The sequence below is a fragment of the Aythya marila genome (genome assembly GCF_965140915.1).
Source record: "Aythya marila genome assembly, chromosome: 6".
Lineage (NCBI taxonomy): Eukaryota > Metazoa > Chordata > Aves > Anseriformes > Anatidae > Aythya > Aythya marila.
Genome location: NC_139047.1, coordinates 5,257,030 through 5,401,208, shown reverse-complemented (window position 1 = coordinate 5,401,208; position 144,179 = coordinate 5,257,030). Strand labels below are relative to the sequence as shown.

General features: G+C 38.8%; 4 protein-coding genes across 6 annotated transcripts; 3 read left to right on the top strand and 1 right to left on the bottom strand.

Moving 5' to 3' along the window:
* The first annotated feature begins 32,385 nt into the window (after window positions 1-32,385).
* On the top strand, window positions 32,386-42,781 carry ZC3H15 (zinc finger CCCH-type containing 15). Its single transcript, XM_082762889.1, has 10 exons — window positions 32,386-32,583; window positions 33,707-33,808; window positions 35,351-35,462; window positions 36,348-36,500; window positions 37,598-37,689; window positions 38,377-38,559; window positions 39,246-39,392; window positions 39,557-39,661; window positions 39,943-40,069; window positions 40,834-42,781. The coding sequence occupies exons 1-10, from the start codon at window positions 32,506-32,508 to the stop codon at window positions 41,025-41,027; spliced, it is 1,293 nt and encodes a 430-aa protein (XP_082619015.1). The 5' UTR covers window positions 32,386-32,505; the 3' UTR covers window positions 41,028-42,781.
* An 8,325-nt stretch (window positions 42,782-51,106) lies between these two features.
* On the top strand, window positions 51,107-95,661 carry ITGAV (integrin subunit alpha V). Its single transcript, XM_082762837.1, has 30 exons — window positions 51,107-51,376; window positions 53,377-53,504; window positions 65,439-65,530; window positions 66,011-66,125; window positions 67,571-67,632; window positions 69,127-69,172; window positions 70,637-70,762; window positions 71,980-72,024; window positions 72,228-72,271; window positions 72,372-72,428; window positions 72,849-72,901; window positions 73,323-73,525; window positions 75,933-76,124; window positions 76,231-76,276; window positions 76,891-76,992; window positions 77,836-77,894; window positions 78,872-79,026; window positions 80,510-80,647; window positions 81,332-81,399; window positions 81,828-81,975; window positions 82,482-82,574; window positions 83,327-83,406; window positions 84,736-84,816; window positions 85,804-85,909; window positions 86,774-86,932; window positions 87,727-87,840; window positions 88,861-88,974; window positions 89,064-89,171; window positions 90,166-90,288; window positions 90,664-95,661. The coding sequence occupies exons 1-30, from the start codon at window positions 51,183-51,185 to the stop codon at window positions 90,757-90,759; spliced, it is 3,147 nt and encodes a 1,048-aa protein (XP_082618963.1). The 5' UTR covers window positions 51,107-51,182; the 3' UTR covers window positions 90,760-95,661.
* A 3,808-nt stretch (window positions 95,662-99,469) lies between these two features.
* Window positions 99,470-133,054, top strand: FAM171B (family with sequence similarity 171 member B). Of its 3 annotated transcripts, none has more exons than XR_014317749.1 (9): window positions 99,470-99,655; window positions 118,134-118,367; window positions 119,064-119,156; window positions 119,544-119,702; window positions 121,514-121,681; window positions 124,244-124,360; window positions 125,176-125,299; window positions 125,613-127,850; window positions 128,579-133,054. XR_014317749.1 is itself a non-coding variant. In XM_082763100.1 (8 exons), the coding sequence occupies exons 1-8, from the start codon at window positions 99,517-99,519 to the stop codon at window positions 126,946-126,948; spliced, it is 2,370 nt and encodes a 789-aa protein (XP_082619226.1). In that variant the 5' UTR covers window positions 99,470-99,516; the 3' UTR covers window positions 126,949-133,054. The 3 variants fall into 3 exon arrangements, 1 of the variants encoding a protein (XP_082619226.1); XR_014317750.1 differs by having other exon boundaries at window positions 125,613-132,744; window positions 132,958-133,008; XM_082763100.1 differs by having other exon boundaries at window positions 125,613-133,054.
* A 769-nt stretch (window positions 133,055-133,823) lies between these two features.
* On the bottom strand, window positions 133,824-141,895 carry ZSWIM2 (zinc finger SWIM-type containing 2). The gene is made up of 8 exons (XM_082763210.1): window positions 141,381-141,895; window positions 140,988-141,053; window positions 139,401-139,617; window positions 138,862-139,113; window positions 138,521-138,605; window positions 137,350-137,468; window positions 136,032-136,185; window positions 133,824-135,319 (listed from the first exon to the last, which is right to left on the bottom strand). Exons 1-8 carry the CDS (start codon window positions 141,760-141,762, stop codon window positions 134,558-134,560), a joined length of 2,037 nt encoding a protein of 678 aa, XP_082619336.1. The 5' UTR covers window positions 141,763-141,895; the 3' UTR covers window positions 133,824-134,557.
* Window positions 141,896-144,179: the final 2,284 nt, after the last annotated feature.

The window sequence follows — 144,179 nt, the reverse complement described above, 5'->3', positions numbered from 1 at the left end:
TAAAACACTAACACATTTCACTCAGTCCCATAAGCAAAAGGCTCACATATCATTAGCTAATATACATATATAATTTTTAAATCAGATTTTACTTACTAAAAAGCATTCAGAGGAAACACCCTTGAGGTTTAACTATATTAAGCTCTTTGCTGTTGTGAACCCATTTATATTTTCAGGTGCAGGTGTTTCCTCTTTATAATAGAAAAGCTTGAGTGCTTACTGGCTGTGCCTTGGCTGCTTCAAGGTGATCTGTTTTTCTTTTTTCCCCTTTGCTCATTTATGAGGAGTGACTTAGCATTATTTTTTTCAAATTTTATGGATAAAAAGAAACAAAGACTGAGCAGAAAGGCAGGGCAAGCGTGGTCTGAACAAGGACTGAAAAATAGAGTCAAGATCCATCAGAAATTTGAAAAAGTTTCCGTCACAACAGTAAAGATCACACAACCCAAACAGAAGTTTCTACAAGTCTTACATTGCATGTGCATCAGATAGTCATCACATATAAATTATTTGTATAATTACACTTACTTTCCCTATGAAGTTAAATACGAAACAGGAATAATAAAAATCTTTTCTATTACCAAGAACTAACAAAGTTAGTTACAAAGACTAACTGAAAAGGCAAGTGCATATTGAAACACAAAGTGAAAATAATCTTACAAGGTAAAGATATGTGGCAAAGATCTTTCTGTGACCCAGAGGCAGAAGTCCAACTACTCAGCTGCACTCTGATCAGCACCTGCCACCAACACCTGGGGAAAGCGTTGCAGATGTTACTTGTGGAAGCCAGAGGAAGCCTCTCACAGGCAGAAACTGGGACAGCGATGGCAAATTTAGAAGAACAGATGAAGATGAAAGTCCCATAATGAGGCTGATGCTGCTAGATGAAAGTTAGTCTCTAGTCCTTAATTGATTGCTGAAAATGAACATGCATTTATTTGCATATTTTAAATAATATTTGCTTCGATAACCATACCTAAAAATATGTTTATAAAGGTTTGTCATCTGATATAACTAAACTTTCCAGCAAAAAAACTTTTTCTTTCAAATGGAGAATAGTCACTGGTAGTTGGGGGAAAACCAAGGCCCCTCTACAAGCATCAACAACAGTCCTCAACCATTTCTTAGCTGTTTTCTCACCTTAAAACTAGTCCAGTTATACCTTTATAATGTTAACACTGTTTTACATGATGATATTGTCTTTTCACGCTTAGACAGTGCTGCTTTGAAAGTAATCAAATTCTCCAACTACGCATTCATTCCAACCTTGTAACATCCAGCAACAGCAGTCATCTTTTTCCTTGAGATACAGATCTCAAGGAGTTTGCTGGGAAACCTTGGTGTGAGAATAAAAGAATATAGAGATCCAGAACTGCATACGTTGCTTTTTTTTTTTTTTTTTTTTTTTTAAACACTATTGGTGCTTCGAGTGTGTTATAATAATTTTGGTAGACTTTATCCTATCTCAGGAACAACATAATGCTAAGTAACATGCTATGAAACTCGTGTGAAACACTTGATTTATATATATAACAAAACTTTTTGGTGATCAGTATTCAACAAATTCTTACAGCTATTTTCTCTACAAGCTCATTCTTCCTCAGCAGAGGTAATAAATAACTAAAGGGAACATATAATATGTTACTGTCCTTGAAAGAGGTGGAAGCGTGATTTGCCCTTCCTCCTCAATAGACAGATGGTGATGGCTTGGTAAATATCACAGATTTGTGGATCACAACCATTTACAACAGCTTCTACTTTTTTGCCAAGAAGCAGGGAGTCCCAATGAACTAGTTAGACACTTCACATAGTGTCTCACCTGCCAATAAAGACCTCTGGAACTTGAACCCAAAATACTGGGAGGAAAGAGACAGTGCAGCCACCAGCTACCCCAGCTTTTAGATGCTTCTGATGGGCTTCATGCAGCCTGGCCAAACTCCAGTCTCTCCTGTGGAGATTCTCATTAGGTACAAGGCCAGGCATTATGATGAAGGAGCAGAGTCTCCACTGTATTTAGATTAAATCAGGGAAACTTCACTGTTAATGGCTCACCTCTTCCCCTCACTTCAACCAGCTCCCACCAGGGCTGGCATGTTCAAATCAAGGCTTCTAGTTTTTCCTGTTTCCCCCAACTGTGTTTAATTATATTCCTTTATTCTTTGAAGTCTAGGGAAATAGATCTACTCATTTCAATGAAGATTTGGGCTGGCCTTTTATTTGAAGTATTCCACCTCACTGTATCTTCAAAAACAGTTGTCCATAGGGACAGGAACACATCTATATGAAGACTAATAAAAATGCAATTATGGTATTATTAATTGAAGAAATAAGGTAACATTTTTCAGTGTCAGGGAACTTTACAACACCCATGAAAATAGTATGGAAGTGTCTTGGTTCTAAACTAGAAACAACATAAACACTGAACAGATCAGAATAATTTTCCTCAAAAAATAATCTGATATTCTTCAGAAATTCTGAAGTGTTTCCAGTACTCCACAATGAAACTAAGTGAATTTCACTCAGTGAGATGTGTAGAGATTTATTTATTTTCATCTTATAAGCATGCAAAGCTTTATAGTTCTATTTCCTTCTCCATGTTTAAAAATAATCCCACTGAAAGGAGCATTTCCAGCGACCCAGCTGTCAGTACGCAGTGGTTTATGTGACTTGCCTTGTAGGGAGTTTTTCTTTCCACACTGCAAGCCCAGAATTGCAATTTGCTTTAACAAACCTGCTCCTGATTGCACCCTGATGATGTGCCCTCAGCGCAGCTCGTGACACCGGTAAGATAAATGAGCAGAATGAGAAGAGGGGCAGAACACTAATATACGTTGCTTAGCTCAAAGAGATGCAATCAGGCCCTTTCAATATTAGCTGGTGTATTCTAGACAATATTATGAGGCAATTAAAGGCTATATGTATTGGCTGCTGGAGGTGAATTACGGTAAATTCCAGGAGGCATTTGTCTGAACCGGGAGATGCTGATTAATTACCTAGCAATAACTCATTATTAAGATGGTCGGGTCTGCTTGTGTCCCACAAAGTCAGAGGGAGTAACAGACAATAAATTGTATAAAGTATTGAGACCGGACAATGTTTGCAGCTACAGCCTTAGGATCGTCTATATGCAGAGACATTTTCTTTTTTAAAAAAAAAAAATGAGATCCTCAGAAGCAAATTATCAAATTAAGCCGGCTGAGGGCATCCATGCCTTGTGATGCATGATCAACATGTGCAGCAGCAGTGCCTACCATGGGAACCTTGTTACCTCCCAGATGTCCTGGCTTTCTATGGGGAGCAGCCACCATACACCTGACGGTACAAACTTGGAGCCAGACTGTACAGCCTCAGGCTCGCATCTCTTGCTGTTCAACCAAAGTGAATGGACATGAACTGAATAAAAACAAAGGCTGAATCCTGCTTTCAAGATAAAGATCAGTACATGAGTACTGATGTTAGTTGACTAAGTATAATTTAAAGCAGATATTGCCTGTCAACCTTATGATCACAGAACATTTTTCAGGTGTGTACAAATACAATGCATCCACATTATTTATTTATTTTTTTAGCTACCATCAAATCATTGACTCTTATTGAATTGGCCCATAAAGGGTTCCCTAATTAGTGAGGAAGTGGGTTACTACACAGTACTAAATTAGAATTATTACTTAAGTATTTTACAAAGGGAATTTACTAAGGTGGCAGTCCTCAGGAAGTCACGATGTTTTAAAGTTCACTGTCTTTTCTCACCAACTAAGTAGATCCAATTTTAGAAGTGATTCAAAATAGAAAATTTCCATGCAATTTTATTCCTCCCCCCTTCTGACAGAGGGTTTTCCTCCAAGTTCTTTTGTTTTAAAAAGCAACTGGCTGACACCCTTAAAATCCAAGCAGTTGAATTGGAAAATGATTCTCTCACTCTTGCCTTGATCAAGATATTTGGATCATTATTGATTTTAATATTCTGTGTTATAGAGCTTCCTAAAGCTCAGGTATACACTGCCACATGGGGAGTAAAGGTATTCTGAACCGATCCCTCAGCATCCCTTTTGCCTGGGCCTTGCTGACCCGAGTATGTTTTATAACACACATGCAAAGCATTTAATGAATCCCTCTTCTCATTTAATATTTTCTTTCTAACATCAGTTTTTGACCAGAATCTCCATATTTTCAGACCAGGGAGTTGCTGAGATAACTAAAAGGAATTTTCCTGACAAGCAATATGTTTTGTGATCCATCTGAATAAGGACCGTCTCCTGAACCTTGCACATTTTACATACCCAGAAACCTAGGTTTTTGATTATGTTTTGATTGTTTTGATTAATCTTGGTTTTTACACTGCTTTTTGGTGTCCAAATACAAAAAAAATCACAACACCAAACACCTGAACATTGCCACAGAGTAACCTCCTTCTGGAGAAATCTCTCAATCAACATCTTTGGCTCAAATTTGCTTCAATAACAAGTTCAAACTGCAGAATCTAACTGCCCAGTGTTGTTATCCTTAAACGTCAGATAGACAGTTGTCTGCAGATAGATGGTCTGTCCGTCTTGTGAAGCTCCGGTGTAATTCACCTCAGGATACTGAACAGCTCTCACATCTCACAGATGATGTATTCATCCAAGATGAGGGAACTTGTCCGCAGCAATCATATCATGTGCCTGAACAGACTCCTTAGGCATTTGAATTCACAAGTTTTAAGTTGTTTTGCTCTTCCACTCATGACAGGATAAGGATGCTGTAGTCTGTCACAACATCCATGCTCTTTGCTTACCTTTCTACATTATTGGGCACTAAGTTTTTCAACAAGATTGCTAGAAATCAGCTGTAATCCCTAAATCCTCCATGAAAAGATAACGTCATGCAGTATACTGTTTGCTTCAGCTGCTATCTCCTTGAGTAAGACAAGTCAGTACTAAAGGGGCATATATGGGACAGCAGAAATAGTTTTGTTCCTAACAGATGCACATCAAAGGTCAGGTTGAACATTTTTTTTTTCTTCCAGTTCCTTATAAATGGATAAAGAACATAGTCTGTACTTGTTTACTTAATATTATTTTTTTTTCTTTCTGCAAATGCTTCCTCATTAGCTTTCTCTGCTTACTGATCTTAATTCACTTTAAAAACAAAACAAGAATGAAAATAAGCCTGTAGCTGTACTAAATGTCATTACTCAACTGGCATTCAATTCATTAAAAACAAAATTTACAGTCAATAACTTAGAAGATTAAAAACAGACTTCTTCAGAACCAAAACTCAAATAGTAAATGAAAAACAGAAGTTGTCCCCTGACAGTAAAAGAAGTTACTTGTAATGCTATTTTATGCATGTTCAGGAGAGATTTCAGAAACTTTGTTTTGTGTAGTTTTTAATGTGACCAGTGGTGTCCAGCTTGACCTCAGCAGTAAGGAGAGAATGAGCACAGTGTTATTATTGCACTCAGGCACACAATACAATGACAGCCGCCAACAAAAAGCAGAAAGCTATCAGCTCCTAAAAACAGGACAATATCTTTATCTTACTGCGTCGAGTTTTAGAAAGCACACCTTATTGGGCAAAGGGTGAGGATGAGTAAAGAAAGATAAAGATCTAGCACTCATTTCCAGTGTATATCATGTCCCAAATCTTTCATACATTTTTGCAAAAACAAAATATGAATTAGATCAAGTGTTTTGTATACTTGGTGTTTGTCAGCTCTGATATTTTTCCTTCATTGAAAACCTTCACTCCATTTTTTTTTTTCATAAAACAAATTATGGGTAAGAGACAAAATCTCATTTATTCTCCTATCATTTCTACACCAACCCCACTACAATTCTCAGTCCAGATATGTTACCTAAGCAAAGAGAAGAACTGCTCAATATTTCTGTACGGTCATACTTACTGTCACACAAGGATTTCACCTCTTTGCTGGAGTCCAAACATGATCCCAGTTATAGTGGTTGCTACCTAGGGATCCCAGTACAGGAGCAGAGGAAACTGAAAGTAGCACTTAGACAGGTAGTAGAAAGGTTTGAGAGATTCCAAGTAGATTCCAAGTGAGGATTTATTTAAAATCCTCCTTCATACAATGCTATAATCATCTGTGTGCATTTCAAGTAGAAAAAACAGTTAACTAACTGCAATCTGGTTATATTCTGGAGCCAGTCTACTCATACATTTCACGAGAGAGAGAAAAACAAATGTAGATTTCAATGAAAACTGCCTAGGAAGCAAACCTGAGGTTTTGGTCCAAGCAAGTTGGTCAACAAGCATGGCTGAACAGCCAAGAAACAGATATTTCCATAGAGTATATTCGAGCCATAGTATATTTGGTTTTCTTGTAATATTGAGTTATGCAGAAATTAGTCACTGGAGATTCTAAAGTACAAGTTCTGTTATCTACATACAAAGTCTATAATACAGGATTATCTACGTTTCAAAAGGAAATAGAAGTGTAGTTTTATATGGCTCTTGTCTTCTCACAACATCTATCTTCTGGAAAAATACTTACCCGTACTATCTGTCATCTGTAGAACCAGAAAAAGTTGTTGGAAAAGCCGAAACATTCTATATATTTGCATGTGTATTTCCACACTTAAATAATGTTTCTTTGTGTTTAACCATGATCTGTCTGTTTATTCAATAAATGCTGACCAGCATTCACAGAAGGTCTGCATGACCTTTGTGCAGAAAAAAAAAAAAAACTGGCAGGCCTTCTTTTGTCGTTTTAGGCAATCTGAAATAGTGGTTATTCTGCATAACCATCAAATATCAATTGCAGGAATTCTGTTATGAAGTCCAAAAACTATTAAAATATATACAATCTAAATTCTGTATAAGCTTTACCCTGCTTTGCATTCAAAAAAAATGCAAAAATGAAAGTGTTCACTATTTATGATCATAGTAGCTGTATGCTATGGTTGATAAAGTCATCAAACAACGACTACAGAACTTCATGCCACTCATCCAGGAAATTTGCAAGATACTCTCCTATATATAAAAAAAATAATAATACTTTTACTTAAATGCCCAAAGAAATTCATCAACACAATCCTATTCACACATAGAATTTCTGGATCATTTGTTCACATATATGGAAAACCTCCTGAAACATAACCTAAGAAAATAGAGCACATTTTTGATTAGTGTAAATGTGGAAGTAATGTATGACCTATGTGCAAATTTACTCCTCACAGCTATAGTCACTTTTGTATTCCACTGACAATTTTACATCAGTTACTGGTTTGATAAACCAACTGACCAATTTCTTGTAAACGTTATTTTCTCTCTTGTGGTGTTTAGTAGGCTTCTTGTCTGTTAAATAACTCTCATCTGCGTGAAATCCCCTCTAGGATTTTGATCGCCTAGCAAGATTACTGCTCAAGAATGAAGCCTGATACTCCGTGAAAAACCTATTCTATGATACATCCAATAAAATTACTTCACAAACCTGAAACCTCAACTTTTATAATTTATCCATGTAAACACCCATCATGTGTTGTTGAGTCTACAGGGATGTGAAAAAAAATGTACTTTTTAATCATTATTGAAGTATGAAGATGCTCAATATATTTTCATCCCAAACATTTTTTGAAGTAAAAGGTTACATGCTAAGTATCTTCTTCAAATATTTATTTGCTGTACCTTGAAGACAAAGGGAGAAAAATCCCTTATTAGCATCAACAACTGCCCTCTTGTCATTAGACATACAAGCTGTGAAATAGCAATGCAGAAATCACTGATGCATAGAAGATACTGTCAACTTTGTAAACAGATCTTGTCAAATGCTTCCCATCTCTGCCCAGGCTATTTTAAAATTACAGATGTTCCCATAAAATAGGTGCATTCCACTAAGGTATCCATTCTCAAACACAAAATGCATTATTTTATTATTATTTTTTTTAACATGAAGGTAACAAGTCATCCAAAACATTATTACTAGTATCATTTTAAGTTATTAGGCAGAGTTTAAACAACAGCCTGCAATTGGTCTATATCATTATTTTTGAGTAATTCAGCACAGAACAGATTTGATACTCACAGAATTCAATAAGAAAATTGCTGAGATAATTCTTGAGCTATTGATGTAAACTGGAGCTGCATCATGCCTCCTTAAATAACGGAGATATTTTCATGACATTTGGGTTTTTCTAAGTATCTTGAAAGAGTTTGAGGAAAGGTTAGTTATAGAAGTTTGTTATCCAGCCAGTACAGTTTATACTTGGCCTTTGTATAAGGCAGCGTTTTTCACTTAAAATAAATAATAGTAATGTAGATAATGTCTGCTTGGTAGCTCAGCTTTACAAAAGGCATTATTGGATAATATTCTTTCTTTTAATCTCTTTGCAATCTCAAGGCACAGGTCTACAACCTGTAGCTATGCTGAAATCCTCTTCATGGGTGACTTTGGCACATCAGCAATCTAGACACACCCTAGAGAACTTCTTCCAAATAGGCAGATAAGGAAAAATATACAGATCTGAAGCGTGTACTATACACTTTCTGATATTTTCAAAAACAATTTTAGTAGATTTGCACAGTACCTCAACCAAGGCAGAAACACTATCCCATTTTCTATCATGGGAAATGTTGTGCACGCATAGGCATACTCATACCTTTTAACAGGAAGAGAACTATTTGATATGCCCTTTGCAGGCATATGTGTCTTGAGTTGCTGACCCTTCTCACTTGTTTAGAGGCTCTCTCTTCTAAACAATTAAAATCGCACAAGCATTCACATACAATAGATTATTTTTCAAAGCTAAGTGAAAACACTTGCCCCTTAAAATGTAAATTTTGAGTATCTCATTACTCGTATTCCAGCAGTAAACTGTTTTAAATAGCTACTAATTAGAAGGTAGCATGGCTTTGAAGCAAGAACCCACTTTTAAGTTTAAAAGCAATCTATACTAAAGTGGAAAAATAATCATCACTAAGTCTGTTAATATTTTAAGCCTGTAAAGTCATATTATGATCATGGTGTTTATGACGTTAAGGCAATCCACACAATATTAACTGTAATTTTCAATCAATATTTCTTGCTTCAAATCTTTAGTATCATATTGGAATAAAGCATCTGTCAACAAATTATTTTCTACCCAGCAATAGTCATAAGAAATATATCACTATATACACTTAATAAAAACTAGACACCAGAAAAGTGCTAAACAGGGTTTAAGAAGCTATGTAGATTAACATTATTGCCTTAACAATTGGTGCAAGGCAAAGCATATAGCCTATGGATCTTTAGTAGGTAAGATCAGAGAACTTCACAGGAAAGTTTACTGCTCAAGTGACTGAATGCCTAATTACTCCTCCCCTACCCCTCCCACAAAAAAAAAAAAAAAAAAAAAAAAAAAAGGAATGGAATCTAGCCTGCTACTAAATATGAAAAAATCAAGTTTTGGTTTCTTTGTACAACTGAAGTCAAGGAAACAAAGTTGACTTTATTCACTGGTAGAACACATCAGAATCTGCTTAGCATCTTTATATTTAACCAACAGATAAAATAAGAACACGCACACCTGCTAGTCCCAGCCCAAGCAACATGTCAGGCCATTCAGCTTTCCCAGCAGTCAATGGAAAGTGCTGACTGTTTCCACCAAGTCAACATCAAAATTCGTTAATAGATTTTATGTACTAGGTCTGCTTTGAAGTTGCTGAGCTCTCCTCTCAGCCTCTGTGTATTTAGCTCTTGAACCGATGTCTCTCCACTGTATTGGATTTTGTGCGACATTTCTCTACTCTTATTTTCTGCATTTGAAGAACTGAGCATTTGGCCCCTTACTGAAATAGCCATTTCACTTTTGATTTACAAAAACACTGTGTGCACTTTTAGTTAAGAGACATCTGAACAGACACATTTCAATTTCTATATATTCTAAGGTCTAAGTTATGTTCTCAACTAAGTTGGGAGATTTGGGCCACTTTTTCTGTCTGTTTCCAATCCATTTTCATTTACCCATAAGAATTCCTCATTATACTTTTCTGAGCATGAACTCTATCTTTTTAACCACATTGCCATTTCAACTACGTGGATAAAAATATCAGGAAAGCAATTCCCGACATAATTAACCCATATCTCTTAATCATAGAGTTAAGAGTACTTTAAAATGTGGAGCATCTCCTTGATTGATAATTATGAGTGATAAACAATCAATTTTTTTCAAATCCAATTCTATACTGTTGAACTCTTGTTTTCCACTGTTTATACCTTTTACTATTATTAGTAGTATTAACTGACAATGATTAGCTCAAATCATTTGGTAAAAAGATGACAATCAAGTAGTTGTGGAGTCTGTTCAAGTTTTTAAGCAAAATAAAATGGAATGGACATGCACGGAAATATAAAAGGTGCCATCATATGATTGGAAAATGAAAATTTCTGTGCCACTTCTCTCGTTCTTTTGATCATGGAGTGGGATCATTAGTAAAACAACTTGCCTGCGTCTGTACACAGCACAAGAAGGTCCAAGTGCACACAAACATCTAGTGCTGTGGCAGCCACGTCCTGTCTTGTGTTCACTCACCCCTCTAGAGGGAATGCCATCTGGGTAGCTTGTGCCATATCTGCCAAGCCACCAAGGTTATTTTGGTTATCACAGGGCACCTCAGATGGCTCTAGGAAGCTCAGACACCTCAGTTCTTCCCATAACCTTTAAAGTATTGCATATTATATTTACCAGGCAGTTCCTGACCCATCTCTAACATCACTCGGCCTAGTCATGTCAATCATGACAATTGGTGGGCTTTGTTGCTGTCCTTCGTAAAGATTCCACCACTTGTGTTGACAAAAGAGGTGTCCAACCTATTTTTCAGAAGTATTTGCTCATTCCATTTGACAAATGAAACGAGAATGGAGTTGCCCATGCATACTACTCAGAAGTACTTTGTACTTCAGTACAGCTCGGTATTGTGAGGACATTGAATCTGTTAAGAATAGCCATTGTTAGTCACAAAATAAGTCAGGTATTGCTTATAATTTCCAGCCATCTCTAACAGGAGCAGACCTTACTTATCAGCACATCAGACAGGTAGCAGCAGCAGTGCTAGCTTTGTTATGGAAAGCATTCAGTAGAAAATACTCTAGCAAAGGAGAGATTTTTAAGGCAGATTTGAGTTCAATGCAGTGCTTATTGTGAGTCTGCTCAGGTACCCTTGAAAGAAAAAAGTAAAAAATACAATGGAAGTTTCTTGACTGAATCATCTTTTTACAGCTCTTTTTGTTCCCATGGAACTGAACACGAGTTTTGCCACTGCCCCTTCTGTGAGTAAGACAAATATCACACATAAGGGAGAAGTGATTCTCAGTCACGAAACCAACATCATTTCACAGTAAGTGCTCTACCAAGAACACAGATACACGAGAGAACACAAAGAAGGACAGATGTGCCATGAAATCCGCTTCTGGACAAGCCCTAGTCCATTACAGCTTTTTCACAGCTGTTTCTTCTGTCACATTGTAGAAGGCCTGAAATATTGTTGACAGATTGCCAAGCCCTCCTGCTCCCCCTTTTATTGTCATCCATGGTGTAACAAAAGGATTTCAGAAAAAATTGAGGCAGGATGAGCAGCCTCTACAGACCAGCTTATCTACACAGCCTACCACAAGTTGTTTCAGGTTTCAAGTCATTTTGCATTTATAGCTCCAACTACGGCAGTGAGTGTAGTCAGTGGAGTATTTTAATGCTACTATTTTAAAGGTTTCACTACAGAACGTGATGAAGTTATTGGTTGAGTCTTTTCTAAAATAATGGATCACAGTTAACTCAATATGAATCATGATTCTGCTATATCACATCTACTCTATTACGATTTAGTTTTCAAGTCATTCATAAAAGTTTTTTTGTTTGTTTGTTTTAAAGAAGTAATTAGGAAAGAGAAAAGATGGGTCTCAGGCCATTTTAGTTTCGGCCCAGTGAGTATTTAAGGTTTACTCTAAAGGCTATCAATTTTTCTGACTGCCTCCACACAGATTTCAAGGGATTCATATTGCATATTTATTAATTAAAACTCAATCACAAAATCACAAAACGTTACGGATTGGAAGGGACCTTGAAAGATCACCTAGCCCAATCCCCCATATAGTGGAAATGCTTAGACTTAAATATTTAGAATTCTGCACCTCTTATTTGTGTTAAAATTAGTTTCTTAAGTATTAGCAATATAGGTCCAAACCGAAAGGAAATGTGTATTTTGATTTTTAATAAAATCACATTACATTTCCCTGTGCGCTGTGCCCAAGCTAGGAAAGACTTCCCATTTCTACCAGCTTCGCTGAACACACTTCAACATGACAGAATAGGATCTTTAAATGACTCTACAGATTCTGACAGGTCTGATGGCAGTTTCTCTTTCCAGAGTATCTTAAGTCAACTGTGCTCGTCAGCTCTGTTCTTGCCCACATCACCTCATGCTACACAAATCACGTGGCACTCTTTGCAATCCCAGTGGATACTGGGAATGTTATCATTACTTACTAAATCTAATTGCTTGGCTTGCTTTTTTCACTATGCTCTTTTAAAATGCTAATAAATATTATCTTTGTTGCTTCTTATTGTCAACTGCTATTTTCTGAACAACAACAAATAAACATGAACCCACTGAGTAATATTAGAGGAAAGGAGAGTAAACCAAAAGCTAATCTTAACAATGAATGAAAACCAGCTTGGTTTATTAAGAAAAGTCACCACAAATGAGTTGTGATTACTTGAAACTTGTAAAAATAGGTATGTTGATAGGACTTGGCCAAATAAGGCCTGTTAAAAACAATCCTTTAAATAATTATGATTGAGTTTTTTGTTTGGTTTTGTTTTTTACATTTCCATCATTCACTGCATATAGACTTTCACTCCATATGAAGCTCCCATAAGAGAAAACTCTGCATTCAGTGAATGAAAAATATCAAGTTCTCAATTAAAACAATAGATTTAATACAAAAGCTTTTTTTAATTCCAGTTATGATCTTTCTGCTGTCATTATTGCCTTGGCATTAAATCAATATTTTTCTTACATTTAATTTTCTAGTTATTGAACTTCTTACTGTCTTCCACTGCTCTTCTAACATTTATTTGCTTTAAAGTTATTATCCCAGATATCTTAGGAAAACAAGAAATCAAGAGTGAGTTTTAACAAAATCATTCTCAGAAAACTTGTTTTAAAAAGTACAAGAGAGCCTTTCTTCTTCAACCAGCACCTTCAAAATGGGAGTGTGTGTTTTCTTAACTCCTCTGTATCTTTGCAGTACCTTCAGATCTTGTCTTCAAAAACCAAGGTGTTTTTGTGATTTTTTCTTTGCCACTTCCCTCAAAAGAACACAAATTCAACATTATCCAGGTCAACCTGGCAATGAAAACTGCAGCGACAGAAGAGCATGGTTTAAATAAAACGTATTAATGGGAATTATTAACTTTGCTTATTTGTTTAAATGCTGTATTTCAACAGTAATTGATTTTAAAGATGCACTGACATCCACTGTCCCCTTTATATCTATTTCACACCTTCAGTTTGATTTTGACCAACAAGATGGTTCCAAAGGCAGTGGGGGAGAACTTGCAGAATTGAAAGTGACCTTCGTGGATCACATCCTGCTTTACCAGCTGCTTCATCTGTGCACTAAACTATGGAAACCTAAGACACATTGAAGGGCATACGTACTGCTGCTTTTTATTCTGCTGTAGTAAAAATCATTAAGGGATTAGAGCAAAAGACCATGGGAGAACTGTTCTATACAAGTTTGAGTGATCGTAGGATACAGCACATTAATATATTTAATGGGGAAAAAAAATGGGCTAATAAAAGCCTTCTTTTATTCCCTCTGTAATACCTCCCCATGACTTGACCATCTGTACATTGATATATGCGTAAGAAGTATGAATGTGTTGTGCCAAGGGACTTGTAGATTTGTGGTAGCTGACTACATCAGCACCAAGTTGAATACAGCCCTTGGACATCCTTCAGCTGCTCACAAGCAGCCAAAGCTTAATGTTTCTCCCTTCACCTGTTTCAGATTCATGATGGCTAAACTAAACAAAGACTAAGTGGATCTTCATGAAACACTCGCTTAACTAAAGCAAAATATGAGAAGAGATCAAGACAGATCGAAGGTAAGAGAACTTAGAATGGTCTTGCCTCAGTACAGATGCTACTACCTATCAACTTAATTCAAATACCCAAACTCATTATTTTTGTCACCTCTCTAGTTTTATTCTTTAAGATAAATGTACTGTAAGTAATAATTTCAAGATTGTCGTGTGGAAGATGTTCTGGAAAATATCACACTTCGTACATAAGATTTAAAAATCCTAATTTTGAGCAACTTGAAATTCCATTTTTAATACAGCAGCTTTGTCAAAACTTACCCTTACAAGAAATGAATTGCTAAAGTCATCAATGGTAGAGCCATAAGATGAAGCTCTTTTCCAAGAGCTGAGCTCTATCCTGAACTCTAAGGTGCACTCAGTTTTGTTTCTTGATTGACTGAAATTTGTTTCTTCTGGTATGAAAGCTGTATGACAACCTTTCTGTTCTCAAAACTCAAAGAAATTTCAATGAAAAATTAAATATGAGAACAATTTATGAATATTTTAAAACACTATGAAAACAAGAGGTGTAATTCCTTCTGCTTTAGATTCACAGCAAAATAATTTTACTAGGAAAACAATTGCTATACAGACTTGAACTGTGGCTTCCAGAAGTTTAAGTGGCAAGAAACAGTTACTATAAATTCATGTCAAATCTGGCACTATACCATGCACTTGAGCAGATGAGGTTATCAGGAGCAGCTCTACTATGAGTGTTTTTCCCCTATAGTACACATAGGATTTTAGACTAATTGAGAACATAGTAAAAATGACTAGAGCTAAGCAGGGAAAATGCTTGATATTCCTCCATTTCTGCAAGAGAACAAGGTAGCCCTTCTACATCTTTGTCCTTTGTTCTTACTTAATTACCTACTTTGCACAAAATCAATGACTTTGGTGCTGAAATTGGACCTGCAAACCTCCCAACAACAGGGATGCAGTGTGCCTTTAAGAGCAGAGAAGCATCAAAAGATAGTAAACTTTGCACCAAATCAATGGTTTCAAGTACAGATAGCTAACAACAGAAGAGTTAATCTACACTAAATGAAAAAAAAAAAAAAGCGCATATCCACAATGCAGAGGTTGGAAATTGTTCATTAAAATAAGAAGTCTCCAGCCCTGGATACTGCTTCAGCTTTCTTTCCTTTTGATCATAATGTGAAACAATTTATAACATCAAAATGGTGTTATAGTTTAGAACTTTAAGTTGTAATGCCAGCATTCATAATAGTCATAATTTGCTTTTCAAACAACCTTTGAGAAGAAAAGCACATTAAAAATTATCATAATAAATCCCTTGGAGGATTATTGTTGCACTGGAATATCAAAGAATTTAGGATGCATTGAGGATTTATTGTCATATGAAACACTGAAATGTTAATGATATTAATCTCAAATTGGGTGTTCTTCCTTTGATTAGATGCTATACATCAGTCTGACAGTTAATACTTTCTGGTTAGACTGATAAATGAAATCAATTTTAAGTTATATTACTCACAATGCCTGCTAGTTAATCTAGAAATAAAATGATTTCTATATGAGATTTAAATGATAAACTATTGTGCTATGCTCACTGCTGCATAATGCACACAATTCCCCATCCCTCCCCAACCTAAGAAAATTATAGAAGTTGTTCTTCTATATATAAGGAGTTCTTCTAATATAACTTATAGACGTTTTTCTTCTCAGCTGATGACCCTCCTTTTAAGAAACGTTGGCGTTTGAGGTGATGACGACACGTAACACCTGAATGGCCATCTTAATTTAAGTAGCAGCATCCATATCCTTACAGACTCGTTTATGCAGACTGTATATAGTTGGCTGATTGAGGAACCAAAGCTTATTAGCCCATGCTTATTCTGAAGAACTTGAGAACACATACCTAAATCCTATCCTTTTAAATTTGTTTCAGAAACTGTATTGAAAAGATATAGGCATGCTTAAGTATTTTCCTAAATAGCGATGTCCTTCTATACTTACACCTAGCAGTTGACTTCAGTAGACACATGGGAAATTCTACTCCAGCATCACACTGGATCAAACCATTATTTACATTATTTTTCTTTCTTAAGGATAATTTTCATGAGCCAAATGAGAAGTGGTATGAAATGAGATAGTCTTTTTCCACATAACATAAATGACAGGAAAAAAGAAAATGGTTTAGAAAGCAACATTTGCATGAACTGCTAGCCTTGCCCTATCAGCCTTTGAAGTTCCTTTCCAACAGATTGGCATGATGGAAGGAGAAAAGTCATGCCATTCTATATTTGAAGTAAATAAAAGAAAAGCCACAATTTCAGATTGGATAATTGTGTGAAGTTCAATTCCTAGACAAGGGACAACTGCTCAAAGTCAGTGCTAATGAAGTAATAAACACATTCTAGGAGTTTTCCACCCCAATGAGTAAATTGCAATCCCTGTGTATACACCACTGCAGATTCAGTCACCTACAAGGAACATGTCAGTGTTATTAGGTAAAAACGTAACAGATAACACTTGCACACATCCCTAAGTCCACAAGATGCCTCTGACTTCCATTAAGATGACAAGCAACCCACATTTCTTTGAAAAGAATAATCAGCACTGTATTCTTGCCCATACAACCAGGTGGCAGCAGCAACAAGAAAACCAGCAACCAAATTAGAAATAGTATCAAAGCAGCTACCTGCTCTGCATTATTTCCATTCCGTCGTGCCACAGATCAAGGCATTTTTGATGACATGCAGTTTACAAACCATATATAAAGGTCCTTTGGAATAACTGCATGAACTCATTGAATCTAATGTAATTAAAGAATTCCTAGTCACAGAAAACACTTAATTACAGAAGTTTCTTATTGCAGTGTAAAACTGGACGTTTGACAGTACTGGCTGGGCAAATGAGAAAAGATTTAGGTTTATTATACGTAACACTTTTTTTTTTTTTTTTAAACAGCCCAGTATTATGCTACCCTGTTTCAAAAAGCAGAAAAAAAATAAACACTTTCAAATGGCAATGCCTCAAATTACACCTGCTCAACTCCACAGTAAAACAGGACCTACTGAATTTTCTTCTAAAGAGTATTTAGTTATGGTGGGTAATACTCATGTCAGACTTTTTGGGTTGCATTTAATGACTAAGCTGCCTAAAAGAACATATATTGGTGTAACAACATCCAAACATTAAAGACAATACAAGCTTGGTTTCCTGAGGTTCTCCAGTTTGGAAGCTGTCTGCGGCTTTGTGCTTCAAGACATGCACGCCAGGAGCAGATTTCAACTGTATAAATTCTTTTGGCTCAGATTTTCTAGCAACACAGCAATTTTTCCTAAGTTTCCTCAGAAGTTCTTCTGTACTCCCGAAAACGCCACTAGAAGGGTGAGATACCTGGTCTACACTCGACTTAGTCAGGAAGGCATGGCAGATTTTCCAGATAACAAACTTAACTAGTCTAGGTTGAAAACAGTAGTATTTCTGAAATGATAAAGCATCAAATACTACAGATTGACATACTACTGCAAATCCTCTCCTTTAAGATCTCTTAAGATGAAAGTTTTCCCAAGAATGCCCTTTAATTCACCTGCATCAAGAGTCTTTTGAACTCCCTCTCCTTGTCACTTTCAATTGACCATGGTTCATCTTGCAACTAAACCAAGTCCCACCTAATAAAAATCAAAACCAAACCTAAAACCACCCTTTGCTTTCTGCAGACAGCTTCATATGAATCTCTTCATTACTCTTTGGATATTTCCCTACCAACACTATTTTCTTTTTCTTTATTAAGGGAAAAAGGGATGGATCCTCATCAATTTGGAGAAGAGCATCAGAGCTGATTTCAGCATAACATCTCACACTCCATTATCTGTTTTACTTAATTTTATGTAAACCCAAAGAAGGGAAATACAGATATGCCCCCACTCATTTTCAATAACACTACTCTAAGTGGGCTCTATTGCAATGCTAATTTACCGTCAGACATTGATCTGCCCGTTGCACTTTAGGACTACTTGAATAGGACCAGTTTTAGACCTATTGATTTATTTAAATATTGAGATAAAGAAGAGTCAGTTAAAGCTTACTGTTCGAAAATGAAAGTTCTCATCATGCTAAGTGAACTTAATAGACAACGTAACTAGCTTTGTAAGGTGGCTACTGGCCAGCTTGTTACTCTGAACTGCATTCTCAAATACACCAGTCCTCACAAATGGTTACAGGTAAAACACAGTTAAAAATGAGACCAGTGGCTTATTCCAGCATTTAGATACAGGCACACGAAAAACTTCTGCTAATATGAAGTATAAAAGCACTAAGCGTGTATATTCCCTTTATTTTCCAGCAGTTCAGAATATAGGTGTGCACATTAATACACACAAGCAGATTTACGTAGTTGCAACACACAAAATAAAGTTGATCTCTTTAACCTGTAGAGCACATGCAGAAAGCAAAACAAGTAACACTTTGACCTTAAATCACTGAAGTCATATTGTTAAAATCACAGAATCACCGAATTTCTAGGTTGGAAGAGACCTCAAGATCATCGAGTCCAACCTCTGACCTAACGCTAGCAGCCCCCACTAAACCATATCCCTAAGCTCTACATCTAAACGTCTTTTAAAGACTTCCAGGGATGGTGACTCCATCACTTCCCTGGGCAGCCTGTTCCAATGCCTCACAACCCTTTCAGTAAAGAAGTTCTTCCTAACATCTAACCTAAAACTCCCCTGGCTCAACTTAAGCTCATTCCCCCTCTTCCTGTCACCAGGCACGTGGGAGAACAAACCAACCCTCACCTCGCTACAGCCTCCCTTGAGGTACCTATAGAGAGCAATAAGGTCGCCCCTGAGCCTCCTCTTCTCCAGGCTGAACAAGCCCAGCTCCCTCAGCCGCTCCTCGTAGGCCTTGTTCTCCAGGCCCCTCACCAGCTTCGTCGCCCTTCTCTGCACCCGCTCAAGCACCTCCATGTCCTTCTTGTAGCGAGGGGCCCAAAACTGAACACAGTACTCGAGGTGCGGCCTCACCAGAGCTGAGTACAGGGGGACGATCACCTCCCTAGCCCTGCTGGCCACACTGCTTCTGATACAAGCCAGGATGCCGTTGGCCTTCTTGGCCACCTGAGCACACTGCTGGCTCATACTTGGCCAAGCAATTTTCTAACCACTCTTCTCCCAGCCTGTAGCTCTGCTTGAGGTTGTTGTGCCCCAGGTGCAGGACCCGGCACTTGGCCTTGTTGAACTTCATGCAGTTGACCTCAGCCCATCGGTGCAGCCTATCCAGATCCTCCTGCAGAGCTTTCCTACCCTCAAGCAGATCGACACACGCACCTAACTTGGTGTCATCTGCGAACTTACTGAGGGTGCACTCGATGCCCTCGTCCAGATCATCGATGAAGATATTAAAGAGGACCGGCCCCAGCACCGAGCCCTGGGGGACGCCACTAGTGACTGGCCTCCAACTGGACTTGGCTCCATTCACCACGACTCTTTGGGCCCGGCTATACAGCCAGTTTCTAACCCAACGAAGCGTGCGCCAGTCCAAACCAAGAGCAGCCAGTTTCTTGAGGAGAATGCTGTGGGAGACGGTGTCAAAAGCCTTGCTGAAGTCAAGGTAGACCACATCCACAGCCTTTAATAGCCTGTCAACAATGGTGATGGGTAACTTGGTTCAGTAGTATATCCACCTAAATGACATTTATACACCCTCCTTTATGTGATCTTTTTTTTTTATCAGCTACAAAATACATGTAGTTTCATCTTACGTAGATATAATGGTAAAGCGATCACAGCATATTAATATGAAAGCACATCTCTGTCACTGAAAACACTGCTTAGGTTCTTAGACTGAAGCATGACTACAATATTGCTAAGATCAAGCAAACACTTCACCTTGTTTTTCTGTTAAGAACCGAGACTGATCTTGACCTTCCTGTAGATAATTCAGTTTAATATTTTTCTTTGTTCAAAAGTGAAAAGTCTTAATATCTATGATATCTATTTCAGATGCCATTTATGACACTGAAATTCTCGTAAGTCATTCCTGGCACAGTTTTAGATCACAACTGTGCTACTGCCCTAACAATAGGACTAACCCACAATTAGACAGACCTCTCAAAGCCCTGTTCACAACAGATTCAAAAATACATCACACAACACGTAAAGCATACCAAGCTTATTTTAAACTCGGCAGTAGCAGTTTCTTCAGGAAATACGGAGCTCCCTTTTACAAAGATAAGGGAGAATGCATAAACAAACAGTCACTTTGCACATGTCCTAAATCAACTAAATTGTGTTCTTTTAAAGGTAGAGTGGGTTGCCATAGTCAGTACATATTAGACTGAGATGGGGACTTTTTTTTTTTTGAGGGGAAGGGGGTGGATGTTGTAGGCTCATCCATTAGCCTGCTGGATGACAATGCACCAGCTACTTCAGCTTTCTGTACCCCAAGTTGCTATTCATACAATACCCATCTCCCCACTACCTTCTGTTGTAAAGCACTGGCAGATGAATTCATCTCTCTCAAAACTGGGCTGCACATAAGAAATAGTGTTGTCATATCCTCAGATGTTAGCGTTTTTATTATAGCCATTTCTTAGCTGTCCTCATCCTGTAGCTACTTAACTGGAACTTAACCTAGATAAATAGAAATCACCTTAAGAGATAAATACCTTTCTCTTTCATTATATAAATACATATCACTATAAATATCTAGTGAAAGAGAAAGATTCATAAAGATTCAGGCAAACATTTCTTGAAATATTTACAACGTGCCCATACATACATCTTCAAACTCAGTTTACATTATTCCAACAATTACTGAAATCATTCTACTGAGACAATCAAGGAGACGGGAACTGTACCATCACCTAGCAGGAACTTTCTTCTACTTACACAAAAGGCATTTACTGCCACCTTCAGGAGCACCCGCCAGTCTTAGCCTACAGCACATACATGTAGTTCTTTACAGTACAAAACATATCATTACTTAAGATCGAGGGAATCAAGTGACCTCCACAAAAGATATAATTAAAACGAAGCAAGGTATGCCTTTTGTCTCCTTAATAATTAGACCTGGGTGAAACAATTCAGATAATCAAAACATGCTCAAACTTCGTCAAATTGCACCAAAGACTTGAGCCCAGAATGTTGTTTCATTTTTCAAGTAATTTTGCAGATACCATTATTTACAACCAAGTCAAAACACCAGAATGTCAGAAATACACAGAACTCTGACTCCAGTAAGTTTAAGGCAACCTAAATTCTAATACAGTTGAGATTTTTTCTTTCCAAAATCAGCAAAACTTTTACAAAATAGCATCCAGCTTTTCAGAATTTCATGACAGAAATTTAATCCACAGACCTGCTAAAAAAGATATTTCCAGTACTTCTATGTACATTATATATTTTAATGCAGTAGAAGTCATTCAAATCATTAGAGAGAAGTAAAAGGGAAACCAATGTTCTTTACTATTCACTGCCTTGTGCTTCTAATAGCCACTTATGCCATACAAGGTCTAAGTAAAGTATTATTCAGGGCTAAATCACTTTTTTCCCCATTTAGCATTTATACCATAAAAGGGATATGGAGCATAGAAGGTGCAGTAAAGTGAAGAATGAAGAATTTCTACTTAATTGCTAGCAGTACATCTTGCAAGAAAGTATTTTAGTATTTGTCATATCCTTTTTAAAATAAAAGGAAATTAAAAAAAAGCTGCAAATGACTAAGAAAATACATCGAAGAAGGTTGTCCTATTATATTTTTAATAACTGCTAATAAGCTCAAACACAGGAGCTCCCTCAGGTCTCAATGTGAGAACAGTCAAATTCTAATTGCTGTGGGCAATTATTAATTTATACTGGCAGCTAGTGTGTATACACTAATTATACATATAATTATATGTTATGTTTTATGCATTACAATAACAAATTAGTCTGCAGAATTTTGAAACCTTTTCATAATTTAATACTTTTTCAGCAATCTTGTACAGGAAGTTTTGTGTCTAGCATGGAAGTCACCAACACAGATATCAACAGTGCCTGAGCATGTTAATGCCTCATCAAAAGAAATCCAGTAAACTTCAATTAAGAACAGCAACTCGGGATGATTGCCTGAGCAATTCTTTGTCAACGCGCTCAGTGTAAGTGATCTGTCACAAATATAGAAGAAGCGTAACTCTATCAAATTCTTTCCACTGAATTAACAACTAGTGGCAGGAATGACTACAAAAAGTAGTCCAGGCACACAGATTCTTGTGATTAAGAGGCCACTGAACTATACTAGTTAGGGATCAGAGTTGCTGTCTGCACTTCTTGTATGGGAGCTTACTGCAGGAGCTCAATGATCTCTATGACAAAATCTGTCTCTCAAATAATAGAAGATTCTCTGAGCTTCTGACAGATAAACCAATTAGCACAACCTTTTTTGCATTTAAGTTTATTATTAGCCTCTTTCTACCCTGACTCAAAATGACTTCCATGCCAACTACCTAATAATTTTGCAAATTATATCCAAATCTATCTAGAAAACAAAAGTGTTAAGTTTACCACATCTCTACTTTAAGTTCCACGTAGTTTCCCCAACTGTGAATTCATGCTACAAATACAAATTGTATTTTAGCTCTAACTCCCATCCCTCGCAAAGTACCGAGTCCCATTTCTGCTTAGGAATTCCACCGTATCTTTATACCTTGATCAAAAATAAATACATCATGTCTTCAGTATCTTTTTTTTTTTTTTCTTTAAAATATCCCAAAATCAATGGACTTGAAGTTTGTCACTGTTGGAGATGTCTTCCACACAGGGACATACTTCCATTCCTTCAATGACTGTTCACTCTTGACTCCCATGATAATCTCCCCATTTTTTCAAAATGCTTTCACAGTTAGTTGAGTGTCTAATAGGGATGTCACCATACAGACAAGTTTCCTCCCTGTTACAGTTAAGTATTCCCCTGTTTATACATTCAGCATCACTTTGGTCCTCGTTGCAAAAGTATCACACCAAGTGTTCATGTGGAATTGGAAGTTATGTCCAAAAATTACCTTGTGATCATAGGAGGTCCCTTTCCACAGGGTTTTACTTCCCAAAATAAACCTGATACCAGACTAAGTCAACTTTTATTATTATTATTATTATTAGCACAAATCACTGAGTTGTGCAATTATTCCACATAACAGATTTGTCATCCTCATTTCTTCTAGTTTGTTTTTAAAACAAGTGTTTTAGTGCTGACCATAATATTTATGGATGAAGTTTTGCAATTACTTCCAGTTTAACTATGAAAACATTCAGCAGAAATCCTCTGCTGGCCTGGACAGATGTTTCCCCAAGGGACAACTACTTTTGTGATCTCTCCTTAGTCAGTTCTTAATGCACTTAATACAGGGGTTAAGTGACAGTAATTTCAACTTTGTAAATCAGGAAACCACGTGGTAGAACTTAAAAAAAACTTGTTGTTGTTGTTGTTGTTGTTGTTTTCCCAAAACCTTTAGTATCCAGGTTCAGTTCTCCAAGTCCATGTTATTCATTAAAATGCCTTCATTTCAACATCAAAGGACATTTTTAACTGTAATACTCATTAACCTAGTATGGTGGTGAACCAAATACCACTGATAATGGATCACCATAATTATATAAGCATCAGATTTTTGAAGTCTTAAATTCATGCTCAAAATAGCTGTGGTGTACAGTTGACAAACATCATCTATAATGTGGACATTAGAATAAAACCTGTTTCTTTCTTAAAATTCATGTTTTTAAAACTATTATGAATACCTCAGTTATTTCTTCATTCATGTTCTTGGGCAGGCTATAACGGAATTTGAAGTTTATCATATACAATTTCATACAGGTAATTTTCTAGAATTCTTCTATTGTCAGTGCAAGCTCTGAGTACCCAAAAGCAAACCTAATATCCATAGAGAATATTTAGGACACCACTCTGGTTAGGATAATATGCAGAAGTAAGATAAAGGCTATAGTGTAATTCCCAGAGCACAAAACTTAGGCAGTATCATCATGAAAAACACGTGTGGAACAATCCAGGCTACAGCAGGGTTACTCCAGGCATGGAGTTGATGATACCCCAGAGCAAACAGTGCTGGCACTGCCAGAGACATCTCCTCTGCCCTTCATATCCCATTACTCATTAAATAAATAATGAACATGATTGTTCGTTAAGTGGTTCTAAGAGTATGGCAGGTGAGAAAGGTGCAGGTCTACAATGGGCAAGATTATAACCCTTTGGATCTTTCCTACTAAACCTGTCTCTGAATTTTGCACTCTTAAAATTCTTCTGTTCAATTCCCACTTTGTTTTCTCATTGCCTCATTTTCCATGTAAGAAGTCAAACGGACCCTCTTTAAAGCTAAAATTTGAATGACTCCTTTCTTTATTATTTGTGTTTACATACAGCCATGATATGACTTTTCAGACACGCGACCTGCATCTTGCTAACCCTCATAATTACATAAATGGCAGTAGAATGTAAGAGACTGGACAAGCTACCTACAGTTTTTTGGGGCGATAAACTTTGAATATGGGGGAATTCTGACACCTTATGGCTGTTCCTGTGCATTACCTACAGTAAACACTGAATAAGCAAGGTCCCAGCACTAGCAGAAGCCGAAAGACCACTTCACTTCTATGCAGATTCCTTTAAGTTAATTTAAACATTCTCACATACTTGGCACAGAGCTCACTGATCAAACTACGTGTCCTTTTTAAGCTTGAACTTGTTTTGTGTGTCGTATTCACTTACAGCTGCATTCATTCTTGGACTCAATGATCTTGAGGTCTCTTCCAACCTAGAAATTCTGTGATTCTGTGTGATTCTGTGATTCACTATTCCTAGCGCTCTAGGCCCACTGGCAGCAATGCCTAATAGTGCTTTGTATTATTTAGAACCGTTCTTACCACCATCCCCCCAGATCAAGTCAGCAGGTATGGCAAATGTGTCTCTGGTGTATGAGAGTTAACAAAACCTCTGCACAAGGTGCAAGTCATTTCTCACTAGTGCTTGGAATTACCATTGAGGTAGTACATGACCACAAAACTTGAAATAGTGACTTACCCCTTTTTCACCACCAAATTAAAAGTGTACGTCTGCCTATATTCGTTTCCAGTGGATTTTTCTCATTGCTTTTCCATATCAAGTTTTGCCTCATCTCACAATGCTTTTTTGTGCAGGACTCTGCTCTTAATCAAAACTGTCAGAACTTCTCTGAAAACTTGAGATTTTTTTTTCCTCAATTACTTCTACAATTACCTGAGGAAAAAGGAAAGTAGTGAATAAAAGGTTAGTGTAACACACACTGTTGTCAGAAGATACAGCCATGGAGCTGCACAGCTCTTCCTAAAAGCTGGCATGCACTCAGTTTTGCTTTCAAAAAAGGTTTAATGAGATTTCTATATAGATAAGTGCAAATTACATTTCACCTGTTAATACATACGGCATTTTTCAAGGGAAAGGCCAATATATTAACCTTGCAGCTTTCCAGGATGCCCTATCATCCTTGTTTCTCCCATTTCATGGAGACAAAGGATTAAAAGCCTATTATTTCTAAAAGCAATTACCTACTCCGTGGAATATAACAAGGTAAACAATTGAAGAGAGCCACTAAGAATTCTAAAGACATTCTAAGGAAGAGCCTATTTCTACAAATCCTTTCTTTTCTCCACATGTCACAAAGCATCGTTATTTTACGCAGGTGTTTAGGGTTCTCAGATTTACCCAAAAAGCATCAGTTGATGGGGCAGGTAAGGGGGCATCCCAGCAGACAGAACAGAGAAAAACACTGCTACACAGATTTAAAGGAGGGGTGGATATTAGGACAATATTTCAATGGAATGCCATGCAGATTTATAAAATCCCATACTGACAAATTAAATCTCAGTAAATGCAAATATATTTCCTACCCCTGCAAATGCACTTAGCTGTGAGTTCATGATCAGCAGAAATTAGCCTAACTGTAGGTTAGGAGTAACTTCCAGCAATTATGAGGTAGACAAATGTGCTTGCAGACATAAAATATTCTGTTCCTGTAACAAGACAGGTTCCTTCCAACAGCATTTTGCTTAGTAATGCAATTAATACTGCCAACATAAGGTAACTGCTCCCTAAAATCAGTGTCTGATGAACTAAGGAGTAACTTCTTCCTACCAAGATCTGGGTTTCAACTTGTGACAAGACATCACGGGATTATGAAATGTGCCAATTTGGGGGAAAAAAAAGTGTGAAGAAGTGTATTGACCATAATAGTTTAGTGAAAATAATGAAATACCTTAAGCCTATTTAAAGGAACTATATTGACTAAATTCCCATTTTTCGTGCGGCTTAGGAGACAAAACCAGATGATAGCTAACATTAACTAACATAATACTGAATTTCTATATACTTGTTGTTTGAAACTAAAGGAACATATTGCATGTGTCAGAAATTAGGCGCAAATAACCAAGGTTATCAATTATCGAACAATCCCAGCCAGAACCACACTCCTGCACAAGGTCAAGTCTGCCATCACCAAGCTTTCACAGGACTGAATTCCAATTGAGAGAATATATCTACTTCATTTAAGTCTAAAACAAAATCTTTTACAAAAAAAAAATCATCTATTAAGTGCAATATGCTATTACAACAATTATTTAGCACTATTTTTGATAGCTATAGTGTTTAGTTATCTGCCACTGCAACATAAATGATGGCCTAATGACAAAGAAAGGAGGGTACTCTAACACACAAAGCTCACTTAAACAGTCCAACACCTGACTAATACCAAAAGAAACAAGATTTTATTTTTTTTTTTCTAAAGTTCTAACTCCCATCTTTAAATAATTTCACTGCAGGAAATACCATGATCCTGTTGAGTAACAGGACTTAAGGCTAGGCCTGCAACAACAGGCTCCCGTTGATCTTTGCTACCTTGTAGGCCCATAACTAGGCCTTTTCCCTCACCTTCCTTTGTATATTCATGTCTCCAATTAATCAATCATGTAATTATAAAGGAAAGGTGTTAATCTAACATAATACAAGATTTTAGCAGATTGAGATTATTTCTCTTGAAAAAGCAGATTATTGGTAACTCTGTCTCAGTTTTTTTTTTTTTTTTTTTTTTTTGTGGATATTGTGTGTGTGTGGTGGGGTTTTTGGCTGGTTGTGGTTTGTTTTTTGTTGTTGTTGTTAAGATTAATACAGCAACTGATCTAACAGTAATCCAAGTATCAACGAGGCAGCCAGCAGAGGAGCCTTCTCTCAAAATGGCTGCTACCCACCACTTTTACCATTTCTCTGCAGGCTCGAAAACGCGTTTAGGCTTCAACATCCACTGATGCTGCCACAGAGGAAACAAAAGTTTGTTTTTCTATGCTGTTTTTAGAAAACTGCACACAGGCAAACCAAGCAACAGCCGCGCAGCAAGAGGTTGGCCTTCCCTCACAGCGGGGCAGCAATGGCGTCCATCTCGGCTGGGCCCTCTCCTCACACGGCAGGCTGCGCAACAGCTGCCCTGAGCCCAGCCTCGTTCTTAAACAAAACTTCTTTTCTTCACATCAGCCAAGTCTAATACCTCAGATATGTGACAGAACAGGGCTTGGTTTTGTCTGAAATTCACCCCACACATGTACCTAGGCTGTGGCTTGCCTGTTCATCATACTTCCGTTTATTTTTTGGTTGTGTTGAGAACTTACTAGAAGCTGTTTGCTTTCTTCCCTTTCCTACTTTTTCCTGAGGGGAAAAAGCATGTTTTTAAGTTCCCTCTATTTTGTTCCAAAAAGATCCTTGCAATTGGATTATACAGCAAAACAACTTTAAGGGTATATAATATTGGATGAATATCCAAAATATTAAAATTTTCAATCACTCATCTTAAAGGCCGAAGTCTCTTCAATTTCTCAATTAATATGTCAAAAGTAAAAAGATAAAGACTTCACAACTCTAAAAATTGTTTTGTTGTATGTTTTTTTTTTTTTTCCACCCTTTTTTTATTAGGTTAATTGCCTTCTTTTTAAGCCATGTTTTCAGAAAGATTTTTTGTCCTTAAAAGATAACTTAAAGCCTGAAGGACCTTCTCATACCCACAGGCCTTGAAAGATAACTGATAAAATTAGTTATAGGAAAAACTAGTGTAATTAAGATACAGCACAAGTAAGCAGTAAGTTAGTCACCTCAAGAACATCTAAAACAGGTCTTTCTTGACCCTTATCAAGCTTAAAACGTTCTTACCCCACTAATACGGGTAAATAACTCTCTTTAAGCAGCACTTACGTTGCTCTATTTACATTAGCTTTTATTCCTACCGTGTGAGGCAGCCCACAAATCCAGACTAACAGAAAAAACTTCCCTTAACCTAAGCCTACATAAATTTACCCCAGGCCTTTCTCATACTTCACCACCACTAAGCCCCAAAATATATATATCAATATAGATACAATAAATAAGCAAACAAAAAAGCAAAAAACTATAACAGAACTCACTTTTCAATACTACCCTGACAGGAATTACAGGAGATTTATCAGTTGCTCAGAAAAAGTATATACAGCGCTTTTCTCTCCCTGTGAGACTAGTAAATAATGCTATCCAGGTGGCTTTTACCATTACCCATAACACCCCCCACTTAATTAACCAATTAAATTAAGTAACTTAAGTAACCAATTAAGTTACACTTGTTCTTATAAAAATGTTCTGTTAAGGGGGAGAGTAGTGTTTTATAGGTATATCTTTACATTGTTGTTTGAATAGTATGGTTATAGGGGCTGTCTTTGATTAATGGAATATTAGGATTCAGACATTTAAGGAAGGATAGGCTGCGAAGACAAAGAGGGAATGTTGGTCTTTTTGTCGGCGAAGAGTTGGAGCTTGTGGACTTTGCCTGGTGTTGGATGAAGACTTGACTGAGAGTCTATGGGTTAGGGTTTGAGAGAACATAGATTGGTGATGATACAGTGGTAGTCTGCTGCGGGCCCTCTTACCAAGAAAACCCAGCAGGTGAAACCCTATATAGCCCCATAAGCGCAGCCACATGTTCACAAGCCCTGGTCCCCGTAGGTGATTTGCAGTGCCCCAGTATCTGTTGGAGGGCCAGCACAGCATGGCATAAGACAGACCTGGACATACTGGAAAGAGTCCACTGGAAGGCCAGTGAGATGATCAAGAGACTGAAGTATTTCACTTTCATTGTGACGCTGGAAGAGGTGGCACTGCTCAACACGGAGAAGAGGAGTTCTTATAAATAGTCAGGGGGAGGGAGGGGAGCAAAGAAAATGGAGCCAGGCTTGTTTTGGTGGTGACCAATGGAAGGATAAGAGGCACAAACTGAAATGCAAGAGGTTCTGTCTAAATATTGGGAGGCAGTTATTTACTATGTCACTGACACAGATGTTGTGGTTTAACCCGGCCAGCAGCTAAACACCACACAGCCGTTCACTCACCCTCCCTCTCTGGTATGGAGGAGAGAAATGGGAAAGTGAAGCCTGTGAGTTGAGATAAAGACAGTTTATTAAGACAGAAAAATAATAACAACAACAATAATAACAATAATGTTAATATTACTACTACTAATAATGTGTACAAACAAGTGATGCACAATGCAATTGCTCACCACCTGCTGACCGATGCCCAGCCTAACCCCGAGCAGTCCAGCCCTCCTCCCCCCAGGCTAGCCACCCCTATGTATTGTTCAGCATGACCCCAGATGGGATGGAATGCCCACCCCTTTGGCCAGTTTGGGTCAGCTGTCCTGGGTCTGTCCCCTCCCAGCTCTTGCTGCACCCCCAGCCTGCCCACTGGCAGGAAGGACAGAGTGAGAAGCTGAAAAGTCCTTGGCTTGGTGTAAGCACTGCTCTGCAACCATTAAAACATCAGCGTGTTATCAGCGCTCTTCTCATCCTAAGCCAAAACATAGCGCCCTACCAGCTACTAGGAAGAAAATTAACTCTGTCCTAACTGAAACCAGGACAACAGGTTGCCTGGAGAGGTGGAGTCTGTCTTTTGAGATCTTCCAAAGCTTTCTGGACATGGTTCTGGGCAACTTGCCATAGGTGTCCTTGCTTGAATAGGAGGGTGGGACCAGAAGACGTCGAGTGGTCTCTTCCAACCTTAACTATTCTGTGATATGTAAGGTAGCTTGAACTGAGCTGATGACAATTCACTATTTCTGCTTGGACTAAGAGAGAATAGCTTGGAAGAATATGCTATGTTCATGTTGTCTTTTTCAGTCTCTTTATGGCAACTTTGAACCTGATACTGGGGTTCAAGACAACCAGGCAAAGGTGTAGAGGGCCAAAATATTATTTTAGTACAACTGTGAAAACAAGTGGGTCATAAATGTTGCTGGAGGATGAATTATTCAAACACAAAAGCAATACCTAAAGATGAGAAGCATCAAGATTTTCTGATGCTAGTGAAGATTGCTCCTTTTTCAGAACCAAATGCCAACTGTATTTCTTTGACTGCGCTTTTGTAAGTTCATGCTCACTTTACTTTCTCATTTAGCATAAGTACATGGTAACATTTTTATTTCACTGGAAAGAACAGTACAATGCATTAAATTTAGCTTACATTTTTATTTGTGGAAAATGCACACATAACATGGTGAAACAATAATTTGAAAAGTAAAATTGGTGCTTGAGCTACACATAAACATTTTAAATTCAGTTATTCATTTGTTATTTATTCAATTATTCATAAAGCAATTGGTGTTAGTAAGAACTCCAGTAAGGATCTTAATTGTCATGGTACAGAAAAAGAAAAGAAAAAAAAAGAAAAAAAAAAGAAAAAAAAAAAAAAAAAAAAAAGAAAGAAACTAGAATTACCTCAACTGGTATCTCTATGGTTAGTTTAAGACCTTTTAAAATGAAATGTCATAGGTAGCACTGATCTGTATTAGCTCACAATTTGAGCATCAGCTAGTTCTAAATTTAATGGCAAATGTCAGCTAGAACCAAGTTGCATAAATTTCCAGGAACTTGAAATAAAATGCTGTTATTCACGCTGAGATGGATAACCCTTTTAAGTATGTATTTCATAAAGAAGTACATCTGGAAACAGACAACCAAGACCCTGAATTATCTTGCTGTCTCTGGTAGTTTACAATGATTGCACCTCAAGTGGTGTGATGTATTTCAAATGTCTGCATCCAGGCCACAAAACTGCAAGAAGATGTATGCAATGCACTCCAGATGGAGTGCGTGTCAGGGGCACACAGGCTGCAGGTCAGTAAGGCAGGGAAGGCACAGAAATACTAGTCTCAAATTCCCAACCATCAGCAATGTTCTCCCCACTTGCAACTTCAGTAATTCTAATCTAGTGATTAGAAGAGGCAAAGATAAACATTTTTTTTTATTTTTATTTTTATTATTTTGAGCATGCAAGCAGTGACGTGTTACAGCTGGTAGTTATTTAGCTCAGCAGTCTGAAAAATCAGGATCCTTTCTTAAACTAATAGAATGGCTTCTGTTGCAGATCTTCGGGTGTGTAAATTCTGGTAAGGACAGCTCTCTTGGTAAAACTGCCTGTTGTCTTATTTTGATGTTCATGTTGTCTCATTTGGAGTTCATTCAGGTTTCTTACACCCTTTCTTCAGAAAGATGTGTCATTCTCGTAGGAACCCAAATCCAGCCTTGGCACTTGGTAAGATGAACTGAAAGCTTTTCTCCTCTCAGGCAGGCTGCCACTGTTCTACAGGCTAAAACCTGGCGCAGGCTGACTGAAGTGCAGGCTGCCTTCTGCAGTCAGACTCCTTATTTACACATGATGGTTTATTTAGTAGAGTTCCACTGAGTAGCTAATGCCCCAACTAAGCTCTTTACAGTAGCACATTCTCTCCCTTCAAGCCCTAGCAACTGGGCTTCAATGCACCAAAAAATCGTGAAATTCAGTACAATTTTTTGGGGGGCAGTCTTCAGAGAAAAATGTGGAGTTGTGGGGAGCGGCTGACTTGAGGTTTATGTGTTACTGGAAAGTTGGAGTAGACTGGGAGAGCGTCCTTTTCTCTGCCTTGTGATTGCCTGGCTTGTAGGTTGCCCAACATACTGGTAGCATGGAAACTGCTGCTGGCACTAATCGGGAAGGCACTCCCAGAGCAGCGATTTGATTTTCCTTCACGTGGCAGAGAGCAGCAAAAGCCATCACCCTGCCCAACACGCTTCATCTCCACAAGACACATTCCTCCCCGAGCACTCGGGTGCTGCGTGAGGGCTTCCCCCATCCCCTCTCTGCGCCACCACAGCCTGCGGGAGGCTCCCCAAGATGGCGGCCGCGCCTCAGCGCGCCGCTTGGCGCCTCCCCGCCCGGCGGCGCGCGGCCTGCCGGGACGCACCGGGCGCTGCCTTCCCAGCCTGCCCCGCGGCACCGCCGCTTTCCGGTGCGGCCTCCCCGGCGGCGGCGGCGGCGCTGTCCCGGCCGGGCCCGTCCCGTCCCTCCCGTCCCGGTCTCTTTCCCTTCCCTTTCCCCTTTCCTTCCCCCTTCCCCGCCCGCCATGCCCCCCAAGAAGCAGCAGCAGCCGGCGGGGGGCAGCAAGAAGGCGGACCAGAAGAAGAAGGAGAAGATCATCGAGGTGAGGCCGGGCCCCGACAGCGCCGCGGGGAGGTGGAAGGGGGGGGGGGGGGTTCTGGTGTCGTTGCTGGGTCCGGCTGTGTGGGATAATCTCGCTTTTATGTCGGATAATTTCGCTTTTATGTCGGGTCATTCTTTCCCAATACATTTCTTTATTGATAGGCTTTCCAAAGGTGTGTTTGAACTACGCTGTGATCACTGGGTGAACATCTGTTATTTGTTCCAGAGAGAGGAGAAAAAGAAAAACAAAAAGCAATCAAATCAAAGGCACAGATAGTTTTTAAATGCGGGTATTTCAGCTACAAACAATTTCTGTTTCAGATACGTGTGTGAAACAGAGCCATCCTTTTTCTTTTAATGAAAACTTGAACAGGTTTGGTATAGAAACTTGTCTCTAGTAATAAAACTGAAGATGTGGAGGAAGAGTTGGCTCAGGCAGTGTAAACAGCAGCTTATTGCAGCGGAGTTTAGGATATGCAAACACACGTCTGGACTGGATGTGGGGGAAACACTTAAATAAATCAGTACCGTAAGAAAATGAAATGCTTACAAAATACTTGGGGAAAAAGAGGAAAATGTTGAATGCAGCAGTGTTGACCTGCATGACGTGAAGATCAAAGATTTATGTATGAATACTTGAAGAGGGAAATAGTAGGTGGTTTCAAGCAGATAGAAGGAAAAGACAGTGTTTATGACTATTCAGGGTTTTTTTTCCAGATGTAGCTTGTAATCAAAAAGATCTTGCCTATTTGTCTTGAGGAGTCTTAAAACACTGCGTGCAAACACGTGCATTAATATTTGGACGTGATTGGATCTGGGGAGAAAAGCAATAGCTCACAAAGCAGCAACATTTAGTCCTGTCTTTGGAAAAGCGAATTTTAAAGATTGTACAAATGGGGAATGCTGTCCATCTTGTTTCTTGGATTGGTCACGTTGCTAGATGTGCTAAATGTTGCTAAATTTGTGTTTAAGTAACAGTCTGAGAGGAGTGGCAAGGGTTTTGTTATGTGTGTTTTTTTTTGGGGGGGGGTTGGCTTTTTTTTTAATTTTATTTTGTAATAACTTGAACTTGCTCTAATTGTTGGTCAGTCTTAAATAATTCGTGCTCATCGTTTGACTTTTAGGACAAAACCTTTGGCTTAAAGAACAAAAAAGGTGCAAAACAACAGAAATTCATCAAGGCTGTGACTCACCAGGTTAAATTTGGTCAGCAAAATCCACGCCAGGTAAGCAATGCATCTGTAACATTTTTCCTACTGGGTAGTGGAATCATCTTTACTGTACGTACTGATTGTCACATGATACTCGAGTAGAAAACAAGTTCAAATGCTCTTTTTTTTTTCGATTCTCACCTAATCTAAGAAATAGCAAACCACGAAAAATAAAAATAATTCGTATTTAGTTGGGCATTGAGGTAAAGTTTGAAACAGTTACAAACTCTCATATGCTTGTTGTTCTACCCATGGAAGTACTTACTATAATTTCAAGTGGACGCAAGTCTTACAATTGCATGTCTGCTTGATAAACTGGTCAGAGAAACTGAAATTTGGAGCCACTGCTACTACTGCTTTGCTCTTGTTTTGTATCATGAAGTAAAATGTGATGTGGCTGAGTTACAGTGTTTTGCGTAGTCAGAAAGCACAGATTTCACAGAAATATTACTCCAATGGATGCAAGCCAGGTCTTGCTGCTACAGTGCTAGAGAAGTTAGCTGCTAGGTATTCAAACAGCTTCCTGTTACATGAATAAGCCTACAGAATAATGTCAGCTAACCTCATGATGTCATAACTGGTGTTGAATTCCTTACATAGCATTTGGATAATCTAATAAATGTCAAATGCAATTTTAATGTTGATGCTCATGTCATGAGATGTAAAATTCTTGAAGTGGTAAGGATTATTTGATGGCACTTTGAAAGCATAGATACTATTCAGGCAGTCCTTCTGAAATTTCTATCTCAAGTCATGTAGCACTTAAAACAATACTATATGTAAATTAATCAGTCAAAAATAATTTGTTCCTCAAATACTCTTAGCTATTAACTGGTGGATGTTAGAAGCTAGTTTCAGGACAGTTTATGCCTGTCTTATCTTGTAAAATACTTTTCAGTATTTAAATGTGTCAAGATTTAAAAAAAAAATCAACTATTTTCATCTTCAGGCTTCTGGAATCCTAGGGTGAATCAAAAAAAATTTAAATAAAAAGATGTTTTTGTTTATAAATTACTGCTTATTGTTGAAACATTAATTTGTTGAGTTCATATAGGTTTAAACAAATAGTGTTCCAAAAGTAGTTTGCTACTTCTACAGACAAATACCATGGACATGCTACTGGTATATGTGACAAGAATAAAATAGCACATGGGATACAAAAGACAAGCTTTTTGCATGGATCTTGAAGTACCTGGACAGATTAGTTGCACTGCTAAAGCATCACAAAAGAGCAGCTAACTTTTCCTTTCCTCATTGTCCATCTTGCACTTGGTTTACAAGCTGGTAAAGGTGGAGTAGAGGTAGCAGCATCCCAGACCTTTGACAGATTCTATTTAAAGTGTTTTCTGTTTGAAATGTCACTGCCACTAGATGGCGTTCGCCGTTCATAAAAGGACAGGAGTTCTGAGAAACGAAGAAATCACAGGCTCCCTGTCTGCACTCCCCTCCCTTGCTAATTGAGAATGATTTGCTGTGCTATTTTAATTTACCATTCATATAAAGTGAGTAATGGCATTCTAATTTTCTATTAATAATTTCAAATTGGGGTCATTGTAGGCTGCTCAAACAGAAAGTGAAAAGAAATTAAAGAAAGAAGATAAGAAAAAAGAACTACAAGAATTAAATGAACTCTTCAAGCCCGTGGTTGCTGCACAGAAAATTAGCAAAGGTACGAGTAACTAAAACTTCCTTTATGTACTGTTCTCATACGTCTACTTCAGGTAAAATAACCTGCTAAAAATGCCAGCTCGCTGGCTGGCTCACTGCCAAGTAGATAGGTCATTTCTTCATATAGTGTACATAGTATTTTGTCTGTAACTGCTTGGCATTTTATTAGGAAATCCTGTGGGGTTACTGGATCTTTAGAATACTGAAGGCTATATTGATATCGACAGGACTTGTAAATACTTGTCCAGTAGATATGTTTCTACTGCCTTTCATTTCTTACTTCCTGAAGGTCAAATAATTACGTCAGTGTGGTGGTGTTTACTTCAAAACCGTAGTTAGTGGTTGAACAGTTCATACTGTAACAACATGTTTATTTTGGAGCCCATGACCAGCCACCTGATTTCTTTATAAAAGAAAGAAAATGATCTGAATGGGTGTGGTTTAGGTTAATGTAATTTATTCCAGCGTGTTACTGATTATATTACAGAAACGTTGACATTGAAAAGATGCTTTAATATGTATTAGAGGCAAAAACAGTTTGTTGTATAGGGAAGATTTTGCATAGAGTGCTATCTGCTATGCGAATAGTTTGTTCAGGCACACGCTTCTGCCACATTTATTTAAATAGTCAAATGTCAGCTTTGAAATTCAGTCCAAATACCCCACTGTATGAACTGTAATGACACGTTTATCTGCTTGAAGGAAGGAGAGGTGATGAACTCCACATGAAATAACTTTAATATTTAACAATGTGTTTTCATTTTATGCAGATCCTAAAGATGGGATCCTAGCCATTGTGTCCCAAAACTTTTAAGATGTAGCTTTTGCTCCAGATTAGTGTTTAGCTTATAAAAATCACTAAAATATGACAATTTTCTTCACTCAGGTGCTGATCCCAAATCTGTAGTTTGTGCTTTCTTCAAGCAAGGGCAGTGCTCTAAAGGAGACAAGTGCAAGTTTTCTCATGATTTGTCTTTGGAAAGGAAGTGTGAAAAACGAAGTGTCTACATTGATGCAAGAGATGAAGACCTTGAGAAAGGTATATAATGCTTCTATGAAATGATAGATAAAAGGTGGCTGTTCTGGTTTTGGAATTGTATTGTTAAGATTAAACAAGCTGTGTTGCATTATATGATCCTGAAGAACCTAGCTGAAGACCAAGGCAACCCATACTGCTGTTTGAAAGGAAGAACAACAGTGAAACATGATTTTAAAAGCTTTCTTAGAAGTATTTTTTTGAAGTTATTTTTGATAAAGTATCACAAAATGGTCTTGGTGTATTTTAAACCCTGCTGTGTGAAGCGTTATGTTATACAAGTAGCAGTTTGTATGGTGTTTGATCTTTATTGTAGTTGCTAATTTTGTGCAAGTTCTCCAAAATGCGAGTGCGTAAGGAACAAGTGTGATGAGCAACTGTAGCTGACTGAGAGAACTGTTTCTAATGTTTGCCAGTTGGATGCGCTTTTTGAATTCAAGCTGCTTGAGATTTTTTTCTGAGTTTTCACTTCCTTTTCCCAAATTATTTGCTGGCAAAGTACTCGGGGTTTTACTTTCCCTTAGCAAAGATTAGGGATCTTTATATTAAAATAAATTATTCTGGTTTTCCACAACAGATGAAGTCTCTGACCCTATATAAATTGTAGCTTCTGTCATCCTACATTAGTGTGATTGGATCCTATAGATGCTACTATCCTACTGTTACTGTTCATAATCTTGCTTCCTTTGATGGCACATCCTTTTACCACTGAAAATTTGGTATGTTTAGTATTCAGTTATGTTGTCTGTTCTTCTGGACGTTAGTGTCCAGCTTTCTCTTTTATTCTGTCATCTTGTTCTTCTCTCCCCTTTTCCATTCCAGATAATGTACATATGGAATGACATGTTTCTTAGTCTTTAACCGAAACACACTTTATGCATGTCAAAAGATAAGCTTCTAAGGTTTTTGAGGAAAAGGTCTTGTGAGCATCGCAGGAAAGTCTGACAAGTTCGCTACAGAAGTCTGAATTTATCTCCCATTCTGTAGATTAACTAAAATGTAAAAATTGCTGATTAAAACTGCTATTCAGGAGAAAAACCACAGGACGGTGCTGTTTAGTGTTTGGCATGTTTGTGAAATGACCTGTTGTCTTCTTCTAGACACAATGGATAACTGGGATGAAAAGAAGCTAGAAGAGGTGGTGAACAAGAAGCATGGTGAGGCGGAAAAGAAAAAACCCAAAACTCAAATAGTATGTCTTTTTGTCCTTTTTTTTCATTGAGTTGTACTATGTGTTACTTAGCAGCAGAGAAAAGCTAGTTCAGTCATTTGTAGTTCCTGATCTCTTACTTGAAGAGTATTCTTTAGTTTGTGTGCTAAATGCTATAATGCCTTTCTGTTGTTTTTTTGGGACTATTCACCTTATTTTCAATACCAAATAACTACATATTCTATTGATTCTTCCTAAATTTGCAAAAAATTAAATTCTGGTGTTTGTGTTACGAATTGCTTGTGGGAAGTTCCAGAATGGTGTATCTTTACCTCAGGATCATGAGCTGGAACGTGTAACATCTGCGATTGGTTACATTTATTTTGATTAAAAGTACACTGGCATTGGTGGGCTGGAATAGAAAGATTTTTAGCATTCTTTTACCTGTGCTGCTCGGTTTACAAAGTACCCAGTTGTCAGTCTTCTGAGTCATCCTGTCTTTCTCAGATTGATTGATAATAAGGGAAAAAAGCTATTGGAATACCTGATAGCTTTAGATAATTAGCTGCACTTCTTTTGTCTACCCTTTTTTAATAGCAGTGCATTTCACACGTTTCTTATCTTCAGTTTTGAGCACACATGGCTGATTTACTGTACTTATGTAGTAGCTATACTAGTATAAATGGGGCTGAAAGAGAATGCAGTGCTAGTGACCTTTGTTTTATGCAGGTCTGCAAATACTTTCTTGATGCTATTGAAAACAACAAATATGGATGGTTTTGGGTCTGTCCGGGTGGCGGAGACAATTGTATGTATCGCCATGCACTCCCTCCAGGTTTTGTATTAAAAAAAGACAAAAAGAAGGAGGAAAAGCAAGACGAAATTTCCTTAGAAGATCTAATAGAAAAAGAGGTAAAGTTGTCAACAAGGTACCTGTTGGTGGTGTTTTCTTTTCAGTATAATGAAAACAGATAAAATTGTAAATAACTTCCTAATGAATAACTGAAAAGTATAAAATGGTTTTAGAGGCTCTATGAGCTAGGGTGAGGGATACATAGCAATTAATTCATGGTTTCTATTTCAGTAAGTAATTTTCGAAATTAGGTCTGAATATTTACTGTTAGGGTGGATATCCCTAATCCTGTTTTAGGGGCTTTCTCTTTCTTGCTTTTTCCTCTTTTTATCTGTTACAACTGCTTCTATGGGCCTTCCTTGTCCTCAGTTCACTGCTTCCTTGGTTGTCGCATAACTCAATCATGAGGAAGCAACACTAAGAACGGGGCCTCCTAAAGACTTTTCAGCTCTGCTTCTGGCACCGTTGCCTGACAGTGTCAGTTTGAGGAGAACCTAAACTAATGCCGTTGGTTTCTTTCCTCCTACGCTTTTCGTGTTAGCTTTCATGTCAGCTCATCTCACTAACTGGAAAATCGTGCGTGGAGTCAAACTTTATGTTGATGGGGTGTGTTTAACAGTGGTAGGAGTGCAAAAGGAATTAGAAAGAAATGTTTTTAATTAGATTCTGGAAAAGAGTAATTAAATCTTTAATATATAGCCTTTGGAAACAATTTCTACCATTAATCAGTCTTTTTACTTGACAGCGTGCTGCCTTAGGACCAAATGTTACCAAAATCACTTTAGAGTGTTTCATTGCATGGAAGAGAAGAAAAAGACAAGAAAAAATAGATAAGGCTGAGCAAGATATGGAAAGGAGGAAAGCAGACTTCAAAGCTGGCAAAGCATTGGTGGTACGTTCTACACTTCAATTCTTTAATATAAGAAGAAAGAGTAAATGAGTTTTGCATTAAGGTAGCTGCCTTGGAATTGTTTTGTTTTTTTTTTTTTCTTTCATTTTCCTTAATGGCATTTAGAATTCTGTGAAGTGATAAATTAGATTTCTTTCTGTTACTAGATTAGTGGACGTGAAGTATTTGAGTTCCGACCAGAGTTGGTTGATGCAGATGATGAAGAAGCAGATGATACCCGCTATACTCAAGGAACAGGAGAAGATGATGAGGTAAAGAACACGGGCAACTCAAATAATATTTCCAGTTACAGTATCGCAATTTACATGCAAGCTTTGTAAGTTTTTTTGGAGAGTTTAGTAAAACTTAATTTGAGAGTGCAACTCTTACAGTGCAATTCATGTGCTGGGTTCACAATTGAACACTGCTACAGAATATATTTTTCTCAGTTCTGGTGTCAAAAAGGAAGATGAAAAAACATGTAGAAAAACTGCTGAAATTAGAATTTCTGTGGAAGCATCATTTATAGACAGCATCTTGGTGTACTTTTCAGATGGAAGATCCTGTGTGCATAAACGATGTGGATTTGAGCCTCTATGTCCCGAAGGCTGTTGATGAGACTGGTATTACTGTGGCTAGTCCTGAGCGATTCAGCACATACACTTCAGTAGAAAAAGACGGTAAGTTCATTATTTAGGCGTCACTTCTAAGGGAATGAATTGTTAAATGCTTCCCAAAAAGCAGGTAGAAATGAGTTCTTGATTCTCCAAAAAGCATCATTTGTTATTTTATTAATTTAAAAAAATATGATCGTGGTGTTTGTCGTTACTGAAGGTAAGCAAATGCTATACACTTCAAATTTTTCTGAAATTCAACTTTAAATAAAAGGTAGTGTGTTTGTCCACTTTAAGAAAATCCATGCAACACCTGTTTATTTGGGCAATTCCCCCATCTTTAAATTTAGTAAACAACCAAATGAATAATATCAAAAAATCCAAGCTTCTCTTAATATTTTTCTATCTATCTTAGATTAACTTGTAATTTCTTCAAGTAAAGACTTTATCATTCTGTGCTTGTGGAATGCATACCCCAATTTTTAAGGTTTAACCTTAAAAAAGGTTTAAAGTTTTTAAAGTTTAACCTTAAAAAAGTCTTTAAAGTGCAGGTGTTGAATTGGGAGTAACTCATTGTTCGACTCAGTTACAATAATAGTAGTTAGTGTTTGAGTTTGTGTTTTTTTAAGCCCGTTCTAATTAATGATCCAAGCCTGTGTATTAATTGGATACATGCAATTTAGCTTATAGAAGTTTGCATATGTAAATTGAAACTATATGAAAAGTGATGATCTCAAAAATTTCAGAGCCTCTTCAGTAGGATTGTGGACTAGTGATTAAGAAATTTTTGACGTTGTCATGTGTAAAATCAATATTTTCATTATTTTCAGATAATAAATTAAGTGAAGCTTCTGGCGGTGAGATAAACATCAGTGAGCAAAACGATTTAGAGGAAGATAATGATGGAGATGGGGAGCTGGAAAATGGAGTAATTGATGCAGTTCCAGTTGATGAAAATCTTTTTACTGGCGAGGACTTGGATGAACTAGAAGAAGAACTAAACACTCTTGATTTAGAAGAATGAATTAAAAAGTTCAAGTGCGGATTAAAATCTATGTGACAAAGTGAAAACTGACTACATTTTTTTCTCCTTTTTGAATAGAATTCTTAAACAGGATGTTTATGGTTACCCAGCTGATTCTGAGGGGCATGTGATATACCAGGAGTATTTTCCTTCAATCTCATCTACTCCAATCTTGACTATTATCACAGTAAAATATTCAGAGTAGTTTGTAATTACCTGACAGCTGAATTCACAGAAAATGAGCTGGTATATTTCAACTAAAAGTAGGAAGCGTAACTGCTTTGCCAGTGTGCAAGTGTAAGTGGGCACGTTGATACCAGGTACAGTATGAAATCAAAGGGAACGTTCTTTACCAGAACTTCATTTTAAATGGCAATTGTGTTGATTTAGAAACTGCCTGAAGTATTTTTAGGCAGTATACTAATGGAGCTGATGCAGATTATGCTTCTTGAAGTTCTGATAAGCTTTATTTGATCAGCTGGATCCTGAGGATACGGATTGTGAACTGATACATCATACTGTACAGTGATACAGTGTCCTCTGTTTAAAATGTTTTAAACTTTCCCACTGCCTTTTGCCAACAAAACTGTAAATAAAAATTATCAACTTTAAATGACCCGTGTTGGTTTTCTCTTAAGTGAGGATATTACAGCAAACTGTTAACTTCATTTTTTTAATACACTGATAAACACTTTCTCTCCAGTCCTGATACAGTAATGCAGATGTTGGCTTAAGTTAAATTAGGGCTAATTGCAATTAGATTTTTTTCTACACTTTGTGCAGCCTGTAAAATTGAGCAAATTTACAGATTTAAAAACAGTGACTTTTTTCCCTCCTCCTGTTCTGCTCTCCTACCTGTCCATTAACAGTTTTAATACACCGTACGACACTTGCTGCTGTTTCCAGCTCATGCTTTCCCTGCTGAGTTTGTATGTTAGCTAAGACTGGGAGCACTGCAGAGCAGGGACGTTATGGTCTGTCTAACAAATGTCTGTCAGATCGTTGGTATTATAAGTAACACCAAATTGTGCAGTAATAACACTCGCCTCAAAGTGGAGCAGTGGATTTCATTGCATACCCTGCAGGGAGCAGTTACTAAGGTTTAAATAAGTCAATATGCCCTTTGAAAATTTATCAAAACCTTACCATAAGGACTTTCCTGTAGCAGTGCTTTTTCAAGCGGGCTGTGGGTTATGCCTCATTGCCATGGTACTAAGTGTCTATAACAGTACTGCTGTTCTAATGATACCGTTTGTATCAACGTTTTTCTAAAGGTTTCAAGTTACTTCTTAAAGACTGTTAAAGTTCATGGCATTGCTAGTGAGCTTACTTGAACCGCTTTTGATTGGGAATACTAGCTTTAATGGTTATTTTTGACACTGCTGAATCAACTCTTATTAATGCTATTTCTAAAATAGCTGACCTTTTTTTTTGCCCTTTTAGGAATCTTTGTGGACTTTTTTTTTTCTTACAGGAACAAGAAGCAGTGTTTAGGAAGCAGAGACCTACTGGAATTGACTTGTAACTCTAAGTGTTTAAGGAGAAGCTGCAATATCAGATAATAAATGTTTATTTCTGGAGAATTTTCTCTCGTGGCCAAAAGTAAAGTGTTGAGAGATTATTGTATTACACTGGCCAGCGACAGGACAGCTGGATATCAGGACACTTAAGAATGCAATTCATGTTTGAATGTATGATGCGTAATTTTTCAAAGTTGTATATTTTAAATGGGAATAAAAGTGATTTAATCATCATTACGGACAAAAATGACTTTTGTCTTGGAGGCTGTTATTTTGTGTGTAATAGTGATTTCTGTAATGCTGATCCATTTCACTGATCTAAAAATCTTAGGTCTTCACAGTTGTGCTAAATGTTAGGACGGAGTGGCCTTTGATACTACTTAAATACATTGAATATCCATGAGTTGAAGAAAAAGTTACTTTCATGGGCAGGAGACATTGTATGTTAATATTTCTTACTGGAAAACAGTCCTCAACTATTTTTTATGGGGCGGGGGGGGGATGTCAATGAACTTTGAATGAAGCAGTGGTACTTTTTGTGGTGATTCAGTACTGTAAATATTAGATAGTTTTTCATTTCCCAAATAGATTATATAGCAAGAACTTGCACATACAAATCAGTGTATTTTATGAATACTTTCGCAATTCTTTAGTCAGATGTATACTTCGGCACTCATTCTATGCATCAGATATCTTGAATGCTGATTTCAAGCTATTTTGTAATGTTTATGTGCCTTATTTAGAAAAACAAAATCACACTACTATAATAAGCTACGCAAATTGAAATATTTTTATACTTGCTTATCTGGCAAAAAACATATTTGGAAGCTTCATGAGCAGTGTTTGTTATTCCATGTGTTGCTTTGGAATAATAACTTGCTGAAACTCTAGGGGTGATTGACTATAGCAAGTCAAGTCTTACAAGGTTAGATCTTTGTTTACCTCACAGTGAAATTACAGTCCTAAGTTGAGAGAATGAAATTGCTCATGTGTAAATATAGCTCATATATATTCACCTAAATATCTCAGGAGAAATACCCCCTGAAGAACAACAATAAGAGTAAGATCGCTGGAGAAGTGAGACCTGGGAAGCCAAAGGAATAGCAAGAATCAGACAGGGAGACTGCTTATCACTCCAAAAAGCAGGCACGTGGACTAGAAAGAGACAAGAACAGGGCGAGCCCATGCACTTCTCAGCAGTACTCGTCATACATAGTCTCCTTTTTCTGTCTAGACGATTTCCTCAACCCAGTTGTACTTTGTGGCTCTCTCTTTACAGTATGTGCCCTCTTCTCCCCCTTGAACCTCTATACATCTTTAGCATCTCTTAGAATGCCAATTTGAGTATTTCAGTTCTGAAGAACACCAACTTCTTACTGTGTTTCTAAGCTAGCAATTTTTTTTAATACAGAATTAGAAACTCTACCTCTTCATGGTGCTCAAGTTTTTGCTACGAATGGGCCTTAATCAGCAAAATCCTTAATGAAGCAAATAGTCTTTGCTCTTGGTTATGGACCAGATGTGTTTTATGTCTCTATAATCCCATTAAGTGCTTTTTGTAGTGATATCTGCAAATCACCTTTTCCCACATGCTGGTATTAGAGACTTAAAAGTGACCTTGGCTTAGATCTGTCGCTTGTAGTTTTTTGCCTTTCAATAGATGCTCTGTCTTTTTACAGAGAGTGGCTGTTGCTGGTGTTAGCAATAAGGCCAAGATGTTTTATTCATTTATGATGTTATAGCCCTAATATTTGAACACAATGGGTTCCTTCAGAGCACACTATTGAAATGAATGGTGAAAATAATCACTTCTTTTGATCGTAAGTACCAGCATTCCAGTTGTGTTTTGTGAAAGGGACTTCAGTTATCTTTATTTTACATTTGTGATTAAAAACTTCAGCAGTGTAATGCACTCAAGAAAGGATGGCATGAAAGTGTACTCAGACTTAAAAATATGAGATGAGCTCCTAAATTCGAGGAAGATAGAATGGAAAACCGTGTATTACAAGTTGCCTTTTAGAAATTGTTAAATTGCTATAAAAGCACACGGGAAGATGCAAAACATTCCTGAAGGGCAAAGATGAGCAAGTTGTTCTAGAACTAAGTTCACAAGGCAAAATCTTGATCTTTGTATGGTAAGCCATGAGGGAAATCTGGATCCATGTTGGAATGAAGCTGTATTGTTAGTGTGTGATATCTTTTTAGAGCATTTTTTGTAGTTGTAGAAAACCTTTTATTAGTAACCTAATAAAAAATAACAGGTTTGCTGTTCCAGGAGAACTTTTGTCCTGTTCATGTTTGATCACCACTTCTGCTTAATTCCTTAGTTTACGTCCGGACCCTGGGGCTGTCACTGTTGTGCTCTGGGTGCTGCATGTAAAGATTGTCTCGAGGACTTTACTGTACTTGGGTGTCTGCAAGATAATACAAGTCCATCATAAACTCTCTATCAGTTTTCTACTAATCCTGGAAACATTTAATATTTAAGTAGGTGTCATGGTTAGAGAACAGTAGACAAAATCTTTTTTTTTGTTGTTGTTTTAATGGTGATTTGATGGCCATTTAGAGATCCATAGTTTCAGTTTAATGCCTCCTAAAAGTCTCAGGCACAAACGAGATGATAGTGACATTTCTAGCCAGGAAACTTTTAATCTGCCCTCTTCACCACCTTCTTTTGTGTCTTCTCTTCCTTCTCCCAGAGGCTTTGCTGACTGACCTCTCTTGGTGGGCCTGCTGTGCGAGCCAGCTGGCTGTGTGAGAGCAGGCGGCCTCCAAGGCTCCGCAGCGCCCAGCGGTGTGCTCTGCTGGGGCAGCCCCGGGGCTTGGTTTACGAGCGGAGAGAGGGGTCAGAAGGGACACAGCGAAGACGTGATTGTGGTAAACGTGTCAGATGAGTCAAAGTGATCAAAAGGAGTTGATTTAATCGTGGTTACCTTACTTTTGTCACCTTTTTTCTTGACTAGGAAGTTAGTGGGTGTCGAAAACTGCTTTTTGTCAGTAGTATCGGCCCTACGCTGGTCTCTTCAACCTTCTTGCTGTCAATACAGAAAGTCTGGGTTCTGTAAATAGCAATTCTACGTTTCATGTCCCCCAGTGTTTTCCACACAGGAAACACCAAGTTAGTTTGACAGAATATTTGCTATAAATAGATGGATGCACATTCTTTGCACGTATGGGAAGCAGGAAGAAGTGAAACAAGAACCCATACATGGTAAAAAAGGGGAAAATCTTTTAAATGTGCTCTTTATTCTTTACAGCATAGAAGTGTTTGCATGTTCTATCACTAGGAACTTGTCAGCCGTAATGGGCAGACGTCTTTTGATAGAAGCAGAAAGAAAATTTACATTCCAGAAATTCTTTCACCACCACTACCCAGCTAGGAGCCTTTAGGAACGAAATCCTGGCAATTGAAGGGTAATGTACTCAAAGCAAACAGTAGCAACTTAAAACAAAATAAAAATAAATGTTAGAATCCCTAGAGACTTGATTCTGTGTTGATCTGTTATTTTTAGCTTTATTTTTTTCACTTAAACACGTTTTTTTTTTTTTTTCTAACGCAGCAGAAATATAGTCACCAGTATGATATTTTGTAAACAATGGTATCCTTTGGTTTTAATATTGATTCCAGACAGGATGATATTTCTTGGGTGTAGGTGATCAAAATACAATGGTTTTTGGCATGAGGCTGAGTGTGGGTTCTTGTTTTGCTTTGGGAGAAGGGTGATTTTGTTCTTTGGGTTTGCTTCGGAGAGGAAAGAGGAGGAAGTTTGAGCTTTGAGGCATTGTGTAAGATGGTGAAATGTTTTCTGAAGTCTAGAGGCTAGAGCTGATGGTTGAGCTGCATTATCATGCCTGGGTTCAAGCACTTAACACTCTTTTTGTTTGAGAGAGAGGGAAATATCTTTTTATAGATCAGTTTATCTTACTACTATCCTTTAGTGCTTTTGTATTTGAGTGTAAAAGAATATTCAGAAAAAAAAAACAATTTAATTAGAGCATTTCTGAAATATTACCCTGTCATAATACACCTTTCCATATCAGCTAGAAAGGAACTCAGCTTTAATTTCTTCACTGCCTTCCGATCTCTTTGTTCTGCATGTTATTATTTTGCTATATACTCCCTCAACACATGCAAAACATGAAGTCATTGCTAAGCACTGAGAAGTCTGAAGATATATATATTTTTTTCCCTCATTGCTAACTAAGGAATTTTTCAGAAGTTCTAAACTTGGTTTTGTTCCAAATCCTTTGGCAAGGATGTAGAAGTGCCTGTGAAGTACAGAAGCACTAGAAGACTGATGGTTCAAGACAAGATGTGGCATTGTTTCTGGAAGAGCTAATGCAGAAGCAAAAATGGCCACTCTTTGAGATAGAGCTTTACTAAATCACTTCAGAAATCCATGACAAAAAATAATAATGAAATGTGTGAAAAATTCTCTAGAACTATGGAATAGGAAGAAAAAGTTGTACATAAACTGTCGCACTTTTACTAAACATAAGATTATGTACGCTAAGGACAGGAATGGCAATATCTCTGTAACAGGAAGCAGTGACCTCCAGTACTTCTGTATAAGCAGAGGCAGGCAAGAATGTCAGAAAACTGGAAAATGCCTCATCTTCTGGAAATTCTCCATAAATGGAAATTTATAGAAAGAGACCCCTGTCTTCTACGCCTATAGATCAGGGCTGCTGGGAAGTGCTCTGTTTCTCTGTGCTCCTAGCAGAAGACAGTTTCAAAAGTATTTCTGCCAGATATAGTCACTTTCTAAGTAAAAACTGAGTGTAGGTTCTAGTAACGTGTTCTATACCTTTGTTTTGTTTTGTTTTGTTTTGTTTTGTTTTGTTTTGTTTTTCTGGCTGATAGTTGCATTTGGTAAATGTAAAGAAGTGCAGTAAAGTTAATGAAATACAGTATGCAATTTACTTTCTCTGGAAAGAAAAAAAGCAGCTACAAAAAACTGGAGGAGAGCATGGTGAAAAGATGGTAGAGATCACTGCTTGTTTATTTGAGTGTAATATTAGCACTCTTGTGACTGCTGCTTACTTACCAGCCCCCCCAGGATCAAAACAGAAGGGGGGATGCGGGAGAAGTGCAGTTGTGATCCGATAATGGCATCGGCCCATACAGGAGCTGTCGTGGTAGCAGTACCCAGCACAGGGAGCCCAAGTTTCTTCATGCAGTGAGCTACATAAATGCAATGCAACTGCAGCCCTTTGACAGGTGCAGGAGCAGCAGAAACATCCTCTATATGTAATGTGTGTGTTACACGCAGGATGACAGAGCAAAGAAAGCCTGCGACTTTGGTATTTCTGCTTGTCTGTTCTCTTTTTCTGGTCTAGAAGTAGAAAGCCAATTTTGTCAAACTCTCTAGAGAAGAAAATTCCCTCGTCCCCTTCTAGGAAGTGTTGCTGGGACCCATCCTGGTGGAAGAGGCAAGAGAGCCCCATCTCTGCCAGGCAGCTTAGCTGAAGCTGCCTCACTGATGCTGAAGGCCCCTGGCTTTCCCTCTGCTCCTATCCCTGAATGCTGTGGGGCTGTATTTAACTTGGTTTGTCCCTGCTACATCTCAGACATGCACAGATAACATAAAGACATTTTCACTGAGATTGCATATGGAAAATTGTACAGAAGGGTGGACTTTTCCCTACCAGTTTGTACGTTACTACATTACTTCCTGATGATCCTTTTCTCTAGAATAAAAATGCTGTTTAAAAATATATTAAAATCTTTGGGGGTGTTAGAGAGCAACATCAGGGTAAGCTGAGTTTGTTGGATCTGCAGAAGTGCTCTGTAAAACAAAAACTGCAAAAGAGATGCTATTTACGATGCCCGCTTCTGTCAGACAGAAGAAATTTGAATCCCTTTGTAAATCAAGCAGAGCTCTCTCTGAATTTGGTGGTATGAAATCCCACCGCATAAAAGGTCCTGGTGAGTAACCAGCGTCCTGTGAAACACAACAGGGGCTTGGAGGAGCCACTGACTAACACTGAGGTAATATTGTTATCAGTGCTGAGCGCATGAGAAGAAAAAAAATGGTACGACTCACTTCCTTTCTAACTGGAAGATTTCTATTTCTCTGCTGAGAGTCATTCTCCAGCTAGATGCTGCTTTTACAATCATGGTTATACCCTCATTGGCCCAAAGAAAAATCTGCCTTCAAGCCTCTGGCTAAGGACAGCTTTTGCGTCACCACTGAGTGAGGATTTGCTGGTCTGGTGCATTGCTGGTGGGACTGAAGCAACTCCGGATTGCAACATCCTGCAGTGGTTTTGCTGTACTCCTCGCCCCGCAGAGCTTTTGTGCTTGGCAGGTTTCATGGCATTTCAAGAAAACTAATATTCATGTGAATATTAAACAAAAATAGAAATCCAAAGCACCAAATGCCCAAAACGAAATAACAAAGGCAGTCCATCTTTTTGTCAAGTTTGGCTTGCTTTCTGCTGTTTGTTTAGAAACTGAGTTACTTCTTAAAGCTCTGTTCAGGAAATTTAAGCCACTCTGAGTTGGAGTGGCTGAATGGCACAAGAGCAAAGCATGTGCAGAAACTGTCCCCTGGTTGAAGGTGCCTTGTAGAGGTATCTATGAACAAATTGGTGGTAATCCTTGCTGTGCTCCAGACATTAATACCATTCCTACTATAAAGCATTGGATTGACTAAGAGGCTGAAGCTTCATACTTATGTGCAGGACATAAAATCAATAAAGAATCATTACAGTTGGAAAAGCCCTCCAAGTTCATCTGGTCCAACCCTCACCCTACTACCAATGTCACCCACTGAACCCTGTCCCTAAGAGCCATGTCCAACCTTTCCTTGAACATCCTCAGGGACAGTGACTCCACCACCTCCTTGGGTAACTCATTTCAATGTTTGACCGCTCTTTCTGGAGAATTTTCCTCTAATTTTCCTCTAATTTCCAACCTGAACCTCCCCTGGCACAACTTGAGGCCATTCCCTCCAGTCCTATCACTAGTTACCTGTGAGAAGAGGCTGAACCCCAGCTCCCCACACCTTCCTTTAGGAAGTTTATCAGTAAGGTCTCCCCTGAGCCTCCTCTTCTCCAGACCAAACACCCCCAGTTCCCTCAGCCGCTCCTCACAGGACTTGTGCTCCAGGCCCTGCACCAGCTTCATAGCCCTTCTCTGGATGTGCTCCAGGGCCTCCAAGTCCTTCACGTACGGAGGGCTGTTGGCCTTCTTGGCCACAAAATTATTTTTTGGGGAAGACCACGGGACGTATCACATCTTGCCAAGCCTTTTAAGCTGGACCTTTGTGGCTTGCACATTGATAATTTCTGCCAAAGTATAGGACTTTTTCCATTTCTCGCTGGTGACTGTAATGTCATAAGGTGGAAAGATAGCATTGCAAAGGAAAAAAATTCTGACGTACTCTGTCCATATTGCAGGCTAAAGATTAAGGAATAATTTTTTAAAACGGTGCTTGTTCTCCAAAAACGTCTTGCATCAAGCAAAGATTTGTTCAGCTGTGTTAAAAGACGGTTGCATATGTAAAAACTAACTAACAAGATCAGCAGATTGCTGCCTCTGTTCTTCTGCCCATTTCGTAGTGGTTAATTTTCACCACTGAATAACTTTAGTAGACTGCAAATCATAAACTAGAGATACCAGGAGAGTAAACAGAGATGCATATAATTCATGTGCTAGCATTGTGTGATACGATCCCAGTAGCTGTTGTTTATCTTCGTGTTACTCATACTGAAAACCAGACAGGCTAGCAAGGAAAATCACATCCTCAATGAACGGGTGGTTCCTGCTCTAAGTTAATAACAAAGTCCGCGTGGGGCTGGCGTTCTGTCCGACATCGTAACTCAGTGCACACCACAGCATCGCTCGCCTGTCCGGCCTGCAGCAGGAGATGCTTTCCGTAGCGGAGGGTGAGATAGCTCGGGGTGGAAGCGCAGTCCTCTTGGGAGGAAGCTGTCCCGAGACGATATCCCCAGGGATGTGTCAGCACGGCTGGCAGGGCACTGCAGAACCAGCCTCTGGCCCTTCGCTTCAGCCCTTAGGGGCTGAAATGTACCGAGCAGCCCTAATACCCTAACAGCAGCCTACCCCAACCCACCTGTAGCCTGAGCTGCTGACACGCACAGAGTACCCTTCACTTCTTTGGTTTGTTACCGTCTGCATTTGGGAGCTCTCAGGAAAATTAGCCACGAGTATCAAGTCCGGGTTTAGGAACTCTCCAGTCGGGGAAAGAATTATTGCTTCCCGGCTGGCTTAATTAAGGAGTTTCTGATAAGGCTTGGTGCTGGGAAGCAGGGGCTGGAGCATGGGGTTACCTGGGCTCCTCCCGGCTGCGCCAAGCACTTACTGCGCGTTAAGTCACAGCATGTTTGTGGCACAGAAACACCTGAATCGGCCCCTATAACCCCCTATAGCCCCTATAACCCCCCTATAAGCCCCTATAGCCCCACACGGACCCCATGCCCACGGCCCCGAGGCCCGGGGCGCTGTGGGGCCGGCTCTCCCCGTGCCCCCGCCCCTGTCGTGAGCCCCTCCCCGCCGCCGGGAGGAAGGGGAACTGGGCGCCGGGCCCGCCCCTCTGCCGCCACCGCTGCCGTGGGGCCGGGCCGGGCCGATCCGAGGCGAGCCGAGCTGGGGCAGCACCCCGGGGCCATGGCCGGGGCTGGGAGCGGGTGTGGGGCCGGGTCCGGGTCCGGGTCCGGGCCGCGGCTGCTGCTGCTGGGCTGCGCGCTGGCCGCCGGCAGCGCCGCCTTCAACCTGGACGCGGAGCGGCCGGCCGTCTACTCGGGCGCGCAGGGCAGCTACTTCGGCTTCGCCGTGGATTTCTTCGCCCCCGACCCCTCCTCGTAAGTGCGCGGCCCCCTCCTCGCCCCGCCGGGACCCCCCCGGCTCTCGGGAGGCGCTGCCCGGGCTCCCCGTACAGCTGCCGGGGCTTTTTGGGGCGCTCCTTCGGTTGGTTTCGTGGCTTGGAGTCCGAAGGGTTTCAGGCGGTGAGGGAGAACGAACAACTCCGTGTGTTGCTCCAGCAAAAGTTTAGTTATCGCCTTCTCTTTGCTTAATGTTAGTAAAAAGCAGCAGAGGAGAAGCACCCCGTGTGTGCCTTGTGCCGGGCAGGGGCTGAGCGGTGTCGGAGCACAGCTGGACATAAAAAACTCCCTTGGACATAAAAAAACTCCCCTCTGTGCCCATCCTCCCTGAAGTATGCAGGTTAAAGACTTCTTTGTATTAATTTAACCTTTATAATTCAATTATAAAGGTTAATGTAGTAATATCTTCTTCTTAAAAGCAAATATTTAATCTAGGGTCTTGTCAAAGCTGGTGCACCAAGGACGAAGTGGGAGGCAAGCTGGTACCCGTGTAATAGATAGTAATTATAATAATTGATGTGTTTCTTTACCTGGCACTATGGTGTTTATTTTTAAGCATTTCTGTTATGCCCAGAGAGAAGGTTTTATATTCATTAAAAGCACTTCACATTTATGTTCTTGGAGTTGAGAGAGTTTGCGGATGGCAGCTCAGGGAAACAAATGGCTTGCCCCAAAGACTAGCTTTCCTACCCAGGTCTGTACCAGGAAATTTTTAAGGTTCTAGAAATTAAACGCAGTTGAAAACTAATCTTGTGTGTTGGTGTTCTTATGAGTTGAGCTTTGGTAAGGCACTGCATGTTTATAGGTAGTATTTACATGCTAAGGAGAAAAAACATAGCTTTTTGCTCACGTCTGGAGGATGCCCATCACAACCAGAACGAGTTGTCTAAGCCTGGATCCGTCTACCTGTAGATGTCTCCAAGCAGCTTGTTCAGCTCAGCCAATTCCCAAACCAACCAACTGTGCTATCTGAAATGGGCTGGTAAGACTTGCTTCCACAAGCTGTGCCCCTGTGTTAAACAGTCTAAATGGCAGCAGCGGGGCAGATTCTGCTAAGAGGAAGTATTTTAGGTTTTTCATCTTTACTTCTTCTTTGCCTATATGTCAAAGTGACTTTTTAAGGAAAGTGCTGATCAATCAAGTGTGTCTCAGCTGTCGGAGTTCCTGGAAGATGTTAACAGCCTTCTTTGGTCTGGCTTTGTAGTCGGGCTGTTTCTGAATTTGGCAGCTTCTGAATTTTGCCACCTGCAAAAGCCTAATCTCTTAGCGGTTCCCGCTCAGAATGCACTTCAGTTATTTATTTAAGCAGAGATGTATAAAATGCCACAGCCGTGTAAAAAAAAAAAAAAAAAAAAAAAAAACAACAATGACTGTGTAAAGAATTTCAGTAAAGATTCATTAATGCGCAAACCTGAGGTTGGCAGTAACTTGGGTGCTTGGTGACTGCTTTTAGAGGAGTGTTTGCTAATGGGAGGCTGACTCACCACTTAATACTTCCTGAGCTCAGAAGCACTGCTGTTTTGTGTATATATCACTGAATATTTTTGTCTGACTTCCATGAATTACTCTTACATACAAACTGAACCAGAAATGATGTCAGACAGTGACTTCTGTAGATTGCAGCAATACACGACTTCCTATTCTGAAGCATAAGTGCACATTTTTGAAAGGGAAAAAGAAGGAAATAAAAGGCATTTATCTCATTTTAAACTTGATTCTAAGCAGGTCAGAATATTTTAATTCACTCGTCATCATCTTTTTGCCTCTTCAGTCAGTTTTTTCACTTACTTTTGTTTGCAGAAAAGAGGGAGTCAGGCAGGACTTGAAACTCAGTAAGAACTCCTGTGAAACTCAACATAGTTTTCAGCAGGCTTAGATTTGAATGGACAAGACCTTTGCTTCATTAACTCTTTGAGTGTTATAAAGTAGCAATGTCCTGCCTTAAATTTTGAAACTTTTATTTCCTCTTTTTACCCCAGGATATCTCTTCTGGTGGGAGCTCCGAAGGCGAACACCACCCAGCACAACGTTGTAGAAGGAGGCCAGGTGCTCAGGTGCAACTGGGACTCAAACAGGAATTGCCAGCCCATAATATTTGACTCCACAGGTAACAAGCTGTTCACTTGAGGGGAAAGAGAGGTTTCTGTGCTCTAGTCCTGTGGCAGCACAGCAGGGATTCGGGTGGACGCGGTGATTCCTGATGGTCAGTTTGAATGCAGTGGTTTTGGGACTGGCAACAGGTCAAGGCTTCGTTTTGTTGCTCTTCTCCTCTGGCTTTGAGAACTGTTGTATGTGGTAGGTGCTGAAAGCCTGAGCAAACACACATCTTCTGTTTCAACCTGAGGAGTTATTTCCATTTCTTCTCTGTAGTGGCCAGCAGTCTTAAAGCATTTAGCAACCTACTTGCCAATAAAACCTTGAGGGGAATGACATGCCCATAACAACATAGCATACGAGTAAGGGTCCTTTTTCATATCAGCAGAGGTGGTGGATGCAGAAATATTCAGAAGTTTCATCTGAAACTGGGAGTATCAGCCTAAAACCACAGAGAAAATACCTTTTGAAATTTTTGTCTCTTGGATGTATCTTGATAACATTTGTGACGTTGCTGATGCCTCTGGTCAGGCATTGCTGTCCATTTCTTACGTGTGTTGAAGCCGAGCAGCGGCGATGCTGACAGGCACCATTTCACTCCACCTTCACGCTCCGGTACACACAGTGATTTCCACAAGCTGCAGCAGGTCATGTGTGAGTGCACTGCATGAGTTTTTCTGCTCGTGCCACTCAGGGCTGAATCCTCTTCTCCACAGCCGGGTTCAGGCCAGTGGAAAGAACTGTGCGTGTCCTGGGAGTGGATTAGCAAGACCCGCATGGTATGGTATGGTGGAGGCAACACCTGTGCTTTAAGGTCTGGCTGGTTATAATTCATTTCTGCCTCTGCTGGTATTTTGACTCGGTAGTCTGAAGGCTGTTACATTTATTCAGCCTTTGTAAATTAGGTAGGACACACTGGAGAGTCTCATTCCAGTCCCATCATCGAGGTATACCACAAAACGCTGTTGGTGTTCAGAAAAATACGTGCAGGCTTCAGAGCTCTGACAACTCTTACTGATTCTCTTGCCCAAAAAAAGAAGTATGTAAGGATATGTGTCAAACTGAAGTCACTGTCAGCCTCTACATCATCCTACTGAAACCTTTCTGCCAGATTAGTGGAGACAGATCTCCAGTAAGCTGCAGAAGCATGCCATTTCGTCCGCATCAGTGTAAGACAGCAGAAAATGGCTTTTAATTTTTTTTTTGTTTCATTTTGGAGGTTTGGGCTTAATCTTTTCACCAATACACTTTTTATCTGACAATAGTCTTGATATCTGTAATATTCACCACTAATATAATAGCTAAAAAACCTCCTGTGGGGAATGATGAGCCTCTTGTTTAGATACATGCTCTGCAATTCTCATCTGAACATGTATCTGTTTGTGCTGTGAACGTTTGCAAGGCACTTCTCAATATGCCAAGCACAGTAAATAGACACAAAGGCAACATCGCTTTGCTTTGTGTCTGTGTTTAAGGTATATGCTACTGGGCAAACAGACAGCATTTTGCTTACCATTTGCCCTTAAAGTAATTGGGCATGTAAATCACTTGAAATTCAACAGCAAAGCTAGCAGGCCATAGTGGCTAAAGAGGATTTCTGCCAGGCACATTTAAACACGTTCCAGCTTTGTGGTAGTGGAGTGGGAAATAATGTATTTGTCAATTATTCTCTGGGTGAAAGGGGGCATTGTATTTCAGCATAATAAAATAATCAACACGCTGAAACAAAATAAAATGTTTTTTTCTTTGTGCACAATACAATGGCTGATTCCCTGCGTTAGGGTGACTGCATCTTACTGCCAGCACGGTGCAGTCCCCAGTTCCTGCCTGCCCCGACGCAGGGCAGCGATGGGGATTAGGGAAGGCTTGTGATGCCCTTCACAGGAAATGGGGAGCAGATGATTTGACTGCTGATCTGTACTGCTAACAGGAAGGTTTTTTTTTTTTTTTTTTTTTTTAGATGGCTAAATGCAATTTCTGCAAGAATTGGGGCTTGTCAATCCACTATGTCAACATTTGTGCACTCGGGTTGGTAACTGCAGGCATTCTGCTTAGCCCTGCCAATACAAAGCAGATGTATTTTCAAGCTTATTTAGCTCTTATGTTAATGGCAGAAGTAACACACCTTCTCTGCTGGGTTTTTTTGGGGTTCTGTTCCAATCGTTCAAGGCTGGTGGGAAATCTGACCTCTGGGAATGAAAATGCTCATACTTCTGGCTTCCTGTGGATCTGCGACCTGCCTGCGGCTGCCCAGCTGTACATGGAGCTGCAGGCTGCGAGCTGCCCCCAGGAAGGCATGGTCCTGATCTTGCCCCGCAGTGTCCCATGCCAGTCAAAGCTACTGCCTAGTGTACAGCCTGCAGGCAAGGAAGGGGCTGTGGCTCTGTGCCCTGAATGTGGCCAGGGTATGGAGGAATGGGCGAGTCTTGCTCTGGCTGCCCGAGCTCTTCTGTGCCCCTTTGCCCGGCGGCTGTGCCACAAATAAATACAGGAGTAGGGTATTACAGAGGTCAATCAAAGCAGGGTGTTTTTTCTTCCCTTTATTATTTGCTTTTCTTAGACATATTCCGTATTTTCAGTTAGGTTTTCCTCCAGCCTTGAGTCCTTCTTTCTTCTCCATCCATATCCAGGCCACGCTGAGCTCAGCTGTGCAGCAGTGACTGCATCAAAATGGGTTTATTTTCCAACACTTGCTTTTGGTTTAGATATTGTTATGTGTAGCCACTTGGTTGCTTATAAGTGGCTTACTCTTGGTTGGTGTGCACTGTGTTATGCACCCAAAGAGAGGTGCTCGCTGCTTTATGCTCACCTTGAGGAGCATAGGAAAGTGCTCCAAGTTCACTTACCTTCTGCTGGCACTGCTGCTGAATTGCACTTGCTCTCACCCACAGAGGAGAGCAAAATGTCATCGGGCTGGGAGGACCCGCTCCTACCGAATTTGCTGTCTGCTTCCTTCCTTCCTGTGCATGACAGCTGGGCTCTTCTGGGAGGGATAGCTGGGTGCTCCTGATAGGAATCCCTCTGTGGAACCCACATCTCCTGTGCTGAAAATGTGTGCATAGACATGTATGGGTACTGTTCATATACATATACGGGTGTAACACAAAGCTCATTGAAACATGTTACAATTTTAAAGTCCTAGACAGAAATAATTTATTTCATGGTTCCTACACAGGAGGTTTTCTCATTTAAAGCAGCAGCATGTTTGCAAAGGGGAAGGGGTGCTCTCACCTTCTCCTAGGTGCCCTAGGTCCCCCTGCATGCTGGTTACACTTGTGTGGAAAACACACTGAGGAATATTCCCCATGTGTGCCTGCGTGCGTGTTTCTGCGTGCATATTACTCTAATTGCTTTTGACGTTCTGGTATACATGGTGGCTTTGGAAGGCAAAATGTTTATATCGCACATTAACACTTCCCAAATGTAAAGATGCTTCACTGTGGGGCTTCTCGGAGTTTTAGTACTGACATCAGTTGGCTTTGATTTAACATCGTTATGACTATGTGAAAATTGCATAACAAACATATGTGGTAGAAAATGCCCTCGTATTCGGGGGTGCCTATAGCTGCGCTGCGTGTGCTTGTGTGTACATGGCCAGAACGTGAGCAATTTTTTTTGGAAAGGCTTTCACAGACCGTTTGACAAATGCTTCAGGCAGGCTTTTCCTCTTAGGAGCACATAAAGGGTAAAGTCGAAAAGAAACCAGCCACGCGAGCAAACTTCCTCACATGCACAATTTTGTTGGCCTGCTGCAGAACTGAAGTAAGAAGCAGTGCTCGTGTCTGCTACTCCGACAGGTTCTCTCCCCAAACTATTGATAGAAGGAGCTCTTGCTAAATAGCAGTACATAAGCACTGAACTTCCTTGCCTTGTTCCCGTTTGTCTTGTGAATTCAGTAGCTAAACGTGCCGCTGACACACAACTGAAGGTCCTTGTGCTTGTGTTCTTGTACATCCTGACTTATTACATTTGCCACAGCTTTACCACAGTTTCAACTGAATTGTTATGTAAAATAGTTGGGATTTTTTCCCTCTGTCTCAGTCCACTTTCAGAGTTTCAGAATGTGTAGGAGGGTTATTGCTTCAGCTTAAGCAGCCAGGGGAAGCTTATGTTGGAGATGGTGTGACGTGCTGTCTGCCAAACGGCATTATTAAATCCTTTCCTTTGCAAGATGCCTTACATTTCACATCAAATTACTCAAAAAACCTGAACTTACAGGTCAAGGTGGATAAATCTTTGTCTTGATTTGTATATACCCTTCACGTGAGTTAATTTGGTGACTCAAAATTTATTTATTTATTTATTTTTAAAATCCATAGCAATAGGGAAATGTATCAAGCTTATAAAGGAAGAATCTGGGTCTGCAAGTGGGAAAATTGCTCTTACATCTTGCCTTTACAAGCATGGGTGTGGGTGTTTTTTTTTTTTTTTTTTTTTTTTTTACTTCTATTATTCTTTAGCTGAGATGCTAAAAGATGCGATTGAGTTGTGTTGCAGGATCTGTAAGCCTGTTTGTTCTGTAGGTACTGTTGTCTGTATAGCACTGACTGGAGAGGTGGTTCCTCTCTTAGAAACCTTAGCAGTGTCTTAACTGAGTGGTTGGCTTCGTTTGCCTTTTTACTTAGCGTTTTTTTTCCAGGAAAAACACACTCTTTGCGGTACGCTGTAAAAGGAATGCACTTAATATAGCAGCCCATTTTCTGTTTCTGATCAGTTCTGAGACGGAGGTCCCAAAAGGCTTGTTTTAAAGACACACCTCTTCACCCTCCCTTCTCTCCTTGCACAGTCTTCAGTGACGAGCATAGCAAAGCTTGCACAGATACTGCCACGTTACGCAAAGTATTTCCAAAAGCTTGCTCAGGGAATAGATTCTTGAAAAGTTAAAGGTTTTTCTGTAAGTTATACTAATTTTCTACAGTTCTCCATTTTAGTATACAAAACTAATTTTCTTTTTTTTTTTTTTTTTGCAAGAGGTGGATCAAAAGCTTACTGATCCAGACAGCAGAACCAGGGAGATCACCTGGTCAGCTGTGGTTTTTAGGAATATCAGCAGGTCATCGTCTTTTATTTCCTTTTATTTATATATTTTACAGTTTGGCATACGTGGAATAGCGGGGTGCATAAAACTAGCTGATGTCTGACATCCAGATAAGTACAAAGAGGGTAGATTTAGATGAGGCATCAAGAAGAAATTCTTTATTACGAGGGAGATGCTGGCACAGGCTGCCCAGAGCAGCTGTGGCTGCCCCATCCTTGGCAGTGTCCAAGGCCAGGCTGGATGGGGCTTTGGTGGGCTTTAAGGTCCCCTCCAACCTGAACAGCTCTGGGATTCTTTTGCTGTAGGATTTCAGAGAGCGGGCGCACGCTGCTGGTTCATTCTGACATAAGAAATTCTTCAGAGGCTCATGTAAGCAGTCAGAGTTAATCAGACTGTACACGTGTGAGAAATATATGGAGCAAATTAATGTAAACCAAATGAGTTCCCCATGTGCTTGTTTTCCAAAAGGAAGCAGTCTTCTTTACAACGTGATTTTACTTTCCATCTTTGGGCCCTAGCTCTCCATCAGCCAGGAATACCGGGAAGTGGCTCGCTAGCAGCAGCGTCCCTTCGTGCTCCCCGTGACTTATGATCAAATACTAACTTGGTGATGTTGCTGGTTTTTAATCAAAACTTTCAGTGGGCTGTGTACAAGCTCTGGTATGGGGTGCTTGGAAGTGCAGCTTGTGATGGCAGCATCGAGAAGTGCAGCGTTCAGCCTGCTGCAAGAGCTTCTGCACGCGGGGTAATCTGATGAAATGCAGACAGTTGGACTAACTGTTACAAAGGAAAATATGCTCATAAAACAACTTTGAACTTCGATGCTAATGAGTTGCAGATTTCTTGAACAGATTTTGTTTTTTTGCAGAGGAAGATCTGGTTGCTCAGCTCGTGTATTGCTGTGCTCTTGGGATGTGCCTGGTGTAACAGATCGATGCGCTGTGAAATTTTCGGTCCTTTTAGTGAGAAGCTTTCCCTGCTGCGGTGTTAGATAGCAACATTCAGGACTGGGGAAACTGACTGAAATGGCTGAATACTAAAAGCTAAGAGCATCTCCAGCAGTCAAGTCCTGTTTGGCTCTGTGTGATGTTTTTATTGCTTTGGAAAAATAATTCGATGTAGCCTCTGGCTGTGTGCAGTTTTTGACTTTGACAGCTGCAGTGTTTGTCCCCAGCCTACCTTCCCTTGTTTTGGCACACCGGAGTCATTTTAACTGAATGACTTGTTCTTCATTATTTCTGGATGAAATTCCTTTAAGACCGGTTATTTTGATCTGTGCTAAAAGACAGGAAAGCAGCTTTTGAAAAGGAAAACACTAATAAAAACCTCCCTCTATTCCTCCTTACGCTTCTGAGGGTTTTGTTTTTTTCCCCTCCATCCCCGAGTGGGTGATTGCAGACAATAGCAGTCTTTGTTTGGAAGCCTAAACCACCAGTCTGGCATGGCTCTGTCTATCTGTGACCTATTTAGTTTGAAGTGGATATTTTAACTGTGCCGTGCAGCTTTATTCCGTGGCATTGCACAGTGCAAGATCTGCTGATGTTGGGAAGCTGTGACTCGCGTGGGTGTTGTGAGCTTGCATTTGGAGATCTGATTGTCTGTGTAAACGTGTCAGCTGTTCATAACTCCCATCTTTTTCCACCTGTGGAATAAGTGGAAAAGAATAAAGAATTGGAGGGGAGGTCAGCGTTTTGTTCAAGCAGCATGCTTTAACCAAGTACTCTTTTATTTGCAGCTGATAGGTTTATCAGTATTTGGGTGCAATCAGGATGGGGATTTCAGTTTTGATTTAGTCAACAACAAAGCAATAAATCTTATGAAGACTATTCGTTCATCTGTAGTAGAATGGACTGATTCTTATCTCGCTGAAGCTGTCATTACCTCAGTCCCATTGAAGTTTGGTTGTTCTCCTTATCATGTGCTGGGATAACTGAAGTCTGCCTTGGGCTTTGGGTACTGCTCTGAATACAAAAGAGGGAGGTAAAACGTATAAAACCTCCTCCTCTTGTTCCTAGAGCTGACAGTGGAAAAATGCTCATGCTTTTGTGATTAGGTAGACTCCTGCATGAAGCCTGTTGGCTCTGTGTGGGGGTAGCTGGATCTCAACTGTATGACTAGCTGGAAAAAAAAAAAAGCTCTTAGTTATATTAGGCAAAGGGAAAAGGCCCAGGCGTTCCAGCTCCACCCAAAGAGAGAAACAGGATTCGTAGGTCGGGAGGAGGAAGGGGAGCAGTGGGAAGCTCTGTATTCCCCTGATCCCTGAGTCACTGGCAAAACAGGATTGCTAAACCAAGGTGAGTCATCGGCTGCCTCACAGCCTGGGGACTTTCAAGGGAAGGTAGCCCTGTACTCGCTCGTTCTTGCCTCTAACGAAGGTTGAGGTCTCTGAGACTGTAGGTGGAAGGACCAGCTTTATACTAGGTCAAATTCTTCTTCACGCAAACAGTGCTTTTGTATGTTTGATGAAGTTGTCTTTCTTCTGGTTAGCTGCATGATGTTTCCCTTTACCTAGAACTGGTCATACCATTTACTTTGATACTGTGAAGAGGTTTATTTTAAAAGAAATTGTGTGAATTAGGTGTCTACTTAAATTTTTACAACTTAAGTGTTCATAGCATGACGACACCAAACCAGGCTTCCTTTTTTCCCTTCCTTTTGGCTCATGGCTGTCTCAGTTCAGCCTGGCACTCCAGCAGGGGTAAAGGAGCCCAGTTTTCCTGTTACTGTACGAACAGGCAGGCTACAGGTTAGTCACGATGCCAGTCGCTTTGTAGCAATACCATTGTTTCTGTAGCTGATAATGTGTTAAAAATAGAAGGCACCAGCCACATAAAGCTGATAGCCAAAAGAAAATACACATCAAAAAAGCCTTTGATCTTTGCAGTTTGATTTGGACTTTCTTTCCCCTTTATTGGCAGTTAGCATCCCTCTCCATTAGTTTCCAGGTATAATGTTTAACCCCACATAGTGCAGTCAAGTAACACTGGTCCACCAATGCGCCTGGGTAAAGGATTTTTAAGGCAATTCTCTTCCTGATGTTTATAACCCCATCACCCCACCTGGGAAGTACTTTGTGAGACAAAGCAGTGTTGGCTTGGCGTGTCAGCCCTTTTTCCCTAATGACAAAGTTATGTAAAATCATCATGTGAGGTCTACTTCAGTGAGAGGGAGCACAGGAAAAACCACAGCATAGGCTGTCTTCGCAGACGCCAGCTAATACCCCAGGGGCAGGTGACACGCTGCTGGAGTCCGTGACCCAGCAAGTAGTGGCCCCAGAGTGGCTGCGTTTTAATCTGCCAAACAGCATTGTAGAGCTTTACGAGTTGTTTTTTGAGTAAATGTAGTTAGAACCTAATTTGCTTCACCTCCATGTATTCATTTGAATGTGTCTCTAAAGTGTATAGCACTGATGTGAAGGCACTTACCACTTACAGGGTATTCCTGAGATAGCCCGGAGCAACTGAGAAATACAGGAAAAGCAGCAGTAAGGCTGTGACTGTACTGTATGTCACAACGTTGGCTTCGATTTATAAATCCAAGCCATGTTTAAATCCTTCCCGTCTTAGCTTGCTTCATTTAATGCAGGTACTGTTTTTAAAAGATATAGGGGGAGGGTTTTCTGTTTTATCTCTATCACCGAGAAGTTGTACCACGATAAAATAATAACGAAACCAGGCTCTTTATTCCTACTAAAACACAAATGCTGAAGTCAGTCCCGTAACTTCCCCGTGTCATTTTAAATAAGTCAAGCTACAACACCTTATTGAACTCCGATTTGCTCCGTAGAGGGCTCACGTGTAACTGATCTTTGTTTGTTTTCCCTCGTGAGGAACAGAAACCCAAATGGTTTCTCATTTAATGGAAGGGGATTTTTGACAGGGTGTTTTCCAGGTTTCCTCGCAAAATTGGTTTTTCTTTGGAAGCTGAGGAAGAGGCTTATAATCTATTTCCCCATTTTTTTCCTGTGGGGAATTTTGAAGGGAGGTGGGTGGGTAAATGAAGGTAACTTCTTTAGTGGAGAGTTACTATTAGACTTGGCCTGCATTTTTAACGTTTACAGTTTCTATGAAAAGTCTGTCTCCAAAATAATTTTCTGGTCCATTTTTCTGTGTGTTCTCACGCTTCTGTGTTACCACCAGCCTTGAGCTGGACAGCAACCCCCGTCCACAACAACCCCCTTAGCTTCAGAGAACCTGATGAAGCTCAGAATAGAGGATAAACCCCATGTAAGGCATCTTATCCTTGAAGCAGATGTTGCTTTCTTATCTGCACCTGCACTGACATGAGTGAAGTTGTGTGATGGAGCAGGTTTTACTACACTTGTTGTTGGTTTTTAAGCATGCAAATTTTAGGTTTGTTATTTAGGCTTTGAGAAACCATGATGCCAGTTTCTGAAGTCATGACACTTGGAACTTAATTAACTTGGGGTCATGTTTGTTTGTTTTCTGGTTTGAAGGCTTTTAGCTTGATAAATGGCAGCTTCTGACTAGATCTCGAAGCCTAGATGCTTGCATATTAAAATTGAAGACAGATTTCCTAATATTATTCTTAATTCAGTGCTGAACTGGGACTTCTCCAAAACTGTAGAAAGGACGATTTTGTCGCTGAAAGCCTGAAGAGGAAGAAGTCTTTGTAGCTGCCGTCCTGGACATTGCTGCGTTCCTGTATGTGGGCAGCACCTGGAGCTGCTGCGGCTCAGGAATGTGCTGGAAGAGGCAGAGCGGCTGTTCTGGCAGCGTGTGCTGGCTGGACAACTGCTTCCCCCCTTCTGTGGTGTAGTCAGCATAGACGAGGGATGGATGGCACCAGTAAGCATTAGTCTGGCTTTTTTTATCACCTTGTGCTGTCTCAGCTGATGCATTCGGCTGAAACTTGAAGGAGATAATTTCCTTAATGTCTGTGATGAAGTCAGATTGCTGGCAGTGCTGTACGGTTGCTTATCTGTTATTCCAGCAAGACCATTACTTCTACATGCTGGCTGCTGTTTTAAACATAAATTGCAAGTCTCTATGTACCATACACTTCTACGGGATTTAGGACAGGATTCTGCTTTACCCTATAAAACTGCTACGCCACCCTCCATTTGAATCATAGATATACATCATTGCATACATATCCAATGGCAAAAAAGGATGTAAAATGCCACGCTGTGACTACTCCTGGTAAGATTTATATTGTCTAAAGCGTTACAGCTTTGTTTGGCAAGTAAAACTGTATTCGAGAGTAGCTGGACAAACAGAGGGTAGAAGCCAAATCTGTCTTTCTAGGCTGTGTAACCTTGGGTGTGGTGTTATAATCAGAAAAAAAAAGCCAATTTAAGTCCACAGCGCTGCCAGAAAGGATTTAGTTCTCAGCCCTGGCCATGTGTCCCTGCTTTCTCCCCAGCAGGTCAGCACCACTCCCCTCCTTCTGCAATCAGCTGGCTTGGTACCTGATCGAGCTGCCTATTTTTTTTGGAGGGTTTGTGTTCTGGCTATGTGACCTGAAGGTGGTAGTGCCACAGCAAAAATGTGCTTGAGACACTCCCTATCTGAAAATATCTCACTCTGTCTTTGGTTTTCTATAAGAAGGTGGCATGCAGACCTCTGAACTCTGTTTCTGGCTGTGCACAGGGTGACAGCATGCGATGTACGTAAATCTGTGCAGATGTACTCAGTCATCCAGCCCTCCACGTCCTGAGCACCTGTTCAGTAAGAGTGACAGAGGGGGTGACAGGAGGAAGGCTTTTTTTTTTTTTCTTTAAATAGATGATCATTGCCATTGAAACCAGAAAAAGCACAATAGTTCTCTGTGATGCTGTGCACTTGGCCTTGACTTCTACATAGTTCTGCTGTTAGAGCAAAATGGGACTAGTCCAGATCCTCACTTGTTTTGGCTGACTGAAGATTAGAATCACTTTTTTGTGCCCTTTTTGTGGGATTTTCCTCATGGAAGTACCGCCGTCTCTCGAGATGGGACATGTTTTATGAGGTGTATGACAAAGAAGGAAATGTTGGTTCAAGTGTTTGCAGGTCTCGAGCAGCAGAAGTGCTGATTGATAACACGGTTGGGCTTTGGGATTCCCCCACAGCCTGCGGAAGTGATGTGTGGTTGGTGACCTCATTAACTCCTTTGGCTCTAGGCACTGCAAACCAGCAATTTAGGAACCATGTAAACAAATTTCCCAAGCGTTACATTAATTTTCTCATGAGGATGGCCAAGTTCCTTTTGTTCCAATGAAAGCACATAGGAATTATGCGATGATTTAGGGACTTCTAACATTGACAACTGCACGAAGGACCACTCATGGAGTTGCTTCTACCAAACATCATCGAGGAGCGGTTAACATACAGACCAACTCTTTCAACTCTTGACTCTTTTTCGTTGCTGAAAAACCTATAATTTTACTCGTAACTTGTAAGAGTGCCAGTTGCCATGCTGTGTGTGCTGCAGAAACATTCAGAAGAGAAATGTTAACACTTGAGAGAACAGCAGATGAATTTCTGTCCTGACTTCAGCCAATGGTGAAATTCACATAACTTCATCAGGGCAATATTTCCTCTAGAAGCGTTAGCCTCACTTGGTTTTGGCACTGGTTCTTGAGCTGTGCTGTAATCTGACTTGAAAATCAAATATTTCAAGTATGAGATACTCACTGTGTTCCTGTCAAAGATGCTGTAAATGTTGTGCTCTTGCAACAAATCACTGTTGTAAAAATGCTTCGTGTATAAAAATAGCTGCCTTTGGCCATAGATGTAAAAATAAGTAACAATAAATCACTTTTAAAGCCTGTTTCTGTAAAAGGCTGATGTCCTTCAATGTTGCTGTTTTCTGCTTTTCTGTGTGCGTCAAAACCCATGACTTAGCTTTTTTTTATTCTTACTGTACAGTTTCCCATGAAATTATGCTGCTTTCTCATTTTATTTTTAGGCAACAGAGATTTTGCTCCTGATGATCCGCTGGAATTTAAGTCTCATCAGTGGTTTGGAGCCTCCGTGAGATCCAAAAATGACAAAATTCTGGTATGTTTTTGATGCCTTTCAGATGCCTTAGTACTGGTATGTTGCAGCAAATAGTGGAAAGATCTGGATAACTCAGAATTTAAACAATCCTTCACAAATCAGCTTGATCTGCCTTTTTCAGAATTTATTGGCCAGCCTTCTCCTAAACTGTTCATAAACAAATGTTGTAATATTTTTTTTTTTTGAGGAAAGTAGAATTAGTTTGAAGTTTAAGTGTGTTTTAAATTCTTAATGAGTTCTTCACAAATGGTGCTTTAAGAAAATATTATTTCTAAGGTTTTTGCCTTAGGTCAGCTGTTTCTAAAAATACAAACACTTCTGCCTGGGTGGTGGTGGTATTAATCTCTGATAACATGTGGTATATCTGTCAAAACTTTTTTGGTTACTATTCTGTAGAAAAACTGCAATTCCATTGTATTAGTCCGTACCCCCCAGCATTTGGAAGAGGAGTTTTTCTCACTGTCACGTCATCTTCCGTAGGCCTGTGCCCCATTGTATCACTGGAGAACTGAAACAAAACAAGAGCGAGAGCCTGTAGGGACTTGTTATTTGTTTGATGGATCTAAATCTGTGGAATATGCACCCTGCAGGTCAAGTAAGTGAAGAGCACTTCCTTGTGCTTCTGCTTGGAATTTCTCTCGTGTTACATTTCGTGTACATTTCAAGTGTGATGTTTTACAAGTATTTCCCCCTTTCATGTATAGCTTCATAGCCATTCCAAATAAACCAGGCTAGATGGAGACATCTTGGTTCTCCTCAAGTTGATGTTCAGGGTCCAGACCTTGTTTTCTCTACTGCAGGCTAGAGGATAATCTTTGACCCCCGTATCACTGGAACTTGAAGACCCAAACCTTTTTATTGACTGCTTCAGGAATAATGCATCTAAACTGTGCCTTTTTTTTTTTTTTTCTTTTGGACATGTCAAGATGTCTGTGTTTCTCTTCAATAAGTGCAGTAAGCAGGAATTGTTACTATATTTTAGTTGATGCTCTTCAGAGCTGTCTGAATAGCGTAATGTTAGTACAAAATATCTGACACTTGGAAAAGCTACATGGGAAGTCAAGTTTTTGAAGACCAACTCTAGAATCTTCAGATCCTCAGTTGCTCAAGTAGCTCCAAGACAAAGGCCACGTACATAAGATACTGCACAGGCAGGTTCTGATTTCCATGTATACATATGTACATGGTGACACATTGCCTTAATTATATTCGGTTTTGAACTTTGAGTCTTATTTTCCAAACGCTTTGCATCCGTACCATGTAATTGGCATGGTTTGTAGGCTTATAACCTTTTATTCTATTATTAAATGTGCAAGTTTTAAGGTTGAACTTAAGATCAACTGAGATGTACTAAGATCTATTTGTCCTTATTTTGCCCCAAGTCATTGGTGAACAGCAGGACTGAAATCCAGTGTGGTCCAACATAAAAAGAGGTTAATAAGAATGTATGAACATGAATTAGTCACGTGTCTAGATCAGGATGTCTCAACATTGCTGTTTTGGAGCTGTATAATCATGAGATTAACTCAGCCTAGGAAATTCTTGCTGGGATAAGTCTCAGTATGTATGGATGTGTTTTTTTATTTTTTGTCCAGGTATGCTTTTTTTTTTTTTTTTTTTTAAGGCAGTACTTCAAATAACTTATGGTTATGTATCTTTCCAATTTTATTCCACAAGAGGAGCAAACCTTATCCACTGATACTTTATGTCCTGGATAAAAGTTTCAAATACTTTTTCCCTGATATTTGAAGATTAAATCCCAAAGGAATACAGAGTTGAGGATTACTTTGACTGTAATAGGCTGGAACTTACATTAAGGTTAGAATATATAATAGGCCAGCCCTGAAGTTCTTCAAGTATTTGCTTGTGAGTTGTTGATACAGAGAAAATACTGATTTAGGAGAAAGAAAACTACACATTTCAAGGTCAGGAGTGCAAAGTCACCGTAGGAAGATATATTGGAAAGAATCCCCAGAACCATCTGATATACTACTGATAATATTTATCTGATTTGTTCTTCTTTCTTCTTTCTTTTTGTAGCCACTATTGATGCAGATGGACAGGGATTTTGTCAAGGTGGATTTAGCATTGACTTTACAAAGGTATGTGATTGTTACTTAATTCCTGTGAGTCAGCAAACAGTTGCAGGTTACCAATCACTCCGACACAGAACGCTTACATGCACAGATGCTATGGAACTTAATGTAAAGCACCATTCCTGGGTTATAAAGAACAAACTCCTTCTAAATTTAAAAACAGAAAGCCAAGCAAACAGGCTGGTAGTGTAACTGTTTCTCTTTACATCTTCACAACAGCGTGCTTCTACCTCTTGTAGGAATCGTGCCATAAGCAAATAATCTACTTTTTCAGCCTTATGCCATAAGCCTCTGCTGCAGCTAGTCCTGAAGTGAAATAAACTGTAGTGTTCAGGTTTTTCGAGAGCTTATTTTTAAAGGATTGGTGTATGGCTAATTTTATTTGCTCAGGAAAAATAACTTACTGCTAAAGTGAATTAGGAAACAATGCTCTTGTGAATGAGGCTTTGTTTTTCTCATCCGATGTGAGAATTTAACTTTCTTCTTTGTTGTTTTTCTTTTGTTTGTTCTAGTGTATGTTCTTCCTCCTTTTTATATATTTTTTTTTAAATTCACAATTACTTTTAAACTCCAGTCAGAATAAAACAGTGCATAACTCTGAGAACTAACTATAGTTTTTTACACTGTACAATTAACTTGTTCAGCATCTTCTGGGCATGTTAAGACCTATTTGTGATGTGGCAATCTTTTGGGTTCTTCACACCTTATAATTGGGTCATATCCCTCCACTCTTTGCCTGAGGACACCCTTGCTTTTCCTCAGGAGAACTGTAGAAAGGGCAGTACAGGACTGCAAGTGTTCGGTATTTCTCCTGAACCCCCTGAAAACCCTTCAGGATTACAGTGCAGACTCTAGTTCGTGTTAAAACAAATGCTGGGCTCTAATCCAATTCCCTAGCCGAATGGGCAAGCCTGGTATCTCCATATCTCTGACCTAGATTGTTCTGAGTGACGAATATGGGAGCTTTTAGATTAAACCAGGATAAATGACTTAATTATGCAGCAAACCCTATGATTTCAGCCGCCGGATTGAGCAAGTCCTTATGGAGCCAGTTCCCAGCACTGGGGTAGCTAATGTGGTTTGAGTTTCAGAAAAGGGTTTGTGGATTGCAGTTGTACCGAGGAATGTGGAGTTGGGGGAATTACATCACAGCTTTTCTGAATTAAGCCTTTCTAACGATAAGTTGTAGAAATATGCAAGACAAAAGATGAAACTAGTTTTGTGTCTTGACCATAAAACATGTTAGTGTTTTGTGGGATTCTTAATGTTATCTCCTGTTTCTGTTGTCTTAGATAATGTGGGTAGAAGGGTCTACTCAAATAAAAGCAAAATTCTGCTGATAATTTTAGATGGGTAGCATAGAGAAGCGAGTCACAGAAGAGGTATTTTTTCTTATCTTAGCATTTTACAAGATACATTTCTAACTAGGTTCAGTCATTCCTTCAAAAACATAATGTCTTGATGTGAAGATTCCCCTTTTCCTTTTTTCTTTCTCCCAAGGGAGACAGAGTGCTACTTGGAGGACCTGGAAGTTTTTATTGGCAAGGTAAGATATATTCTTGGTATTGCAGAAGAGGCTGACCTCATTAATTTTCTCTTCATCTTTTTATTTCTTTCTATTCACTTTCCTCCAAACACTGTCAACTCTGTTAGTAAGAAAACTAACAAAAATGATTTTGCTCATCTGTCAAAGTATCTCCTGAATCATGGGAACCACAGATTAAAGCTGAAGTAGTAACTGTATAGATGTCTTTTGCCTTTTAAATAGCTCCATGACAATTTTAAAGGCATTTTCCTGAGAATGCAGAATTTGTGTTTGCACTAGCTGGATACATTTATTTTAGGATGCTTTGCTGCTTTTTTCTAAACCTACTACTTTTGTATTTTCTTACACACGTATCAAGTATGTATTTTCAATGAAAAACATACCCTGCAAAGAAAACTATTATTTTCATTTCAAGGCCAAGATGTATTGCATTTGTTTGACTGATCTGTTTGTGCTACGGCGCACATCTTGCCTTTTACTGCACTGCTCTGTTTCCACAGAACATTGCCTATACATTTTGGTAACATGGACTTCACTGCGTGTTTGCAGGATCTTTCAATGTTTACCCATACCTGTCAGTTGAGATGGTGCTGCTACAACCAGAACAGCTGCCAAGCTCTGTTGCCTGGCTTGTTTTTTTTTTTCATGTAAATACCAATGCTTTATGAAAGATTGTGTGTTTCAAACTCTGAACAAAATGGAATGATTGAAAATCAACTGCAAATACAGGATAATATCGGTTGGTTTTAGATTGATTTTACTACTTTTGGGCACAAGTGCTAGCTCATCTGCTGAAACAAACTTATTCTCTTCTGTTACTACACACAAAAAAATCTCAGCTCTGAATAGAAGATGGTAACAGCATACGTATAAAAACTAATTTTTCACCCCAAGTTTTTATTCTGTATTGTGGTATGCTAGACTTGTTGCCCCTATGCTTCATAAGCGTCTGGGGAATATGCATGTGAACTTAGTGCTCTTTTGAAAAAAACGCGTTTTGTGGTTTAAACTCAAAGAAATAATGTCGTGAAGTCACCATCTAGTGGCTAGTGAAATGAAAACAGGGAGAAGGCAGGAATATAATATGCCGTGCTTATTATCTTGTTTGCTTTATTATGCTTTCAAATTATTATATTTAGACAAGGATTGACTCAGCATAAGCTTATGCTTACTGTTACCTAACCGAGCAGTCCCATTCAAGTCCCAGCTTACATGTAGGAGCCGTGCCTATTTTCAGTGAGAACTGTTCATGTGCTTGTGATTAAATATGTGCATAAAACTTTGCTGAAGCAGGATCCCGACTGCCACTTTTATCCTTTCTAGTACTGCTGCTTTTGGTTCTTTTCTGGTCAGTATTATGAAGAGTTGTTGCTTTTAGAGGCAAGCATTCTGTAAATGTCTTTTTGTACTGAATGAGTGCACGTGCATTTTCCTGTTTGCTTAAGCTGTTTTCTTTCTCTTTAGGCCAACTTATTTCTGATCGAGTGACAGAAATTGTGGCTAAATATGACTCCAAAGTCTACAGTACAAAATACGATGACCAGTTGGCAACCAGACCTGCTAGTGCTGCTTTTGATGACAGTTATCTGGGTGCGTAACTTGAAAAGGAAGAAAACCTGTCTTTACTTGAAAAACCTTCTTCTGCTATTCTTAACATTTGACAGATAACTAAAGAGCTGAAAACGCAGTAATTTGTGTGACCAATGCATAGTTATCTTGCCTTAAGCCTGATTCAAAAACCAGATGATGACAGAAGAAATGGGAATATTTCAAAAAAATTTTCTCTGTAATTCAGGCCTAGTATAAATCATCAGGTATGATTTTTACATGATAAATCACTCACATAGCTATTAATTTTAGAAAAGCAGCTGTTTCTAAATCATCTACCAAAACAAATATTGGAAATAATCATGATTGTGAAGAAAACTAATAAAAAGACTTTCTTAGACGGTTAGGAAATTGCCATTTAGCCTTATACTTGTCTCAGTGGGTTCAGAAAAAAGCAAGGGAGGACCAGGACATTTTCCAGGGACCTATTCTATGATAATTTTAAAGAGTTCATTTTCTGTGAATATTATTTCTCTTGATACCAATGGTTAGGTATGTAGATTAAGATTTTCAAGAACAGGACTAACCATATGGAAAAGCATGGAATCTAGGGTTAACGTGGCTTCTTGCTCACTAAACTTTAAGCTTGTTTTAGCTCTAAACTAAGCATTGTTTCTGACTGCAGGGCTTAGTGATGAACAAGCCCCTGTTTTTATTTCAAAAAAATCTATTTAGATATGTATGTGGTTAATAAATTTAGCAGAGAGCAAGTAAGTAAAATGTATGCTTTTGTTGCTGCATGTAGAAGTCACAGCACTTCCACATTCCAGACAGAAAGTAGAAAGAGTATCCAAACACAGAAAACCTAATTGTGTTTCTAATTAAAACTTGCATGGCTGTATGCAAATCGGTGTGTCATCCCACAATTGCTAACCACAGCTGGGAAGCTGTTTGTGTAATCCCTAGACAACGTGTTCCTAAAAGCTGAATCTCTTGGAAGCAGAGGTGCTCTTTATTTTGAAAGACCCTTTTTTTCAGTGAGTAACATCAGTTGTAGATTTTTTCTGAATCTCAAGTGGACTAGCAACTCACTACCGTGGTAGCTGGAGAACAAGGAACATGAAATTCAAACAGAAGCTTTGTGATAATTCGTGTGATTTTAAGATGAAATGAGACGGCTGAGACCTATGAAGAGTTTAGACAGATAAAAGGCTTTAAAAGGTTCCTGAAGTGATTTACTAATTCTGTCTGTTGATCAGGTTATTCGGTGGCTGTTGGAGACTTCAGCGGTGATGGAATAGAAGGTAAGATCCTTGTTTCAGTTAAAATAAATAAATAAATAAATCATGGTAATATGTTGGGCAGGTCTTTCAAATAAATTGTACAGAACAAATGATCAAGTGCATAGGAAAATGTATAAAGCACTGGGACTGAGCTACCCTGTCCAAGCAAAGACTTTCTGCTCTGGAACCTGGATGTTACCTGGGTGTCTTGCTTTGTATTTCAGACTTCGTGTCAGGAGTCCCAAGAGCAGCAAGAACACTGGGCATGGTAGGAAATTTGAAACATTTGACTTTGTAATAAATAAAAAGATTACAGAATCACAATTACTGTTGTTGGTATGCTATAATGAGTATTTTCTCACATGCAGGTGTCCATCTACAATGGGAAAAACATGTCTTCCATGTACAACTTCACTGGAGAGCAGGTATGTACCTTCATGTGGTGCAGTAGGTGGCAGGAAGGTTATATTGGGGTAGTAGACTGCGTCAAGTTCTGTATCGTATTAGCTTAAGTACATGGGAAAAGTTAATCAAGTTTGTAGGAATCCAAAGAACATAAGCTCTGTGAGTTCTGGTTTGATGGTATTACTTAGAAAAGCAACTTTATCTGAATGGAGTAAATGCTGCCCATGTGGATAACTGGGAAGGAGGAGGGAGAATGCAGAAGGTATCTGAGCCTTTTACCTTCTCATAGGGTAAAGAAGAGAAATGAAAATAAAAGAACAACCGTTTTTGCAGTATATGTCATTCTCTCCCTAACATCTTTTTTGTACAGTTTTGTGTAAACTCACTGAAGAGTTTATACCAATACAACTCATAAATTTGTTTTGAATTTTGTTTTTCAGATGGCTGCCTATTTTGGGTATTCGGTGGCTGCCACAGATATCAATGGGGACAAGTAAGTGGGATCCCTTTTCTCACCCTTGCCATTTTATTGAAAAACAATTAAAAAAAAAAACCTTTCCTCTAATATACATTTCTGTTTTGTTTATCTAGTTAAACATGTATAATGTTTAACATGTATAATCAACTTCTTTGCTAGCCTGTAACATTTTAACAAGTGTAGATGGTTTCTGATATTTACTCATGAAACTATGTGTGTATTCATATAAAAAAAAATCACCATTTAAAAGCATTAAGTTCTGCTATATTTGTGCTTTCTTTGTCATAAATATTTAGCTTCTGTTGCAATTTAAAGATGGGGAACTTTTACCTTAGTATTGACTTGAGTGCTGAGTTAGTCCTGCTAATGGATATTTGAGAGAATGAAACCAGACTTTGATATGGTTATTGAAGAACCTTGTCCTTCTCTGGTCCAGTTATACAGATTTGTTTATCGGAGCCCCTCTTTTTATGGATCGAGGTTCTGATGGGAAACTTCAGGAGGTCGGCCAAGTTTCCATTTGTCTTCAGCGAGCCTCTGGAGGGTTTCAGATCACAAAGCTGAATGGGTTTGAGATATTTGCAAGATTCAGCAGTGCAATTGCCCCACTGGGTGATCTAGATCAGGATGGCTTCAATGGTAGGATATCAATTATTGATCAATGTTCTCAGTTTATAGACTAAATGTAGACAGCACATGGAGTGTGGATTCTGCAAACAAACATTAAGTGTTCTAACCATGAGTGAATGTTGGACATGAAGGTCTAGACTCCTTTCGATGCTTGTATGCTACTCCCAAGAATGCTAACAGGAGTTACATGTATGCATCGAGCAGAGACTATACCATTTAAACTACAGCATGGATTATTTTAGCTGTTATATTAATCAGTGTTTTACTTCCTATGTGATAAGTACAGTAGACATCTTGATTAAATATCTGATTTTCCATTGTGACTTGTGAGGACTGATATCCTCAAAATAATTTTCCTGTTTATGTTGTTTAAAGACAATCTTCTTCTTTAGAAACACAAAGATGACCAGGATTAAAAAAGATTTGTTTGCTTTGACAGTACAGTTGGTGAAAATAGTCTGATAGAAGAGATCTTCCAGAGAAAAGACTAGTTATTTCTTTTTTATTACTGCTACTTTGAAAAAAAGTCTGTTGAAAATGTTTTGTAACAACTATAGTGAACTATACCAACTTCTTGAGTAAGTCTTTGGATGAGAAGTCTGAATCTGATGCAACTGAAGCTGTAGATTCCCAAGCCCTTGGCTACTGCTTCTTGTTCCTTTCACTTAGGAATGGGCAGCAGTGTAACAGCCAAGAATTGTATAATTTTGGGTCAGAGACTTGAAGGAATTGTAGGGAGAACATGCTTTGCAAGTCATAATCCAGTGTTTCTTGAAGAGTGGTGGGAATTTGAGTTTCACAAGAAAATCCTTACGGTTTATTTTTTTCCGTTCTGATTGTAAGTTAAGCATCTTCTGAATGATCAAAAATTATAGTAGGTTAATATTATAAATTCCCTAGTAGCTGTAATTGATTTTTTAAACGAAATCACAGGCATTTTATCTTAATCTTCGCTTTTCTTTTGTTGTCTTGGAGATATCTCATTCTATCTGTAAAATAGTCATGCTTTAAAACCCTTTAAGATCTATAAAGCAATATAATTTGTTCCAGTGACTTATCCATTAAACAATATTAAGTGGATAAGTGGCTTACTCATTAACAGGTAAAATTTGATTTTGGGCCATCTGTGAATATCATAAATTGAGAGTCCCTTTTTCTAGACCCTATTTTTGTAAAGTGCTGGTTTGAATATGATGTATATGTTGTAGTTGTAAACGCTTTATGCCATTTGTTCTGATGAGGTTAATATTTAGATTTATTTTTTTAGTTACTAATTGTATATAGAATTAGTGTGAACATGAGATATCATGGCACCTATTTATGGAAGATATTGGAAAGGTTATAGGAGTAGCCAAAAATTCTAGTCACTTGATCAGATTATCCAAATGATGTTTTTATTCAATCCTATTTCAATCTGAAATATAATGTAGGTGAGAAAATTGTAGCTAAATCTTCCTTGTAAGATTAATTATTTTGTCATTAAGTCTTTTTAATTTCTTGGACTGTTTCATTTTGGTAGTGTTAATGAAAGTACTTTTTTGTCTCAGTAAGATGGATTGAAATTTCTACTGTTTTCATAAAGATGGTAAAGATGAGCCAAAACACAAAATGGTAATTTTTTGAGTGTTTTTTTTTTTTTTTTCATGCACCTTTTTCCAACTTAAGAGAAGAGGGAATAATTTAATTACCTTTCTGTATCTTGTTTAATATTTAAACACTTTGTTGTTAAGGAAGTCTTTGAACCTGCTGGGGATATCTTAAATTTAGATGACCTGTACACTTTTAAAGCTGTCTTTAGAGGTAGTGTTTCCTGTACAGAGTCCAATTTAGCATTTTTACTACTGTTTATTATTCATTGATAAGAGCTCTTTAATTTATTAAACTGAAGAGATAGCATAATTGCAGTAACTGAAGCTTCTCCATAAAATGTGTTGCCAAGCCATGATCGTGGTAGGCTGGAATTCAATATTTAACATTGCTTTAGGCTGATTTCAGAATCTTTTGCATGTGTTAAAATGTCACACCCTTTCGAGGAGCATGAGTGTGTTAATGAAATGGGCAGACAGGCCCACTTTGTTCTGTGATTTGTCTCCAGCATTGACTAATTCTGGGCGTTTCATAAATTCAAAAGGATCCCAAATCCATATGGTTTGTAAATCAGAAAAGTGCAGAAGTGTTCGCAGAACTGTTCCTTTTCCATATAAATTTATGACATGTTCTTGTTAAACATTCATAGTTTTTAGGGAATATTTGCATTTAATTTTAAATGAGTAGTTTGAACTTTAAAGTCTGATCGTGCTTTGTCCTTACTGACATGCATTGGAACTGTAATATTAGAAATTATAGATAAACATTGCACAAATATGTTTCTATGTCTGTGTCGGGAGATGTTGAAGGTTGTTCTTTTGGCTTGCAGATATTGCAGTTGCTGCACCGTATGGTGGAGAGGACAAGAGAGGACTTGTCTATATCTACAATGGAAGAGCAACTGGTTTGAACGCAGTCCCGTCTCAAATTCTTGAAGGGCAGTGGGCTGCTCGCACTATGCCACCCAGCTTTGGGTACTCGCTGAAAGGAGCCACAGATGTGGACAAAAATGGATATCCAGGTCCTTGGCTCTGCATATCACTTTAGATGAACTTAATAGTTCCACTGACTGACAATATAGATTTAAAAATAAATTCTAACGTGAAGTTTTTGTCCTTTCTTCCCAGACTTGATTGTTGGAGCCTTTGGGGTTGACACAGCTGTTTTGTACAGGTGGGTATTGCTCTATGCTTTTTACATAAGTGCATGCAGAAGGAAAGCTCAGTGGCATCCGTTAGTTACAAAACCAAGCTAGATAAGAGGCAAGTCCTGAAATTCTGCTGATCCACCTTTCAGACTACTGGAAATAACAAGGGAAAAAGGCTGCACTGCTCTTTACGCTGTGTAAATCTGCAGTCTGCAATTAATTATTTATTCCTCTCAATATATCTGTTGTTAAGAGAAAATTTAAATAAGCTGTGTTTAAAGCTTTCTGACTAACAGTTTTCTAGATTCTGACATGTAGGGTGTTGGTAACTGTTACATTGTGTAGTCTCAATGTCTTCATCAAGGCTTGCTCATTTGGGGAAAACACCTTATTTGTCTGTGCTGAAAACAGGAAGGGCTTTGCATTAACACTTAGCCTTAGCTGTCCATGTTAAAACTGTAATGGTAGTAAAAGAGCACAGCAAAGGTTCTTGCTTTTCCTTATCAATTCCAAGATAATTTGTTTTTCTTGAAGTTCCAATAAATGTTTAAAAGTGTGTATGTGTGTACTTCATAGTTCAATGGAAGGGTATTGTCTACCGTGGTGCTGAATGCTGTTGAAAAGGGTATTTTCTTTGTAGGGCCAGACCAGTTATTAGGGTGAATGCTGCCCTGGAAGTTAATCCAACCATTCTAAACCCAGAAAACAAAGCCTGTATGCTGTCAGATGTAAAAGTTTCTTGGTAAGCAATGTTTCTCCATTTTCCTTTGAGGGGAGGGAACTTCTCAACTTCTATTTTCATAGTCTTCCAATTTCGAAAGGACTCATGAAATCTAACGAACCAGTTAAAAAAAAAAAAAAAAAAAAAAAAAGGTAGGAGGCAAGCCAATGTTTTTTTTTTTTTTTTTTTGTTGTTTTGAAAGAACAAGCAATACTAAATAAGAACTCCTCAACTACAGTGGGAGGACCAATATTGTCTTCAGTAGACACTAGACTGACTCTGAAGTTGCATCCTCCCTGCAGAGATTGCCACTTGTCTGTGTTGAATAGAGTAAGATCTTCCCAAGGTAGAAATAGACTACACCGCTCTTGCAATGTTTTCATCTGGAGACTTTCTAGTTGAAAAATAGAGTGGGCTTATGGAAGACATATGCAGAATGGTCTGCAGTGTGGACTGGTTTTGGTTCAGTGGTATCTTGTCCCTGTACTATTATCCAAACCCACTTATCCTTTCTAGTGCTGCCTTCCTTTTAAACTCAGTATGGCAGTTCCTTTTAACTTTACGAGTTTATGACTCGCCTGTGATTGCAGGAGTAAACACTCTGCTACATGGGTGACTATTTCTACATGAATCATGAATCCAAAGCTTTGCATTGTTTTCATTGCTGTCTACTAATATTATCTACTAATATTAATAAGTTACAGTTTCTCTTCCACCAATAGAAAATGCGAGTTGGGAGTGACCTAGAGTCTCAAAACATAAGACATTTGAACTGAGAAAAAGTGAAGAGTTCTAGAAGAAAATAAGGGGACACAAGTGTGTGAAATAAACTGAAATAAACTGTTCTTTTTTCCTCCAAAACAGCTTCAAAGTCAAGTTCTGCCTAAAAGCAGATGGCAAAGGAAAGCTCCCTAATTCGCTCAGTAAGTTTTGTTAGTTTAAAAACTTCAGACTTTTTATACTCTGCAGACATGATTACTTGTAACCATTCTTTCACAGCACAATCCTGACAGTTCGGTAACCGTAAAGATCTACAGGATTTTCTTCAGTAGGTTTTTTTCTTCTGAAGTTGTGTTGGTTGAAATCAGTGTAATTTTTAGCGTACTTAGGACTTCAAGCATATGCTTCAACATTTTGTGGAAATAGTCTTGAAGTCCGTTGTATTTTGCAAAAATGAGATGAAGTCTTACTTAGAAAGGAGTTTTAAATAACAATGTTCAAGTACATGCATTGTTAGGCCTTAAAAATATAGACAAGCCACAAAACTTTTCATGTTTCTGTTGAAATTGTGAGCCTTTAATTGATGTAACTGATTTAGGGATTAAATTTTCTGGATCAGAATCAGAAAGATTGTTTCAAACAGGTTAAGTTGTCTGAGATTTTTGTAGTGTGGCAGATAGCCTGCTGTAATCACATTTTGCCTTATGACTGTAAATGCATTTCCTTATTTTCTGTACGATGTCCATAAAGGAGGTATGATGTGGGAAAAATCATGTAAGTAGCTGTTATATATTTAAAATATTTGCTAATGTTAGATTAGCAATAAAGTTAATTTATATAAATGTTATGGGCAAGATTGTTTCAGTGTTTACTGGGGGTGGATGAGCTTTTTTCTTGCAGTTCCAAAGCAATTATAAATGTATTGGTGCTCAAACAGTAATTTATTTTCAGTTTTGAAAGAATGAGCAGAGTCCAGTTTGGAACCATAATAGTGCTTCTTAGCTACTGTATTGAGAATGCAGTAACAGGTTTTAGATTCAAACGATTGGAGGTTTTATAAAGCTTCAAGTGTTAGGGTTTTATTCTGGCAGAAATTAGCTTTTAAGCCCATTTCAATGTGAACGTGCTCTGTGTTTAGTTGGACAACATATCCCTAATCTGAATGCTTTGGATTGAACAGATTTCCAGGTGGAGCTGCTGTTGGATAAACTTAAGCAGAAAGGAGCCATAAGGAGAGCTCTCTTCCTCCACAGCAAACAGCCGAGCCACTCTAAGAATATGACTATTACAAAGGGGGGCAAAATGAATTGTGAAGAACTTGATGCTTTTCTGAGGGTAAGTTTCCATTTATGCCTTAGTGAAATCATTTCTGGTGCACTGTCTGTTAAAATTCCTTGTGTTAAATGTGTTTAAAAAAATGCTAGAGAAATTTTATGCCTGATGGATAAACCTAGAATTATTAAACCCATTTGTCTCTCCTGGGTTATAGCTGCTGTCAGAGGATGAACAATGGATAGTGTTGTGATTAAGGTCCTGGTCACTTAAGGGGACTGGAAATTGAATTTTGAACTTTGTTATTGACTTCTTGAAGAACTCGTCTAGGCAAAAAATTATTTATGATTTGCAAGAAGCATGGAAGTCAATAAGCGGAGTTTGTGCTTCTATCTTGGAGGTAAAAGAGATGAAGAAAAATATGGATCCGCAACTAAAAAGCAAAGATCAGCAAATAACAGAGGCACCAGAGAAGGCTGAAAGGCTCTTGGCTCCTTGTCAGTCAGCCCCTACAAATTTCTGTGGGTGCTAAATCAATAAAATGTGTGACCCAGTAGGAGAAACACAGTCTGGAGAAAAAAAAAGGAAAGAAAGCTGAAAGTGTAGCTATGTAAATTAGATGCAGCCCAGATTTACCACTGAGTACTTACAAATCAAGCGTAAACAATACTTAACACTCTCTGTCCCTCAAATACAACAAAAAATAAATAGAAAAATAGTGGTAATCATCAAGGATTCATTGAGGACAGGGAAATGGGTGGAAATAGACATCACAGGTCTTAGTGTTGGCAAACTTTATTACTCTTCTGCCTGACATTATCATATGGAAAGTAACAAGATGTGATGATACAAGATGACCTTCAAGTTGATGTAAAAGTAGTTGGAAAACATGAGGAAGAATTATCACTAGGCTTCTGTCCAAAGAAGATAGCTTCTGAAGTAAGGTCCTGTAATAAACTGTTCTAGGTTCAGTAATTTTCAGTATTTTTGGAAACAATAATGAAGCAGAGTTTACACTGATAAAATAGGCAGCTAACGTAAAACAAAGAGAATTTGTAAATACTCTGAAAGACAAGATCAAAACTTAATAAATGGAATGATTTGGAAAGTATGAAAATCAACAAATCCAAAAAGAATGTGTGCAAAAGAACATTTTTACGAAGCCCGAAGCTGAATATCTTTGTATGCTGCTAAACATCCCTCAGATGTTTTGTCTGATAGAAAAGAGTGGCATTGTACAGGCTCTAAGCCCCTTGCTACTGAGCTTTGACTTAATCCTTCAGTATGCTCTAGTTTTACACTTGTAAAACAGGCATGTTAATACCAAAATTGCCCATATAATGAGTTAATATTGCAGGTTCTCTGAGATTCTCTAGTCTGAACAGAGCTCACATATTTTAATGCTTTGGCTTTTTCCTTCCTAGCAGAAGGAAGTAAGACCAATAAACAGAAGTACTGGCCAATATTGTTGCTGGGATGACTTAACTAGGGATACTTTGTTTTATTTACACGCTTTAATTGTAATTCAAATCTTTGGTTTCCTCAGGATGAATCTGAATTTAGAGACAAACTAACTCCCATTACTATTTTTATGGAATATCGCCTGGATTACAAGACAGCTGCAGATGCAACAGGATTGCATCCTATCCTCAACCAATTCACTCCTGCTAACATGAGCAGACAGGTATGTATCTGACGCGATCTGTGATGTGAGAACACAGAATGTATTTTCAACATTCAACACTTACTACATTCATCCTAGCACTTCTGAAAAAGGAGGATACAAAAATATGCATATAGGCTTTAGTCTCTGGGTTGTGGAACTTCTGATTGGACTTGTATGTTTCTCTTCTCTTTTTTCCTTTTCTCTGTGGCAAATTTTGACACGTTATACCTTAGCATTGGACTTTTTTTTTTTTTTTTTTACCCAGACAGTGTTATTCTTTAGCACTGGATTTCTTTTTTCACCCAGACAGTGTAACAGTATTCTAAAGAACATAAGTTAATAGCAGTACTGGAGATGTTATCCTTGAAGTGTTGGAGTATTTCATCCATTCCACCTACTGTGCTGCTCTGTGTTTTATCAATTTATATCTCCCGTAAGGTGACAGTTTTTTGGGTTTCTACCCTTTTGTATAAAGATTTTACACCTCTTTGGAAAGAGGATAATGGAGATACAGCCCAAGACAAACAGATTATTCAAAGTCAGGGAAGAGGATGAAGACACTTAGCATTAGTCCTGGATCTGCCAGGAACATTCAGGATTGTGGCAGGCTTTTTGATTCAGTGTTGAAACAACATTATTGGAATTGTGTGGTAGAAGAGATGCAGGAATTATTAAACCAAGATGCTTTTGATTTTTGCGTAGGCACATATTCTGCTGGATTGTGGTGATGATAATATCTGCAAACCGAAGCTGGAGGTTTCAGTAGAAAGGTAACTAATTATATGAGAAAAGTGGCGTAGGAAAAGCTAATGTCCCCACTTGATTTGTTAAGTTTGAGAGCTTGCAATGCTGTTGTTAAATTAATAAAAATTAAAATAATAGTTGTTACTAATTGTTTGCTCTCTGTCAAAAAAAAAAAAAAAGTGTTGGGTTTTATGGTTTATTGCAGATTTTATTTTAAAAATTATCTCATAAAACAGCATATATGTAGTATTTGCTCCATTTTTTGTTGGTGATTATAGTCATGTTTTTTAAATACAGTGCAGTGCTCTCTTGATATTCTTGAAGCATGTGTACTGCCTCTGGATTTCTCTAATGCCTTCACGCAATTTCTGAATGCCTCATTGCTTTGAGTTAGTTAAATGCAATATACGTAGCAACCTGAATGCAGAACTCATTTTTACACGTTTTTTTTCAGTGATCAGAAGAAGATCTATATTGGTGATGACAATCCCTTGACACTAATCGTCAATGCTCAGAATCAAGGGGAAGGAGCCTATGAAGCAGAACTCTTTGTCATTGTTCCTCCCCAGGCAGATTTCATCGGTGTTGTTCGTAACAATGAGGTAAAATTGCTTGTTTTTGCCTCGGCCACTCGAGACCTTTCTAATGTGGCTTATCAGTCATGAAATGACTCTTGCTTTGTGGATGTACACAAAATCTGATACTCAACAAGAGGTCTCAGAGGAGCTAAGCTAGTCAATCTTCATGTTATTTGGCCCTGCGATCCATATTTCCTGAAGAGAGTTTTAACCCTTGTCTGATTGTCAGTGCTTCTTGATGTATGTTTTAAAGAATCAAGTGCTTTATGTCACAGAAATCATCAGTGCTACCCAACATAAGTGATGATTTTTTTCTTTGATAACCTTGAAAGAACATGTCTCATACCAGAAATATGTCTCCATGCAGACTTCAACATTCAGATTTTATTAAGTTGGTTTAGTGATTATGTTACGACTTAGAAGTTGGATTAAAGTTAATGTGGCATACCTAATGCTCTTCTCCAGAATTTCATACTGATGTCAAAAGGTAAAGAAAGACATTTGGTAATATTTCTTATTTTTTTTTGCAGGCTTTAGCAAGACTGTCATGTGCATTTAAAACTGAGAATCAAACTCGCATGGTGGTTTGTGACCTGGGAAATCCCATGAAAGCAGGAACTAAGGTAAGGTTTGGTCCAACAGGTGTTTCAGTCCCTCATGGGTTTGTCTTTAGATTTATCTGATACTGACTTTTTAAAGTATATAATAAAGAGCTAGTTCATAATACACCTTTCTCTTCATGGAAAAGTAATAGTGCTTCTGTCTAGCTTTGTGGAATTTGAGGGTTTTGTCTATCTGAGACCTCTGCACTTATATCAAACGTAGCTGAAACTAGGCGAAATCAAAAACTTAGTGGGACCTAGCAGATATTAAGATATCACATAATAGGTCTAGTTTTCTGAGGAAATAGAGTAAAAATCAGTCACAGCTAGAAACACTTTGACAGTGTTTTATTCTAAGAAGCATCTTCGTAGATGAATAATAAATGCTACTTCTAAAGCATTGAAGCAACTGTCATGCACTGATTTTCAACAAACGTTGTGAACTAGTGAATTTTGAACTGTTAAACTATGCCTTGTTGTTTAGACTACAGTGATTTTTGCAACACACGTGGAGGCTCAGTGTTACCTAAAAATGGCTGAAGCAAGGGGGCAAGCATGATGTACACTATATAGTTCTAGTTTATGGCTGTAATCTGTACAGAAGGGTTCGTTTACTGCTGTGATGAACCGCCCAATTTTATTTGGCAATTCTGTATGTGTACTCCAGATGACCACATGCCTCAAGCAATCTCACTGTAATATAAAAGTATTAAGAAGCTTTTATCTTGCATTTTATTGTGCTTCCACTGAACCATGGTGATTTTTTTTTGAAGCTATTAGCTGGCCTGCGCTTCAGCGTGCACCAGCAGTCTGAAATGGACACCTCCGTGAAGTTTGACTTGCAAATACGAAGGTATGGTAATCTGTGAATATGCATGTCACCCGGTAGATCGTGTGCGAGGTATATAGACTGAACTGAGCAGCTCTAGGTTCGCTCTGGATTAAATCTATGGTTTTTGCCTGGTAATGTTTTAAAAAACACGGACATTCTTCTATGATTTATGCTTTTAAAATCTAGGGACAAGGTAGGAAAACAGTTTCCTATTTGAATGTAGTTTCTTTTGGTACTTCTTAAACATGTAATGGCACAGGTGACATATTGATGGTTTAATAATGAGGAACAAAAACATATAAAGTGTTTCAAGACAGATCTTGTATTTTTGTACCTGCATGCTGTTGTGCTCTCCTAGTAGTTGTGTGGTGCCACAGAATAATTTTTGTTTTGGATTCTAGCCCTGTTATAAAACTAATGTTTGGACACTAAATTCTTTCTGATGGAAAAAGAGAATTTCAAATTTTACGTATGTTGAGAATGAGAGGTCTAAGGCTTCTAGAAGAGGCAATTCATGTCATGACATTAGCAGATGCAATATGCAGTGGACCATTTTATGTGCTGTACTGTAGCCAGCATAAGGAGAGTCTAAAAAAAATTGAACAGAACAGCAATGTCCTTTTAATTATAAGAACTTTCATATAAATGTGAGATATAAATATGAGTGTGTGTTTACTGGAAATACTTAGGATTTGGAGATGTGATTGAAACCTTTTTCCTCCACCATTTAAGGGTTTCATTTTTCCTATGTTGCAAATAAATTATTCTCATGCACATGCATTTTTCATCTACAAGAATTAAATAACTGTAAGCCTGGCATTCTATTTTAATGATACATTCTATTTTAATGATACAGTGGTTTGCCATACTGATCAAAGGCCATGGCAGCATTCAATCTCTTTGATCTCACACAGCTGTCTATTCGATTTTCTCCCTCTTCTCCATCATCTAGTAAGCTGTGCCGGTGGCAGAGGGGTAGGCAAAAGTAGCTCGGGCACACTTTTCTGCTGTGGGACTAGGTCAAGGCCAAGTCTCTAGGCAAAGCAGGTGTCCTGAAGAGGAGCTTTAGGCTTTGCTGGCTGCACAGTTGATGTTACTCAGCATTTTCTTAGGCATGGCAGCTAAGGAGCAGAGTCAGAGCAAGCTTTGTTTCCTTTATTAACTTCTCCCTGTGCTGAGTGTGGGACTGGTGTGCATGAAAGAAAGACTTCGCCGGAATGTGCTTTTTAGTTTTTAGCATGTATTTTTTGTACAGTGACTCGTGAGTCATGTTCTGATGTTGCATGCAATTGTTTGAAGTTTTTTGAATACTCGATTCACTTGATTTAAGAAATTAACTTCTTTTTTCAGTTCCAATCTGTATGACAACCTAAGTCCAGTAGCATTCTACCAAGCTGATCTTGCCATTTCAGCAGCTGTTGAAATTAGAGGGTATGCACTGATACTTTAATACATCTTTTTTACCTCAAGTAAGCTTTGTCTGTTTGTTTCTTTAGAATTTAATAAACTTCCAGGACTGCCTATGTTAGTTTTCGGGAAGCCATACAGAATTGTTTTAGCATAAAAAAGAATGGTTTTCTAGCCACTCTTTGGACTTCCAAACCTTACATAATTACAAAATGAATTCCAAAAAATGGGTGTTTGGCTTCTTTTCTCAGTTATTTTTGGGGAAAGGGGGGATCACACCTCATTTTTACGGTTAGACATTTCTCTAGATCACTTCCTTCTTCCACAAAGCTTTTCTAAAACCAAGGTTCAGAAGCTTTCTATAAAGATAAGCTTGCTTCACCTTCTTCAGTCTTAAGCATAATATTAATATTGTAATGACTTCATTACCTCCATTGCCTACTTATTATAAATACATACTTCATAACTAAAAGCTATACAGTCCTCTTGCTTAGCCAGTTAACTCAGCTTTCCGAGTCATCACGTTATTAAATTTTCATTATATTCATTATTGTGGGCTAATTTTATTAGTATTTGGGGGAGCAGAGGTGGAGAATCACTGAAAAGCATTATTGCTAGCTTCACTCTTTTCAGTGCATGTTGAATTATTCTTATGAGTACTGATGAGTCTCTACATCCATCAGTATTCCATTAGTGGAACATTTCACACCATGTTTTCTTGGTGACATGTATAGATCTTAATTCTTCTAATACTTCACTAAATGTTGTAGGGTGAATCTGAAGTTTAGGACAGGAAAAAATGACACTAACTACATGTTCCATTTTTTCACATAGAGAACAAAATCAAACATTTAATATGCAAACCACTCATCCTCTGCTTTTTCAGTTTATTTTAAATACAGAGAATGAAAAATTACAGGTTTTAGGCACCTGAATTTTTTGAGATGTTATAGAGAAATTCATTTAATGTTTCACACTTGATTGTAACTACTTGTTTGCTCCACTGTTTAGTGTGTCGTCTCCTGATCACATATTCCTTCCTATTGCAAATTGGCAGCCCAAGGAGAATCCAGAAACAGAAGATGATATAGGGCCTCTTGTTCAGCATATCTATGAGGTATGCCATTACTACTGATTTCAGGGACACAGTTCTGTGATAAAGAGAAAGAACTCTTTGGTGTCTCTTTTTGCTAGAATAAATTCTTTGTTTCTATGCAAGAACAAAATAAAGACCTTATTATGCTGGGTCAATAATTGATATGTGTAAGAAGGGTCAGAATGCCTGCAACTAGTGTAACAGCAGTGGACAAGTACAAGACTTTTTTTTTATACATGATTACACATTTTACTGTCTGTAAGATTTTTTTAGCCCTTTGAAATCTAGCTAAAATATATGAAGTACCTTGAACTCAGAAAATGACTGATGGTTGTAAATTATTCAGTATCCTTATTAGTATTCCAATTGTTCTGAATCATTATTGTGAAAGACTTCTGCCGTGAAAAATTTTAAGTATTTAAAACTTCCTTAAATAATGATCACAGCTTTAATCTAGATTGTTTAATTAAACAAAACTGAGAGCTGTGTGAATAACTATTTGAAGTTGCTCTATAACTTATAAGAGACCATTTATCTGAAGAAACTGATGGGCATGTGTATCTGCGCTCAGAGTGTCTCGGATGAAATGTGCACAGTGGCTGTGATTCATGTAACAGGCAACAAAAACTACATTTCATCAGGGCCAAAAAAAAAAAAAAAAAATTGTGCCGTAGAGCTTTTCTTGGAAGAATTTTTTATCAAATTACAGAAATAATGTTAAGTTTTGCCTGCTGGGGGACTGCAGTTTAGTTAACGTTTTCGTGTCAAGTTGTTGAGGGTAAGGGTCTTCATGTCAGTATCATTTATGGCTCAAGTATAAACTAACTGCTGTGTGTGCATTAACCAAGAAGGTTTATTACATGTGTGTTTTATTTTCATAATCAGCTGAGAAATAATGGCCCAAGCGCTTTCAGCAAGGTGATGATGACTCTGCAGTGGCCTTACAAATATAAAAACTACACACTGTTGTATATTGTTCAGTATGAAATTGATGGTCCCATGAACTGCACTTCTGATATGGAGATCAATCCACTGAAAATTAAGGTAAGTGGGGCTTTTCTTTTTGCTTGAGTGGAATGAAGTACGTTTGTTTGTTTGGAAAAACTCTTAAAAACACCCAAATCTCTGAGAACTTTTGACATGCTGAGTTAGGTTTTCATCTGTTGCTGAGGAGCAAGACTCCACTGTTTGGTGGTACTTGTCAATGTATAGAAGTGAAATAAAAGGTAGACAACAGATTGTCAACCCAAATGTATACTTTTTTTTTTCTGTTTATTCTTGAAAACCATGAGTTTTAAGTCCAAAGCAATGGAATTATGTTGAACGTGGTTTTAAAAACATTCTAAAAACATCAGGGCTGTTGATGTGAATTTCCTAGGTTTTATTGCCTGCAAGAACATTGCTTTAATTTTTTTTCTGTTACGAACTTAATTATCCTAGGCCAAAAGTCCCACCAGTTTCTCAGAGTTAAAAATCTGAAGCGTTGAGGTAAAATACTTAAAATATTGCAATATCAGATTTTTCACTGCAATCTAAGAGTATTTTTATGTTCTATCTAAACAAGAAAAAGTTTTGAGTTGAAGAGAAATTAAGATACTTGAGGCTCTGTGATAGTTCTTAGTAGAAATTCGCACCAGTGATCAAGAAAAGGGCAGGAGTAATGTTTTAATTACAGCTGTGGTTGAAACCAGAGTCCGAAGAACTGCAGATCTTAACTAGGATAGAAAGAGGGAAACCTCTGAAGTTCTATGTTTTCTTGACCCTTGTAACTTACATAGAGAAATCTGTGAACTTCAAAGTTAAAAATGATTTATTTGTGTTTCCTTGATGTATCCTAGATTTCTACTTCTAAGGATGATGACAAGAATGAAACGCTTAGCAGGGAAGATAATCGTGATCACCGCATCGGTCGAAGGGATGTAACTGCCATTGAAGGGGATGTGCACACTTTGGTAAGCTTTCAACATTGGTATGTCCATAGGATGCTGGGTTCTTAAGGCAGAGGTATAGATCCACGAGACACAGAATCATTTCAGAAAATGGATCAGAGCTTGTTCTGTAAAGGGTAATAGACAAAAAGTCATGCTCTGGAGCTGTTGTTTGGGTGTTGTTTTTTTTCCTCCCCCTCCCCAATGCATATGTTTTCCTCAGGGTAGTCATCCAATGAGGCATGTGCCTGCAGTTTTGTGCTGCTAAGTTTTATGTCCGTAAAAACCAAGGTCAAATTGAGCACTTCATGCAGTGTTACTCTTCTATATAGCTCTGTTCCCTCAATTTGGAAATCAATGCTTATAGCATTGATAAACCAGATGCAGGTGAGTGCTGCATCATCTTTGCTGTTAAGAGTTGTAGTTAGACTGGCAGATGTACTTAAACTACACAGAGATTTAAGCTGTAGCGTAGCTAAAATCACGGTTATGAAACAAAGCCTTATTTAGCACTGCTTTCTTCTTGAAATACTGATGGGGTTGCATCAATGTTATCTTATGGATTTTAATGGAAATGTGATTGAGAAATGCTGCCTACACATCTGACGTTCTAAGTATTGCTTATAGGTTAGGTCAGTCAGTCATGTTTGAAGTCTTCCTGTTGAATCCAACAATGTGTATTTTGTTAGACGCATTAATTCACATGAGTTTTCCCATCAAAAACATGTGGAGAATGATAACACGAATTGATCAGAAACTCCCCCATGCTACAGATATTTTTTTTAATATCTACATAGATAAAGCTACTGCCAGTAGTTTCATCTTTGGGCTCCAAAAACCTAGAAATGGCTTACATAGCACTTATCTGAATGCAGACTAATGGAATATTTCAAGTAGTTATTTAATATTGGTTTTTATTTGGCAAAGCAACATAAGCTATTTAAGTATGCTTAGTTAATAGAATAATAAAGTACATGTATGAATCCAGTAAGGCCATTAAATTTTCAAATATTTTCCAATATCCTTCCTTATTTTTACGCGCAGGGCTGCGGGAACGCTGATTGTTTGAAGATAGTCTGCCAAGTTGGCCACCTGGAGAGGGGAAAGAGTGCAATATTGTATTTGAAGTCACGCCTTTGGACCCAAACTTTCATGAATGTGAGTGACTGTGTGTAGTATGGCCCTGTCTCTGAAACATAAGTGATTTTATATCCACATACAACACTAACTTTGTTTTTCTTATCCAGAAAGAAAATCAGAATCACTCCTATTCTCTCAAATCATCTGCTTCATTCAATGTTATAGAGTTCCCTTATAAGAATCTTTCCTTTGAAGATATCCACAATTCTACGGTGGTAAGTCATTTACATCCATTGTGAGTTAACATAAATAACTATTTCAAAATTAATGAAAAAAGAAAGATTGCTCAATAGCTGTTTATGGTTTGATTTAATTCTAATTTCATCTGATACTCTATTCATAAATTAATTACTGTTATGCACACAATCTATTACAAAAAATATTTTTTGCGCTAAAACTAGTGTTCATAATATTTGTAGCTTTAAAGATTTAACTGAAAAATGAAAAAAGGAAGTGATGGTGAACAGGCCTAGTGTTCTTGGTAATGTCAGTGTTGCTAGAGAAATATGTGACTTGAAAATTGCACTCTACTGCATTAGTCTGAATAATGGACCTTGATTATATTATATCAAATACGCTGTGTGTGGAAGTAAAAGACCATCTGTGCTCTAGAGAGGTTTGAAGAGAAAGGAGACGGGGTAGAAACAGAAGGGAACGTGTGGGTCACTCCATTTGGCTGCCAGATTAAGTTTTTGGTAGGCAGTATAGTATAACAGATCTTTAAAAAAGAAAAGGGGGGGAACGCGCTGAAAAAGGATTGATTATTTTTGAATATGGTTTCCAGTGCATGTTAGGAACTGCTTTTTATCTCTTAAACCTTGTGGAGTTGAATCCTTCTTCCCAGAGGAAGGTGAAAAAAAAATCTCCCTCTCCCCCATTTAGGGTGAAAAGAAAGGAAAAGCAAAAACACTTTTTATTATTTTTTCTCTAATTCTCAAACACTTCTGAAATCCTACCGTTGTACTGAAAATCACCAAGCGTTATAGAATACATGTTGCTATGGTATCACTGACTGGAGAAAAAAACAACTGAAAATCCTAATAAATTAGGGACAATGAAGCTTCTATGTCACTATTTAAACTTTCTAATTTTTTTAAATCACAGATTTTAAATATTATAGAATCCAGATAAGCACCACTTAAAATGCATGAATGAATTTACCATCCTGCTGCTGTGCAAAATGTCTTTAATTGCTTTTTTCCCCATTAGGTTACTACAAATATTACATGGGGCATTCAACCGCAGCCTATGCCTGTACCAGTGTGGGTTATAATTTTGGCTGTCCTAGCAGGATTATTGCTCTTGGCTGTCCTAGTGCTTGTTATGTACAGGGTAAGTACTGCATTGTTCATTCTTGTGTTGGTTTCCCTCGTAGTCTGTATTACTTCAAACGGTACCAGCAGCTTGCAGAAATACACCGTTTCCTTAATGACCTGAATCTGTGAACCTTTTAAATAGCCGTGAAAACATTTCAGCTTTGTCAGGAAGAAGTTGAATAAAAAATGATGTCTGCAGTTGTGCTGAAATACTTGGCTTAATTTTTTCAGCTAGTACTTGCTGATTACGGAGGTCAAAAATAAGGAAAAAGCAAGAGGGAGGAGAAAAAAGTATGGGTTGTTAAAATCTGATGAAGAAGCAGAGAGAAAAAGAAAGGATGAGTGTATATTTTGACCATCACACTGCAATTCATTTTTCTTTGAATTATAGATGGGCTTTTTCAAACGTGTGAGACCACCTCAAGAAGAACAAGAAAGAGAACAACTGCAACCACATGAGAACGGGGAAGGAACATCAGAAGCATAAGCAGAGTTTTATCTGTGAGACATTCTGAAACTTTAAAATGCCTACATCTTAGTTACAAATACTGGTTTCCCCTTAAGGAAGAAACACTCGTGACTGTAAAGCTGCTGGTCTCAAGATATCAGCACATATAAAAGAAGAGCAATATACTTAAATCCTCCTTTTTGTATTAATCTAACATGTCTGCACTGATTTTTGAGTGAAAAACCTTAAGAAAAACGTAGTCCTATGATTTTGCTTACTGGGGTGTTTCACAGACCAACTTCACGTGAACTGCTACACAGACTCCATTTGTTGCAACTATCTAGGGAAGCTGTTGGCTTCAAGATCACGTTTTGCTTCAGTTGATTTGAGTTTTAGTACACTACACTTCATTTCCTTGCTCTGGAAAGCTGGTAGCACAAAAAATAAGCATAGTTTGTATACGCAGGTCAAACCTCCACAGGGTTTGAAGTTGAGTCTGTGTATTATTTGGGCTGAATTTCAGTTTTTGGCAAAACAATGGAGGTAATACTGTGTGACAGGTTATCTGATACATCCTGGAGAAACTGTTAATCATTCTGGCATTCCATGGTTGACCACCTCCAATTGCAAGATAGAGCAAAACAGACTGTTTGAACTATACTATCATCCAGCCAAATATATCTAGATGCAATCTAGATTGCATCAGTACTTTAGCCCCACTCTTGCGTGCCCTGAGAGAACAGTGAGCTTGTCTAACGAAGCAAAGTATAGCTGGCAATGTGGAAGAGCTTGAAGAGAGAAGGTTGAGTTGGCTTGGTTCGTTTCATTCATTCAGTCTTTATTTCCTAGCACAAAAGACATTTCATTATGCTCAATACATTTCATTACTGGTAGAGACACTAAGTATTTAATTTCATTGCTTGTTTATAAACACACCAAACTTGAGTGGGTTCAAGCCATGGGTTTACATTATTGTTAGCTTACTTCCCTCAGTATCGGTTGGGTAAAATGAAGCTATGTGTACTTACGAGAGCGCACAAGAACGTTGTCTATATGCATTTCAGTAGCCATGTAACTGTAAATTAGGAGGTTATTTGGCTTGCAACCATGCTGTGTTGCACACATCTCAGAGTGGACTTAGTTAAACTCGTACAGAGAGGCCTTATATTGGATTTGTTTACCCTCTTCTCCAAAAAAGAATAGACTCCCTGCATGCAGCCAGATACAGAAAGAAGGGTTCCTGCTATAACTATTCCAATGGGTTTTCTATGTAAACAAGCTCTTAGAAGGATGAAAACTTTTGGTTTTGGTTTTGTTTCCTGTGTTGTGGTTTTTATTTGAGATGCGTCTCACTCATAGATACTGCAATGCCCAGTAAACCCAGAATTATCTGAAATGAATGGTCTGATTCAACTCTCATTTCTGCATTCTTTCTGAGATGTTCAGCTCACAAATAGCTTTCGCTGTTAAGTCCATTCTTACTTACTGAACCGTGATGGTATTTGAGTTGTTAAGGGAGACAGCAGAAAGGCTGTGGAGACCAGTTTGTATATCAGATCTAGGCTTGCATATTTATCCATTTACATGTCTTTATTTTAGACAAGTTGTTTAGATTTAATCACTTTGAGAAAAGTGTAGGGCAAAATTCTGGTTTCACTGAATTTTCAAGGTCTTTGGTGTGGTCCAGGTTTTACTTTTGCCTTTACTTCTAGTATTATTAATAGTAATACTGTAAGGAATCAGGAGACACTTTTATCCTGGCCCCAAAATGTGACTGTATAAAACACACTTTGTCACTTACAGAGGCTTCTAGTTCTCACACCTTGTCAATTTATTATCTATGTGCAAGAAGATTGCTTCTACTCAGTCTTAATCTCAGTAGGTTAAGAGGTTTAAGAAACTGCCAGACAGGTCAGTAGCTCTAATTCTTATGTGTGTGTCTTCCTTACATGTACACACCATGTTGACTTGAAATTTATTAGACTACTTGCATGTCTAGGCATTATAAGGAGATGAGTTTAAAAAAAAAAAAAAATCATGGTCAAGATTTCTTCAGCTGACGTGGAAGGGATAGTGTAGCCCTCTTAATGTCAGTGCTAACTACATCTTGTTTTTCTGTGGCAACTGGAAACTCATTTTGCTGTTTTTCAGGATAAAGAGGTACATTTTATTGGTACATCTACTGTAGCTATGGAAAGTTTCTTCCATTTATTGAAGTCACAGAATTCTTATTTAAGTGATTTTTATTGTCTTACATTCTATTAGAGAATAAAAACAAATAGTTGCTTGTCTCGTGTCCACTAGTTTCCAGTTTCTTTAAAAAAGAGAAGTAACATATGTAAATGGAGTATACAGGTTACTGTAATGAATATAAATAGAAAACACCCCAAATTCAGTTTAGAGCAACTCTTGTGTTTCAGGGAGATTGAACAGAATGCTCTCCCAAAGGAGGGTACAAGAAACCTTTCATTTTGCATTCTAGATTTGGCTGGAAGCATACAGAAAACATATATATATACACGCTTGCATCGCTGTAAGTTTCATAGTGGCTTACAAGCGTTGATGTATTCTTACAGCAAATAGTTCAGAGGGTTGTTAAAACTTTTAAAGGAACTTTAATTTCATTCCAAAAATACATATTTAAATACATATTTAATGTCCTTGAGTCAACTGATGGCCATATGATACACACCACATGTGTTTTAAAAAAACACAACAGAAAACAAATACAGTAACAGATAATTGACTTAGTCCTCTTGAGAGTTATGTTTCAGAAGCATAGTTTTTATATGTATAAAGTCAGCAACTAGGTAATTGTTTAGCCAATGAAAATATTTTATAAGTGATATATCTTTTATAATGAAATATGAAATTCTATAACTTTTCCAGTTTGCAATTATTGCAGCATCTCATGTTGCATATTAAAAGGTGATTTATATTACAAAATGCATATTATCTAGTTCTATATTTGTCAATATTTAGAAAATATAAAGAGAATCCTAATTTATAGGTTTACATTGCTTTTGTGAAACACTACCAAATTATAGAGATGGCTTTGGTTTAAACATTACTGGAAAGTCAAATGTTAGTATCAAGCTTATCGTTTTACTGGTCCCATTTTTCTGATTTAAATTCTGATTCATACGTGGATCTTTGATTCACATAATGCTTTTGAAACTTTAAGAAAGTTTATTACATATGTCCGTCCTTTATGCAATGTTCCAAGCAAAGACTTTTAGATGTTCCTAAACTTGTGTCCATGGCTAATTAGTCACTGAGCTAAACTCTCACAGCTGTTTTAAAAATATTTCAGCTATAATCAGCGTGTTCTTGGTGCTTTGAAGGATTTGTATTGCACTTAAATTTTTGCAATGTTAAGATCTGCTGATGGTTATCCACAGGCCCTGCAGTACTTTTCCTACACCCTCCCAAACAGTAATGGAGCAGCACTACCATGCTGAGAATCTACTGTTTTTCTCTTTGGTCTAGAGTAAGACCTATTCCACAGTCTAATGAAATCACAGCAAACCTGACATTCACTGCAACTGGTTTTGAATTGCACCCTTTGTGTTCAACGCAGCTGACTGTTTCTGAGGAAGAAAAAAAGAAAGATTTTATAAAAGGAAAATAGGAATGCATACTAAAAAGTAGTTGGCCTAACAGTTGAGCATTGCAGCAAAGAGGTTTGTTTTTTTCTTTGTTTGCCTAATTCTGTGATGGGAAGAACCTCTAAGTGTTGGCAATGGCCTTCTACCACAAATAAGTGCCACACATTGGAGCGTGATTACATGCTGAGCTCTCCTGACTCACTGATGTGAGTGGGCTCTGAACTCTTTGGTACTGAATCTCTAGCTCCTAGTGCCCAAGTGCAATAAGACATGATCAGAACTGGTCCACTGCCAAGTCGTCTGTTTTTGTTTGTCTAGGAAGGCATGTAGCATTTGTTGACTTGCAGTGGTCAATATTTTTAAGGACATTAAAAAAAAAAACAAGGTGTTAAAATGACACGGTAAACGAATGGCGCGTAGAAAGTTTTTGATCACCCACATTGGGTGAAACATGATGTATATTCTAAAGTGTATCCATTACTAACTCTTGAATTATTAAGAATTGGTACAAGATTAAGTTCTCTGTGGAAAACATGACTAGAGACTATACAATAATGGATTTGAGTCTGTAGTGCTACTACTGTTTCATGTGATTATGATATTTAGAATTTTGGTCTACTTCTTACCAGTCTGTAATTTTTTTTTAAATGATGACCCAGGAAATCTAGCATTACATGCAATGACCTTCGGCAAATATGCTGCATTAAGATTGAATAACTTGATCTTTGGCTTTTGCAAAGTAAATGATTTAATGTAGCATTTAAGCCTTAAAAAAAATATTTTCAGGCAACTGGTATTTGCTATGATGCACGTAAGTTCAAAATGTAAAGTTTTATTTCATCCTTTTAGAGTTTTTTTGCATTGATTTTTTGCTCGTGCATTAAATCAGTATAACGTTGTTTGCACAAGCAGAAAATTAACGTACTAACAAGACTGCTGCATTTTGGGTTTCTTAGTTAAGTAGTAAATATTTGTAACAAATGGGAATGTTTTCAATAACTATGAACTTATTTCCAAGGTCCTAGGTACATTTAAAGAGAGCAATATACATTTGAAGTCACCTTATTTTTATTAAATTATAAATCTTGCAAAAAGTGTGGGTATTATAGCACAGTAATTTTGTACTGATATAAAAAATAGCTATTGAGCTATGGTTTACTTTTCAATGCATTCTTTTCATCCTACTTCAAATTTGATTTTTTTTAGGTTGAATTTTTCTACATATGTATTCAATTTCAAAATACTATGATTGGATAAACTGTCTGAAAAATGTATTTTAAGTATTAAGTTGATTTTGATGTTTAGATTTTGGAATAAAACATCTCTTCACTAACATGACTTCCTTCTTTTTTTCCCCCCTAGATTTTTTAAAATATATTCAACTTGCCTATAACTGTTTCATTATATATATTTGCAACCATGGTTATCTACTAACAGTCATATCTATACAGCTCTACTCAGCTGAAACAGTATCTATTAACCTCAAGTCAAAAGAATTCATAATCACACACACAAAAAGAGAATCTAGTCACAAATTCTCTCTTGTCACAAGAAAATGGCTTTCCTACAGAAATTTCCATGTCCCCTGAGCAATTAGTTTGGATTTTATAGCTGCCGCATCACTGTAGAATATGGCCAATACTTACCTTTTGGTTAGGGAAATTCTCAAAGCGGTGTTTATTTTCTTCTGTTATTCAACTGATTTTATCTCAGAATTGCAGTCTACTTTACAGTCATATCCATCTTTGTGAGTGAGGTGACAGTATATACTTTGCATCACAATACAGGCATACAATCCTTTTCCATCCATTGTGCATTGATTTGTTTAAATAAAAATGTTTGCGTTTGTGAAACCTTGTGGAAAAACTCCAAACTACTGAGTTTCCTGGATTGCTAGTAGAGGACTTGCTGACTTAAGGGAAATGACAAAAGAAGGTACACTGAGAACATGAAAATCTGGTATTTCTTTTATTTCACTGCTTCCAGTGACTTTACAGTAGCTACGCCTAATTTGTGTACAAAACATCACAGCAGTAGTCAAAGCACAATTCTCAGTGTTTGTTCAATATGCAATGCAGCCAACCCTGGTCCAGTTTTGGATAGCTTCAGTTGGTTATCAACACAGTGATTGTTAAATCTGTTCAGCAGTTCCAGACTAATGCACTACTGAGAAATTAGTGACAACAGCTGTATCATTACAGCAACAAGGGAACAGTTTTTTCCAAGTTCCATTACCATAACCCCCTTAAAGAAGAGGATGGTCCATGTCTTAAGGTCATTTACATCAATGGAACTTCGTTACCTCCATTTGAGTTATGCTTTCTTTTGTTGTCTGGGTTTCTAACTGACAATACATTAATAAATATTAGTACATGACTGTATTTTTAAATTACCAGTTCAAGTAATTTAAGAACATGGTGGAAACTGAGACTTGATTAAAAAAAATTATGTGAACCTCTTCTCAAATATTGTCTCAAACAGATAAAGAGTTCCGTTTAGTGCTGGCAGAAGCCTCTAGTCACACCGGGTATTTCAGAAGCTGTGTTTTATTGTATCTTTCTGACAAAGCTACCAATTCAGTGCTGAACCATTAACTCCCCTTCACAGACACGTACAGCACACCAAGACTAAACTTGCAGGACCCAAGTGCATTAGTAACACAGGCCTTCCCAATGTGAGAAGCAAAAAAGATGTCACAAGTTCTTACAACATCACATGCAGACCATGCTTATGTATTAACTGCATATCTACATTACCAATTTCATCTCTACCAGCTTTCCTTTCCCTGAGGAAATTTTATCAAATGCCTTATTACATTGCTTCAGTGGTTAATGATGTGCACGTATTCTATAATCTGTTCAAAATTTGAAAAGTGTTTGAGCTACTTCTAAAGATAAGAGTTACTGCTGGACATATACCTCAAATCAATACTCAGGTAGGTGAAGTAAATCATTCATCATCAGTTTTCATCTCTTTTCAAATAAAATTTGGCTAAGAAAACATAACCCTGATTACAGTTTTTCATTTTTTTTTGTTTGTTTTTTTCCTTAAATGGGTGTTAATTGTTTGTACTCTTTAAGATATGCAGTCCCTTCTCAGTAATTTACCTAAATTCAGGGCAAACGCCTAATTTCCATACTTTACTTTTGTGAACCATTTTCAATAACATGTTTTAACACACATTTAACAGATATAGTTCAACATTTTAAAAACGAGTAATTGTGCATATTCACATCATCGTTCACTTACAATGTTGTAGCTGCAAATGTGCTAAACCATTTTTCCCCAAATAAACTCAATATATTTTTTAAGAGCCCCTCATATCAACAAACGTTTAGAAATGAACATGTACATGATCTACACTTGCCCAATACCACATGCCCATTCAGAGACATTTATTAACCAGGGAAGTAAATTGCTTAAAGTATTTTGCTTGCTTTGCATCCCTTTTCTCCTTCTGAACACCCAAGATAATGGGGATTCCAAACTGATCTGAACAGAAGCTGTGCAGAAGCAGTTCCTTTTTCTTTGCAAAGCTCTGATAAAAGGTTGAAATGGGAAGCTGTTTGAAAGGATATTGCCTTGGCAAACAGGCACTGAAAAAATGTTTTCTAAATGCAAGAGAGAATCTCTCCTTGTGAGTCGTTAGAGGAAAGTTACAAATCTGACAAATGATGGCTTTATTTGTCTGCTTTTAGTGCCCTCTTGTTTACTTGAAATCAAGATTCGTTCAAAAGAATTCAAGTTTCTGTGGGATGCATTTTTTGGTGTTGAAGAAGAAAAGGGAGACCAACTTATTCAGCTATTCTAAAGAAAAGTAGCAAAAAGAGTACCTACCTAAAGCTGAGGCAGGTGTACATCTCCCAGTGCAGCACAATTCCCATGGCAGCTGTTGTCCCTAACAAACACAATGGGTGAAGTCAGTCATTTTTCAGCTCATTTTTTCAAATCAGTTCATTTTTTCTCCAAAGGTTCCAACAAACTGTCAGCAACTGCGACAAAATTGTATTTTCAGTGACAATCCCAAATCTATGTGACGTTGTTGTTATCACTAATGAATTAACTACTTGTACAGAATGGCATTAAATGATAAGGAAAATACATTTTTTTTTAGTTTTGCTATGAAATCCATGTTAAATATGCACTGTAACCTGACAGCTACTCCTTTGAATATACGAAGAATTTTGCTCTTTAACAGTTTGTAATTGTGTTCCGCTCCTTTTTCCATTGCATAAAAATCTTCTGAGATCTGAAAACAACAGTTTGGCCTAAGGTATTATGTAAAATTAACATTTTATTGATTTTATTTGGCTAATTTTTATTTTGTTAACGGGGAAGTTAATCTCAAAGCAGATTTATACATTTCAAAGGGCTTTACATTCACTGTTGAAGCAGTACATTGAAAACATCAGCCGGTTTGAAAGCCCTTCTGCTGAAGGAGACTTGGTCCTGTCCAACATTATTACATGATTACATGGGCTGCTCAACACCTCAGGCATGAAATTCAGTGTTAGGTGGTCCTGATGTATTTCAAAGACTTATTAAGGTTGGAAAAGCCCTCCAAGCTCACCTGGTCCAACCATCACCCTACCACCAACGTCACCCACGAGACCACGTCCCCAAGCGCCACGTCCAACCTCTCCTTGAACACCCCCAGGATGGTGACTCCACCACCTCCCTGGGCAACCCGTCCCAGTGCCTGACTGCTCTTTCTGAGAGGAAATGTCTCCTAAATTCCAACCTAAACCTCCCCTGGCGCAACTTGAGGCCATTCCCTCCGGTCCTATCACCAGTTACCTGTGAGAAGAGGCTGACCCCAGCTCCCCACCCCTTCCCATCACGAGGCTCTAGAGAGCACTGAGGTCTCCCTGGAGACTCCTCTGCAGCCCAAGCACCCCCAGCTCCCTCAGCCGCTCCTCGCAGCACCCCCATGCAGATGGCCGCCTGCTGAGCCTGGCAATCACACATTGAGGGTTTGAAGGACCCCACAGCCCTCCGCTTCCCCGTGAGGGCCGCCCCCAGCCCAGCCCATCCCAGCCCAGCCCAGCCCAGGCTGTCGCAGCAGCCCCTCCCCGGCACGCAGAGAGGCAGAGGCGGGGGCGGGCGCCTCAGCCCCGGCTGCCGGAGCCTCCGCCGCCGGCTCGGCCTCGCCCCGCGATGTGCCTCCGCTGCCCCCGGGCCGGCCGCCATGCCGCGGGCCCGCGGGCACCTCTCCTCCTCCTCCTCCTGCTCCCTGCTGCTGCTGCTGCTGCTGGCCGCCGCCACCCGCCCTCAGCTGCAGCAGCGGGCGGCGCTGCCGGGGAGCGCCCCCGCCGCGGCGGCCGCAGGTAACGAGCCCCCAGATTCCCAAATTCGGGGCAGCCTCGGCGGAGGAGGCGGCCACGGTGTGGGGGGGGGGCGGTAAAAGGGGTGCCGGGGGGAGCCGGGGCCTCACCTGCGGCGGGGAGCGGGCTCCATCTTGGGGGGAGCGCCGGCGGCGCGAGGGGTGAGGGCAGGAATTGTGCTGAAATCATTATTTAAGAATTAATCAGTTTTTAAAGAGGTAAATTGCCATCTTTACTTACGCGTTCTTAAACACGTAAAGCATGCAGCTGGATCTGGTTGAATATAAACATGCTTATATTTCCCCAAGACCCTCTTAAAAATGCCTTGGATTGATTTTTTTGGTTTCTTTCTTGTGTTTTTTTCAAAAAGTCTTAACCATATGACTTGAAAGAAGGCGATGTGATGGGCAGCTTGGTTCTAGTTTTCCCTGTTGAACTGATGATTTTTTCCTCCTTCTGGTTCTTGCCCTGTTTTCGGAGGAGCACACCAGCAACCACCAGCAGCCCCCCGTAACAGCATTGTCAGCACTTCGAACCTGTGCAGTGAACACAACCTTTGCTCATAAATAGATAAAAAAGGCCAAAAAAAGATGACAGCTTTTATCATTCATTGATCCTCTTTAGTCTTTCTTGCTATTGATTTTGCCTCAAGGAGCTCTGCCACCTTGTCACGTTCAGTGTTGCCCAAATCCTTGTTGGTACCAAAGGCGACGCGGCCGCCCGTGGATGCACGGTTGGTGCTTGCTGTTGCAGCTCCATGTGCCCAGCCCCTGTTGCTTTGCCTTATTTTCCTATCATCCTTCACGGGTTTTGTTGTATGCAAGTCCTGAAGCTGCTGTGTAGCACGCGGCTTTCGTGATCGGTCCTAGTTTATGGATGTTAAAAATGGTCATTTGTGCCGAGCCTCAGCATTTGTTTGTTGGGTTTAAACATGGTTGGAGCTGTTTTTCGGTTGTGGGCTGGCTCTCTGAATGATCTTGATAATTTCAATATGAAATTGAAAGAAGCCTACGTTGATTAATCTTCAGAAAAGACCTACTAATCACCATCATGAAACTCATTATTCCAGAGAAACTGCTAAACACCACTGTATTTCACGTGGTATTTCTTTTCAGTCAAGTGCCATTGGTAATTGTTGTTGTCTCGGTGCTTTTGAAATCTTAAAAAGTAAGGACCTGACTCCAGGTATGTATTTATCAGATATTTATGATGTTTTTTTTCATGAAATGATCTTTTGATGGCTTACTGCCGAGGGGCAGGCAGGATAAATGGCTGTTGCATTTCCAGCAGAAGACTGGCAGCAGAGCAGTCCCTGAGGGGAATGCTCTGAAGAGGCCGCTCCTGCCGCAGCTGCAGGCCCTGTGCTGGGAATTTCCAGGCAGGCAGCAGCTCCTGGAGAGGAGGAGGAAGCTGACTGAATTTGGATTTATGCTGTTGGTGACCCCAGTGTAGAAGGGGAAAGGAACCTCAACCTCCTAATAGAGGGAAGATGCACAGCTGAGATTGGAGTTCGCAACCTTTTCTCATCTGACATTCATGTATCGATGTCCATGTTCTGTCGAAGCTAATTATGCAGTTTTACAGATCAATTCCCTTCTGGCTTAACAGGCTTCTGCCAGTGCAATGACTGTAACATTTAAGCAGAGAAGCTCGAGTCTGTGCAGCTGTGTACAACTGTTTTGGGGTGCAGGCTGTACTACTAACATGAAAATGTAGCAGGGAAAAGGTAGTTGCACATCATTTAATAGCTTTTTTTTGTTTATCTTGGCCTTCTTTGGTCTTAAAAGCAACAGCAAGCCTACCACTGCCAGGAGAAATAAGAAAATAGTAAAGACGAGGCAGCAAAAACATGCCCTAGCGGGACTCAGTTCAAGGAGGTGACCCATGTTATTTTATGAATGTAGCTATTTTTATGAATTTCAGAAAAAAAATACTCTGGAAGAGAAAGCCAGGTCTCTGTGGATAAGGTGCTGATTGCCAAAGTGGAGAACCTGTCTTAGTTCCTCATTATTCCTTCTGAATTTTTCTGTTTTCTGTGTGGCAGTTTAGAAATCTGGACTCTGGTGTGCAGAAGTGATCAAAGCGAAGTCAGCGGGAGCTTCAAATACTCAGCTTTGAGGTCTCCAGGAGCCACTAAATTATACTGCTGGCTTTCATCCAGGCAGATCCTTTTGTTTATTTTTTTCCTTTCTCCTTTTTGCTTATGCTTATCAACATGCATCCTTTGCAGGAGTGTGGAGTTGTATTTGTTAATGTTTGGGATGCACAGGATACTGTGGACGTGGTTCATTGTTCTTCTCTTCATAGTGCAGATGCTGTGCAATAAACAGAGGAGAGACCACTAATTGCATGAGTGATAGCTCACTGCATCTGTTCCATAGCTGGTCTGCTGTGTGCTGAATGAACAATGCTCTGGAAAAGCAGCCACTGTGTGAGTAGATGCTATCGCACTGTGCATAGGCTGCACGTAGGATGCCATCCATCGTCTTAGTGACGGACATTTGTTTCCATGTTGAGACCTGAAATTAGATTGGAAGTAAGTTTCATAGTAAGTATATGACAGAAACTTAATGATATGGCAACTGCACGATCTGCACCGTGGGTGCTTGCCATAACTTTTGAGGTGCCAGCACAAATAGGAAAAGACTTGCCATCGTATTTGTTACAGATCTTTGCCAATCTACTTTGATTGATACCTGAAGAAAATAAGAGGTTGCTGCTGTACCTGTCGAAGATGAATACCATGTCTGGATGCTGTCTGTGCAACTTGATTCTGTGCCCATTTCTCTATATTATCTGCACCTGATAATGAGTTGCTATCGAATTTGAGGCAGTGTTCTAGGCAAGAGAATTCTAGTCCAGGTTTTTCTGAGCTCTTTTGTATGTTGTCTTATTCTTTCTGATCATTCAAAGAGGACAGATCTTTCTTGTGCCTCCTTTTATTTGAGATACTGAAGCAGAAATATTTCTGACACAGCCTTGCGTGTGTCTTAGTGCTTTTGTAATCTTTTGTTGTCAGTGTTTCTAGCTGTGAAATATTCTTCCTGATGACAAATGTTGACGTGTAGCTGGTATTTAGGTATTCAGAGCAGCATTTGGTTTTGATAGCTTGTTCTGTCAGGCTGGGTTTGAATCAGTGACAGTCAGCTGTTTGGTTTGTTTGTTTGTTGTCTTTAAATGATGTAGTGCTGTGTGAAGGATTTGTTGCTTGGTGGAACAACGCTAGGGTGTCCTGCCACTGAAGTCACTCGTAAGGCAGGAATAACCCCAGTTCTGTTTTAGAGTTTTTGCTGCAGTCTAAAAGAGACCCGAATAAAATAGGTGAGGTGATAAGGGTTGTATGGGAGTTTGTGTAGCCTTCTTAGACAGAAGGAAATCGGGCAGCTTTAATGACTGATTGCATAAGATGCTGTTTCTGTTCAAAAAGTCCAGGCTGCTGAAATAGGCGGTTCTGATCAGCACTGCGTTTAGTTGTTTTATACAACCAGCAATGTGGTTTTCTTATCCAATAGGTAATTTGAATGTAATTGGTGTCAGTGAGATCTATTTTTAACTTGTCAAAGCATATGGGTTAACTTACAGTAATTGTCTTCTATTTGGACTTGGAGGAGATGGTTTACGATCCTGAAAATGTAAGTTTCGTTACTAGTTCTTATAAATCAAATATAAACTTTCGCAGGGAATCAACGTGCATTGCTTATATAAAGAACCTTCATGAAACTTAAGCCAAATTTTGGTCTGGTGGAGATTAATTCACCATCAAATGGAAATACAGAATTATTACGTGTGCACCCCAACAAAAAGGTTTCGTGTAAGCAACAAGTAAAATGTCAACAACTAACTGCTCCTCCTTGAAGTAGGCTTGGAAAGCGCCTTTTTATTTGCTCTTCAGTTTGCTCAGCTTCGGAGCTCTGTAATCATGGCTTCTCAGCTAGGTGAGAAAGCAGAGAAAGAATCTTAAGACTTGTCCTGATTTATTAGAGCTGATGGTCTTAATTGACTTAGCTTTCTGTGCTGCTCTAAAGCTTAGTAGTGCAACAAAATACAAGGAAGGGCGTTAGGTCACTGGGAGGTGATTAAGCATCTGCTGTTTGAGACAGAAGGGAGTCATGAAAAGAGATAATTTCACTTTTCTGTCCATGTATTCCACGGCTTAGTTCACTCAGTGACTAAAATAAGAAAAATAGGAGTTTGGGGTTTTCCATGGTCAAGCACAAATGGAAAAAATAAGTCGTTTTGTAACTTTAAGGAAGTGAGGCCATATAAGCAGAAAGGTACTGAGGGGCTCCAAACAGGTAGGCAGCTCTCCTCTGTTGCAAGCTGCTAACAAAACCTGCAGTGTGTTACACGGCATCGTGTTCTGTAGCTCAGAAAACCCAACTTCAAGGAACTTGGATTGATTGTTGCTTTTGTTATAGAGAGTCAAGAGAAACAAGGGCAGGAATGTGATTTACATTCCCCAGAAATGGGGCCCGCAGTTACACCTGGCAGAAGTGGCAGGAAGCGAGAGCAACCAGTGATGGTGGGAAGCTGTATACCGCACGGTAGCAGTTATTGCACTTCTTTGTTTTGCTCAAGTTTTTCATTACTTCTCATAATCTGTTGGCGCACAACACATCAAAGACCAATTGATGTGTAAAAACCATTCATGGAGTTGCTGTTAGGCTGAAAAAAAGCTGTTTACGGATCTGGAATACAACTGCGATCTGTGTCACCGGGGACCCGCGGTATGATTTGTCTGTGAACTAGCTGAGTGGATGAAGTGTTTGAAGACTGAGGCGAAGATCTGAGAGCAAAGCTTATTCAGAATAAGCCTAATGTTTGGCATATTAAAAAAAGTGGGTTACTTTGTCATCTTGAGAGCTGCATGATTTTATTTTCACTGTACCTTGCTGTAATGAATGGGAGATTCGAGGCATGCTGTGAGAAAGCAGATGAGTCTTCTGTGTTAGTCTTGACTTGGTGTTTAATTCCTAATTCAGAGGCCTGGCAGTCTGCTGTACCATAAGAGCACCCAGATGCCTTGATCAGCAGTTTCCATTGTCCTGCAGAGGTTAACGTACTCCGAGGATGAAACCACCCGATGGAGCTCTTCCTACCACATCCTGGTTTGCCCGCTGTATTTCAGCACACATAATGGCTGCTCCTAAACAGCGCCTTCCACACGTCTACGAGAAGCTGTATCTAGCAGGCTGGGAAGGAGTTATTGCACTTTGTGCTTTGCTTTTCAGGCAGTAATTGCTTTAGAGGAAAGGTGAGGTCTGAAAGCAGCAAACTGCCATGTGCCATGAGTTGTGCCAGCCGCTGTATCTGCAGATGATACCAACAAACCCTCCTCGTCCCGTCTCACTTGGGGCAGCTGCTTTACCTGGTGGTTTCCAAACGATTCTGCTGTCCTTTGAGTGTAAGCACGAGGCGTTCTTGTAAAGAAAATGCTGGCTGCTCTGCCATTTGTTGTACGTGCAGGTGGCGTGACCCTGGCGATGCAGGCGTGTTCTTGCCTGACGTGGCTGCTGGGAGCCATCCTGCTGACTGCTAGGGCTGACGGGGCCGGGAGCATGGCTCCTTGCTGTCTGTGCTGCTCCAGCCCCCGAGGCACGCCGAGTGCAGACACGGAGCCTGTCAGGTTCCCTTGTTATCCCTATTCCTCCCCCCTTGCTTTCGTGTCCTTCTTTCTCTTCCCTCTAGGCTGTGATTGAGCTTTACCAGGTGGGCTTGAGAAGAGCTTCCACTGACTAAAAGACAGAAACAGTCAGACTTCAAGGCACAATTTTTACCCTTTTCAGTGTGAAAATGAGACATCAGAAGGTGACGGGTTACAGGGTCAGATCTTGCTGCTGGGCTTTCCCTGTGACCCTCCTAATTTCAGCATCCTGCACCTACCCTTGGTAGTGTTGGGTACCCAAGGCGTTGTGATCCTGCCAGTGGAAGAGGCAAGCGGTGGCCTCGCATTGAGATCACGTGGAAATAAATTGTGGCTCTGGGGGGGAGGATTTAAAAAGAAATCTTGGCCCTCTGCCATCTGATTTTTTTTTCTTGTCCTTTTTGATAGGTTTGGACGGTTTTGATGTGGGCTTTACCTGAGCTCTTGGCAGCTGTAGTGGGTTAATCTGCAAGTAGTGGCTTAGTAGCTGTGGAGGGGGGCGATTATTCCATATCGAACCTGGTGCAGTGGTTATAGGGTACGAGTGTGGGGCAGGTATTGAGCTGTGTGCTCGATGAGGAATCTAGAAATGCTTCAACACCTCCCCAGCGTGCTCTCGATGAAACACACTATTGATGTGACCGCTGCACCCCAAAAGAGCTGTAAGAGCTGTGGTTCTGTGCTTGCCTGAGTGCTCTGACTGAAAACAGCGGGGTCACAGCCAGGCGAACCGGGGCACTGACCCGTTATCACCCAGCCCAGCTGGGAGGAAAGAACGGGATTTAGCTTTTTAGGTTTCTAGATGGTCATTAATAGTTCATCTGCCTCCTCTTAAGTATTTTCCTGTGGTCAACAAATCCTTTGCTTCTCTGTCATCTGTTTTTGTTTGGTTCTTAGCCTGCATGCAGCTGTTGAGTTTTCCCACTGGAGTGTGCATGTAGCTTTTGGGTTTTGTGTTGTAGTATATTTTATTTGCAGGTCTCATCAACCTTGTCATCAGAGACTCTGATGGTGCTGAAAGCAAAAGCCTTCAGTTGTTTGCTGAGGGTGAGTTAGAGTAAGCTGACACAATGTATGTGTTGTTTTCATCCCATTTCCTGAAGCGTAGGATTTGTGTTCAGCCCTGAGCCCCGACCTGTCAGGTGATGCCGTGCTCCTGAGGCACTCAGGCAGACGTGCAGAGCCTGCTAGGGTAGGAGCTGAAATGTGGGTCACCCACTTTATTTTTGTGTGTGTTTGTTTTTGTTTTTCCTTTCGGTGTTTTCTGTGCCTTAGAAGTACCCGTGAGGATGTGAAATCATGAAGTGTTCGGGTAGGGCTATCGGGAGCTCTGTGGTCTGACCTCCTGGCTTGAGTTTTTGACTGGGGGCTTGTTTTTTTTTTTTTTTTTTTTTTTTTTTTCTGTTGAAATGACTACTAGCATGCAATACGGACTTACTTCCTCTTGATGAATATTTCTTTGGTTATAAAATCTGGCAAGACACCAAATTTATAAATTATTAGTTATTATTGACTGATATGGGCAAGGTTCCCAAATGAAGCTAATTAGAGCATTCCCATCTAAGATATTTTTCTATGAGGTAGCAAAGCTGGTTGATAATTTCCCTGTGATGTTTTGCTTGCACTAATGTGAGCTAAACTAGGAAAAAAAGTCAATGTTGCCAAGGTATTTGAAAATATAGGTCACTTTGCTGACATGAGTAAGGAGATGCTTGCCCCCTCGTACTGTTATGGACATTAATGGAATTACAAAAAGCTTTTTAATGTTGTTCTGGAAAATATTTTTTGTTCTGAAGCTTTTTGTTAAGTGACTGAACAGGGTAAATCAGTAGTTTTATGCCGGGTAAATGCTGAACAGCAGTAAAGCATGCGTAGGGAATAATGGGAGCTGCTAATGACACAAATAATACCCTGTGATAAATATCACCGGAGCTTATTCCCTTGTTTGTGAGAGCAGGGAAGAAAAATTACAGTCTCGCTAGGCTGAAGGAGAGAATTTCTTTGGATTATGAACTACTGGCATGCAGAAAATTGTGTAATTAGGTGGACTGAAACAGAGACCCAGCAAAGCCCTTGTGAAGTGCCACGCGGTTTTTGTGCGGTATTGGGCAGAAGATGGTCGTGTCTGTTTGCCTCTTCTCACTTGTCCAGTTCTTTTTTCTAAGCACAGTGTGGGAAATCTAGCCCTGTACGATTCTGTCTCTATTTTCCCCCTCCCCAATATTTCATGTAACAGAAAGACCGAAGTGGATTCTTATTCCCCTGGTCCAGCTGGAGCTTTGTCAGCCTTTCAAAAGCCGGCACGATATCACAGGTGCTGGATCAGTCTGAGTGTTTTGGGGGAGAAAACAATGTTTAATCCCCAGTTTTTAGTCTCTGTGTCAATAAAAATCTTTCTGTCATCTTAGGAAGGTTTCCATGGTGCCAAGGTTTTTTCTGATTACTCCCTACTGGAATTTGGCCGCGTGCTGTGATGGGAGAACTTGTTTGACTCCTGGTGTTCGTGTCGCAGCTTTGGGCAGATAACTGCATGTGCATCTCTAACAGCTGTTGCTAAACTGGATCCTGCTAAACTGAACTGGATTCAGGTGTTTTGCTTTGTGATTTGACTTGGGAGCTGTTTCTGTGTTGAGATCTTTTTTATGACATCTGTGGAATTTCACTTTATGAAATTGATCATCAGCAATCTTCACGTTGACTTACTGGGGTCTGCAGTCATTTTTCTAAAAGTTAGTATCATATTCATTGGTTTTTATAATTCACTTTATGAAACTCAGCCTTATTATAAACTTGTATATGAAGGAGTGGCTTGTTGGCTGCTCTTGTTTGGCTGCTGCAGTACGGAGCTCCTAACCAGTGCCTTAATGAATTCCTTTCCCACATGTGCAGGACTAGGGCCACTTAGGAAATGTTCATCTGCCAACTCCACATTTTCTCCATATATGCCTTTACACACGGGGCTCCTACCAAGGATGTTTTCCTGAAGAAAAAGATAAACAGAGCTTAAATATCTTGTATAACAGAGGTAAAATATCTTCTCCTCAAGCAGTACTATGAGATTTTGCAGCTAGTGGGGAAGCAAAGTTTTTTCAGCAACAAATAGTGACTAGTATGTTACTGAATCATGTCATTGAATGCATCAGCAGTTTTCCTTGGTAACTGGTGACTAAGATGCTTTGATGTTTGAATTATTAGCTTGTAGATGATGTCATTCCACTATGGGTATAGGCATATCTCTTAAGGTTAAAACCTTTAGGGCATTAAATGACGTGTCTGAAGAGGGCACTGCTTTTTTTTTTTTTTTTTTTTTTTTTCCTCTGAGTTTTTTTTTTCCATTTTCTGCCAAATGAATGGTATGCTTGAACTTGCAGAGATTTTTTACCAGGTAATTCTCACTAACAGCCGCTGAAAATTTCACCGGTTGGATCTGGTCCCTAACCCATCCGGTTAAAATCAGATGTTTTGTGCCAGGATTGCTGGAATATTCTTCCTCTGTCCAAGTGCGTAAATCAGGAGGTAGGACTGACAAACCCTTAGAAATTCTTGATGAGACATGATGTCATTTCATGAAGGAGATGATGCTGAATAATTTTCTGTTCTTACATAACAAAGGGCTGATTACAAATTTCATGAGTGGGAAATGCACAGAGTTCTCACGTTGCATGGTAGGCACTTGCTGATTTTTATTTTTTACTGTGTATAATGTAGTCTGGGTATTCAAGTTAGCATATTTAAAGTGGGTTATTATGTAGATTTTGATGTTTCCCTTCTGTATCTTCTTCCCAATGTTGTGTAACGAAGTGTACATTTTTGATACCAATTTTTTTCACTCCCTCAGCTGATGCAAGGCAGAATGGCATGGGCAGCCTTTGCAGATGAAAGAACAGCATTACAGGTTCACTATTAGCAACCAAGTAAACTGCGAGGAAAAATCTTAGAGCAGCCTCTGAAGTACATGTGCAAAGGTGTGCTGATGTGAATGCTTGGGGAATTACTAGCAGCATTTGCTTGTTCATTTAAGTCTCCTCCACTCACAAATTTATCTTTATTTAAAGTAGGCTTTATTTAATTTTGATATTGTAACATTAATCATTTAATTCAGTTATTTAAGATTGCAGAATTAGTTGGTTATAATAAAGAAAGGAATCCTAACGAAGTGGAGCCCTGCAGACCCCAGCATTTCCTTGTGTTGCCTGTCTCTGTTGCTCCAGGAAGGTGAGCCCCCAGCAGGGAGAACGGGGCTGGGTGGCTGGCTGATGCAACAGCACAGCAGCACATCAAAGTGCAGAGCTGCTATGGTAACTGTAATTGTCACAGCATCGTTAGCACGTGTCACTTTGGAGCTTTATGGAAATTATTGTTCTTTATGGCAATGTGCTGATATGGCAAAACGTATGAACAAATGCCGTATGAAAATTCTGGCTCTGCGTATCCTGTGAGTTTAAATGTGCCGTCTTGGCTGGTGAAACATTCGGATTCTTATGTGGAAGTTGAGTGAAGAAGGCATCTGCTGGGGGAGGGGGAAATAAAATTCAGCTACTAACCAAATGAGTACCTTACAGCAGTGCATGATACGCATGTAAAACAACTGCTTTTTTATTGACTTCTGTGTACAGCACAGCATTTAATGAATACAGGGGAAAAAAATCACATTTAAATTTTGTGGCTGCTTTTATGTCTGAATTTCCAAGCTCTTGCTCATGTAGCCCATAAAAATATTTCAAGCAAAATGCTCGTTTTTCTTCCATTTAATGTATATCTTAATGGGTGTGCTTGAAAGTGTTTGGGGATATATTCCCACTGGAGAAATGAGTGAGTTGTTAGCAGCTTTATGGATTAGCCTGATGATATTCTTGCCTAGTTTTCATAAGCATGATCATTCTGGGAAGGTGGTTATTGATTATGCAGTAGTAATCAAAAAAGATGCAGCCTGTAATGATCTGTTTTATTTTCTAGTTTTTCCAGGGCCTTGGTTTCGTCAATAATTGGTTCTTGTCAACAACCATGGCATGAATGTTATGCTTACGTGTTTGGTCTGAGAGGCTGGTTGGAAGGTTAGCCAGTTAAAGTAGTATTACTCAGCTGCTGTGAGGTTTTCCTTTTTCTCATGATTAAAAAAGTCCATATATTCAATAGATCTTGAAAATGATTCTGTGACTTCACTAATTTATATACACAACAGGACAGATTTCTAACATTAATGCTGTCCAGACCATGATTTTGAAATAGTTAACCTTCTGAAACACAGCTGCGCAGTATTATGCTAAAATTTATTTGCGTATTATTTCTAAGATTTTACTATTATGCCTTACTTTTTTGTTTACAAATTGCAGACAGCTTCTTTGCAGTGTCTGCTCTTGGATGCTCAAATCAATAAAACACTGGATTGCATCAAGTAAGAAACATTACATGTGTCATTGACTATTATATAAACCATTGCACTATATATAAAAACCCCAATAAAATTACTACAAGCACTAAAAGCTTGCATGTTAGAAGTAAGTTTTTTTTTTTTTTTTTTTTTTTTAAATATGAACTCACAGTTGTGCTGCAATCTGTACCTGTACATGTTCAACACAAGTAGATGTCTGGGACGCTATGTAATGTCCGTTTTGATAAATCACTAGGAATTTCTAAACCGAGTTCTCTGAGGAATTAGCTCACACTAGGCAAGTATATTCTCTATCAAAACATGATAGCTCAAGTTTGCCAGCGTTGAATGCTGATCTGATTTAGTCCTGATTAAATTTACATTTTATTTTAAGTTACTTCTGAATTTGGAGGAACCGATTCCAAAAGCTGTAGGGAAATCAGCATTGATTTGCGCTGACCTAATGACTGTTAGGCACTTAGGAAATGAGTGGCGAAGTACTAATGAGGCATGAATTTGAACTGGTATTTGAGGACAACATTTCCCTTTGGAAAGCTATGGTATTTTTTTTACCCTCCTGCTTTAAAAAACCAAACACACGCACAAAGTACATTCCTACCTCCAAACAGCAGCTAAGCCTCCTTTCACTTAGTTTGCCCAGAACTCGTGTTTATGCATACACATGCACATCCTAAATATAAAACAGGAATGTGTTGGTGTGAAAGGAAAATAAATAATTATCCAATTTCTAAGTGAAACAAAATTGTTGGTGTAAAAGTAACTCGAATTTTTTGAGTTACTTTTTTATAAAAGCATTGATGAAATTCAGTGCTAATTCTCCTGTGAAGATATGGTGCGAAGTCTATAAATACATCTGCTGGAAAGAAGAAGGAACAACTGAGGAAAACAGCCTGTTCCTTAAGCGGTGTGATTGTTGCTTTTAATTCTTTGTTAGTAAAATGCCCTTTAGAAGAGCAGTGGGTCTTGTTCTTACCTGTAAGGTATTTAATATTTTTTTCACTATTTCAATATTTGGTCAGTTTTTCCATGCTGTCTGGCAGCTTTATTGTAACATGAAACTGGTTTTTGGGTCAGTTTTGAACTAGACTAATTATTCTTTGACCTACTGATTTATTTGTGCCTTGCAGTTTGCTGTGGGTCATGGGCTGATTTGCCCTGGATGATGCAATGTAGTTTTTCAGTTTGCGAGATTTGTAGTCTCCATTTGAAGTCCTAGCAGTCCTGATCCAATGCGTCTGACTTAATGACAAAATATATTTGTCATTTTTTTTAAAGCTGATGAAATGGGCAAAAACTCATTTTAAGAGAAGTAATGATCTTTTTTTTTTTTTATTGTCATTGCTCTCACGGACTAAAATATTATGGGGATTCATCCCAGTGATCATCTCAGGATGGGATGAAGGAGACTGAGCCAAGGTCCTCAGAGAAAAGGGTGGTATGGAAGGCAGGGAGAAATAGGGACAGTGAATGGTTGACGAGGGTTAGGTGTTGTGTTTGTGATTGCAGTTGGATTTACAGCTCTCCTACACTGCCGGCTTGTACAGCTCTTAAAAGCAAACCTGTCTAGTAGTTTTAGGAGGTGCAACCTGGGCTTCATGTGGACCTGACAAGTCAGGGTAGCGAGTCAAATGTTTTCTGAAGCATTTTTGGCTTGTTCTAGTAAGGTGGGAAGAAGTGCCGTGTAAATGCTGTAGTGTGCACTGAGCTAATGCACGTGTGGACATGAATGAACTCGCAGTAAATAACTTCCATTTGTTCTTACTGCTTTGCAGATGCTTAAGGTCTTGGGCACTGGGGTCTGCATGTGCCTATCACAGCGTGTCTTGCAGATGTCAGGGGATTTCTCTGTATCTGAAATAAAAGCATTATTTAAAGGACATGAACAAGAAAGTTTGAAAACCCCTTAATCGGCACATTTTTCTTCTTGACTAGCAAAAGCTCACCCAAGTAGTCTAAGGGTTTCAAATCCCCACTTGAGTAAGTCTATTAATTTTTTTTTTTAGTTTCTCTCTGTCTCTCTTAAATATGTGGTGTTTGCTGAAAGCATCTAGATTTGACTAGAATGGGTTAAACCATCTGCTGTAAAAATGAATGTAAATGCCTTTCTTTGTGTAAAAGGCACTGCTGTTCCCCTCAGGATCTGGCCTGGCTCCTTCATAATTGGGATTTTGTTGATGGCTTCTGTAGAAATTGGTTGACCAGAAATAGGGCAGTGTGAATACTGTGGTGTCCTACTTTCCCAGCCCCCGTTTTGCTGCTTTGTCCTTGGAAATCAGTCATGTTTTCTGCGCCACTGCATACGTTTTGTTTGTTTGTTTTTTTGGCCAAAGATGCTCTTCTCAATATACATCTTCCTGTTCAGGGAGTATGGAACCGCACAGTGTAGGTTTTGTGGTGCTACCTGCATGGCATTGGCTGCTCGTGTTCAAGCAGAGCAGATGTTGATTAGTTCAGGGCACCACTTTTCTTCATAATTTATTTTTACTGAGGTCTCCGCATCGCCTGGAAGCGGTGTCCGTGTGTCCCTGCAGTGTAACGCTGTAGAGCAGCACGGGTGCATGGCAGTGAAACGCCAGTAGCTGCTTTTGCCAAAGCCTCTCTCAAGGAGCGGCCCGCGCTTGCTTTACAATTCGAGGAATTGTGCAGCTGTTTTGCTTAAGGATCACATGAAACATCTGTGTGGGTTTGTAATGAGCTTGAAGGCTGTAACAGGCCTCTCCTTCCTATAGCTGTGCCACTGTAGTTTGCCATTGTCATTATTGTGCTTTTAAGGAGACTTTAAGTAGTATCAGTTGTCTTTGGGGCAGAAAGGATGTTTTTATGTAACCTTTTTACTAAAGCCAGAGGTGAATGTTGACTGTGGACATTATTTCACTGAGTCTTTTCAGTGGTGTTGCAAGGGATAGCCAAGGCTGATGTTCTTAGGACATGTGATAGCAATTTTACAGATCAGTGCATCTCTCATATCCCTAATTACCTGAAGCCAAAAAGTATGGGGGGATGCAAATAGAAGAGGGAAAAAATGGCTGTTGAGGAAGTCAAGGCCAAGCAAATTGCACATCACACACTTTACGTCTCTGGTTAGCTGAGAGCATGAGGTTGTAGGTAGTTTCCATAACACACATTTAAGCATATGCCTTTTGGGGACTTGTTGGTGTTAGTTTAAACATTCTCTAGGCAAAGAAGAGAAGTCTCCTCCTAAGAAAGGACCTAATGAATAATTTACCTGCCATTGCTGTTCCCTACAACCCGTAAGGTAATTGCTTCAGTGGAGGATAGCTGCTCCAGGAGGGCAATGGCCTCCCGTGAGGTTAGGAAGCTCTCTCCCTGTAGGAAATCAGTGGTAAATAGGAAAAGGCAATTTGTCTGGGTCTCAAAATGTGTAGGGGTGGAGGAGCGGCTGTGTCCCGTCTCTGGCTGTGGTCTGCACTGACTCCGTGCCCAACGCAGCAGGGCTGGGGCTGCACTGGGGTGGCTGAGCCCCACGGATAAATCCAGTGACCAGGTAACATCTGCAGGTAAGGAGTTAATGACGTGGTACATCAGGAATATCATTAAGACAGATTTTTTTTTTTTTTTTTTGCACTGTTTTATTTTGTACCCAGCTTTCAGTTCCAAGCAGCTCCTCGGCTCCGTGCTGTGATACGGTTTCGGAATTAGGACAGAGATGGGAAGCCAAACTCCAGGCCCTGGAGTTTGCTGGAAGTGAGATGTTACTTTATTGGCTGGGGCATTTCAGAAACACGTTCAGTGGGGTAGAAGGCATTGTTTCCTTTTAGATAAGTAACAGCTACATTTGTGTGAACACTTATCAGCAAACGTTTAAATGTCTTGTAAGCTGGCACCTCCTGTGCTCTTGCCAAGAAACAAATCTCTATTCCTTGGAGGCAGCACAAACCAAATTAGCTCAGGCTGAGCTCTTTTTTCTAACTGCAGGGGTTCTGTCAAATCGGTTTAATACAGAGATACAGCTGACCCACTTGTGTGTGGCAAGTGGTAGTGACCAGAAAACAGCAGGAGTTTTGGAAATTATTTAATTTATAAGCTTTGGTTTTGTGAAACAGTTAAGCAGCAGTTCCTTTTTTGGTCTGCAGTACTTGGTTCAGTATGTTCTATCAGATTAAAAATATATAATGGGGACTGTGGTAGGATTTATTTGAGACTCAGAAGTACCCTTAAGGCTGTGTACATGAAGATCTTTATGGAGGGGAGGAACCAATGCCAAACCAGAATTTGCTTTGGAACTGAGATCATCAGTGTTAAAATAGCATCATTAGTAACTCGGTGGCATTAAATGTGCCTGATAAATTTGCACGCTAAATGCAAGGCATTTGAGGGAGCTGACTGGAGAAGGGAGTTGGTCAAGGGGTGTCAGGTTGGGAAAGGTGGACCTCAGTCACGGTGTCACATCACCAGTGCACGCAGCCTGAGCCCTTGGGACCAGAGGGGCGCTTGGCTTTGTGCTAGGCTGCTAGAGCTGGCCTGCTGGAGGGTGCCATCAGAACAACCTGGAAAGGTGGCTGAGGGAGGAGGAAGACTTGTGGGTACCAAGAGATTCTGCATTCCTTTTTTTTTTTTTTTTTTTTTTTTTTTTTTTAACCACAAGCTTCTAGAAAAATAGGTTTTCATTTTGAGTGCACCAAAGGAGATGAGGAAAAAGAAATGTTCTTGCATGAAACCATTTTTGCATGTGCTAATGGCTGCAGAAAGAATGTAGGGATTCCCCCGCAGCTTAATTTTCATTGATTTTTTTTTTTTTTTCTTTTTTTTAGGGGGGGGTATTAGCAGAAAATGGAAAAATAAGCATTGAGCGAAATGATTAAAAGACAGTGCCAGAATTTTGAGTGTGTTCTAGGCTTTCTGTTTTGTGGCTTAGTTCAGCTGTTAATTCTAGGATCTTTATTTCCTGACTTGAATCCAGCTGTTAAAAATACCAGTTTATTCCAGGCAAACAAAATCCATTCCTACTGGTATGAGGATGAATTATATGCTACTGATTTTTCTTTTTAAGCACCATGTAGCAAAAGGCTCCTGGCAGCAAGATGAGGACATTGTACACAGCCTGTTTTCCCTACTTAGTGGCCTTTTCAGCAGTCATTAACAAGGGCAAATGAACTGTCTTCTAAGCCTCAGAGACCCTTGAAATCTTGCTAGTATATCTGTAAATAGCCTTTGGCTTGAAAAATCTGTTGAGTAATCATCATTTGCTTACATGATGATGTTTCTAATAATTAGATGATTTAAAAATCAATTATCAACAACAGATTAAGAACAATTTTCTTTCTGAAACACTGCATGAGAAAAAAAAAAAACTAAAAAAGATTTAGAAAAATTATAATTTTTGTTTAATTCTGTCAAATATGCCTGAATACATTTGTTTTTTTTTCTTTGCAAGCAGCTATTAACTTGCACAGGAAGATGTAGTTTATCATGTTACAGAGGATCAGGCTGGCCAAGCTGTTTGAGTTTTGCTACATGTGATAAATAGTAATAAACTGAGGCCAAGGTAGCTTCTGCGTGCAGGTCATCTTTGTTTGAATATCTGGCATGCTCCATGCATGCAATAGATACAAGCAAATACTCATTTCAAAGAGGCCTCACTTGGATGTCTTCTGTACATGCATCCTGTTTTGATAGAGTACAGCCAGCTTTTCAAGGTCTTCTGATGTAAATCAAAGTCAGTGGTAGTAATTTTTGATGTGGTGTCAATCCTGGTGACAGGGAAGGCAATGTAGTGAAACTGAACTGTGTTTTTAGACAGAAAAATTTCAAGCAAACATAGCTTGGCATTTGACCTAAATAGAAATGCATATTCATAATTAATGCTCATGAAAATATTTGTGTAGTAGCAGCGCAGTGGTACTGAACAGTAGGAAGCCCGTAATCAAAATATTGGGAAATTGATGGTATTTTGTGGCATAGCCTATTTTAATAGGGGTCTGTAAATACTTTGATTTATGCTAAGAACTTTATTTCATCCTGGAAGTGCAGTAGAATTGTTTCTTAGTTTGGTTTGCTTTAATGCACCTGCTTGGTGGGAAAAGCTTCCCTAATGGTTTAGTTCCTATCTAGGTGGGAGAGAAATTGACTGTAGTTCAGTGTATCTAAAGAACATCATCCAAGTGGACTAATATTTTCAGCATACTGCTCTCTTGCTGTAATTATCATCTCTGTAAGACACCAAGTACCCTAAAGGAATGTCAGACCGACTAATTAGCAAGAGAGAAGTGCTGTCTAGGAGCTGCAGTACAGAAAGGCAAAAGCAAGACGAGAAGGGTAAATCCAGTTGGAGATGGATTAAAACATGGTTGTAGTGTATGAATGCATTTGGTTATTGTGTGATCATTTTACATGTGTAAAAAGAAATATGTTATTCCACAGTCTGTAAATTTCAGGTTCTGTGGTTTGTTTTTTTTTTTTTTTTCAAATTAGGTGTACATCCCTAAAGGTGATACTCAAGCTGAGGTTTACACTTAGGTAACAAGCCCAGCTGTAGTGTCAGAGTGATATCACAGGGCGTGTTGAAGGCATGTTCAATCTCATATTGTCACATCTACATTTTTAAAATTTTAAATCAGAATGGGAAGAATTACTTCTTGATTTAGGGAGGTTTTTACTTATTTTATTGTTGTTAAATGGTCGAGTAATATATTTCCTAACTTGAGTATGCTCTAGCATCTTTATGCCCTATCTCAAGGTTTTTTGCTTCCTTCTCTGTGGTAAGGTCATATGAGTACAACTCCCTTTGGCCAGAATTTATCCTACAGTGAGACAGATTGACCATATGTTGCATGAACAGCTAAGGCATGAACTCAAGGATTTGTTTAAAAAACTAAGTTTTCACAGAATCACCTAGGTTGGAAGAGACCTCCAAGATCACCCCGTCCAACCTCTGCCCTAACACTAACGAGTCCTCCACTAAACCATATCCCTAAGCTCTACATCTAAACGTCTTTTGAAGACTTCCAGGGATGGTGACTCCACCACTTCCCTGGGCAGCCTGTTCCAATGCCTCACAACCCTTTCAGTAAAGAAGTTCTTCCTAACATCCCACCTAAACCTCCCCTGGTGCAACTTTAGCCCGTTCCCCCCAAAAAGAAGCACTCACGTGACCCCTGAGAATCGGCAAGAGCTGTTTATTGCCAGGACACCTTGCAGGCAAGCCTGCGGGATGTCCATGGCATTTGGTGGCTCCAAACTATTTTCACCACACTTCTGCAAAGAAAAGCTTAACTTAATTATTCAAGCATGAAGCAACCAACAGTCTGACGTTTGCAGCATTAGAATGCATCAGCTAGGTCTTTAGTGTTTCCCGGTTTTGTTAGGTTTTATTACCAGATCGTGACAAAGTTTGAAAACCAGTAATTTCAGTGATTTGCAATAAGTAATGGAATGAGAACTTAGTTACAATATGTCATGACCTTCCTTTTTCCTTTTTTTACTAGGATCTGTGTTTATGCTAAAGGTTCAAGTAAATGACATCATCAGTCACCAGTACCTGGGACAAGCAGTTGTGGAAGTGTTTGTTAACTACACAAAGACAAATTCTACTCTTACTGGAAACAACGGAGCAGTATTAATAAAAGTTCCCTACAAATTAGGATTAAGCTTAACTATCGTATCATACAAGGATGGCTACATGTTAACACCTTTGCCTTGGAAGACTGGGAGGATGCCAAGTACGTAAGCCTCTTATAGTCCTATTATTAAACTGTGTCTATTGGTAATTAAATTTCTTTCTCTTAGCAGTCTGTGTGCTTAGTGTCAACTGAAAATGGCTGAAGCCAGTCAAGGGAGGTGATGCCTGTCAATACAGATGTAAGGGTGAATGACCTGATAGGTTTGTCAATAATTCATACTATTGTAAAACTGAAAATAGCCCTTGCTAACTCTAAGTAGGTTATATTGCAATTTTGCAGGTATATTCTGAGCAATTGTTTACTTAAACTTAACAAAGGGCTGATGATATATTTTTGTTTCTGACAAAAATCATCTTTTCTCCATTGATTCCTGGAGTGTTAATGCTTTGAGTCCTTACATCTTCTTTTAAGCAGCATTTCCTCACAAGTTTTCCTTTTTAAAAGTTTCTTAAAAAAGGTTAAGAAAATAACAACAACAACAAAAAAAAGGTGGTCTCTTAATAACTCTAGCCACTTGTATGCCATAGAAAATGCACAACATTAGCAAACATACAGCACATGCCATCTGGTCTAACCAACAAAATTTCTGCTCTGGACAACAGAAGTCATTTATTTATCCAGTCTTCATGTACTCTTTTTTTTTAACTGCTCTATTCCCTATTCTTTCAGAATCAGAGAGCTTATGGGATTTTTCTTTCAGTTGCACAGTGTAACAGATATTATCACTTTCCACAGTATACTCGTCTGTGACACTTTCATTATTCCCACAAAGTCAAGCAAATATATGGCTGTTTGAAGATACTGTTCTAATTACTGGAAAATTGTCTGGTAAGTTAATTGTATATGGACCAAAAAATGTCTACCTTGTGTGATAACAATCTGTGCATACACAAAACAAAATCAGCATCTTCATATTCTCTGTAAAGGGTTATTTGTCAGCATTTGTTGATCTTCTGTGGAAATAGAAGCCACTTAGGCAGAAACTACTTGAGCACTATTTTCCACAAGAAGAGGTAGATATTGCCTATCTACGCAAGGTCAAAATTTCAGATACTTGTTTAACTGTATGTTTGTGACAGATGCTGGACTAGAAATACACAACCTTGGAGAAAGTGGGGGAAAATAGATTGCTGTGCTGATTGGATTTCTAGGCAGTAATAAAAATAGTGGTTGTTTTTTTTGCCATTGTTAAGACAAAATATTACTCTTTTGCAGATGCCAAATCTCAACCAAGTGTTCAGTTTCAAAAATCTTTAATAAAACTTCCAACAAATCACCATGTTACAAATGTTACAGCTTATCTGACAGTGCCAGAGCAGTTTTTGAAAGTGGACAGTTTTCTCTATACAACAGGAATACTTCTAAATAAATCAGGTATAGTAAATATGTTATTTAAATTCTTAAATACTTTTTTTTTAATATATTGCATCTGAGAAGTCATTTCACCCTTTAACTTGCTCCATGTAGTATGAGAGTATAATATGTGACTACACAGAAAGACTCCTTCATTCTGCTTTATATATATAAATATATATATATAAAAATAAAAATAAATATATATATATATACATATGTATCCATAGTTCTACGTAGTGCTGAAGCACAGCTGTGGGGTTCTAATGCACAATAATTAGGCTTCTGTATTACTTTCATTTCAAGAAGTTTAGGATTTCATGAGACTGCATCACTAGTCTAATAAACACATTAAAATACAGTTATGGCCAGTGTGTGAATTCAGGGAACCTAAAAAAAGTCAGTCAAACTGCAGCAGCTGACTTCAGCAATGCTTTTCTGCATTTTGACTAGAACTCTATGGCTTTGCTGTTGGAGCTTTACTCCTAGCTTCCATGCCGTCTATATGCTATATTTTGGCTCATAGACAGTTGATCTGTGTAAACCTGTTTGAGACCAAGTAGTCTGTATGTATACAGAGCACAGCTGTAATGCTTTCTGTGATTCCTGTTTCACAGGAGAAGCAGTAAGTGATTTCATTAGTCATTGTAACTCCGCTGAGATGCAGTTGGATCTTGCAGCATTTGTCATTCTATTTGGTATTTCTTATTTACATGAATACAGTAATCTCTGGCAGATTGTATGGTATACAATTCCATGTCTCTTTTGTTCTTTTCTTTCTATTCCCAGTGGGCCTGAAGCCATGAGGCTCTTAATTTAATTGCAATGCATGAGGAAGCTACTAGTGGATGTATTTCAACCAACTCTTCTGTAATTTTCATTGAATTATAATCATCACATATACTTGATATTGACTTGACTATTTTAAAACTGTTCTCATCTATATTTCACCTCTTAAAATTTAAAGCATAAGAGAATAAGCAGTGTTTCTCTTCATTGGTTTTTCTTTCAGTCTGTCTGGCGTGTGTTCTAAATTATTCATATGCTCCTAAAGGAATAGGCTTCCTTTTAGGGCAGGTGGAAGCTAATTGATATCTGATGCGCCAGGAGTTTTCTCACAAGCAGCTTCTAACAGCTTGCACAGATTTAATGGTATTCTAGTACTTACTGATTCAGTTTCTTTTTTTTTTTTCAATATCTTGTCATATTGTGGACTCTGAAATAACTGCAAATGCAAGGAAAACAAAGGAAAAAACTTAAAAGCTGCACTGTAAGCTTTGTATATGCAGTTGGCTTTGAGTGCTTTGACAAGCTTCAAGATTAACTATTCAGTTAACTCTCTAATTTGGCAGTTATAATTAATCCTTACAAGAAAGTTCATTAAGAGGACTGATTAAGAGGAGAAATGTAGCAGCTATGTGTTTGCAAAATATCTTCAGTTGGATTCAATGCTGCATATATTGCAATGATGAAAAAATTAGTCTTTCATCATATATTTTCATATTGACTAGCTACTTTGAAATCAAAGTACATGATAAACCTTTCTTTCTTCAACCCCAAGCCAAGTTTTGCCTAATCATCGGTTTTACAGTCAGTGCTGAATCTCTGTCAGAAGTACGTTCCTTTCTCAGATTTGGTAGAGAAATGAGTGTACAAGATAAAAAATGCTAGAAATATTCATTTTGCTTGTCCAAGTTAGTGACAGAACTGTGTAGCTTGGTGCAGATGAGTGCTTGCCTCTCAGTATAAGGATAGTTTCTTAATTTTAAATGTATTTTTTTTAAAGTACACTGTGAATAGAGAATTACAGACAAGATATTTCTCAAATTCAGGTTTCAAAAGCATCGAATTGACTCCTCTTGCTGCAATATGTGTAAATGTTCTTTTGGCTGGGAAAGAGCTGAAAGTAAATGGTCCTATTCAGATTACACTTCCTCTTCCTACAAATACTGTAAAATCAGGAGATGCTATACCTGCATGGACATTTGATATGAAAAGTGGTAAGTAGGCTATTTTTTTCTTTTTTTATAGTTCTGGATGCATGCTATTTTGTTGTGAAGCATTGACTGCACCAGTGTATGGGTGGTGGTGGTAAGCTGTCGTGAATTCTGTTAGGGGGTCTGTGTTGCTTGTTTGATTGGCCAGCTTGAGTTGTTCAATGGGACATGCCCACTTCCATTAGTTCCAAAAGCCTTGGTAAAATGTATTAGCATTCCTGTTGAACAAATCCATAATGTAACTGATGTTTGATTTCATGGAGACTAAGCATTCAAGGAACATAGATTTTGTAAGGTGTCAAACTTAAAGCCTGGAATTTCTGTGCCTTTTTAAAGGACAGCAAAACAGAACTGAATACACAAATGCTTTGTTTTCTAGGGTATAGTTCTCAAAATTAACATTTTTTCCAGTTTTTATGTTGACAAAAACAATTCAAAAAGTGAAATGATGTGGGGAGGTAAGAGTTATCAAAGGGTTATCAGAAAGTTCTTCAAGTATGCATGGGAGGCTGGGGATTAGATATTGTAAACCTCTTTTGTCATCCCTTCATGTCTAATTTTAGTCAAGAGTAATAAGCTGCATACACTTATTTCACTTAGATGTCCTGTGTTAGATGTGTGTTAGTGTACTCATGTATGTACCTTGCACCTTATGCTTCCCATCGCACTTTCATCTTGAAATATGTGAGTGAAGAAGTAAGAGAGTCTTACTCCTTACCGAAGTAAAAAACTGTTAATAACTGGAAGTAGAGAAAGGGATACCTACTGTAAAGAATTCTCGTTTACACATTTGAGAAATAAAATGATTATATTAATTAGGAACAACCAAAGAATACTGATCTGAAATGAGAACATGCTAATTAAAAATGACATATTGACTAAGTTTTGGCACAAAGATGAAATCTGTCTAGACACCTAGAAGACTTCAGAAAGGGAAGTGGTGATTAAAGACAGCATTCTTTATCAAAGTAAGTCATAATCTGTGATGGTAAAATAGCATTAGGGGATTTAATTCCTTGTTCTTCTTGTTGCTGCAACTACCTTTTCCAGCTCCTGTGGTCATCTGTACCTATGCTGAGCTGTTTTAACTTACAAAACTAATAAAACTAGGTCAACAGTGCTATTAAAACAAACAGCTGATGAAGCATTGCATTTCAGCACCAGGGTAGATGAGAGATAAACCCGTGTAAGTTGCATATGTGGGTGTTCAGGAGCCTACTTGATGTGCCTGCTTGGGCATGTTGTCCTTGGGGGTAGAGCAAGAGTGTAATGTACTAACCCAAAAAGAAGAAAAAATAATAATAGTTGTCTTTTCACCTTTGGGGTTGTTCTCTGGTAGAGGTTCTGTAAAGGTGAATTGTTTGTGATGGGCACTGACTAAAGTGTCGTGTTCTTATGGAACCTCACTGCTGCTTGGTGAGGAAAGAACAGGAAGGGCTGGGAGCAAGGAGAGAGATCTTTCAGGCAAAACTTCAGCTACCACTTTATTCTGCTTCCTCATGTCTCCTCTACAATGGGGTTTTGCAAACTGCATTCATTGTTCTGCATGTTTGTTTTTAAATACCTTTATTTTCCCTTTGGTCTGACGTACAAAATATGACTTGTTTCTCAGATAACTGAGTACTAGCAAGGTATTCCTTAATCAGAGCTCTGGTAACTGAGGGAGCTGAATACCTCCACTCTCCAGCACACACTGGAGAGCACCCATGAGCAGCAGTAGGGCCCCATTTGAGCTGCATGGAGAGGTACCACCACACTGAATAATAGGTTCTGGCATGGAGCATCTTGCATGCAAGATGTCCTCAGCAAATGTTGAGATGTACTTTTGAACTCTGAAGTCCTTGGGTAATTTGTCATAAAGAATCAGTGCTTCCGTGTCAGGTGGTGCATAAGAAATGTATTCAAATAATACACGGTTTAATTCTGTCTCTTCTACTGCATACATACTTTATTAACTATAGAAGCTGGCATACCATAAGACTTGTGTTTTGCATTGCCTCCCAGATGGTGTGGAATCTGTGGCCTAACAATAGACCTTTCTTGGTCTAATCAAACTGTTCTTGTCTTGGGGGAGGAAGGAGGAAAGGGAACATTCACGACAAGCATTGTTTATCCCATTGTAGCTTATTAGATTATGTTGCTTTCCCACTAAGTGGTATGAGCTAATGTTAAACTTCTGTTCATATGTTTAAATTACCTGCCTGTTCATTTTGGGGCTTGGCCTTAATACGTGCTTAAGCTCATATAGTAGGATTTTTTTTTTCCCAAATCGTTTACAGGCATATCTATGCAAAGCATTTACTAATTTAAAAGAAGTATTATGAAATTAATTGAAGTAATTTATTTTGCTACTTTTGTTTCAAAGTCAGTGTTCACACAGGGATATTTTCATTGAAAATATCAAGAGAAAGTTTGCATGTTTAGCTAAAGCTGTCTAACACATGGTACGTAGGACAGAAGCTTAATTTTTCCTGTAAACTTCTATTTTTGATCATAGTTAGATTGCTGATGATTTTAGATACAGAGGAATGCTGCATGGCATGTGCAATATTTTGTCTTTTTCAGGTGCTTGGGTAAGCCGTGGTCTAGGAATGGTAAAGGAAACAAATGGTCAATTAGTATGGACATACACTGCTCAACAATTAGGGTATTGGATAGCAGCTCCACTGCCTGGAACAAGAGGTATTGCAACAACTGTAAAAGAAAGTACTGAATAACCCCAGTACCAATGTATCATCAGGATGTCAGATTGTTTTGTTTAACAGTAGCAAGGGAAAATGACATAACATTTCAACAGTTGGGTAACTTTTGCTTGTTTGAATTCTGATAACGAGCCTTCATGCATGTAAGTGTTTCCTAGAACTTTTAACACATCCTGGACTTCCCCAGAGCAGCATTAGTAGGTTGGTGTTTATAGTGTTGCTGTCTCTTGGAAGAACCCTTCAAGGGAACTGTGAGTATGGCAACTTAAAAATCAGTGGGCTTATGTCCCTTACTGTTAAAGATCATGTATGACAAAGAAATGCAAGACAGTTGGGCATAGGTAGAAAGTCCCAGTGGAACCTGTTTTATGTGGGCTTGTTGCACATCTGGATCTTGAGGATTGATACTGAGAGCTTCTTACAGGAGAAATGTGATGTCAAGATTAAAAAACACTAAAAAGCACTTTCTAACAGAAGTACTAAATGGAAAATGTAAATGATGTTTCTAAGTTGGTGCGGATACAAATGTCATTTGGCTGGCATTGAGTAGATGTCATGGTAAGTCTATAGTATTTGAAATGAATCTTAGAAGATCCATTATATTGTAACTACTGTTTATGTATTTTCTAGTCTGCTGGAATAGCAAGGTGAAGAGAAGAGATGAACATAGTGCTATAGGAACACAAAATGACTGGAGAAGTAGAATATGACCTGTTAGTTTCAGCTCTGCCTATCAAGCAGAATTACTTGGTTTTGACGACTAATTCTTGTCTGGTTTTCTGTCTGAAAATCTAGAATCCATAATTAGTGCGGTTTCCAAGGACATAACAGCTTATCATACAGTGTTCCTTACAGCCATATTGGGAGGTACTGTTATCATTATCATTGGATTTTTTGCTGTTCTTCTTTGTTACTGCAGGTAAGCAAAAAGAGAGGCTTTAATAAGTTCAGTGTGAATGTAATTTAAAGTTGATAAACAGTTTCTTGATATTGAGACTGGTTTTCTTAACATAACTTAAAAGAAGTTAGGAATGTTTTTTCTATTTGTTTGCTCTATACACTAAGGTCAAATATATATAGCCTTTTCTTTTTTTTCTTTTTTTGGTGATTACAGAACTTCATTTTAAGTTTGTGACTAGTAACTTCTTAACCAACATCTAATGTTCAACTATGGTAGTGAAGTTAGTATTTCCTAGCAAGCTCTGCAGTCACTTTGCGTTTCTTTTGCTTAGGGATAAATGTGGTCGGACACAAAAGAAGGAAAAAAATACAACGAAAGTGGATGTTGTGAAAAAAGACCAGACAACATCAACAACTCACATAAATCACATCAATACAACCAAGGGATCTTTAAAGTTAGAGGATAAGTCTCAGTTATATCCACCGAAGATCTCTTCGTACAGTCCTCAGAGAAGGATATCCATAGACACAGAAGATGGAAAATCAAGAGACAACTTTAAAATCTACAACGAGGATGCTTCTTATCAGTCAGCCTGTCAAACTGGTCAGTCAGTGAATTCATCCCATTCATTGGAGCCTAACGCTGGAGTCAGACACTTACAGCAGCCAAAGCATAGCAACAGTGCTATTTCCCAGGCTCCCAGGGACATTCAAGACCAAAACAGGTATCTTACACTGCAAGAGGAGATGTATGGGCTTTCCCATATCCCAGAACATCTAATGCATATTTACAATCAACCTATTGCTATTCTTCAAACTGCTGACCTTTTCCATTCCCCAGAACAATTGCATGCTGCTAAATCAGCAACTTTGCCAAGGAAAGGGCAGTTAGTATATAACCCCATGATGGAGCCCGTGAATCGAGACGGTTACATGCAGACATTACCGAAAATGCCAGTGCACTCTCATCCACAGCCTTCTGTCTGCAGAGATGAAAAAAGCACGTTAGATGGTGAACAAGGCTTACCTTCTCAAACGTCAAGCTGGGGCCGGTACACTAACAGCTTACTGGAATCCGTCTCTGTTCCTGGGACACTGAATGAAGCAGTTGTAATGACTCCGTTTTCATCTGAACTTCAAGGCATCTCAGAACAAACATTACTGGAGCTCTCTAAAGGAAAGCCATCTCCACACCCTCGAGCGTGGTTTGTGTCCCTGGACGGAAAGCCAATAGCTCAAGTGAGGCATTCCTTTATAGATCTGAAAAAGGGCAGAAAAACAGAGAGTAATGATACCAGTCTGGACTCTGGTGTGGACATGAATGAGCATCATCCTAGTAGGAAACTGGAGAGAGAAAAAACTTTCATTAAAAATATGCCACACTCAAAGATCCTTTACTTGGAAGATCTGGATCTGAGTAGCAGTGAAAGTGGGACCACTGTGTGCACCCCAGAGGACCAGGCTGTGAGGCACATTTTGGATGGCGGGAATGGGCCAGTCATGGAACATCACGATGAAGAAGGTCTAAGAAGAAAAACTGTGTCAGGAAGTCAGGAATCCAGTATCCCTTCACCTAAGAAAAGGGAGAGACCACCTATGACCAAAAGAGATAGCAAAACAAATATTTGGAAGAAAAGAGAGGAGAGGCCACTTATTCCTATAAATTAGAACACAATGTGCTTTGTGCTGTTGCTATCCCTGCTGGTTGTTGACCTCTTGGCTGCTTGCGTAATTCTGCAGTGTTGGGTTTACAAGGGAAATGTTGTTTTCTAGTATCAAGAAAAGTTAATTTTTTTTAATGTACAGTTTGAGTTACTTCGACTGGGCAATTGATATTCAATATGAATTGATTACAGGGAAAGACAAATTAAAGTTCTCCAGTTCCTAATTTTGATGGCAGTATAGGGAAGGCCCACGTTTTAATTAGTCTGTCATTCTTGGATGCACCTCTCAGAATGCACAGCGAGAAATGTAGGCACAACTTTTGTTTTTTACTTGTTGCTAATGCATTGGCAGAGTGGTTAAAGCCATTCCTCAGCCTTGTTCCTAATAAATGTGACCATCTGTACAGTATTTTCTATGTGAACTTTTCTAGGGATCTGTTGCTACTTTGTATGATGTTCAACGCTTCATCATGTAGTCCCGTGACACCAGCACAAGAGCTCTGTTGGATTTATCACCGGAGCTCTATAGCATCACTGCCCTTTCTCTGTGTCCATCCGTGTGCAAAATGTTACCATTCCAAACAGCAGTGCCAGCAGGGGGACATGTACAAGCTGTGTGGCCACTGCAGTTCATGGTCTCTGCTGTCTTAAGATGTTGCCCATCTGTTATAGTCCTTTTTGATACAAGCTGTGGATGTTGAAGATTGGCATCTGCTAGGAAGCGTCCACCTCTGCAGAACAGGACTGGTTCTGTTAGCATTTGAAGCTGCTGATCTTAGTGGCTTGTTTTGGCTTCATTTATCAGTTAAAATCTCTTCTTTCCTACTGTTGAACCAGTTTTGCTCCAAAACTGTCTTGAATTCCTGCAGGTGTGTGTTAAGAGTTCGGCCCATAATGAAAAAGGAAGTAAGTTTGGACAAGTTATACCTTTGTAATAGTTCCTTTTAATGGGAAAGCTGTTGCTTTTTATTTTATGATTTAAAAAAAAAAAAAAAAAAAGATAATTGGAGGCTTATGTGCCTACATTCTGCTAGTCTGAGCTACTTTTGTCCCAGATTGTGCATCGTAGAGGGGCTAAGCAGGCTTTCAAAAGTTGGGGTTTTTATGAGCATGAGAAGCAGACTTTAAAATTTGGTCTGTAATGCAATATGAATACTACTTATGACTCATCTTAGAGTTAAACGTACCAAAAGTCATGAATGCATGAAATGTAACTATGATATGTATAGAGGAAGGAAAAGGCCATTGGAATATTCTTTATTTTTATGTTCATCTTTGTCAAAGTGATAGTTTCAGCTTTGGCTAACAGAAAAGCATACACAACACCTCAATGTGCTTTGTATGGTGTATAGGATGTCTTTCCATGGCTTTCAAGATGCTTCCCTGATGAAATAAGTTTCAGCATTTTGGCTTTGGCAGTTTGATTACAAATCATCCTAAAAAAGCTTTATAACGATATTTCCCTTAGTTTGTAGTCGTTCAGGTTCAATACTGAGACCCAAGCATACTATGCCTGTATGTGAATTGTGAGGTGAGGTGCACTGAGTTGTCTGTCTTGTAGTTCTGATTCCCCTGCCAGTTACCTGTTACTGTTGTGAAGTACACCCTGATTTTTTTCTGTGCCTGTGCTTCAGGATTTCTTTCTACAGGAAAAACAGGGAGTGAAAGGTGGTGGTACATATGAAGATCCATCCCAACCTTGCAGTCAGGATGTGGCAGCATGATGCTCAGGGTCAGGAACTGTCCTGTGTGGCTGGGCTTCTGGGAGCATTGACTCAGGAAACTGTGCTGTGAGCTGTGTCTCTTCTTTTGGGATTGTTGGTTGTCTGGTGTTGTTTTTAGAAGAATACGTAGGGTAACCAGAAAGGTAATAGCCGTACATTAGTCCAACTTTTTTCTGGTATCTGTGATTTTGTTTGGCCAGAAGACTTAGGTTTAATGGTGCCATTCATCTACTTTAGATGTTAAGATTGCTTGCCATATTAGCATGCCTTTTGTACTTTCTCTAGGTAACTGTAATTCACCTTTCTTATACCAAATAATTTTTTTACAATTCATATTCTCCTGTATTCAGTTTCACTGGATTTGGTGTATGACTAACTTTCTAGCCCAAAGTGGTGATGTTCTCATCCTTTCCTTTGTTTACATACTTTTAATTATCCATTATATATCTTCAGATCTATATTTTCATATAGGTGCACACTTGATTTGAAAGCTTTAGCTTTCAAGGTTCAGTAATACCTTCCTTAGAGCTGCATCAGTGCTGATGAGTTCCTTTTCAAAGAGATAGCATCGTACATTCTGTTGAAATCATTGTCAGGGATCTTCTGTTAATTTCAAGTTGTTGAAATTCAAATGAGATGTCTCTATATTTAACTTTGTTCAACTCTGGTAAATTAAATATATAGCAGATTTTTTGTTGTTCTTAATGCATTTTTTCATTGTAGATATGAAGACCACCCAATTCCTTAAACTTACCTAAAATCATCAAAAGATAAAGACAACAGTAAATGGCTTTATTCATGTGAGTTCAGAGGAATTAAATTTTGCACTCCAGCGTTCCTGTTCTGCATCAGAGTAGGTATCTGGGCACCAAAGAAAAAGGATTGGAAATGTTGAAAAGATCAACACAAGTATGTATGAGTACGAGATTTTAAAAGAACGGTACCAAAAGTTGTACTGATTTGGTGCAGGTTCTTGTCTGCTATGCCAGTGGGTCATGAGCGAAAAGTGGAGTTTGTCTTTAAACCATCCAGTCTAAATGAGCTTTTTGGTTGTCTAGATCTAGTCACAGTTTTAACTTGGACATACAGATAATGGGCATACAGAATGGCCTCTTCAGAGACCACGTGTAAGCGATGCACTTCAGCTTCTAGGCAGCAAAGCAAGTCAGAGGTGAACATGTTCTTGAAAGAGTTTCTTGCTGCTAGACTTTTTTGGTAGTAGGAAGCAAGACAAATTTCTTTCTGAAATAATGATCTGTATATTCTCATCTTCAATAGAGATGATTTAGCTGTATGTAAATACATGTCCTTAGAGGCTGTGGAGTAGCCATAGCATCCCCATGTAGGACACCTCCTGTTAACATCTTCCTTGTGGGTTGCCATCTCTCCTAGACTGTTGCCCTTCTCTTGCTAATGAGAGTATGAGTGTTTATTTTAGTAGAGTATTCAAATTTTTCTCTGGAGTGTACATGCTGCAGTTCTGATAAAACCATTTCTAAGCTGTTTTTAGCTGTTGCTTCTATCCATGCCATGCAAGCACCAGCTATCTTTCCTTGCTTTGTAGATTCCACGTACTGACTTTTATGTGTGTAACTTGCTAGCATTTATCACATAATGTTTTATGCTGCTGGTGACACTTTAGAAGGCTTTTCCAAAGTCTAGTTTTATATGCAAAATAAATATATAATTTGTTTTCTGTGTCAGAATATGGGAAGCTAGTCTGTAGAGATATTATTCCCATAGCTGTATATGGGAAGGTAAATGTGTGAGAATTGCTAATGCCCCTAAGCACACAGTGACAGGGAGTACTTCCTTGGCCCTATCATGAGCATTAAATCTTGGATTTTAAATGCTATATATTCTAAAATACTTAGAATTCTTCATATTTATATTCAGTATTTACAGAATATATTGTCTGAGTCTTCATGTTCCAGTTGTATGTTGGAATTTATGCACTAGAAACCTGTATTACCTCTTAGTGACTGGAATTCTTTTTTTCTCATCCTTTTTTTTTAAAAAAAAAAAAAAAAAAAAAGTTTGACTACACTGTGTTCCAAACAATTTTAGTTCCAGATACTGTACATAGATACGCACATAGGTGGAAAAGACAAAACATTATCTTGATGTTGAGATTCTTCTTGCAGATGGGTATACCAGTTCCAGGTGTCACCTGTTTTCAATGAGGTGGTTAATGGAGTTAGCGAAGGCCTGCTTCTGCGGATTAATTTATGTTGCACAAATCTGTACTTCGATGTATAATAATGCAGGTGATCAGATGAAATAATATATATGTGCGTCAGACTGGATATGTTCCCTAGAATAACTGATAGTAATTTTCATATTGTTATCAAATGTCAGGTATTAAAAAAAAAAAAAAGTTTTGGGGGGAATGCTTAAAAATTCCGTTAGTTTAACAGGAAAAATCTTCATACTACTGCCAGAAAATGGCAGTTTTATAAGTTTGATATCTTAAAAACCTGAAAGCACAACTGATTTGATGATTAGAAACACTATTTATCAATGCAGAGCTAGAGGTGATGCACAAAAATAATCCAGTATGCAGGAATGAAAATGTTTAGTGGTATGCTTTGTTTTTGAGCAGTAGTTTGTACCAAAGAGGATGAAATGATTGGACAGCATTTGAAACTCTTGTTATTAGTTAAAATGCAAAACAGGTTAACAACATTACTCATAACAGTGTATGAATTAAAACGCAGTAAACTACATCCATTGCCTATTACTGCATATGAAACATTGCATATTAGGAAAATCTGAAGGTAAGTTAGGCTGCTGAAGTGCCTTTGTCTTTCATCAGACTTATTTTATCAGTGGAACACCTGACTATTGGAAAAGCACAGGTAATTTTTTTTCTGTTAGCCAAAAAAAAAACAACCATGAAAACCAACTAATTCATACTTGCAATCTTGCAATTCCGTAGCTTTTATAGTATTTTCAAAGGCAGATAATAGTGTTTTTATGTTGGAATACTGACTCCTGCATGATGATGATGATTGTACACCCTGTCTCTTTTGTATTTTATGTTTGAAAAGAAATTAAAGAAGTATATCTTTAGCAATCTGATTAGTAGTATCTTTTAAAAATCCACATATGGGATCCAATTCAACTTCGTAAGTCAAGAGTAAGCATCTTGAAGTTACTGGATTTACAGGTATGAGACTGGAATTTTAACTCCAGAAATGAAATTAATATATGTTTATATGTACAAATTATTATTATAATAAAAATCCTTTTTTAGCTGCTAACCATTGTTGCCAGTAGAAGCAGAAACTATACGGACTTATGTATTTAATTTTTGTTTTCTAGAACCAATTTGTATCTCATTTTGGGGCGTAACTTGTATTGTGTACATAACCCAAGCTTCTCTTTGTTTAAGATTTGGTGGAATCATACATATGCAAAACACAATGGTAGGCCTACAGAGTTAAAAATGAGCCTTCTTTTATAGAATTCTCACTAAATTGTGCCACACTTCTAATTGTGAGCCGGTACATTTCTGATAAAGAATTCATATGAAAGGTTGGTTAAGAGATTTTTAATTTGAGCTTTGTTTTATTTTAAAAGCAGTCTTTTTGTGTTATGCTTATTTAAAAGAAAAAAAAATGACTTCACGTTATTTTAAGACTGGTGGGTGAAAGCTGTATTTATAATTTCTAGCATTAGCACTCAGCTTAAAAGTTATTTTACCAAATGTAACTTTTTTTTTGTCAGTTCATTTCTATAATTTCTTCAATCTACAATTTACAATTTCTTTGATCTACATTTCTATATTTGCGCCTCCCCAAAAGTGCAGTGGTACTTTTTTCTTCCATTTAACTGATTCAGTTCCTTTGAGGCACTTGTTGCACTTCAGTCCAATACCGTTTTTACATCATCTTGCTACTGTGTAAAAACTTTTTCGTGCACACTAGAGCATGGAGATCATAAACCATTACTGAGGTGCTGAAACGTAGGTGAGCTGATGACACCGGCTGTGGTCACCACCTTGCATGTTGGAGCCTTACAATCAACAGAAACTTCATTACTGTGGCAGTCTTTTTAGAAACGCTCAAGAGCAGGTATAGTTCATTTAAAACACTCTTGATATTCAGCATCCAGGTTTTAAGTATTTCTACCTTTTTATATTTTGTCAGAGGTGTATTTTCATCTCTGTTACGGTATCAGTGTGTCTGTTGCTAAAAATGTAACTAAGATTTGTAAAATGTCATAGTTTATGCAATATAATAAAATAGATTTAAAAAGTCATCAGTCCCTTAACTTTCATTTCACAGAATCACAGAATTGAAGGGGTTGGAAGGGACCTCAAAAGATCATAGGGCCCAACCCCTCTGCCAGAGCAGGTTCCTTAGAGCAGGCTGCCCAGGTAGGCGTCCAGATGGGCCTTGAATATCTCCAGAGAAGGAGACTCCACAGCCTCCCTGGGCAGCCTGTCCCAGTGCTCCATCACCCTCACTGTGAAGAAGTGCTTTCGCATGTTGGTGCGGAACTTCCTGTGCTCTATCTTGCGACCATTACTCCTCGTCCTGTCCCTGCAAACCACTGATTTGAATGTCTTTGAAATAATACATTGTGTAGGAATGTATTTGTCTCGTGTAACACTTCTTTTCTAAATAACACTAAAAGACTGTATTTCGCATCGCCATAATTCCAATGATAAAAGACTGTTATTGTCCTTAGAAGTTTACCAATTCTAATTCAGTCATATTCTCTGTCCCATTTCTAGTTAAGAAAGGCTTCTATATCCATGTTAAATCTGATTACTGTTCCTTGGATAGTGCAATTAAGATTACAGTGTAAATTGATTTTGCTTAATTAGGGGTACTCAGAGAACAAGAATATTACTTCAGGTTTTGCTCTTGCTCATAGTCTTTCTTCTCCACTCTTCCATTTAGTCATTTTCTGTGGCTCTGAGGGAAAAATAAAAGATTTCTGCATGTCTGCACAACGCAGAAGACAGATGTCAATTCCAACTACAAATCTCAAAGTAGATTATCTGAGTAGAATCCAGGTAGAAGAACAGGACGATTCTGTGATACAGAAGAGCTTAAGTGGAACTCCAGGATATAATGTCCTGTTTTTAATTTTATCTAATAATAGTATTTCTCAAGCTTTACTCTTTTCTAAACTTCACAAAAACCATGTTTCATGAATTTCATCATTGTTCAGAAACCCTACAAGACTACAGGCAAGCACTTTGCAAAGGTTCTCCTGCCATGTTAATTAAAATTTATTATATTGCCATTTGGGAAATAATTGTTATACTTGGTAGTTCTTTGGCTTGGCCACCTATACACAGTTGAAAATAGCTGTGGTTCCTATATGCTAATTCAAGGCTTAGCTCCTCTTCTGAGGAATTAATTATTAGTAAGTGACAGCAGATCATACAGAATGTACCTGACACATATATAGTTTCTTGCTCATCTTGCTTTTATTATTGCACACTGAAACCAGCAGATTTGATATGACTCAGCAATAATGTTAAAATCAGTCTGGCTTCGTTACACCTCTAAATAGGAACTTTGATCTAATTGGTCTTTAAGAATGATCTAATTGGTCTTTAAGAATACAAAAGCTCTCTACATTTTACATTTCTTTTGAGTAATTTACTTGACTGAAGGTTAAAAACTTGCAAATAAGAAATGGTGACAATTTTACAAGTATGTAGCTATTTTCTGAAACGTGTCTACACCAGCCAGATGAGTTCCTGTGTTTGAGGTGATCTAAGGCAAACATTTCTTGCAGCACTCAACAGCAGTGGGTTAGTTTTTGTAGTATCTGCAGTTCATGCCATGGGATTATTCACTTATTAACTTGTGTCTTGGTCTCTAAGAAATCCTGTGTATGGATTATAGAAATAAAAATACAGCTGTGTTATTTAAAACAAGGAAATCGTGAGCTGGCATGCAGTGGAATTCCTTCCAATAATAAATCTGTTTTTGTTTGTTTAAAGTTAAGATGGTTATCTTTAGGCAGTCGCTTTGTTAGGAGCCTTTGTTGGTGGATGGTGTTTCCAATATCTTTACTACCTTTTTTTGAAGAATGGCTTGTTGCACACAAATTGATTTTCAAATTCAGCTCCCTGGGGTATCTTTCATTTGTGGAATTATCACAGTAATCTTTTCTAATAGGAAATACTTTCCTTGTTTTGCTGCAGTCAGTCAGGTGTGGGCTTCTGAAAGCATTATGAATGTCAGCCTTCCTAATAGTGCTGGACTTCACAGAAAATGCTGCTTCACAAGAGCTTAGAGAAATATCCTTACCGTGCCTAGAAAAATTGCATAGAGTTCTGCTGCTGTTAGGATCAGAATTACCTAGATGGAGGTCGCTAAAACTTCTTAAATCCTTTTGAGTTTCTGGCACACTGCTATTAGGAAGCTTTTTGAAGCTACTTCCAGAACTTCCTGATGTATGTGCAGATGATCCTTGCTTGAGATAAAATCGACTTCCAGAGACATACATTTCCGGTTTCCCTTCTTTTACAAGTCTTTTAACACTTGTATGAGAACCTGCTGGGAAGTTCTCCTGTTTGGCTGGTGTATCCTTCCAAGTGAGGGGATTGTATATAACGTATTCATCAATAGGACATGTGTTTTTTTGGTGTAGTAGCCAACAGTCAATACATTCCCTATGAAACTTAAAAGACAAAGGTCACCTCTTTCATAATATTATATATAATATCATATTAACTAAATATGGGCTAATCAATGTAGCAGTGATTCTAAGAAGACATTTCTTCAAGTGCCCTGAATGCAAACCAAGAGGAACTTCACTGGGTGCTATGCTGCTGATGTACAGAATGAATGCACTCTAAGTTTGGGGCACTATCAGGCTAAAGGAAGCTAATTAAAAAATTACAGGCTGCTACAAACTGGGTGTTTAGATCACAGTTCTTAAGGTGCTCCAACAATGAAGTTACTGTCACAGAATAAGATTACACATGCTCATTAAAATGGGGAATCAGCACTGATCCTTAGTAGCTTTCTCTTTAATTCCCCTTTTGACTGTGTTCCATGTCAAGTCTGGGCTAAAGGGCAGTAGTAATTACTGAGACTGCACGTTTGGATTTACATTACTCCTATCTGGTTATCAATGAAAGAAAATACTTCTGATCAGGCAAACTAGAACAAGGTAAATCTGAAAAGGGCTATCTTCTGTGGGCTTGCTTAAGGCTGCTGGTACAAACTAACAAAAGTGAAATTTAAAGGCTGGCTGGGTCCTATATACTTCCAAATTATGTAGCTATGGATAACATCAGTGTCAACTGCACAATCTGGCATGCTACAAGTTAACAGGTTATGTGAAGATTTTGGTCTTAATATTAAAGGCACTTGTTTTAAGCTCTTACCTTGTGATTACATGGCAGGAGTCTTACATACTGACCAAGATGAAAACTCTTCAAACAGAGTCTACATTGAATACCTGGGGCAAGTAAAGTACTGTGTTTGCTAACTAAAATAACAGGTAAAGACTTCACAATGTTCTTTGGGGTACAAGTAGTCCTAAAACAAAACAAAACAACAGTGAATTAAGAAAAATAGCAACTAAAGGTGAATACTTCAGAACGATAAATTGGCTTTGACAAAGGCTTCTCTGTAATAATACCTTTAATAATTAAGATAGTCTAACCAGTCTGCTAAACCAGAGCTGCTGTGCAAGTCAGACACTTGGATCTCTCAGGACACCAACTAGTATGTTCACTTAGCCTGAGCAGTTGCATAATGTAAACCATTGGATTTCATGCAACAATTTCTACATCAATTTTCCTGAACAAAAGCTATGAGTTACGAGCTTTTGAAATCCAAGCTCGGAATTCATAACCCAAATATTCTTATGCAAAACTACCTTCAGCTTGAAATTGTGGTATCAGGCTCTAAACTTAATCCTGTAGTCTGCTTTAGAAGTAATTGGTGGTTCTAGTTTTGAATGAGAAGTAAATAATGTCTGAATAAGTATCTCAACAGGTAATCCTTTTCAGTAGCTTTTACTTATCTTATGCTTTTATCAAAAATATAAAAGGATAAGAACATCATCTTCTAAGGTGTGACACTTGGTGTAGAACTACTACTACCTGGAACAGTTGTTTATAATATCAGAATATCAGAAATGTTTTCTTTGGGTAGTACTGATTCATTTCTGAGATGATCCTAGAATTATCAAGTTTTTAAAATGTTAATCTTCTATGCATGCAGTACCTACATCAGGTTATGCTGTTTTTCTAATGAGAGTCTTGTGCGTTGAGATAACAGATACAGAGATAACCAAAAACTTTTGTTTCTCTATATCATCTGTTTTGTTTTTGTATGATAAAGCTGTCAGTTGAATTTTGTTCATTGTATTTGTTATCCCAGTTTGTTGAGTGAAAAATTGAAGGCACTTTGAAAAATACTATTGAACAAGGGATATTTTCACTTTTAGAATGTAATTTTTGTTAGTATTGTGCTGTGACTTTCTAAGCTACATGAAAAGAATTACTTCATTCGCCATATATATATAATTTTAACAATGCTAAAGCAACTTGTTGCTTCATTAGAAGTATTAGAAGAATGTTCTTACTAAAACATTTATTGCTTGTTAAAATTGTTTTAGATACAGTTAAAGAAAGTGTTACTGAATATGTTTTGTGTTTGTCATACTAAATAGTAGAGAAAAGGACAAGTTCTTACTTCTGAAGATATAATAGCTTTTCTTCAGAATTATTTGCTGGGTTAAAGCTTTTATATGTTCCTCCTTGGGCTGATAATCCTGAAGGCTGTTCAAGAGCTCTCCATTTCTTATTTCTCTTCTGTAACATGCAAAAGGATTGAGACAAATTGAACTCAAGATATAAACACCTATAAGCAACACAAAGAACGGCTAAGAATAAGTTGTACAACAAATATGTTCCCTAACTATTTTTGGTGTGGCAAATAAAATTAGCTGTCTTAAGTGAAACCTCTTACTCAGACCTTTGCAAAGGCTGGAACAGAAAAGATTTACTTCAGCTAGAACTTGGAGACATTCTTAATGTTTGTCTTTTGTGAATGGCAAACCTGAAGAACTGTTTTTTCTGGAAAACCTAAGACAAATTGGCAGCAAAAATGACTTTTAAGGTGTGAGGATATCCAATTATGGTTGTTCTGGTAATATGACTAATTTTTCACTGCTCTGATGCTACATAGCTGCCTCTTCTATACCCCAAATCCACTATTTGTAGAACTGCGTATATACATTATCACTGATAGTTATTTTTGAGGGCTTTGTACTCTTGTTCTATTCCTGGACTCTGAGCAACGATCTTGTAGCACTTATTTGGAGAAAACATGCTGACAAACTGCCACCAGCCTGTAATTGTCTCAGGTATGCCTCTTACAGAAGGTAACTGGTGTTGTGGGTAATAAAACTGAGAATTTAATAAGGCACAGTTAAGTTTAATTAGGGAGATCTCTAGTGCTGATTCATTGTGCTTCTGCCCTGGACAAGCAGAGCTCAAAGCCCCTCCAAAACCTTCTCATTTAACGTTGGTTCCTATGTTTTTTGTTTGTTTGTTTTTTTCATTACATTGCCAGCTGTAAGGGGTTATTTACATAGAGGAACTGAAAAGGTAGGCTGAATGAGTTAGGATGCATTTGCAGCTGCCTATATAAGAGTGCCATTATGCAACGTTTACAGGTGGAGGGCAACTAAGCTCATAGATTAAGGTTTTTTTTTTTCTTAGTTTAGTATCTTTCTGTAGCCACTTAGCTTGTAGCAAAGTAAATTTAATGCAGTGTCTGCATGATTTGCATAAGGGGAAACAAAATCAATTAATATTACAAAGGTCAGCATAGGATACAACAAAGAAAACCTGTTTGATACCTGTCTAAAAAGAAAAACATGTGGAGAATGGCAGAAACCAATGAAACATTCATGGCATAGGTGATAGTCAGCACACTCTGTGCACCTAAAAGGAAAAAACAAAACCACATCAACAGAACAAGGAGTTAGCACAGCAAACAGTCAATGCGTTGATAAAGTAGTAGGTAAATTTATGATTCGGAAAAAGCCAATCCCAAATACATACAGCACTGCTTGGAGATGGGCTCTCTACACTGTAGATGAAGTCACTTCTTTATATTAAAGACAGAGGATTAAGCAGTGCACTAAGAGAGATACTCAAAGACACAACACTGTCAAAATCTGGATTTAAAAGTACATACTTGTAGCACTTTCCCACAATTGGAAATACTCTGCAGTTATTGCAAGGGATTCCGAGGTGCATATCCAGTCTTGCTTTCTCTGTTGCAGTCACAAGTTGATTAGAGTTTCTAAATTCTTCTAGAATGAGCTTTAGAGGTGCAAATTTTTCCCTGCAGAGTGGGCATTTCACTACAGAATCTTTCTCAGTTTCATCTTGGTGATCAGCCCAAATTTTCATGCATTTTATGTGTACGTTGTTACCACAGCTGTATCTACAGAAAACAAATAGCTATTTCTGTCATCTTTTATAAGCGTATTAGAAAAATCACATAGCAATACTAAGCACTCTTCCTTTTCTCTTCCTCGTTCTCTACCCACAGTTCAACTCCTATGATTGCTAAAGTTTTAAGATTGGAAAAGGGCTACAATAACAATCAGATACTCTTAATTGTGTATTGATGGTAACAGTATTAGTAGATCTTGTAACACCTATTCTATAATTATATATGTATATATATATATATATATAGCAAGACAAAGAATAAATGGTGCACTTAACCTGCAGTAAGTGATGGGAAGCATTTTCTTTAGTAACTCCTCCTGACAAATGGGACAAACATCCTCTTTGTCAATTTCTTTCTGATGAATGCATCTGTCATTCTCTTCATGTGGTGTTTGTGAGAGGAGAGTTTGTTTTGCATTTTGTGTTGGTTTCTGATGCAATCGCTCAAGTATCTCCTCAATTTCTCTTTCGAGAAGACCCGACTTACAAGCATCTAGCAAAAGTAAACACTGCTTTAGATTTTCTGACAGAACTCTCTACTTAGCTCTTTTAATAGTTTTCCATCTATAAAATGCAGTGGGGACCTTCTCTGTGGGGGATGAAACATATTGTATATATTACAAAATGATCTAAATTGTTTTTTTTTTACAGCTTGTACAGAAAATGTTTACAATATTTTCTATGCAATTTTATTCAAGAGGCTTATCTCAACAAAATACTGACATTTCAGTAAAACACTGAAGGGCTCTCTCCTTGAAGTTTCCTTATTTTTGCGAGGGGGAAGTGATACAAGGTAAGACATTCCTCTGCAAACAGGCAGTTTTGGCAAATCACTCTGTTCTCTGAAACACAGTCTGGATATAGTTCTGATACCACATGCCACTATAATTCCTCAGCCAGAAACTAGGTGTGAAGTTTTCTGAGTTAAGATGAAATCCAACTGTCTACTGAAATTGTTGCCTATGCCTCAGAGTAAATCTTCTAACAAATATAGTTCAGATAGAAATATACAAACCAGTTTCTGACTATGTATGAGATGGTTGATTTCATATGTATATATATAAATATATATATATTTTTTAAAGTATCTTTTGGAATAGTGGCCATTCTTTAAAGTTGGTTTGTATTTAGCTGTTTTGTTATGGTTACTACATGAGAAGAGATCTTTACACCAATAATTTTGTAGAATATTGAAGTTACTGGAGTTACTCAAGTCCTAGAAAAGGAAGTCTAAGAAAGTACTTGAGAACCTGCTTCTTAACATGCAGTTTATACTGTCTGTATTGGAAAGCTTTGTGGTTTGGGTGACAGAAAGTGATAAATGGCAAAACGAGTAAAGGATTACAAAATCTTTTTGACATTTACAGCATGCAGCAAATACTACAGTTTAGATGCTGCAAAAGTAGAAGTGGTGGAGTAACCTAGAGAAGTTATTACAGCTTTTTTGGTATAAAAGATGAGCTGTACTTCTGTAGCTACTCTCTGACTAGGGAAAGCACCAAGTATGTCAGTGGCTGCTCTCTAAGAGTGTCTGGAGAATACTGGATTAACTTCGATACAAGGTGTTTTTCTAAATTCTTTCTTCCTTCTCTCTGACATTGTTGCAACTGATTAGCTATTCTGTATTTTTATTTTTCCTGAGCCTGCAGCTGTAGTCAGTGAAGTAATGTAAGTTTTCTGTATTGGGGGAAAAGGGAAACAAATGGGAAAATGTCCAAGAGTGCTATTATTTATTTATTTATTTATTTTTTAAGTGGAGGTGGGAGAGGAGGAAGAACAAGACTGAAACTTGAGGACAATGCTTCATCCATTTAAAATTAGTAAACTCTACCTGCAACCCATAAAAGTGATGCAAATACTTACATTCATGATCTCTTGGTAATCGGTATTTTTTCAGAAGAATCCTGCAATTTATAACCAAAGTATCTGCTACGTAAGAACATCAATATCAAGTTAGTTGTTAGTTCAGCTTTAGAATGTAATTGGAGCAGCTTCGTAAGAATCTCAGGGCTTCACGGAGCAAGTAGTTTGTGTGATGTGAGACAGTGAGTCATCTTGCTGTGGCAAATTCAGCTAAATACATATAAATTGGTGGAAATCCATGTTTAAAATACAAGGGTTAGTCCCATTCTGAGTATATATCCCTGTCCCTTCCCTGCTTTGCTGCTTTGCCATTCCTTCCTGGGGCTGTGAGGTGCTTAGGACCCGTCTCTCCCCTCCTGGTCCCCATCTCTGGGATGTGCCAGTGGCTGATACCAGCCTTATCTTTGTCCCCCCGCCCCGTCCCGTCCCCTCCCCTCCGGCCGCGCCCCCTCACCAGCAGAGGTGCTCGCAGAGCCCCGCTCCCGCCCGGGCGGTGCCGCAGCTGCACGAGTGCGGCGCTCCGAGCAGCACCTGCAAGGACAGCGCCCAGCAGCCGCCATGGCCGCCTCACCCCACACCCGGACCAAGCCGTGCGTGTGTCCCCACACACCCCACAACCCCCCCAACCCACCCTCAGCGGCGGCCCGCGGCGGCCGTCCTCCTGCAGCAGGAAGGCGGCGGGCCCCAGCTCCCTGACGACGCGCATGGTGCCGCGCAGCGCCCGCTCCTGCCGCCGCCTCAGCGCCGCGCCCGCCTCCTGCCGCCGCCCCGCCATGGCCGCGCGGCCGCCGCGCGCCTCCACAACGGCCGCAACCGCCGCCAACGGCCCTCAGGCGGCGGCGGCTCGGCCGCCATTTCGTGAGGCGACTCCGGAGCCGCCGGCTGCCCGCAGGTGTGGCGGCGCTGGGGCTGTGAAGCGGCGGCGTTCCTTGCAGTACCGGCTGCTCTTCGTGCTGTCCGTCAGTGGTAGCAGCATCCTCTCTTCTGGTACTCGCCGGTTCTGTTTTGACGCGGTTGGAATCCCCCCGGTTTATCTCACGTGCTTCTCGTGAGGGGGGAATGGCTCCGAAAACATTTACCGCAGAAAGGGGCGGGTTTTTCGGTTGTGTCACGGTCCCTATAGGCTTTCCAAAAATAAATAAATAAATAAATAAAAATCACTCTTCTGTTTGTTTCCACTTTCCTTTAAACATTTGTATCAATTCTTCAAACAGCTGATAGTTACAATTCTTTTGATAACAAAGTAGATTGCATAGTTTTTCCCCAGAATGTAAAACACAGGGAGTAACAGGGGTCCAACTCCCTCTCGATGTTTGTTAAAGACATCAGGGGCTACTTTTATCATGTGGGAGGCTTTGCTGAAGTGCCTTTTTATTTCAGAAGTGACTAAAGCTCCGCTGGGAAGCAGCAGGGCCTGGAGACCTCCCAGGAGGGCAGGCAGAGGCAGCGGGGGGCCATGGAGGCGATATGAGGTTAGGGGAAGGCTGCGCCACCTCAGAACAGAGCCTGCCCTCACGCCAGGCGGTGGAGGAAAGTGTCTATGAAGAAAACCTCATCTAGCTGCAGGACCCCGATCCAAATCAGTGCAGAGGTGAGAAGCTTAGGAAAAGTTGTTTTGTTGTGTTTTGTTTTTCTTTATTGAATGTTAGCCTGGAGAAGGAAGCAGCCAGGGAACCTGGTACAGGAAGAACTGGTGTGAAGGATACAGGGAAGACTACAGGGTGACTTGGGGTACTGACATGATGCAGCCACTCAGGTTGGTCAAAAGAGTGATGAGTGAGCTCAAGTGGACAAGTCAAACCAGAAGGGCTGAAGGGGTAAGTAGGAAATGGGGTCTGGAAGTGCATGTGGTCAGAACTCCAAATCAAAGGCTGAGACCTTGCTTTTAAAAAATAAACAACAACAACAAACACAAAACCACACAATTGAACTAAGCGACATGTAAAATAACCATCAGACCTTATTCTTTTAACCAATTCACAAGCCCCTATACAAGCATGTCAAGGTTCAAGGGTAGGGAGCTGGAAGAAGATCAAGTGACGAAGATGGTGTAGTGTTGCTTAGTAAATCCTGTGTGTGCTTTTTGGCCAGATGTCACAGACTTCTTGTGAAATCTTCTGGATCAGCTTGTTCACATCTTTTCTTTATCCTTACCTGCCATCATCTCTTTATCTTTATCCTTACCTTACATTATCTCTCCTGAATGACATTGTAGGAGATTAACAACCAACCAACCAACCAACCAAACTTTTTTTTTTTCATTTTCAATAACCTTAAGATGTCATACCATTAACAGCTGTACCTTACCTGTGGAAAGAGGAATTTTAAGAATGGCAAAGTCCAGTGCATTGTCTTGTGGTTTATACAATTTTAAATTCTTGTTGCAGTTAAAGATCCTGCTATGCCTTTTGCTGCCTGTACATGATCTACTGGTGTTTTCAGTAACTTTACCCCTGTAACTAACACACGTGATAATGTATGCACATATTTTTGTGTGACTAAATATGTGTGACTAAATATTTCATATATATATATTTATATTATATATACATATGTGTGACAATTTTTTGTGTGACTAAATGTGACTTTTTTTTTGGGGGGGGGGTGGGTTGAACTTGTTTAAACAGCAAACTTTAGAAAAGAAACTGTTATAGTAAATATTACAGATTGGTAGACACAATATATGTATATTGGACAGGTTTCACAAGTCATGATATAGGGAGTTCTAGCACATGAGGAATATTGTTATAATTGGTTATTACATATACAATGTGACAGACCCTTTCTATCTGCAGATACAAACTAACCCATGTCACCACACTAGGTGTGACATTTTGATTTTACAAGGTGTGATTGTCTTTGGAACTATTTCTGTTCTAGAGCCCATCTGATACTGATTCACCTTTTGTTCTGTCAAGTGTTTTCAATCCTTTTCCCCTTGAAACATTACAAAAGGCAAAATGACACCATTTTCTTCTTCTTCAAAGCAGATCAGTTTGTACAGATCTTGGCCAGCATGCCTAGCATCTTGAATAGAGTATTCATACTGTGACAGTCTTCACGCTATGTGGCAGGATCCAACTGTATGTATAGTCTTTAGAAATAACTGTTGTGTAATAGGGATTTTTTTCTAATATTGTTTGAGACAGTGTGTGCCTCTTATTTTGTTTTATTGTATTTTAAGGCAATGAG

Excerpts from the sequence above, each read along its gene's own strand:
- ZC3H15 (XM_082762889.1), top strand. The coding sequence starts at position 32,506 with ATGCCCCCCAAGAAGCAGCAGCAGCCGGCGGGGGGCAGCAAGAAGGCG. Across the intron at positions 33,809-35,350 it reads GTCAGCAAAATCCACGCCAG|GCTGCTCAAACAGAAAGTGA; the intron begins GTAAGCAATGCA and ends GGGTCATTGTAG. Across the intron at positions 38,560-39,245 it reads AAGATCTAATAGAAAAAGAG|CGTGCTGCCTTAGGACCAAA; the intron begins GTAAAGTTGTCA and ends TTTACTTGACAG.
- ITGAV (XM_082762837.1), top strand. The coding sequence starts at position 51,183 with ATGGCCGGGGCTGGGAGCGGGTGTGGGGCCGGGTCCGGGTCCGGGTCC. Across the intron at positions 66,126-67,570 it reads ATATGCACCCTGCAGGTCAA|CCACTATTGATGCAGATGGA; the intron begins GTAAGTGAAGAG and ends TTCTTTTTGTAG. Across the intron at positions 72,902-73,322 it reads ACAGATATCAATGGGGACAA|TTATACAGATTTGTTTATCG; the intron begins GTAAGTGGGATC and ends TCTCTGGTCCAG.
- FAM171B (XM_082763100.1), top strand. The coding sequence starts at position 99,517 with ATGCCGCGGGCCCGCGGGCACCTCTCCTCCTCCTCCTCCTGCTCCCTG. Across the intron at positions 99,656-118,133 it reads CCCCGCCGCGGCGGCCGCAG|GATCTGTGTTTATGCTAAAG; the intron begins GTAACGAGCCCC and ends TTTTTTTACTAG. Across the intron at positions 118,368-119,063 it reads GAAGACTGGGAGGATGCCAA|TATACTCGTCTGTGACACTT; the intron begins GTACGTAAGCCT and ends CACTTTCCACAG.
- ZSWIM2 (XM_082763210.1), bottom strand. The coding sequence starts at position 141,762 with ATGGCGGGGCGGCGGCAGGAGGCGGGCGCGGCGCTGAGGCGGCGGCAG. Across the intron at positions 141,054-141,380 it reads GGGGGACAAAGATAAGGCTG|CAGATACTTTGGTTATAAAT; the intron begins GTATCAGCCACT and ends GTTCTTACGTAG. Across the intron at positions 137,469-138,520 it reads ATGTTTTTCTTTTTAGACAG|AAGAGAAATAAGAAATGGAG; the intron begins GTATCAAACAGG and ends TGCATGTTACAG.